Source organism: Carassius auratus, chromosome 5 (assembly GCF_003368295.1).
Source record: "Carassius auratus strain Wakin chromosome 5, ASM336829v1, whole genome shotgun sequence".
Taxonomy (NCBI): domain Eukaryota; kingdom Metazoa; phylum Chordata; class Actinopteri; order Cypriniformes; family Cyprinidae; genus Carassius; species Carassius auratus.
Genome location: NC_039247.1, coordinates 17,462,817 through 17,589,591, shown reverse-complemented (window position 1 = coordinate 17,589,591; position 126,775 = coordinate 17,462,817). Strand labels below are relative to the sequence as shown.

Genomic DNA, 126,775 nt, shown 5'->3' with positions numbered 1-126,775 from the left:
ATCTTGCTTGAAATGAAAGATAGAGCCATGTGTCATCAGCATAGCAATGGTAGGAGAACCCATGTGCCTGTATGGTGGAACCCAGTGAGGTTGTTTATATGGAGAAGAGGAGGGGTCCAAGAACTGATCCCTGAGGAACCCCAGTGACAAGTTGATGTGCTTTGGATACCTTCCGTCCCCAAGCCACCTTGAAAGGTAAGGAATCAGTAAGATAAGATTCAAACCAGTGAAGTGGAATCCCTGTGATGCCCAGTAATGAGAGGGAAGACAGAAGGATCTGATAATTTGGAATCCGCTTTTGCGATATGAAAGCGTTTTTTCAAAAATCGCTTAGTGCACTTGAAAGGTCAGTTCTAGCAAGTGCTGCAAAAAGAACAAGATCTAGTATTAAAACAGTTTAACTAGACTATACACAATCATCTGACCGTTTATGCTATTTGCCACCTGTGTGTATGCCTATTAAAAGCTGTTTTATGTTTGATAGGCTTTTGATACTCAAAAATGATTAATGCTTTTGGAGTCACTTCTCCCGTTTGTTATACAACAAATATACATATAGCCTACTAAACATGTAATATATAATAATAATGCAGCATTTATGCTTAAATTGTATTTGCATAGTTTGTGAATCAGACCAACTGTTATGAAATATTTTATTTATTTTTAGCAAAAAATAATGTAACAAATGTTCTGTTGTCATAAAAATCTAATCAAAACAATTTTCTTTTGAAAGATATGCTCTTGTCCAAGTCCATTTTAGGTTGTAGCAGATGGGCACTCCATCACAGCAATTCACATCGTCCATTTATAAATTAAGGTACCCATAACCTTGTACGCTCTAGTAAAGGTGGTAACAACATGTCCTTGTGCTCAACAACTACACAACCTCAGATGGGGGAAGCAAAGATTGACACTTTAAGCAGGGCTCTTGGGACGCACAGTGGAAAAACAAACAGGGACTAAAATTAAATTAAGCCAACTCCAGTCTTACATTTCTAAATTCAAAGTTTACCTTTTTTGGGGATTTGTGGAACAAATAATGAATAAATTGCTTCATTTTTCTTTCTTTTTTAAACCCTCTCCGAGTTATGGGCCCTTACAGTGCAGGTGATTAAATGAAAGATGGAAAGAGAGCAGAATAATTGTAGTAAAACTGACACTGTTTTTACTCATTTCACATGCAAAGACATTAGCCAATAAAAACAGCATTTATCCACCTTTTTCCTCAAAGCGAGAGGACAGAATGTGCCACAACTTGGTTGTTAAATGCACACAAAAGAGATGAAGTGACACATCACTACTCCAGACTGAAGGGAATCCAAACGAGGCATGCAAACTAAAAAACTGATGGAGACAAGACAGAAACAAGTGGAACATAAACAAATATATAAAACAAAGCAAATCAGGTTAATTAACAAAACACACTTGAACAATGACATCAGCTCAGTTACCATGATAACTAAGGATTGGAAGGAACTAGAACACAATGAAAAGTGAACAGAAACAAACTAGAAGTCAATGAAAATAAAACTAGAAAAACTTGACAGAATATCCATTAAATTACAACCAACAAAAAACAGAACATTCATAATGGCTGTCTGGAGAGGTGGTGGGAGAGGAAGGCTGGATGGCTTTAACAAGACCGAAGAAAAACTAAATACATTTCGGCAAGATCAGGGAACACAGAACATTTTTCTCTTCACACGCACTAAAACAGTCCAATAAGTTTAGACGATACTCTAGTCAGTGGCGGGAGGGGCTTGCATCCATGCCCTTATATTCCACAAAGACGGCGATGGATGGTGACACTGGCTCACATCCCTAGTCAAACTCAATAAAGTATTTCGGCTCCGTAGCAATGGTTTGCGCCTTCCTACTTGGGCACAGGCTCATGAGTCATAGGAGTCAGAAGCTTCTTGTCTGCAGGGGGTCTCTGACGTGAAATTTATCGATCAGGGTGGTGAAGGGCTGTGCTCGGGGGCAGGAAACACAACATTTGCAAGGTAAGGCTGGATGGTGTGAATTTGGATCCACTCACCCACAGTGTGAAGCTGATGTAGTCCTTAAGGGTCACCCTGGGGCATGTCAAAGTGAATTTTGTCTTCCAGTTCACACCGAAATTCCTCCATCAGATAGATGTCATCATAGCTGGAATGGTGGCACGTGTTGAGGAACTCCTCCACGTAGTCTTCCAGACTTCTGAAAAATGGCTGAAGCTCCTTTTAACAAACTGTTGCCCCGTTTAATGGATGCAATTTACATTCATATTGAAGTTTCCAGAAGTCCACTGAAGTTCCAAAAGTCTTTAATAGTCCACACTGACTGGAATTATCATGGTCTAATCACTTATTGTGTATGTCTTTTTTCATAACTATTGAATAGTTTAAAGGTTAATATTTATGTTGGGTATTTATTAAAAATAAAAATCATGCTTTAATGTTTCTATCAATCAATGCTTTGTAAAATGTATCATATTATTGTTAAAGAAATTATGTCCAAAATTATACTCTGCAAGCAAAAATTCAGACCAAATGACTGATAAGATAACATTTGATTTATTAATTGGGAGGAGAAATAAACAAGACCCCGAGCAAAGACAATATCTAATTGGTTAAGACACCATTGTAGAGGTGTCCCACAGCCCAGTTTAAATACTCGCAACACCATCAAATTTTGCTTTTAGTTAACACTTTCAGCCATGCTTTTTGACATTACTTTCTGTGTTCTTTGAGTGCTATTCCAGTGTGCTTTGGCTTGCATGCCCGCTGCGACTTAGCCACAATGAGAAGAAACGCCACCTAGTCTCAAACTTTACTTTTATTCTTTTACTTTAGTTTCTTTTCTTTTCCATTGAGAGTTTTGTGTTTTGAGTTAAGTTTTGTAATGCTTCCGAGTCCAACCTTGAGGGCCGCCTAAAACAACAACCAGCCCACAACTCTGCATCTTCAGACAACTCCCGACCACGGGCTTCCGAAGATTTCACTTCAATGACTACTGAACTTCCAGCCAATCAGTAATCTAGAGAAACCCCCTTTTCTACAACAACAGAGGGAACCCCCTTTACACAGGCAACACAAGTAATTTACCTCCAGACTAAGAGCTGAACTGGTGCATCTAATATAATTTGAACCTCATTGAGGAACTCTGTGTGAGGGTCAATTAAGTGATTGATGGTTGTTCATGTCTATGCAATTTCCCACATTGCTATACACTTGGGATTTCATGTTTTCATTCTCTTTAACTCATTTTTTCCTTACTTTCTATCATTTTGCAATTTGTTTGAATGCATGTGTTTTTGTTAAATTACTTCTCACTGTTGACTTCCAATACTGCCTTAAAAAAAAACGAATCCATGTTAGGACATTCACACATTCTCCTGAGCTGAGTGCCACAGTGCCATATTAAAAAGGGTGTAGAAATCAGCTATGACAGCAGCAGAAGATAGCAGAACGGAAACAGGATGTGACATCTTGGTGACAGTAGCTGCTGCATAAGCTCTTGCCAAGCAATCAAGAGTTGCAAGAGAGCGTTTTTGCTTCTTTGAACATTTTCCTTTCTCATTCTTTGAGACTTGTATTTCTTTGTCCACAATACACACAACTACACAAAGGATTTTTCTCTTTGACAGGCACAGCCTCACAATTTCACACATACCCAAAAAGGGATAGAAGAATCACAGATCAAAGATGGAGGGAGAGAGGTGGGGGGGGGGGGGCAGAGATAGTGAAAAGGAGAGGATGCCAGGTATTTCAGTTGCATGTGGCATTTATGACAGTTCTGTCTGTTCTTTCTGACAGGAAGTGTACTCCTACAGGCATCTGAGACAAATCTTTTAAATCTATTCTGGCCTCCCCTGTCAATGTTCCAGTTTACCTGAGTTTTAAGTATTTACTGTAGATTTCTGCATTTTACCTTTTTTCAATATAGCTGGGGAAAAATGCGTCCTAGACACTAAAACTAGTTGTTTTCTGCATTAATTACTTAGGGGACAGACATGCATTCATATTCCTTCTGTAATATGATTTAATTTTAAAAAAATGTATATAATAATAAAAGAGTCAAAATAGCAACAGTGAGGGCAGTTTACTAAATGAGGAAACACTTTTAGGACATCCTTTTCATTCACAAATCTAGGTATAAAAACATACTATTAAACTAACCTATTAAACCCTAAACATTTGTAACACTTAAGATGCATGGCTATATTGATCCACCAGTTAGACCATCTTCACCAAACCAGCATAATCAGAATCAGAATCAGAATCAGAATGAGCTTTATTGCCAGGTATGTTTACACATACGAGGAATTTGTTTTCGTGACAGAATAAGGATTTATACTGATTTTAGTCCCTTAAATCTTCCACTAAACCTAAACCTCACATAAATCTTTCTGCAGTTTAGAGGTTCATTTAGACTTTTAGTATGTTTATTAAGGCGTTTTAACTTGGGGGCTGTTGTCAGGTCTCCACAGTGGATTTCAGGTTGAACTATTATTGTGGGGACATTTTGTCATAGACATAGTGCACATACAGTATACACAGCATACAAACTTTCTAGGCTGGATATTTGGAATTAAATACTACAGTAGCTTACTATGCTGAGCTGTACACAGTATTTTTTTTTAAATTGTAAATAGAAATAACAATGAATGCAAAACAAAACGTTTCAAACCAGAGTACAATATAAGCACATTTTTGCGATTTGACCTCCCTGCATTTGTCACTATCTATAATAAATAGTCATTTACTGTAGCCGTTGTAATCCAAAATGTCTTTTAAAAATAACTTTGGCACTCCAATAAAACAGTGAGTTAAGCAAGAGGATAAAAAACCTTGGCTGATGTTACGCTTATTACACTGGAAATAGGAAATCAGTTACAGCACATTGCATAGGTCCTGTTAAGATGTTTCAGGGATCCAATAACAAATGGTCTGCCATGAAAGATCGTTTCCACTTGGTATTAAAGTGTGTTTCAAATTGGTCTTGTGTTACCATTTCTTTTTGGATTTATTCAAGACGCTCTCCTCTTATTTTGTCACATAGAATTTTCAAAACTCACAAGTTTTAAAGTGGTTTTACATAGTTTGTGCCTATTAAGATTAGTCAATGACTTCAAAGCAGCAGAACTCTTACGTCGCATGTAGTGATGTGATAATGGTTAATACTTCTATATTCTATATAAGCAAATCATCAACTCAGGAAACATGGTGACAACCCCAACAAAGAACACAATAAGCACTCATAGGCTTGGAGAGCAGGGCAACCTCAATCCTCCATGCTCTTTCTGCTATTTTTTACTAGAATCTAGCAAACATGCACCAATCAGGATGTGGACAGTGCATTCAGGTGGATGAGCACAGCTGATCATCATTAGCCTATCAAGCACAGACACACAGATAGAGAGGGAAAGAGAGAGAGAGAGAGCAAAAATAAAAATACCAACAACATTGTGTATCAATAATAGAGACAACAATAATATGCCAATAGATTCATATAATATTATGTGAATAAATGTATTTTGTTGCTTGTCTGGGAACTTGTCTCTTTCTATATAATTTGATCAACCTCCATTGTGCACTCACTCTGTTATTTACCAACAGCAATACACTGTTGGCCATTCTTGCATCACCAAACTTATGTACATTGTAATATTGATTTTGTAGCACCACAGTGGAAAAAAGAAACAGCACCAACTGTCCAGAATCGACACAACTTCCCAAAGAGAACCATGTTGGAAGAGTTTTCATTATATCCCATATTCTGATCAAATTCAATACTCTGCATAAAAAGTGATGCACTTGAGAAGAACCAGATAAATAAATAAATGAATTAATTCATATATAATGCAGTATATGTATGTGTCATCTAATGTAGATTACATATGTGGCATAAGAAAGAGTGAAAACACCTGTCACATGACAACTTTATATTACATTTTCATTCAGAGATCCCCATGTCAATCCATTGTTCTCAATTCTCTCAGAACTCCTGTTTTTCTATGCAGTAATACCAAAATCTAGTTTTTGTTCACAGTATGTATGTACAGTATATGTACTTAGTTTCAGATTACTTTCCATTACAGATGTGAGCACACTGGCAGAGCCTTTCATCTCATTTTCTTCAAGAAACTTCAACAGTTGGGACAGGGTGCAACAGAGCAGAGCCTTCTGAATTTGTCATGGAGTGTTTGTCTCTGGATGTTTAATTGGTGACCGTTCGGATCTAAAAGTACATGTTTATTGCTTTCAAAAGAGCAGATTGAATTGAATCAATATTGATGGAAATGTGTTTTAAACTTGATAATAATATACAGAGAATAAAATGATTCAGGATCAAGTGACTGCCTCATTTTCTGTGTTTCACTTTTACTCCCCTGGTACTTATATAACACATCACACCCTGAATCAAGGGACTGTGGGAGATAAATGTTACTGAGAGGAATTCTCATATGATTTTACTTTGGCTTTGGCTACGGCACTGGGATTCCATGCATTAAAATTACAAAAAGAAGCTGTTGAGAATTCAAGATTAAATTAAATTAAAAGCGACTGAAATGAAAAAAGGGAAAATGAGAAAGTGAATTTCATATTTGCTTCCATGTCTCCACTGATTTTTAGATGCATTTATTACTGCTGTACTGATTTAGTGCTGTCAAAATACAAAGCAGTAGACCTGTTTTTGATGAGCTGTACAGTTTGCCTTTCAGACATAACTTTGTGTTAAGGTTAATTTTTTAAATGCAAATTCTCTAGTTTTCTGATGTTGGATCAATATTTCCACTTAATATTTTTGCACGTACAGTATAAGCCATCCAAAGGCTTTTCTGCTTTTATATCAATGTACTCTCGTCTCATAAGGTGACATTTAGTCCAATCCGGCCGGTGACCTAAAAATGAGTTTCACACCCTGGATTTAAATAATAATAATAACAAAAAAGGATTCTTCTATACACTATTAAAGGTGTGCAGAAGTAAAACTTTGCTCAAGTATCTGGGCTTATCTCTCAACTACAGACACTCGACTCAGCATTCTGTCACCCTCGCTGAGGAACCATTATTAAAAGAACTACAGCAGAAAGCACAACTGAATGAAATGCAGGTCCTGGTCAGTGAAGAAACTATGATGCACAGAACGGCAAAGAGATTTGCATGCATTTGAAGAGCTATTTCATGTTCAAAACACATTTACACATAGGTATTTTACCTCGTTGTGAGAACACAGGAGAGCTTTTATAACAAAATCATCATGGACAGATTGTGTTTACCTTTTTATTGTAAGAGAACCCTACTCTACATAATTGATTACTGCAGAATATGAAATGAAAGATGGTTAGAAAACCAGAAACCCAACGAGTAACCCAGGTAAACTCAAATTTCGTAGCTTTTAAATCACTTAAACGTGTATTATATAGAGACAAGGAGAAGGACTGGTGACAATAATTCAATAATTTGACAATAAAATATAGTGTACTGGAGAGATGCAAAAGAAGCCATTCAGGTTAGTTCTAACTTTGACCCCAGTATCAATTCACAAACTTTTCACAAGTTTAGCTTTTACTAGGCAATCGTGCTCACATTGTGAACACCCATCATTACAGAGATAATACAAACTTTGATTTAGTTTCCTGAAATGAGGGCTTTGCAGGAATCAGCCCAACACAAGAGGTTAATTTTACTGAAAGTGATTGTTTCGAATCAGCAGCCTTGTGTAGGATGTTGGTGAATAATAGAAAAATCAATGAAAATATGTTTCACAACTATAGGCTAAAACATTTCTAGCAAGATATCATGTAAACATATTTGCCACTTCTTCAGCAGATAAAACATCAGTATGTGTTCTCAGAGCTCAGCAGGATATTGGATTCAGGGCTAAAGATAAAACATGGTGCTGTTAGTTTTTAATTTTGGGTGGGACAAATCTTGTCCTGCCAATTTTCCTCTATCTGAGCACAGCTATATTTCCAGGCAGCAGGTTAATAATACCTTACTGGTTAAGAAATGAATATATATACTTATACTGTGTCTGCTTGTGTTTTCACAAATTCATAGAGAGAAGGTGCTACATTATGAAGCTAATACTGACAACACTTCTTATTAAGAGATATTTCATGCTGCAATTGACCAGAATCGGAATCAGAATGAGCTTTATTGCCAGGTATGTTTACACATATGAGGAATTTGTTTTCGTGACAGAGGCTCTGCAGTGCAACATAATGACAGCGACAGAACAAAAACACATAATTAAAGAATAAAAAATACAAATAAGTAGGTAAGGAAGACAATATACAAATTGACATTTGTATGGCAGGTATATTACAAAAAGAAGTTATGTATGTACAGTTATATTATGTGCAAAATTTAAGTGTACACTAAGTATGTGTGTTAGATAAATAAGTGTAAGCGTATATAAATATAATGTAGTGTGTTCCACAGTTATTATCAAGTGTTCATTAGATAAGTACAGTTCTTGAATAGAAGGGAGGGTTGGACCAATGATTCGCTCAGCAGTCTGGACTACCCTCTGTAGTCTTCTGAGGTCAGATTTAGAAGCTGAGCAACAGCAAACAGTTACTGTCATGGTTCATGAATGCATTATTCCTGCTCGTCTCATGTTGATGTTGTTATGCTGATTGTTTGATGTGGGCATACCTCTGATCATCAGTGTTTAGCGGCAGCTGCATGTCATTACCACAGCCTACTTAATGCCCTGCCTTTTGTCTCTTGTTTGTCAGATTGTTGTTTCAGGTCCTCCGTGCTGCTTGTCTGTCTCCCTCCTGTTCAGCGGTTCAGTCTTGTGGTTTTGTTCCGGTTCCGTGTTTCGCTGTGGATTACATCATCATCTGGATCTTTCATCATCCTTTACCAGCACACTCAATTTACAATCTCACCCTTCCTGTGCTGTCCATCGATGTCCCTGGGGCACCCGCCGTCAGCTGAAGCCTTACATATTATTTTCTGTCAATAAATTGTTACTTGCATTTTGCTTCCTGTCATCCATTCTTGACAGAACGATCTGACCAACAAGATGGAAGCAGCGAGTAACCCCTCTTCATCGCTGGAGGCGTCGCTGGGAGAGTGGTGGCCAGAATACTTGCGGACCTGCTACAGGGAGAGAGATCGGATTCTGACTTTTCCATCGAGTTCAGAACATTAGAGGCAGAGAAAACAAGGAAGTGCAGTGGGACATGTTCCTGCATAGGTTGGCTGACCGCTTCCAGAGAGAGATCTACACCCTGGATCTTCTGACATCTCTCAATGGACTTTCTGAGTTGGCTCTGAGAGTAGATGCGCGACTGTCCCAAGTAGAGTAGACGGACCCTACCCAGTCATATTCTTAGAGGAACTGCTGGTCCACAAATCAGCGGGGGAGATGCAGTCAGTACCATCTACGATCACAAGCCCATGCAGGTAGGGTGAGCTCGGCTTTCCCGGAAGAAGGAAAGGTGGAGATCCCAGAGCCTTTGCCTCTACTGCGGTGGAGCAGGCCCTTATGCTTACAACTGTCCGGTAAAAGGCCAAGCCCGATAGTAAGTATGAGGCTACTATTGGCCAGGATCTCCACTGAGAAGACCTCATCCACATCTATGCTCCTCCCAGTAAGACTGAGATGGTCAGCACACACCCACGACTGGCAAGCATTTCTGGCCCCCGGGGCTGAAGGTAATTTCATGGACAATGCACTGCCGCACAAACTTCAGATTCCCCTCAAACCACTCACACACAGGATCACTGCAATGCCCTCAAAGGCCAAGAACTTCCTACCATTTCACTCACCACTGGAGAAATTAACCTCATCATGTCAGACAACCACTCTGAGATCATCTCCTTTTATATATTAGACTCACCTCTTGCAGCCATAGTTCTTGGACACCCCTGGTCCCTATATTTCTGATTCTATAGCTATAGGGTTCATCTGCCCTTCCTCTTCTCCAGCGGGGATGGGGTTTCTTTTTGTGGGGAAGAAGGATGGATCTCTGCGACCTTTTTCGTATTGATTACCGGGGAATGAACCGCATCATGGTAAAGAATATTTATCCTTTACTGTTGATGTCTTCAGCTTTCAAGAGGTTGCAGGGAGTGTAAATCTTCACGAAATTGGATTTACTTAATGCTTATCATTTGGTCCGCATTAGGGAGGGGGCTCTATGGAAGACCGCTTTTAACACCCCCAGGGGGCACTTTGAATACTTGGTCATGCCTTTAGGTTTGTCCAACTCCCCAGTGGTCTTCCAGGCATTTGTCAACGATGTGCTGCAAGATATGGTCGATCAGTTCATATATGTTAACCTGGACATATTGATTTTTTCCTCTTTTCTCCAGGAACACGTGGAGCATGTCCGACGAGCGCTTCAGAGGTTGCTAGAGAATGGGGTTTTTGTCAAGGTGGAGAAATGCATTTTTTTATGCACAGTCTGTTCCTTTTCTGGGTTACATCGTTTCGACTGAGGGAATGCATATGAATCCTGAGAAGGTTAAGGCTGTGGTAGATTGGCCAAGTCCAGATTCTTGTAAGGCCCTACAGAGGTTTCTGGGGTTCACTAACTTCTACCAGCATTTTATTTGCAACTTCAACCAAACAAGCCTCACCTCTTACCACCTTGACATCCATTTTGACCGTGGTCCAAATTACCCTCAGCCAAGGAGACAGCCTTGACCATCGTAGATCACGTCTTTCGCTTACATGGCCTTCCGACAGACGTGGTTTCCAACAGGGGACCCCAGTTTGCGTCCAAATTTTGACAAGAATTTTGTAGATTGCTGAGAGCAACTGTCAATCTGTCCTCGGGGTTTCATCCCCAGAGAAATGGTCAAACCGAGAGAGCCAACCAATATTTGGAAAGGGTGTTGCGATGTTTGGTCTCCAAGAATCCTGCCTCATGGAGCCAACAACGGTCAATGGTGGAGTATGCTCACAATACGTTACCAGTGTCATTGATGGGCCTATCTCCATTCGAGTGTAGTTTAGAATACCAGCCACCAATTTTTCCCAGTCTGGAATCCGAAGTTGCGGTCACCTCCATTCTTGCCTTTGTCCAGAGGTGTCACCGCACATGGACTGGAGCCCGCAAGACTCTACTCCAAGTGGGGGCATGCAAAAGGCTAAAGCTGATTGGAAACAGGCTAAAGCCGATCGCCACCAATCTAAACCTTCCATTTACGTCGTTGGTCAAAAAGTGTGGCTTTCTACCAAGAACATTCCTCTCCGCTTCCAATAAGCTTGCTCCCAAATTCATTGGCCCGTTCACTGTCACCAAGATCATTAGACCGGTGGCAGTCCACCTTTATCTTCCTCCAGCATACAGGAGAATTCATCCCCCATTTCATGTATCAACGATCAAGCCTGTGTTTCGTTCTCTTTGCTGTCTCATGTCAGATGATCGTGTTTGATTACATGTGTTATTATCTGCTGTTTCTTTTTTTTTCACTTGTGTTTTTTTGGGAAATTCTGTGTAGAAGATGTGTACGAGTGCCTTCTACCATATAATAATGAAAACAAGGATTCTATGAGTATATATCAAATGTATATAGAATTTTTGTAAGTACAAGTCAAGTATACTTAAATGTAATTTTAAGTATATTTCTGTAATGTAAATAAAATCAAATACAATACATTTTGCAAAAACAATGATTTAGAGGTTGCTTTTGTACAAGTGGATTCTGCAGTATTTTACTCATACAGATTTTATTTAGAATATTTGTGACAAGTGGCGCAGGTGTCGCTCATTATCATTTACTGCACCAGCCTCGCTCGGCTTCCATGGCTTTCTGCCCCTCTGCACTCATCACAATGTCTGTTCATGAAAATGTGTGATCTTAGTGATCTTTAAATACCATTCAGAAAATAACGAATGTCCTGATGTTTGGTACATTAGTCTGAATGGGTCTTTAAAGAAATTAGAGCCTTTCATATACTGCAACAATTTTGAGTCTGCAGGTATGGTGAGTTTGAAACTGAATAGGCAGCCTAGATTATACTTTTATGTGAACATCATATACAGCACCAGGGAAGCACTCTCAGGCAATTTAATGTTGAAAATGTTTGGCCTAATAGAAATGATTGGCTTCAACTGAGTGTTACTATGTTAGCATCCACTGTGACAGAACAAAGAGAATTTCAATCAAGAGCAATTTCATTGCATTTAGTGTTTGTATCAATTTTGTCAGCTATTTTTAAACTTAGTCTTAATCTTGTGTCAGATGTAACTTTTAGTTTTTATCATATTTAGTCAATGTCTCCTATTTTAGTTGAAGTCAACTTTTAGTAGACTAAATGTCTGAGCATTTTAGTCAGTGGAAACTTAAACATTTTCATCTTACTGTATAACGTTAAAAAATATTTAAAAAAATATAATTTTGCTTGATTTTAATGTCAGATTGCATAAGTAAAAAGCTGGGAAGAGTACGTATGTGTTTAACAGAAAAGCTCTGTTTGGGGGACTTGATATCTGGTAAAGTTTTAGTTTTTTTAACTACGTTTTAGTCTCATCTTTTTTTCAACAATATTGCATGTTGATATAGTGTCATCGTTTTATGACCTTATTACTGTCAAAAAAAAAAAAAAAAAAACCTTGTTGATGAACATTTCTCATCACAGATTTCATTAATGTATTAACGCTAGCAAGGGTGCAAACCAAAAAAAAATTGATTACATTACATTTGATTTTAGGATTAATATAATAACTTTATTTAGGATTTATTAAACATTGACCAACACATTATTTTCAAGGATTTAAAACTGATTTTTTATTTTTATTTTTTACTGTTAAGAGTCTTGTAAGGGCTTAGTAGTGAAAAGGGGAAATATAAGTTCAACTTTAATGAAAAAATAAATAAATAAAAATAAAGCAAACCTAAAATATTACACTTAAGAGACAGTGTGGTATTTATTAATTTCTTTATTGCTATGTGCTCCCCAATACAACAAACAGCCTCAGTAGTGTACACTTCCATTACAACTAACAAAAGTACAAACTAAAACAAAAAGCAATGACTGTAAGCAGTTAGCAACGGAAAGTGTCTACGTATGCCAGAACAACAATTAACTCTTAAACAAACATGGAATAGTGTGGATAAATACACTTTAATCCTTTATGTTGGGTGTCAGTCTGTGGCTTAGGGATTGTCAATTTAACTATCTCGCATTCTTTGGGTCTCCGAAAGCTTGTCGATTATATTTGCAACAATTTTTTTATTTAGCAGAAAGTGAACAAAGATTAAAATAATAATAATAATTTTGTGATTCACACAATGTTCACCTTAGCTTTCATCATCGAATGAATGATGTCCAAAGATAACTGCTACTGATCTGTATGCAGATATGACTTTTGTGTAATCCAGAGGATCTAAATCCACTATAATTTTGTCTCTTTTTTTTCAGTTAAAGCTACGAATTAACTGTAATAGCAGTTTTGTGCATGACTGGGGGATTTTGTGGGTAAAGGACAAAATGAATCACTGTAAATGACAGCTTTGTTTCAGATTTTCTCTACAATATTTCTATTCTAAAATGGCTGTGAAACAGCTTTCCCTTATTATAACATCTCAAAAACTGAGCATGTGTCTCATTTGAACTAAAAAGGCAGTTAAAGCAACAACAATAAGGTTATCCATAAGTCTACTTTTGTTTCTGTGTTTACTTTTGAGAGCTACATTTACTACTTGATGGGAGTCCGTATTTATGGTCTGAAGTGACAGATAATGTGTCACATAAAACATGATGTTGAACTTAATAAATACTCTAAAGTTCTCAATGGTATTTACAATCACTTTACAGTGGCACACGGGTGAACGTGTGCGTGCTGTTATGAACTCCACTGATAGACTAACTGGTTTCCTTGGGATTGCAGTCAGATGCATCGTGGTTGAGATATAATCCTTGATTATAAAAATAAATAGCTTGCCTTTCCCTCAAGTGAGATATCTTGTGCAGTGTCTCACAGTATAAGATCTCCAGAAAGTCCAGCTTTACACCCCCAAATTCCAGCTCAAATTTCCAATTCATCTCACAATATATAAGATGGGTCTCCTACATCATGTTGAAGCTGCTTGGCATGATATTAACGTTCAGTGTGATCATAGGCTAGACAAACTTCTGTCTGCAAAAGTAAACTCGTAACACAGAAAAAAGGGAAATCTAAGAGGCAAGTCTCAAAGAGAATCATGGGGAGATGAGGAGGAAAACAAAAAAACAGTCTCACGGTCTTTGAGAATTAATTTGGTCGATGAATTGCTGAGAGGCTGATTCATGAATGAAATACTTTTGGAATGAAAAGTAAATCTGGGGCTCACACTTGTTTGGAATGTATATTCTTCAGTGCTGAACTCATGGCTGATAGCACATGATAGCACCTTATTATTATGGTGTTCTTAATATAAAAAGCACCAATAATGCTCCTGAATCTCTTATTCTTATTTTGTATAAAATAATACTGACATTTCCCATATACAGTATTTACAGGAACGTTCATAAATATGAATTGGCCAAACATGTTTGGACCTGGTAAAAATAAGACTTTAAAGATTGTGAAGTTGGATACAACTACAAGCGTTTCTTCATGAGCACCACTGGAGTCTCTTTGTGTACGCGCACCAAACCCCCATGGACCAGACTGCTGAGAGGATCATCAGAAGAACTTCCTTTGGCATGTTCCCCATCACAACAATGTGTGACTGACAAGTGTGTTTTAAACAACAAATACTGCTGGCGGGGGAATTGAGAACATTTGAAAGTGAACCAGCACTTTACTCTCTCTTGCTTGAGGAGGATGTGAAGGGAAAGATGAATGTTAAAGGTCTATGTCTACAACAAACTAATAAGAGGAAGAAAGAGACAAACTAGCCTTCATCTCTCCACCTCGGATGGTGCTGTCGGCCACTGACTCTCTTGGAAACTTTCCAGCTGCCATGATGCATCTTTAACCTTGTTCCACGAGCTATGAATCGTCATTGCAGGCAGATTCCTCGCACCGGGTTTGAGGCGCTTTTGAGTCTTGCTGTTCTCGGTATTGAGTTTGCGAGGCGGGGGAGTGGCGGTCTGCTTGGCAATTTGTCTTTGTGACGAGGATCCCCGCTGGTGCTGCTGCTGCTGAGGGACTTTCAGAGATCCGTTTACAGAGGCTGAGAGTGTCTCCAGAAGTTGGGAGGCTGAACTGAAGCGAAGTTCCTCCTCCGTCTTAGCAGCTTCGTGCAGAAGAGGAGCAAAAGTGCCACTTCGCTTACTGCAAGATTCGCAGCAGAGCTTGCTGTAACCTGGTATCGAGCAATAACGAGCCAGAACCTCCATCTGACAGAAAATGGACCGGTCTCCTCCGCATGGCTCATCTGTCAGAGAAACAGAAGGCTTTTTTACATTTTATTTCTCAAACTTTTCCACATTTCAGTTTTCTTGAATACTCAGGGTCTTTATGTCACCAATATTACCAAACACTGAAGAAACAATGTCCCTTTACATGCAGTAAAATAGGCTGTCCATGCACAACTATGACAGCATTTCACTTAATAATTTGGACCACAATGTGAGGTCACCCATTAGTTCTCCTTCATGCCATTCCAAATTAATATGACTTTCTCCCTTTTGTGTAACACAAAAGAAACATTTTCAACATTATCATGGTCAATCTTTATATTACATCTGACATCACACTCCTCAGATGCCAAAAGCAAAACAAATGATGCTAATTTACACCCATGGTATGGACTATCTCCATTTGGCTACCTCAAAATCTAATTTGGCCAGACAGTTCAACTTTTCTGAATCTCCTTTTTTTTATATATAACTATATATATATATATATAGTTCGACCCTATTGAACACCATTGTGTGTGTGTGAATGTTGTGCACACAACACCGTTCTTGTGGTTTGTGCGTGAATATACTGAATTAAAAAACAACCAGCATTTACAGCAGTGATTTATTTATTGCTAAAAGCAACAAATGCAGAATAAACTGTAAGCTGTCAGGCAATCAATCACACAGTGTGACTAAACTTGTATTAGTATTCATAGATCCTGACCAGCTGTGTGACTATGAGAAAAGATTACTTTAAAATGTACGTCCGAATGCAGTATTCACTATCGTTTGCTTACCAGTTATTATCCCTTTTGACTACAAGTTTGGAGCGACATGAGGGTGAGTAAATGTTGACAGAATTTTGGGGTAGACTATCCCTTTATTTTCCAGAATTACTGATAAATCAGTGGAGTAAACACTGTAGATTACATTGTGACACTTATGTGTGGCTCACTCGGATTTGGATCATTTCCTGATCCCCTCAGCTTTACTTTATTATTCTACTCTGCTTTCACTGTACCATTCAATACAAAAGAAAAAGCCCACAATAAATGCAAAAGTCTTGGGGTCTTTCAGTTAATGCAAGTCATAAAAATAGCCATTCCAGTTCAAGCTGGTTTAAGACTGTTGTCACCAGATGAACCACAATTTAGTTTTTTTTTCTTTTCCTATTGAAAAGAAGCAAAATGCCTTGCTTTATACTGTACACAGCTGAAAAGTTAAGCAGCGTGCCATTTGTAAAGGGTTGGTGTTTTGTTAATCTTCCACTACCACCAGATGTGGGTAAAGCTATTAAAAAGGAATTAGAGCAAGCATCATGCAAGCAGATATAAAGAAAGTGCTGTTCATAGTGATGTCTGCTGTGTTCTAACATATGAGGCTGACCAGTGTTCTTGAAAGCAATGAGGTCTCTTGAATAAAGTTAGTCTTTTATGTTTGGAAATGAACTGTGATTTTTTTCTGAGCTGTAGGCACTACGCATCATGGCAGTAAAACGTGTTGCATTAATCTCCAGTGTTGGGGGTAATGAGTTACAAAGTAACAGATTACAGTAACTATATTACTTTTTTGGGTAACGAAGTAAAGTAACTCATTACACTAATAATATTGGTAACTTCAGTACTTTACTAGAATATAGGAACGCGCTTTCCTGCGTTACACATGCCGTGTTTTTCTGTGTGTAAAGTTCTGGGCCGGGTTTCCCGATAACAATTGATCTTAGCCCTTAACCCTCAAAGACTGAGACAGCCGCCCGCGGCTCATTTGGAATATCTCATTTGGATATTCAGAGGCGCCGTAGTGTACTTGATTACGTCATCGCATTTTCACAACATTGATTCATCAGAAGAAACCAATGCTTTCATTCCTCTGAGCCAAACAGAAATGATTGTAGACACTTAGTCCCACCCCCGTGCCCAGATTGGTTCAAACTGTCCCATATTAAACCAATAAGTAGCCTTTTGAACTTCCACTTAACATATTGCTTTGGAAAATGAATGAAAACAAAGTGAAAGTAAAGTCTGTCGTGAGTGCTTGAATACAAACACACAATAACACATTTGCATGAGAAAACTCTCAGAAAAAGCACAAAAAACACTCGACAGAGTACTTCAACGTAAAACAAATAAAAAAAAAGTTTTAAACAGTGGTACATATCTGATAAAGCACTGGAATTTATGTCTTGGGTCGCTAGGCGATGTCCCGGTAAAATTTCTGACACAGATTACAGCCAACGGATCGATCATTCATATTATGTCTATTACGTATACTAAGTAAATCATTATATAATTATATACTTCATAAAGATAGTTGCACTATTTCTTTTTCTGTTGCACTCTTTTTCTGTTGAATATTTCTCACTCATTTTGTGTGTAGTTTTTGAATCATTTGCACTGTTTTTGCACTGTATGCTATATGCTGCATAGTTTGTGTTTATTGTTCATACTCAGATTTGTAAGCATTCATTTGATGCCCAGAAAAATGTAAATACACAACAGAATTTCTGAGGGGAAAAAACATTTCATAAGGCTATTTTAAGAAGAAAAAAAATAAAAATAAATGAAGTGTTCTTATGCATTTAAATAATTACTACTAAATGCTAAAAAATAGAACATATGGTGAAGAAAAAATAAAACATTTCATAGGGCCCTAAACGTCATTTTTGTTAAACTTTTAATAAATTGCTGTGAAAATGAGTAAGTGTTATGATTTAAATTAATTAGACATGCTTTTTGATGAATACATTTAAATTTAACCATTAAAGACGAGTTGAGAAAAAATAAAACTGAAAAAACTGAATCCAGAATTTATTTTTACGGAAAACGGTATTTGGAAAAAATAAAACGGATTTTATAGGGCCCTAAAAAAAGTAAAGTAATACGTAGTGAAGTTACTTTCAACATGCATTAACTAGTAAAGTAATCTCATTACAATTTACAGAAGTAACTAGTAACTAATTAAATTTTTTGAGTAACTACCCCAACACTGTTAATAAGATAAATGTAAAATTTCTTGCTTATGAGATTCAGAAAAGCAACTGGTTTTGGGAAGATATTTTGAAAGAGAGTACATTATTCATGAATCAGAAACACTGCAAAAAACATGTTAATTTCCAGCTTGTAGGCATTATGTGATCTAATTAATAGCTTTCTCATACATGATGTGTGACTAAATAAAAACTCTCCACTGAGACAGGGTAAAAAACCTTCTCCAGAGAACAGTTGAGAAGTTCACAGACCACGAAAGCATTCTGGGAAACTGACTGTGGTCAAGAGCACCATATATGAATAATGTCATCAATGCAGATGCATTTGTGCACTTTACTATATTTTTAATTATCTTATTTTCTTTTTTAATAAACAACATGCACAGATCATACATTCAAGACTTTATAAAATCTCTTGAGTGCAGATTGTTGTCCCAATGTTGCTTTCTGTTCAAACCAATTCTTTGCTTTGGCTTTCATAATTTGCAATGGTGTATCTGCGTTATCTTACCATGGCAGGGTCCTGGCCTGCAGGTCTTTTGTAACTCAGGCTTCTCACCGGTGCATTGATCTCCACTGCGACATGTGACCAGACGTTGAGACACACCCTCTCCACAGGACACTGAGCACTGAGAGATAAGAAAGAAGTTGAGTCTACAAACTACAGAAAAAAAACATATGGCTTCTAACATCCAACACTGTGTCATACACAAGCACAAAGCAATTTGTTTATCCAGTACACAATCACAGTCAAACAGAAGATATTTGATGTTTAATGTAATTATGAGGAGCAGAACTTAAGTGACACTGCAGAAACAGAAACCATTTTATGAAGTTATTTTGCATCAGAGTCTGATAGCTTCTCCCTGTCCCTTATGTAAGAAAAGCTGCAACAATTAAGCACATGAAGTTTCAAACAAACATTTCTTTGAAGTGCACTTTGTCTTTTTGGAATTTTCAGTGTGAACACTATTTATACTACAAACTGGACATAAGGCACATGCCAATTTGCATACTCATGCATTCTGTCCAGTTTGTGCGTTTACAGACGGCCAAATCAATGACTCATTGTTCACTGTCAGAGCTTGGTGTTGAATCAATACCACACAGACTGGTTCAATAGAGGATTACACTGACCTGCAGCGCACTTGCTTGAGCTCGATATCTCTGTATAATATTTAACATCTTCAGAAGTCTTCTGGCAATGAAACACTCAAAGCCTGGATTTTAGCTTCAAATTCTGACACAGCTAGATAATGAGGTTACTGTCATGACTCTCTTGGTGAATCAGAATCATTGACTTAAAATCAATGAAACTGTCAGGCCTTGCTTGGACATTGTCAGTGCAAGAGAATGCTTCTAATTTCAAGGTAAAAAGTACCAATTAATTTGTTTATTTGCTAGGCACTCCAAAAAAAAACAAAAAAAAACAAAAAAACTATAACAACAAAACAAGCAAACAAACAAAATCTTAGGATGTGTTAAACACAATCTTCAGATGAGATTTTTTTAGTTTCACAATGATTTTAAGCCCAATTACACTGAAAATTGCTTGCAGATAGTATCAGAATATAATTGAACCAATCTTCTCACTTTCCCAAATGCTACTCTCAAAAAGCTTGTCAGCTTTTGTATTCATAGCAACAAAACATCATGTGACTTGAGAAAAACATACCTCTGACCAGGCCCCGATTCTCCATTGGGCAGGGCAGGGCACTCCGTTACATGGCCTCCTGATCTCAGGCTTTTCCCCGCTGCAGTACTTGCTGTGGATGGAGCGGTTTGTGCCTTCATGAAGGAACTGGACACAGCGCACGGTGCGGATTTGGTATCCCAAGCTCCCACAGGTTTTAGTACAATGTTCCCACTCTTCTGTGATCCATCTGTCAGAAGACAAATGAATCTGAATCTGCTATCTAAGATTTGATGTATTGAATAGTTTTTTTTTTTTTCATATCCAAACCTCTACTTAAATTCATAGGAGGAAAACATCTTATACCACACATTTAAAGGGATAGTTCAAGGTAAAATTCAAATTCTGTCATCATTTACTCACTCTCAAGTTGTTTCAAACCTGTTTGCATTTGTAACAACTTGAGGTTTAGTAATAAATGACAGAATCCTTTTTAGGTCAATTGTCACTTTAAGCTTATCATTAGACAAATCATTATCACAAACTAATTCATTTATTCTTTTTTATTATTTTATTTAATTAATCTAGGCCTATTCTCTTCAGTGATAATCTCTTTTTTTACAATACGAAAATTATAAACCATGTATTTGTAAAGTAATATGACATGGTGAACTAAAAGTGGGATGCATCTGATTACAAGCATTTTTTAAAATATCTTTTGCCTTCCATAGAATAGGAATAGCAGTCATGAAGGTTTGCAATGACCGTAAAAGATTCCAAAACTCAAAATTGATTTTGGATTTGCTGCATTGAACACTTTCAGTTGGGTCAATTCAATTATGTGAAATGAAGGTCTTTTTAACATTGGCACTGCAGTTGAACTGAATTTGTCATTAATGTGGGGCATCAGCAGAGGCATCATCGACCTGTGTGAACAGGCATACAGTAATTAAACAGTGCAGCCTGTACTATTGCTCTTATGTAATTCACCTTGAACATACACTGGCATCTGCTTAAATATAACAGTTGATTTAAAATATTAAAATTAAGTTACATTAATCATAAAAATATTTTTTTATGGCTTAATGCAAAATACTGCTCTTCTAGCTAGTATCCATGTGGTTTTAACTGTTACAAGCAGCATGCTTGATTGCAGTGAAGCACTTAATACAATAAACAGCCACATGACATGGTCAGGAAGTCAATGCGTTACAGGCAGGTTAATGCCTTTTTTAGGTAAATAAATATGTGAGGAAGTCTACGGGTCATTCTTTAAAAGATGTGATTAGAAACTAAAGAACATGTGGCATGTACGAACCCTGGAAAGCGTCTCATTTTCCAGGATTAATTAACCATACTGGAGTGTTTAGTTTGGATTTAGGGTGCTTTTTGAAAAGCCTGGTTGTCTGCTGAATATAGTGGCTTAAATAGAAATATAACTGATAAGATGAAGTGAAGACTGTGCAGCCTTAAGAAAATTCTGTCATGTCCTCACCTTCCCATCTTCTGAAACCATTATGACATTCTATCTGTCATGGTGCACAAAAATATATTATTTTTTTAATATATATATAACAGGATGTCCATTCTGCACTTTTTCATACAGGTTTGGAACAACATGAGGGTGAGTAAATGATGAAGGATCTTTCATTTCTTTAAGTGAATTAACCATTTTTGCCTGTTGAGGACAATGCTGGGCAGAAATAGGTTTTCTTCCAAGCTTGTTAATAAAACAAGCCACCAAAACCTAAGCAGCAGAGTGAGGAGAATGTTGACTATGATACCAAGCTGTAGGCTGACCTGCAGAATAGATACAATCCCCAACTCCTGCATGTTCATTATTTTTTTAGTTTTAGTTTTAATAGTTTATTGGTTTAAGGTGATACATTTTACCATATTGAATTATTTTCCACAGATTTTCTGGCAAAAACAAAAAACAAAAACATATTAATAGGGAGGCGAGGGAAACTAAAATGTCCACCACCTGCAGAGTCTAAATAAAAACTAGGACAAGTGAATGCAGAGGGAATGGGAAAAGGGAAATGCAGGAAGAACTGCAGGCACAATCTCATCCTCTGCAGATGGGAAGGAGGAGGAGCCCTAGTGACAGATGGGAAGACAGAGGAAATATCAGAATTGAAATGGGAAGGAGTCACAGCAGCTGGCTCTCCAGCAACAGTTCAGTTTGAGGAAAATGAAATGATTTTGCAACAGATCCTGCAGTTAACCATTAACATTTATATATTTTTCATTTTAACCCCCCAAAAATATTCATTTGTGCACCTTTTCAAATCCTATTTATGATTTTTAGAAATATTGCTCTCACTTTCAAAAGTGTTAAGAGATATAATGAATAATAATGCCTCAATCTTCACAGAGTTTTCATTCCTGGGCCACATTAAAAGTATAATCTATGAGAAAGTCTAAAGCATAATCAAAATGATGTGACTTTCCTCTCAGCAGGAAATATGCAATGTGATGTGGGAGAGTAAACAACTGACTATCACATGTCAGAGGCTCTAATTCTAATCCCATTAAGTGTCCTTATTCTGCAGAGCTCTACAGTGCTAGTCACTCTGATGCTAGTTTATCAAAGGAAGTGATTACTCATTTGAAACATCTATAACAATATGTTCGTTCCTTTAGCATATCTAGCAGTCTCAAATATATGATTTATAAAGTTCAGCCAGCTGTTAATAGGTGGCGGCATCCACTTTATTCCCTCTTAATGAAAAGCTCCAGACACAGAGACTTGCACTCCAATAGAGAGTGAGTATATCTTGATAAAAACATATTTGCAGGAGATTAACTCCAATTTATGAGTAGACCTAGTGTCAGGGTCCTGTCACTTCAGTCTAGTTTATTTGTGGATTTGTGACACAGCCCTGAAACTCCTGTCATGTCTTGTTTTCGTGGGAGCGGGGGGCTTTGAGTGTGTTTGGTCTGAGCCTATGGCTTGTGCTCGTTTTAATTGTTTTTTTTTTTTTTTTCATCTCTTCACCTAAAATAACATGACACCTATTCTACTCTCACAGACACTGTTTATACCCTTGACTGCTCAAGTGCTTAATTTAGATCTTATAAAGTGCATTTATAACAGTTGAGGAAATATGAAGATGAACCTAATTAATTTATTCATATCCATGCCTTTTGTGACATTACTACCAGCATATCTGCAAAACCTCAACTGTCCCAATCTCTTTTTAAAACAATGTGATGCCCAACACAAAAAAGTGGATAGACTGCAAAATTCAGAGCAATATAAATGGCTATAAACAATACAAAAGCTCCCTTCAGTTCGAGTGTAATTCGTCTGGAAGACTAAACTAAGGTAACAATGTAATTTCCACAAACACTTCACAGAAATATTTTTCAAGCAGTGATATGACTATTAAACAGCTGGATCTTTTGTGAAAACAATAAGCCTATGAACAGCAGAAAGCGGAGAGCATTTCATCTTCTATGAAAGATGTGGCTATGGCTCATAAAAGCAGAATAACTGCTTGAGACAACACAAAAAAAATTCAATGTTTTTTCTATTTCTTTTCTGAAATATGAGTACTGAGAAACTCTCAACGCTATCAGGTTGTGGTGTTGTGATAAAAATATAAAGGATTCACAACCTACAGTACTGTGCATATTTAAATAAAAAAGATGTGTTGAGATGATGCGCGCTCAGTGACTTGTGTAGGTTGATGCAGAAGGGTCTTAATAACTCTTATACAGTATATACATTCCATGTGTTAATCATAAAAGCCAGCCATGGACACATGTTGGATAAAAACAAAACAAAAACTACTACAATTATATTTTCTGGTTTTCTTTCAGAAAGATTGAAAGAAAGTTGTGAGGCTGTGGCTGAAGATTTCTTCTTTGCCTCTGACAAGAGAGATGAATGAAACAAGAATACCCAATGGTATAAAGCAATGAAAATCCAGCTCAGAGCTCTCACGGCTAGAATGGTGAAGCATGAGTGCTTATACATTATTTAGTGATGTTTAGATTGAGTTAAATGTGATGAAATAGGAAATCAGATTCTGTACCATGACAACCTATTCTACCTTCCAATTCAGTGAAAAAGACTTCAGTTATTGTGTGCTGTTAGAAACTGTTTCAATTTGACTTACTCTGGTTTTGTACAGTCCTGTAAGTTACACATTCTTCGAATAGGTTTGGGTTTCTTGGTGATGTCACAGTAGCCTTTGTGCACCATTTTGTTGTCACCTTTTTTACGACACCCATATTTGGTGTACTGGAATCCTAAAGATGAAATAAAACAAAAGAGCAAAAAGAACCATGATGCATAATGTTACCAGAAGAAACTCATTAGACCCAGATGTTGTTTCTTGGGTGTCGCAATTATTATGTTAAAATTGTTAAATGTTAAAATTGTGACACTGTATACAGTAACATTGAACATTTGAATTATTGGACAATTTAATGCAATTGATACACTGATCAAATTGATTGCATTTATTGTTGCAAAATGTAAACTATATTATTGGCCAATAATAATCTGCTAAATGTGACAATGAGGCATGAAGATTTTAAGATATTATAAATATTAACATCATGATTTTCTGTAAAGCTGCATTGAAACAATGTGTACAATGAAAAGTTCAATTCAAATAAATGTACATATTTGAGTAACCTAGAAGAGCTAAGAGATTGTTAGAGTTGAACGTTACCTCCAGCACAAGGTCTTGAACATTGGGACCAGCTCTTGAGTGCCCATTCATATGTGTCCTCCTGAATGACATTATTGTTGTTAAGGGGCACTGAATCTTCGTGGATGATGTATTTGTACATTAGTGTGGACCTCGTCTCGTTGTCTTTAGGTATAATCTAATGGAGATGAAAAACAATAGGACAAAAGTTTCAGAAATAAAGTGATATTTACAGGCATTTGATTATGTACGCAGGGATTTAGCATTTGTTCATGCATATGTAAAAGGATGCAAATTTATGTGTTGCCCTCTGTGTGAGATGACTCAGACGAGGATTTGTTTAATTAGGTTTGAAAATGAAACGAGCATGACAAGCCTAACTGCACACGCTTGTGGAGTCGTCTCAAGGACGACTAATTTTGCTTTAGTTTGTTACTGCTGTTGTAACTTACAATTTCATGCGAACTTCAGATATTCATATTCTAATAGTCATTCGTATTTCCCTAATACTTTAACCTGATATAAAATCAATATGCAAGTCAGAGATTAGCATTCAGAAGCCAGCACATGCAATTATAAACTTATTCGAAGCAATTTTTGCATTTTATGATGGTGTGAAAAAGATGGTAAACCCATTAAAATGATAAAATTCCTGCATTAATTTTGCATAAATTTGAGGTAACTAGTAGGTAGAGTGTAACTGAACACATGCTGTATCAGGCAGTGTATTTGGTGTACCGAATACAGTCTCATTTGTCATTGTAAATTGAAACAGCATTCATTTGAAAGACGCACTGGTCAGAAACAAATTTGTGTGTGTTTTAAGGTCACAAAGTCATTATTAAAAACACTGGCCTGTATAAATTAAAGACATTCAACACTGTTTTTGCCTTTGCCTAGGTTGTTAATTTCTCTGTAAGCAAGGCTTGAAACACATCTAAAGATCTCCTTGCATATTCTAAACTGGCTGATGTCAGTGTTCATGAATTCACCTTGCAGGGAACACAAATTATTTTCAGCAGAAACAAATGCTACATTCAAAAAATGACATCTGGTTAGAAATTTTTGTTTGTTTGTTTATTTTCAGTCTGAGAACCAGGATGGCTTGTGGCCATTAAAGAATTGATGAATTGTGGACTATAGTAATATATTGTACAGGAAAATGTCAATGTGTCTATCCATGAGATTATGCTTTATGGAAAGTAGGTCATACCACACAAAAAGATCTTAAACAAGGGAATATTCAAGTGGAATTGCAAAGCTTAAGTAGAAGAACTGTTGTGCTTTGACAGGTCAAAGCCTTCAACTTAATCTAACTGAGTTGTTGTGGCATTTCATGCGAGACAGCTACAGTCAGTTATAAGATTGGCTTGAAGCAAGACTGTAAAAATGAAAATAACATCCTATTTCTAAATCCTAAAAAGTACATCATTGCTTTGTTTTGTGTGTGTGTGTGTGTGTGTGTGTGTATTTCTGCAATGCTATATAAAATAAATACCAATCAAATATTATTGTACATTCATATATCAAATTCAGACCAGTGGACATTACATCACCATTTAAAGTTTATCACAGACTTAGGACCTCTACAAAATATGTCATGATTAAGCTTGATTAAGAAAACTCTTTTCTCTGACCACTCTTCATAGCAAGCAATTTATAAAAGAAATGTATTTAATATCTCATTTGTTTCTCCTAGACTGATTGTGATTAAATGGAGAAATCTTGCATAAATCACCTGGCCTATGCTATTTACATTATTGTCTTAGCATATTATATTTATACATTTAATGTATACATTTTATCAGTTTAGCATTCCCTGGCAGTCGAACCGGTGACATTGACATTACTTGTGCCATGTTGTAGTGTCTTATCTGCAGGAATGATGACAGGTTGCATGATATCAATACAGTACTGGGTAAAATTCAAGTTTGACTGTGCAACATGAACTGTCACGCATGTCAGATATTCATCAAATCTGTACACCTATGCATGCTCATGCGCTAATATTGGAAAAGAAAGAAAGAAAAACAGTCACATTAATAAAAAAAAAAAAGCTAAATATTTATGATGCATATCCTTTTGACACTCTAGTATAACATCTTTAATATAAACATATACTGTATCATCAATTGATTCCTCTATGGGGGTAGAAATGTTGCAGATATAATAGATCCACAAATGTACAGAGATTTATAAAAAAGGAAACATGTTGACAAAAAAATTTAATTAGATCAACAACTAAACCTCAGAGTTTTACACACATTAATTAAATTCACAAATAAATAAAATGGTTTGCAAATAAACATATTCACAAGTAAATTTTTACCTGCCATTTATGACTTGTGAATTGCGTTCTGTACATATGTAGATCACTGCACACATTTGTGGATCACTCGCTTTGCATTTGAAACAGTTCTAGCATCAAGAAGCTGAAAATCAACTAAATTTATGGACTCAGTCTATTGTCACGGTCTCCTCAAGCCAATCGTAGCATGTTCTCTCTATAACTAATCACGTTTTGTTTAACATATAGGCTGGTCTCTTAATTAAGTTCTCAAATATATTCTTAAGAACATCTTATTTTTTTTCGTAAGAAGAAAATACCAGCCATTATCTGAATGAATACATGACGCACTGATAAACTCACAGTATTGTCTTTTTGCACTTCCTGCAGATTACCTTAATAATCATAATAAGCACACAACATTTTTTCATCATGACTTTGAATGGCGTCTTGCCTAATGTTTTTAATGCGGTGTGTTTTTGAACAGTTACTTTTAAAATAGCCTGTCTCAAGCTTCAGCGATATGTTTAATTCATTTTGGTGCTGTGTTTTTGCACTCTCATCTGAGTGAACGCTTCCGGTATGTGAGTCCACGCTTCTATAGCAAATGCGTCCTGCACATTCATATGCGCGGAATACTACCAAAGATTATGTCAGATTTATAAGCTAAAATTAAAAGCGTTCAATTAAAGCTCCCTATCTGACTCATTTTAGAGTTGCTGCTGAGTTTTGAAGTCAGTAAAAAGTAGCGTCACATATAGGCTTATCATAACTGATCATGTTTACATTAACAGTCATCGCTGTCCCTTCAGAAAACTTGTGCACATCGCTAGTCCTACTGTGTATTATATGTAACTGTTGTTATAATTAATACATGTAAAAAATAATAATTTGAAATAACCAAATAAATTATTCTTACTGTTTGGGATTTAAGACAAGTCTTGGGCTGTCCTAAAATTAAAAAGCTATTTACAATGATTTCTTTAAGAAAATAATTTTCAAGAATTTGAATTTTTCTTAGGTTTTGTCTCAAGAACAATCTTAAGAAAAAAGATAAGAATATTTGGGAATACAAAATGTTATTTTTTATTTTTTCTAAAGTTAAGAAATAAGAAGAAAATGGCAGTTAAGAAGAAATTTCTTCTTAAGAATGTTTCATGAATCCAGACTCTGGTGTGCATGTAAACAATATGACTGAAAATCATATCATCTTAGAGGGTGAATTACAATAGTGACAAAAATTTTGAGTGTTGATGATTTCCATCGCCAAATGTAGGCGTGGCCAGTGATGAAAAAGGTTTAACTTTATGCAAACTAGCACATTCAGAGTAAGTTTGATTCATGTATTTGTACTGACTCACCTTGATATAATTTTCAACAGCAAGAAAATCAAATAGACCCTTTTCACATGATGCGTTTTAACAGCCACCAGCATTGTAAATCCTCCAAGGTTTTTGTATTAGCATTTTTTAAAAGATGTACAGTATTGTTCAAAATAATAGCAGTACAATGTGACTAACCAGAATAATCAAGGTTTTTCGTATATTTTTTTATTGCTACGTGGCAAACAAGTTACCAGTAGGTTCAGTAGATTCTCAGAAAACAAATGAGACCCAGCATTCATGATATGCACGCTCTTAAGGCTGTGCAATTGGGCAATTAGTTGAATTAGTTGAAAGGGGTGTGTTCAAAAAAATAGCAGTGTGGCATTCAATCACTGAGGTCATCAATTTTGTGAAGAAACAGGTGTGAATCAGGTGGCCCCTATTTAAGGATGAAGCCAACACTTGTTGAACATGCATTTGAAAGCTGAGGAAAATGGGTCGTTCAAGACATTGTTCAGAAGAACAGCGTACTTTGATTAAAAAGTTGATTAGAGAGGGGAAAACCTATAAAGAGGTGCAAAAAATGATAGGCTGTTCAGCTAAAATGATCTCCAATGCCTTAAAATGGAGAGCAAAACCAGAGAGACGTGGAAGAAAACGGAAGACAACCATCAAAATGGATAGAAGAATAACCAGAATGGCAAAGGCTCAGCCAATGATCACCTCCAGGATGATCAAAGACAGTCTGGAGTTACCTGTAAGTACTGTGACAGTTAGAAGACGTCTGTGTGAAGCTAATCTATTTTCAAGAATCCCCCGCAAAGTCCCTCTGTTAAAAAAAAGGCATGTGCAGAAGAGGTTACAATTTGCCAAAGAACACATCAACTGGCCTAAAGAGAAATGGAGGAACATTTTGTGGACTGATGAGAGTAAAATTGTTCTTTTTGGGTCCAAGGGCCACAGGCAGTTTGTGAGACGACCCCCAAACTCTGAATTCAAGCCACAGTACACAGTGAAGACAGTGAAGCATGGAGGTGCAAGCATCATGATATGGGCATGTTTCTCCTACTATGGTGTTGGGCCTATTTATCGCATACCAGGGATCATGGATCAGTTTGCATATGTTAAAATACTTGAAGAGGTCATGTTGCCCTATGCTGAAGAGGACATGCCCTTGAAATGGTTGTTTCAACAAGACAATGACCCAAAACACACTAGTAAACGGGCAAAGTCTTGGTTCCAAACCAACAAAATTAATGTTATGGAGTGGCCAGCCCAATCTCCAGACCTTAATCCAATTGAGAACTTGTGGGGTGATATCAAAAATGCTGTTTCTGAAGCAAAACCAAGAAATGTGAATGAATTGTGGAATGTTGTTAAAGAATCATGGAGTGGAATAACAGCTGAGAGGTGCCACAAGTTGGTTGACTCCATGCCACACAGATGTCAAGCAGTTTTAAAAAACTGTGGTCATACAATTAAATATTAGTTTAGTGATTCACAGGATTGCTAAATCCCAGAAAAAAAAAAATGTTTGTACAAAATAGTTTTGAGTTTGTACAGTCAAAGGTAGACACTGCTATTTTTTTGAACACACCCCTTTCAACTAATTGCCCAATTGCACAGCCTTAAGAGCGTGCATATCATGAATGCTGGGTCTTGTTTGTTTTCTGACAATCTACTGAACCTACTGGTAACTTGTTTGCCACGTAGCAATAAAAAATATACTAAAAACCTTGATTATTCTGGTTAGTCACATTGTACTGCTATTATTTTGAACAATACTGTATGTACATTCATAACATAAATATATTTTGTATTACATTACCTTCGCATCAAAAAAAAAAAAAAAAAAAAATGCTAACGCGAGGGTGTATCTACTACAGTCTGACATCATTCTCTCTACTGACTGACGTTATCAGTCTCTCTCTATGTTTCATGAGTACACTATCGTGTGGTTTTTCTTTTGCTGTTTGAGCAAATGAGGATGAAAAATTTATATTTGTGGTAGTCCCCCATTCACTGCTATAGAAGTTTACCAAACTAAGATGGCTTCTGCTGCTGAGAAACCCGGAAATGTGAAAAGGGTCCATGAGACCCCATTAAAGTCATTAAGTCTGAATGGGTCATTAGTGCTTCTTGTTATGTGGCTCTATATGTGGTATACTTGATTATAAATGGTCAATTGCAGCAATCTTATATGAACACCTCTTACAGATGTCAAAGACTGCAAATAGCAGCTTTTTTTTCTTCAGTCAGAAATGTCCAAGAGGGAAGTCTGCTGCTTTGAGTTTGATTGTGATGAACATGGAGGGGAAAATTACAGACATCAGCAGTGACTTTGGTGTATGGTGTATGCTGAGGCATGATGTGAAACACCGTACAGTATCCTGTACTGTTTGCGGGGGAGGTGTAAGGCTCTTTGCATAGCTTCATTTTTATATTTGCCAAGGCAAGTCATGATAACTGAGCCTTGCATTTTCATTAACATACTTATTCAAATGATGGACTGCTCAGCATAATCCAGAATAATTCCATAATTCCTTTTTAGCAATCAAAGAATGAAGACTGAATGTTTTAATACCAAAAGGAGAATGAAAAGCAACTATAGAAAAAAATGTAATAACATAAAGGTTGCTATGGCCAACCAAGCAATTTCCATCCCACTTAGTTCTAACGCAATTAATGTAATCAAAGGGAATATATATGCTGCTGCACAACTGGCCTTTGACAAAGGAGTAAATCTATTTAATTTGATTCATGTTGCACCCTAAATGCATATATATATATAAATGTGAACGGAGGGAAGGTACATCTATTTTTTCAAGGATATCTATAAACAACATCTAATAATATATTTTTTAATAATATTATATTTTCATGTTATGAAGAAAAACAACAAATGGCTTATAATAAAATAACATTATTTAACATTTAACTGTTAGACTAATTTGTCTAAATAGATACTAAAAAGTCAAAAAAAAACCTCCCAATTTAGCAAATCGAGCAAACTAATTAGGAAATCGAGGGAACGCAATATTAATGGTGTGCACATTTTAGTACATTGAGGGAACGAATTAGTAAATCGTGTGCACAATTTAGCCTAATATTTTTTCCTGAATGTCATGTGCGGGGCTCCGTATAAGATTACTTTCTGTACATTTATTAAATCACTAGTGTTAATAATTTAAGTAATTCAATATCAACTTGAAGTGAATATCAGATGACTGCAAAGGTATTTCAAATGTTAAAACGGGAAGTGAGATTCAACATCAAATATCCATTATAAGCTTAAATATAAGCCAATAAATTAAAAATATTGGCCAATAATCAATATGGTGCCTTTATATCAAGGGTTGCTAATACTTAAATATATCACATGATCACATATCTCATTTTAAGGCTACAGTTAGATTAGAGAAAGTTTTATTTACCAGAACAACAATTGCATCATGTAGTGGACCATCAGTGTGAAGAGTCTCGACATCATCTTCAATTAGGTAGTCCCACTCCACTCCCATCTCGATAAAGCACTGAGATATCGCATCTTCTCCCTTGCCATTGAGAATGTAATGCCCTGTTGCCTGGTTCTTGACAGCTGCAATTAGGGATTAATTACAACTCTTCAACAGTTCAGGAATAAGTTAACAGAATGATCTGAATCATCTTGTTCAATTAAGTCATCATATCAGCCACTGAATTAGACAATTAACTTACAAAACAATGAGCGTTTTATTGAGCAGTTTCAATTTCTGAAAGCTTTACTGAATTATTCAGAAACATGATGTATATGCTTACAGTATATGCTGTTTAACAATATGGCAAGTGTATGGAGGAGGACAGTTTGACAATTTGACTGACATATTGACAAAAATAAGTAGTGACACATTCTGGCTCAGAGCATGAGAGAAATTAAGTGGTCATTCGCTTGAATGTAAATGGTGATTACAAGAACAGCTGCGCAGAGTCGCAGATGTCAAGACAATCACCATTTCTGCAAGTCATCAAATGTCACTTGCAATTGTGCAAAAATAGATTAGGTTTCCAGAATACTAATTATGAAGAATATTGTCGCAATTTTTTTTTATAATAATGAACATTAAGTGTTAGGCCAGATTTGATGCATGAAATCAAAGTTGACCTTTGATTTCCTACATGTTTAGCATGATGAGTTTGTGTTTATTGCCAACATATCTACTATATCTTAACCTTAAAAGGCTAATTCACCCAAGAATGAGAATTTCCTCTGTGGTACAAAAAAGAGAGAGAGAGAGAGAGAGAGAGAGAGAGAGAGAGAGAAAACAGTTCTGCATTACAAGCCATATCAGATTCTTATTATGGAACTCACATGTAAAATACATTACTTGAATCTAATTATAGTGTTGCTATGGTGTTTAGACCTGCGAAGGAATCTAATTATTGCAATCAGTTAAGCTAAATATATAGATAACTGCAATTTGCATGAATAAACTATAAAAAAATCCCAAAGGAAAGTATTATTGAAACAGAATTACCTTTGGAAGACCTCTTGAAAGGTTAACCTGGACAGTAAAGTCAGACTGTGAACATATTATCTAACTTATTAAAAAAGGTTAGGTTTAAAAGCTTAACTACAGAGGAGTAATATTCAAACTCCTATATTCACAGAAAAGCACTTATAAAAAGGGGAATATTGTTGGAATAAAAGCATCTGGTTCGATTATGTGCATTAAAAAGTGATCATTTCTGTCTTTACTGAGTTTTCAAAATTAATAGAATGAAGACAATGGTCCAAAAAGGTTCATGTTTTGTTCTACAACATTATGTATGTTTCCTGTTTGAGCTATTTTATGTTGTGGAACAAAATGTGAAACACGATTCATTCCTAAATCAGCTATTCTAAAAATCCACCGTCAATTCCAAAATGAGCCCACGGCTTGAAAAGGCTTTCAGGTTTTAGGACAGTGGTTCACAATGCCACGGACAAATTGTGGTAGACCGCGGTTGTCTCTAAAATCTGTGAGTCTAATTCCGTCTAATGCACTTCCAGTCAAATGCACAAGCTCTTTTATATGAATACATTGATATGATGGTGTGTATTGGGTTGATATGGATTCACTGAGCATAGTTACCCAGAACAGGCACAGAATACATGAGCATGCATTTGATCTTCTTGCTGTTAAGCTTGAGATAGACAAGGACAGATATCACTTACCAAGAATTTGAGGAGAAGCCTCATGTTCTTGTATGATCACATGTCTAGCCCCAGGAGGAATGAGAAACATCTTTAGGTAACCTTTGCAATGGCGAAAAAGGGCAAAGGGAGAGACAGCAGAAGCAATTAGTTAGCTAAGAAGTTCTACTACGGCTTGATCTTTGCAGAGGTGGGCATCACTAGAAGGCATTTCTACAGGAGTACATTACTAAAGCTTTCAGATTTGAACAGTTGGAATACTGTAACTGTCCATCAAGCAGGGTCATGACAAGCCTATGGGACAAACCTCAAATCATGACAGAAGGTTCCTCATCCATTCATTTCATATATTCACACCCATGCGAATAGATGACAAATCCTTCAGAAGCTCCAATAACAATGTCCAGCGAAAAGTGAAGACCATGGACGATTGTTATGTAAAACTAATTGAGAAGGATGCTGAATGGAGGAGCTTTGAGTCAGCAACACATCACACAAGAACACAAAAACACCACTGATGCCTTCTCTACCAATGCCCGTTCCTCCGCAAAGTGTGATACCACTCACCCATCACATTTCTAGAATCCTCTGTTTCATTCAGAAACACATTGCGAGCTCCTTTCGGCAGCATGAAGGCTCCTCTTGTTTTCCCTTTAGGATAAGAAGGGTTCGTTACGTCATTTTGCCCAACACTCATTGTCATTGACATGTTAAATGTCTCTAAGCTAGGCATCTCTAGCAGCATGACGCCTGTCTGAGACACACGTGTGATGTGAAATGGTGGCCAGGAGTCGAATCGTTACAATGTAGGATCGAGCCACTTAAGGTAACGTCTGCTGGGACGCTTTATCATCGATTAATGTGGACAGGAAGACATCGGCAGAAAATAAGCAGGAATAGAAAATGGGTTGTGAAAGGGAGATTAAAGAAGATGGACAGGAATACTGTGGGATGGTGGTGGGGAAGGAACACTGTGTGTGTGTGAGGGAGAGAGACAAAGAGAGCATATTTATTTACTAATCCTATGAGATTTATGCTATGTATGCTATTGCTTTCATGCTATTTCCATATTTTTATTTATTTATTATATTAAAATGAAATATGGCCATTTTTTGACGAAGCTCTTCAGGACCTTTTTATTTAGAGAGATAGGTGACCAAAAATGAAAATCAATTAATGTCATTCCAAACCTTTTTGGAATCAAAAAAGGGAGACATTCTGAAGAATGCAACAGACATATGCAAGCAGGTTTGGAATGACTTGAAGGTGTGTAAATTATTTACATTTTTAGATTAACTTCGGTTTGTTGTAAGGATTGTTTTCATTGGGCATTTAATCAAGCTGAGTTTGTACCACACATCAATTTTATGCCAAACCTTTAAGGAAGATTCTGAGTTAAATTTAACTTGATCTTATCTGTGGAATGCTGTCTGTCACAAGAGAAAATAATTATAATCTGTTCCTTTTTTTTAATACAAAAACAAAGGAAAACACTTGCACAGTAATGTACTTACATTTAAAATCTATAATGTGCAACACCACAAAAAATATTTAAAATCTAAAATATTATATCATTAAAATTAAAGTCACAGAATATATATACTGTATAATAGCATGAAACTACTATCATAGAACTTTTTCTGTGCTTCAAAGGTTGGAACAGTCAAATTTCACATCTACACAACAATATTAGTTCAAGGAAGAAACTGACCATAAAACGTGGTTATACATGGAATAAATTTCACACAGGAATTGTGTTGATAATGCAGAATCAAAGGTTGCCACCTCAAAAGGATGATTTAAACAGAACAATTTTAATGAATAATTCAAGTGCTTCAAGAAAAGTATGACCTTCGCATTTCTGCTTCTAAGCTATTCAATACCTTTACCCCTTGGGCAACCATTGTAAGTGCATTACTGCAAATTAGATTTTCCTTGAGTTTTCTAATCAAAGCCAGGGAATCAAAGTTATTTTCTGTTGTAACCATTAGCATTCTTCAAATGCTTCATTTAGATAAACTGCTGAATATTGCTTAAAAGCTACAAGCTAGAGTCAATGCAAAACACAGCAGTACTACAGCAGAGAAGTGTAGAATTAGACAATATAAGATACTTGCAGGTTGTGTTTTCCAACACAGGGATTTCTTTTTGGGATCTCTTGCTTAACTTTTTTCCTGTTAAAAAAGTGATTGATTGAAAAACAAGGTAGAGTTAGAGAAAGGTCAAAATGCTGATTTAGTTCATGCAAACAACGTGTTAAATGTAGTAATGATATTAAGAAAGTACAGTGTAAGGAATTGTCATTAAAATTTGTGATATAAAGCATCACAAATTGTGTACAATCATCCATTATGACATACCGTATGACAAAGTCAGGAAGTAAACATCATGCAATTTCTGGTTAGAGCCAGAATGAAACATTCATTCATTGTCACAAGCAAATATAACACGTGACACCATGCTAATTAAAAGGTTTGCACATTATTTATAACACACGTGGAATCACATCTGAAAAGCCAGACTTATTATTATGTACATCAACTCAATTATGCCACATGCCATGTCTTTCAAATGCAACAAAACCAACACTGACACACAAACACAAATCCTTATTCCTAGACACAATTGTCCTGCCATCTGTGCAAGTGCTGTGCTTCATTATGCATTAGCATTAGTGTGTGTTAATGTAATTGTACAGGCTTGTATGCCACCTTGTTAATAAACAGCAGGCCATATGGACATATTTTGAGGATCTGTTGTGACTGTATGTCTATGTAACAGTCAAATTAGGCAGTTCTGTAAATAACTGCAATGAAACAATGATACTTTATCCTAAGATCATGATTTGCATATTTATGCTACAATTATTTGATTCCTCAGTGGCGTTATGTCTTTTTGGGTTCAGAAGAGGCATAGCATAGTATAGTTCCCAACAAAAACAGCTACTGTATATGCTGCTCTTCCAGGGCCATTATAAACATGTCAGCCCTATGCCCTTTGTGCATTGGGTTCCTCTCTAAACATGAGTCTATACACCATTAAGTTAAACGAATAGGATTAATAGAGGGAAATTATTCCCTTTAATATATTTTCCATTTGGTTCTATTCTTACTGTATATGCTATTAAAACTACTACATGGATCATCAGCTAATTTAAAAAGGAAAAAATTGGGGACAAAATAGCAAGAGGACTCATGGGATACATATAAAAAATAATAATAAAATAAAAATCTAACTATAAAAGCCACCAGTGGCCCAAACATTCTGAACAAATGGGGAAGTGTTTAACTTTTCTAGTGACTGATCAGGCCAATACACAACCATTGCTTTAAGACAAGATATCTTTATCAACATACATGCAAGTTGGAAGAACAAGCAAGAAAATGTTGATATGCATTGTGACAATATTGTGACAGGTTTTGTGCGGTTTCATGCAGGTATAAAGAAACAATTTCAGGAGTACTATAATTGTGCTGCAGGGATGGGCAGAGAAGCCATTATCAGTAAAAAAGTAATAATCTTTAAGAAAAAAAGCCAGTACAGTCATATAACTCATTACACAGCTTCTGTTATGATTGCTAATGTTATTTGACAAGAAAGCATTTTAAAATCTTACATGTTAAGTATCTTAAATCAATTAAAATATACACAACAATCATTCTGGAAACAAGATGAACACTTTAACGCATATTTTCTATTTATACTGAAATCCTCTGGTTTAATTTGACAGTAAATCAGGTTGATAATTGGGCTGCAAGACGAGTTGCATATAAGTTGCATATAAGAATAAGCTGAAAAGAGAGAGAGAGAGAGAGAGAGAGAGAGAAGTGGTGTGATATGAGAGATGTGAAAGAAGCGCTGGCCTCAAATACACAGATGAGCAGTGTTATTCGCCGTTGCTAATGACGATGGTTGTTATCGGGCAATAACACACCATGGAATGCCGTGACTGGCCAATCAGAATTTATTCTTCCAGAGAGTCATGTATTAAATGTCTTTACTGTCACTTTTGCTCAATTTAATACATCCTCACAGAATAAATGCATTCCTTGTATATATTGATTTATTATTCTTTTTATTACTATATTTACGTCATTAAAGTGAGAATCAAAGAACAAGTGTGTCTGCAAGTTTGAATTGGTCATCTGAATGCATGATCAAATTATGATTCTACAGTCCCTGCAGACAAGGAAATATTTGTGACTGGAATTTGTGGCGCTTTAATTGAATACCTGTTTCCAGACACAGTGACAATGTGCCTAAACATCCTGAAATTATAATACTATAATTACAAATGTATTTTGAAAATGCTATCACAGTGGGGGAATCTATTTTTAGGCTAAATGCGGTCTGGTGCAAACCTCAAGCTCCCACTAAGGGCTACACAACTAGCAAATATAATAAAACAAATAAACTGATGGTTGCTTAAGGAAACCAATTAGATGAAAACCATGCTTTCATCCCTGACTGCTGTTTGCTGAATAATAATGAAATCTATTGTGATTCCCTGGGTACAAAATGTCCTTTTTATTATGTTGTTTACTTCATATTGAATTTACTGCCAATGGTTCTTGCTTCTATGTCATTGTCACAAAGCGTCAATGACAGAGATCAGCTGATCTGCACTTAGCATGATAGGGTGAATGCCTGAATAATGGAAACCAGAACATATAATAGGAGTGAGAACAAAACCTAGATCCTCTCCTGCATGTCTTTGAAAACTCAGGAACAGAATTTAAAGAGAGACTATACGCAGTGTGTATGCAAAGTAGAAAGTCAAGATGGAACGGTAATGTGAGTCCTGAGGTAACTTTTGGAGTTCCTAAACACAATAAAATATATTTATTGTCTCTGTGCTTACAGGTGATCCTCCCTCGTCAAGTATCCCAGTGGTTCTTTGCTTGCCATTTCAATACATCAGTTTTGTGAAAACTGCATTTAATAGAATGTATATATTTGGCTTTCAGAATATAAGGGAAGTTGTGGCCTAGTGGTTAGAGAGTTTGACTCCTAACCCTAAGGTTGTGTGTTCGAGTCTCGGGCCAGCAATACCACGCCTGAGGTGCCCTTGAGCAAGGCACCGAACCCCCAACTGCTCCCTGGGCGACGCAGCATAAATGCTCTGGCTGTGTGTGTTCACAGTGTGTGTGTGTGTGTGTTCACTGCTGTGCGTGTGTGCACTTTGGATGGGTTAAATGCAGAGCACGAATTCTGAGTATGGGTCACAATACTTGGCTGTGAGTCACTATAATCATATTGATTATGAACAGATCCTGTGCTATCTATGAAACATAATGGGCCCTACAATACACCCGGCGCAAGGCGCAGCGCAAGTGTGTTTGCTAGTTTCAGTCCGGAAGAAACTAATCAGAAAATATTTTGGATTTACATTTATATTTATTGCTCACCACTTATGATTGGATCTCCAATATGGATGTTAACAACAGACTAGTCTCGTGTAGCCAGACCTTCAGACTGACAGCAGAGGGAAGTTGTAAACACGACTGCTTTCTTCTAACATGAGGGGGTATCGATTCCATGCGGAACGTTAGCCAGCTTCATTCATACTTATTCAGGTTAGCAATGAATATATGCTATAAATGGAATATGCTACCTGCTAAGCTAAACAAAAGTACATTTATGACATCAGCTTTTCCATTTGTTAAGGTTCTTTACAACAGAAGTGAAGTATAGTGACAAATGATTGGAGTTCTCCAGATGTACGCAAAAACTCTAATTTGGCTGAATAGACTAAATGTAGATTGAGTGGGTATAATGGACATTTGAGTGTGGTAATTTATGTATAATATACAAAGGACAAGAATTGTACAGATGTTCTTTATTTGTGAATGTGTTTATCAAATAAATCTCTAAAACAGCTCCTTCAATCTGTGGTGTCAGAGTAGGAGTATCATGATAAAAATCAAAGTTCTAAATACAGAATCTGTATTTAACTGGTAGAAGATGTAGAGCAACGGGCCTAAAATATAGGACAAGTAGGGGCCTTGAGAGCCGCATGTAAAATGACACAACCCAATGTGTCGTACTACACTCAAAATTTCCTGAATGAACCACAACAATGAGAGACAGAGTAATAAATAAATTTAAAAACAAAGTGTGTGTGTCTCTCTGAAACATAAATGTATTATTAATATGATACAACCTCATATACTGTGACTTCCTTAAATACAGTACTATTACATTTTAAATCTCTCAATATCTATTATGAATGTGACTGAATTCCAGCTACATGTTCCTTTGATCTCTGTTGCTGTAAAACTTCTCTGATCTCAATCCCTGCAAATAAATGCACCAAGTATTTCCCGGATCAAATCCAAACCCTATCCTTAAGGATTTCATCACCTTTCCCAATCCTAACCTAATTTCATCTCCATTCTCTTTTTTTTAGCAAACTGCTTTTTTAGTTCTTCTAGCCATAATGCTAACTTTTGCCTGTGTACTATTTCATGCGATTAAGAAAATACATACATACCCACATAAAGTCTATGAAATATGCCAAAAGTCCTTTCATTTACATATAAGTTCATACAGTGTTGGACACAGTTTACAACTTTTAAATACATTTTGAAACAAAAGAGGTTTAAGGTATGAGTACTTAAAGTAGACTTGTGCTAACAAATAATTAAAGCATTTTTCACGTCTCCTAGAATACTAAAATAATAATGCTTATTAATAAATAACACATCCATAAAACTCTTAAAGACACCTGGAGTTTCTGAGATGCCATATCTAATATAATAAATCGTATATAAATAATAAATGTGTGAACATTTCAGCATTATCACTTTGCTCATTATTTCCCCCAAAGTAAAGTGAACTCCAGAAGTGTCCTGAGCCTAGAAGACTCTAAAACCTAATGACAGGTCTGCAGTATAGAATGAAGAACTGTCTGATGGACCAGGAAAGAGGAAAGTATCTTACCGGCTTTCTTGGGCACACGAGTGAAGGTTCCTTTCACAGTTCGGCAATGGGAGTTGTCACCCCCACACACACCACACTTATCCTCCACCTTACTGGAGCCAATTTCCCTGTCACAGCCCACTTTCTGAAGGTAAGGGAGAAAGGGAGAGGGGGGAAGGGGAATATGCAAGACACACTGAGAAAAGAGCCAAGAAGTACCATCAAAAATACTTCAAGCGTTCATCTTTGAATATGTCTGCATCTGATATTATGAAACTATAGCTAATTTTAATAGTTTTTGAAGTATCTCCCATGTTGCTATTTTGGCCACTGAAGCATTATCCATAAAAAGTGTCACCAAGAAGCAATTGTTTTTCTTTTTATTTAAATGTACAAAATGACATTTACAAATATGAGACACAATGCAGCAGTTTGCTAAACAAAACTTTTAATAGAAAGATAATAGATATTTGAAAATGAATCCTAAAGCATCGGTACACTAGCTGACACACTATCAATCATTTCCTCCCCAAAGCTAATCACTATTCATTGTCCATCCTATCTACAAAAATCAATGTACTTCTATCAGCCTCATCCAGAGAGATCCATTCTTCAAACAACAGTCAGTGTGAAGTGGCACTCATCCTGTACACAGTACTTTGTCAGATGCAGTTGCTCAGCGACAATCCACAGAGGCAACTCACAAATGTATAACCGAAAATAACAAGGATGTACAGTGTGACAGATTTGCCTGAACTTGCAATTAAAATTAAAATATTTTGACTTATTTTTGCCTCTTCAGAAGTGTGTGAACATTTCTAAAATGGTCTTGCTTGGATTTTTGTGAACACACAGTGAGTACAGTGAGTCAGATGTGTACTTTAAGGTCAGACTAGGTAATGCCCCTCTACACTGCATGCTGGTGTATTTTACAGCACAATTAGGCACAAAACTAAGCCTATCAGTACGCAGGGAAGATATTTTGTTTGCCCTGGGAGCATCTACTAAGTGCATCTGTCTAAGAAATGAATTCCTAAAAGCAAAGCCATAGCAACCAGATAAACTGACACTGATAAACCAACATTCAGAATTCAGACAAATCTGGAAATAATTTCTGTGCTGGTGGGGAAAATGGCCAGCCAATGGACTTAAAGATAAATATGTGTTGATGTGTATTTACTTTCATGGCAGCAGATCTTTCAAAGATATTTTTGTTTTAATCAGGTGATTATGAGAATGTGAAGTTTTGTTGCACATCATTCTATTATTGAGTTCTTAATGAGAAAAATCCTAGTCATGCTAATATTAGTTTGTGCTAATACATTTTTATCAGTTCTACAGTAATATATGGAAAGGGAAGCATACAACTCACAAATATTACCTGAAATACATTATGAAATTCGAATGCTTACCAAACAATCTCCACGCACACAGATGCTATACGGGTCTTTGTAAGAGCACCTTGTCCCATCATGCACCAGCTGTTTCATGTAAGCCACGTCACCTGTTTCTTTTGACTGGCAATAAAGATGACATCTTTTGTTGGCTGAAAATATAGAAAGACATGAAGAAATATTATTTAATAAGAAGCACCACAAATTACAGCTGGACTCAGTTACAGTATGTGCCTTTTTTCTCCAGTAGCTTTATTCAAAGTGAGTTAGTGATAACATTCAACCAATAAAACTGGTATATAAACAAGCAGTAACACTTTAGATTAGGAAACACTATTCACTACTAACTATATGCTTATTAACATGCATATTACTAGCATATTAACGCTTTATTCTGCATGACCATATTCTAGATCCTTTAACCCTACTCCACACCCAAACTACATAACACATAACTACTATGACAAACTTACTAGTCTATCAATATGCAATTTATTGGAGTTTATTGAGGGGAAAACTCTTAGTTAATATGTGCTCAGCAATCTAAAGGGTCATAAACCAAAAAATAGCACTATAATATAATACTCAAGTAAATTTAAAATTAATGTGCTTTTTTAGGACTTAATCTCTAAGTTTTGAACTAATTAATTATTCATATGCATTAAAAATGACTTTAATGTAACCTTTGCAACACAGTTCTAACATCTGCCACCCGATTAAACTCTTGAACTTATTATAATAACTTTAAATGGTTTATATTACCATTAGAATAACTCCATAAAATGTTTAGCATATGCTAATTAGATTTCACATTGCAGCTACAGGAGTTGCTTCTCATGGGATCAAAGTAAAGAGAAAAATAGCACAAATGTTTAAAAGGAGAGTTTATGCAAAAATCTAAATTCTGGCATTATTTACACACCCTTATATTTATCCAGACCTTTTATGTTCCAGAGAAGAAAAATGAATACAATTTTGAAATGAAATGAGGGAGAATAAATGATGAAAGAACTTTCAGCACATAGCAATGGAATGCATTAAAATTAACATATAATGTGTGAATATTAACGTGCTAATATAGACTACATTAGGAGACCTTGTGGAAGTGTTTGATCAATTAACTTAATAAACACTTATGAAGCATACCTTCATACCCATTTTTATTCTGCGATAACAACCAGCTGGATGTACATTATCTCGCTTATAACAGGGCTACTTGCCACATAAGTATATAATTAGATACAAAATATTGATTTGCGTTGAAATATTTGAACGCAAAGCTTCTGTGAACACTGCAGTTGCGAGCAAGTGGCAAATTCAAACTAGATGGGATACGGTGCAGTCAAACCACTTATTACACAACATTTCATCACATAAATAATTAAGGTAATAAAACATTTTTAAGATGAAAATGTTTTGAAACCTTACCAGTTTGTTAGTTATCTCATAATCCATTACAGCGTACAAAACAATCGTAGCAAAATGGCAAACACAACAACCTAGGAACTATCTGTTACAATATAAACATATTTCCTCAAATTACAATGCCTTAAAATCTGACAAACTCACCATCTGGGTGTTCGTAGGGAAGCCAGTGGTGTTTGGCATTCTGGTATTCAAAGCGGGAATTACGAAGTTGACATTGCTGAGCTCTGAAGTCCTCAAAGTGTTTGGGGCAATCATCTATGTTACACAGCTGGTACTCATAGTTGACCCCTGGACAGTCCTGACCTCCATTAGATGGACTGAGAGTTCAAACAAACATCCACAAATTACTTTAAACATTCAAGTCTGTGGTTTAAAAAACAGACAATAATCAAGGTTAATCAAAATAAGGTTCAAATGAATCACTTCAATTACCAAGTCCTGCATAAACAGATATTAGGAACACATCTATGCCTTCTTTCATCCAATAAAATAGATCTGGATTCAGACCATCTAATCAATGTTTGGATGGAATGCTAAACAATGCAAAAAATATGTATTACATTTTATAAACTTTTAAAGCACTGCAGTTTTCATCAATGAGCCTTATTTTGATCTTTTTTCAATCTTGTATATTCTCTATAAGTGTGAGCAGCTGCACAACTCAAATGCTGTTTAACGGGTCCTTAACAAACACTCCTCACAACTAGCACACTAATGCACTGGTATATATAAAAACGCTAAATTCCTAGCTCTCTTGCTTCCTTCATTTTCAAAGCATGCATGCTTATTAAGAAGCAACCACTCATTTGCTCAGCACAACAAAGAAATAAAATAAAAACACTGTCCTCCTCGAAAAGACAGTTACACTTAAGATGGCAAAGATGGTAGCTACTCCAATTAAAAACACCCTGTGCAGATGTTTCTCAATAAAAGATATCTATGGATGTATACAGGTAATCAGATGAGTTCATTCCTTTAATGAATACTCTCTCATTACGAGAAAAATGAGCAGGCCCAATGCAGAGGTTTATGGTTTAAATATTATAGTTATCGGAATAATACTTATATAAAGCACAAATTGTCCTTCATATAACAAAAATGCAGAGATTGTGATTGACCTTTTGTATTATAGGCTAGAGTCAATAGCTATGTTTTCATCCAAAGATGCGAATGAAACTTATGCACAAAACAGGAATATCACAAAAAACATTTGCGAATAAAGCACCGTTTCCATCCAATGAGTCAAAGAGAACAAAATCGTCATGTCCTTATAAATTGCCACTAATATCTCTAAGAAAACAAGGAGAAGCCACTGAATATAATAATTTTCATATGTATTAATTTTCTTGGGCTTCAGAGAGAACAGACGTAAAACAATAAATGCAATCATTGCTTTTAGAGGTGGATGCTGCTGTTTTGTCATGTAAGACAGCAATTATTAAGAAATACTTAACAGACTTTCCTCAGACATTTCAGAATGTTAAAAACAACATATACAGTCGATTCTGTGAATAAGATTGGTCCACTGGTTAGTCAAGTTATCCTGTCTCATAGCGCAAAGTCACAAGACTTTTTCCATACACATGGTGGAATTTATTCGGTAAATGTGTTTCCATCGTAGTTTATGCACATTTTTTATTATTGGATAAAAGGTTTATCCTAATCAGTTGTGCGCATAAGTTTTTATGCGCATGTTTAGAATTTATGTGCATCTGGTTATTTTCATCCAGCGGTTTTTTATGTGATATCCAAAAATCCAAATATTGGTGGATGGAAACATAGCTGATCCTGTTCAACCCTGCTGCCTGTATGCTTTATTTCTAGACAGTTCTTTTAATTTAATCAAAACTGCAACCCTTCATATGATGACTGAATCTGATTATGGAAAGTACAGTAGGGTGCCAGTGATCTTCATGAACATCTGACTGTGAGTACAGTAGATAGCATACACAGGGTTGTTGCACTGGCGGGTTCTGAAGCGGACACCCGTCCCACAGGAGCGAGAGCAGGAGCCATACTTGCTCCAGGCACTCCAGGCTCCATCTTGCTTCACTTGGTTGGCATTCTTCCACATGCAGTGACCTTTATAGCACCACTAAAAGGGGAAGGAGTAAGACAGATTCAAATTGGGCACAACAGGACAAAAACGGTCCAGCAAAATGACACAAAATTACCTTTCCAGGTGCACATTCAGTCCCATCCAGTGGAGGCCCTTTTTTGGTCTTGCAGAAGTAGGGATTATCTGGATGACTGCACCACAGCTGCTTGCATGGATCAAATGTACGAAACTGAACAGAGACAAAAGTACCCATGGTTGGCATTTTAAGAGAGAGAATTAAATGGCAAGACAAATATAGAAAATTTATGAACTTTCTTGGCTGAGCTACAATTCCACAAGAGATAAGCCCTGACAATCCTTTTGCTCTTAGGAACGTGCTTGAACTGAGATTCAATATATATATAAAAAATAAATAAAAAACAACTGAATTGATTTTGCCTCTTGAGGCTGCCAGTGACACTCTGGAGCTACTGCTAGGCACCAAGGAAATTAATCAGAGAACGGAAAAGAGACAAAAAAAAAAATTCTATTTTTTCAGAAACCTCTGTTTACTGCAAATGACACATAAAAAATGCTCCTATTGCGATTGTGTCATCTGAGTCGAGTGAGATTACAAAACAAAACAAAATTTCAAAGATGTCCAGCCTGAAGGAACAAACAAATACACATTGAAATATACACTAACCATAAATCACTGCGCACCACCTGACACTGTCTACACCAGACATGACCACTGTCGCATTGTGACCCAACAGCTTGAGGCGGTCTACACTGGAAAGCAAACTTTGCAAATCCATTTGTGATTTAGTCAAAAGACAGTATCAATAATTGTCACAGTGTGCCGCTCATGTCCAGTGTATATGGTTTAAGTATTTTGAACACAATAAATCAATTAAAGAGGATTCGAGGTTCAACACAATTATGTGTTGGTATAAAGCACATGAGAAAGAGAACATTACAGTTAGATTTTATGACCATCGGTTACGATTAACTTAAATGTAAGGGCAACTGTAAAACAGTTAAACATCACTAAATGTAGGGGGTTGGATTATGAAAAATAAATGTGAATCGGAATGCAGCTAAAGTTAATATATATTCAGAAATTACAACATTGTCCATTGGAGGCTGATACACACAGCAGGACTTCTGTTTACTACTTCTTTTCATTAAACACAGCAGGAGTTTGCAGCACACACATTGCAATATGAACGACTGAAACGATTGAAAAAGAAAAAATACACAGAAATGTAAACTAATTATTAAAATGGCAGTCTGGAATACAAGACTGGGAGAGGGAACTAATAGCTGACAGCTGAAATACTAGGTATATCTCTGAGCTCTGTGCTTCATCAAAATAGTGCAGCTTATTTACAATGCCGTGTGGAGTAGGAAGGCTCAGACATACGGTTAATAAATTGACAGATGTGCCCAAGGGAGAAATGGCACATGTTGTAGGCATAAATAGGAAAGACTGTTTCTGTAAAATGGACTTTCATTTAAAGTCCCTAACAAGTCCCTTGGCAAGCAGCCGGACTAAAGGATCTCAGTTGTCTTTAGCTCTGTCACTGGCTCAGGGCTTTATATCTTTTATGCACTGCACTCTGGGAGAGGACCAACAGGTTCAGACAGTTTCAATTTCTTCTATTATGTTATTAAAGCTGGCATGAACTGCAAGTCATCCTATTCTCTAAATGCAAGTTAATGATTTGTTCTTGTGAATAATTCTTAAAAAAAATTGTAATTCTAAATCATAATGTCATAACTCCAGTGAAATGACAGGCTTTTCACTGTTAATGAACTTTTCAAATCATTTTTCCATAATCATAATAAGATGTATGTTAAAATACAGAAAAAAAATAGTTCTGTTTAATCACAACTTTAATGCATACAAATTAACAATATAGTTATAAATTAGTAATGAATTAGTAATTTTTCATCTCCATGTTGATCCAAACATGTCTGTCTTTCTTTTGTGGCTATTGTGTGATTTTCAATTAACAGAAACATAGTTTTTATGATTTTATAGCTTTTCATGATATAATTTTTTACATCCTTTACATTCGTCCAAGCTTGCAAATGCACATTAAAACACACACACACACACACACTCACACAAAAAACAATTCTGAATGTGATTATGAATGCATTTGTTTGTTTAGTGCTCTACTAAAAGTAAGTCAAACAGGTTTGAAACAACATGAAGGTGATGAAAGAAACTGACAAAATTCTATGCATGTGCCAAAGGTAGCTCCTTGTTCGTAACAGATATGCTTATAACTACAAGTGTTCATTTTGTTAGCCATTTTTTATTTATTCTTAGTCTTAGTCTTTTAAATTAGTCTTAATCTTAGTCCTGGTGTCAAGTGTACCTTTTTTAGTTAATATCATATTAAGTCAACCTTGTCTCGTGTTTGTTTAGTCAATATTTACTCTACTAAATGTCTGAGCATTTTAGTCTAGTTTTAGTCAATTAAATCTTATTGTCACATTTTTGTCAGGCTTTATAATAGTAATTAATTAGCGGTGACCCCGAATAGTCAACAAATCGATGCTCTGATTCAAGGAGCCTGATTCGACTACCAATCTAACAGTCGAATATTCGCGGGTGTTATTGATTATGGCATTTTGACTATATGGGGGAGCTCAAATGTCTGATTTCACATAGAACTACCAGTTTTCTCGCAATAAGTCAATATACAGCCTATTATGATAAAGCTGTAAGAATTTAAAAAAGAAAGAAGCTTCAAATTAATATTTTAAAGTGGGTGAATAAATCAAACCACCCCTTTAGATTTAGGTTTCATTTTCCATAATCCGTGATCGACAGAGGAGCATCTTGGAGGCAGGGATTAAAACTTAAGACTCAAACTGACACAGGCAGAGTCTTTTTCGAACAGGGAGGGTACAAGTGATTTCAAAATATTTCAGCCTGTGTATATACATCATGGATATATTATTTACCTGATATAAGATACATTTGGTTTATATATGGCAAGTGCTTCATTGTAGTACTAAGGTGATATATAAAAAAAGAAAAAAAAAGAAAACCTTAACCAAGCTAACCAAATCTCTTCAGTGCACAGCGCAAGCAGGTCAAACTACAATACAGAATATTAATAACTATGACTGGGACTGTTATATACATACTATTATAATGAGAAGACAATTATAATAACATGTTTCTGCACATTGTTTCGCGAAGAAAAAAGGAGTTTGTGTTCAGAGCCCCGCAGATATGTTTATGTGCATTTGGGCCCTTTTTGCAAATAGCCTATAAGTCTTAATATTAACGTTATGATGAATAAATAACGAATGGTATTCTATATGAAAAACTTGCTATCAAATGTGTCACTCTACTGGTCATCTTCAGCACGCGCAGCTCAACACAGAGATGCAGAACATTAACTGCTAAGGTTTCAGGCTAACGTTATAATGAGAGCACTATTGTAAAAAAAAAAAAAAATAATTAATTGTTATGGTTTCGCAAACATTAAGTGTTAGCTATCAGTTAATCAAAACATAAAACATTATTTACCCAGTTTATATCTGCAAGGTGTTCGTTAAACATTTTCCCTGTGTGTTAACATCAGTAATGTCAAATGTAAAAAAAATAAAAAATAAAATAAAAATAACATCACAGTCAAATGTCTGACTTGACTCTTTGTTAATGTATTTTGCCCTGCCCCCAAACATATGATTCGACTATCATTCGAATATCGGCAAGATTTGAAAATTCCAATTCATCTTTGAAAATCCTTAGTCGGGGACAGCCCTATAATTAATATAATTTTTTTTAGAGAATTTGGGACATTTATTTGTACATGTTATTTATTACAATACATTTTTTACAATATTTTAACCATAAAATACCTAATAATAATTGTAATATTTTCAAATTTCAGTAATGTTTCTCTACTTAAACAACAGCGGTGGAGTAAGTGCATTTATTCAGCAACCACAATAGCAAACAAAATAGCCGAAATCTAATGACAAAACACTGACTGGCTGCATGGTACTTTCATTTAAGCTGAAGATCTCAGATGGAGATCACCAAACTTCAGCAGTGTTTTCAGATCATCATCAGTGCTTCCGCAGTGAAGAACGAGTACATATGCATGGGTTGCCAGGTTGCAAAAAAATAAGCAAAACACTGGGCAGAAAATGTATCCTTTTAACAGAGAAGCTCTGATTTGCGGATTTGAACTCTTGACTTCTGGCAACTGCATACTGAAAATGTAAAACATTTGGTAAAGTTAGTCTCGTCAATATTGTCAATGATACTGCACGTTGATAAAGTCACAGTCATCATTTTCTGACCTTATTGTCATCTCATCATCATCTCATCTTAGTCATGGGAAAAAGCTTGTCAACGTAAATTTTTTATCATACTTTGTGTTAATGAAATTAACACTAATAACTACACTGTCATGAAATAAATGATGAAAAAGTACCTCCTCAGAGAGATAATTAAAATGTCACTGAAGGGAGAGGCAACAGATAGTTCCTTACAAATATTATGTTTACAAGCCCATTACAAACTAATTGTTTCTATCGACACTGACAACCACGTTTTTCATGTCTTTGAAACACCGGGTTTAAAGCATGGTTAGTGGGTCATAGAACATTTCATGGGGATGTGAGTTTTTGCTGGGCTGTGGTGCACAGCTTGGCACAGATTGCTTAGGCATGACAGAGAGGCTGAGAGGAAGGATCACAGCATGCTGTTCTTGTTTACTAGAGTTACAACCTTTGATGACAGAACGCCAAACATCTTGCCATCTGCTGGTTCTCGGTGTCAGGCCATAAACCTGGTGTGAGGCTTTTTTCTTTGACGCTGTACATGTGATTGGGATTTGCAGTAACTATTCATTTCACACTTGAAACTGTTTAGAGGGTTTGGGGGGTTAACAGCACATTAAAGAACAAATTCAGCTGTTATTCAGTAATTCAAAGGCCAGAAATTAATATTTAAATATTATAAAAGACACATTCATAAATGAAATTTGGCATAGAAATATTTTACAAATATCTGAAGCACTTCCTTGGACGGAGACCCTCAACGAAGCATTTGTTAAAACACAAAAATACTAAAAGACTGGACTGTGGGTGACTGACATTAATCAGATCTGTCAAGGGAGAATATAGCCATACTCACTGAAGTACAGATTTTGTATCCAACTCCAAAATCGAAGCGACACTGCTCATCCATGGAGTAATTGATGCCGGGAAGTTCAGGGAGCTGCGGCCAGTCATGTTTGAAGGGATCGTCCAGCAGGCAGTCATATGAACTGTGAAAAACAGCTGTTTAACTAAAACCAATTCATGTTTAATTTATTGTTTAATGTTTAATCAAGTAAATGTTTAATTTAATGTTTAATGGATGGCCCTATAAACTTTGTAAGCCACTTCTTAAGCTTAGCAGCGAAGGGTAAGCCTAAAGTGGACAGTACGGTGTAATGAAAAAGCAACTCATACTTTCTAGATGATTCAGATGATTCATATCATTAAAGTAAGCCAATACCGAACCCTCAAAGAACTGAATTAATCATCTTTCCTTAATATCCATGCAATAGATAATTTACATTAAATCTTTTAAATCCTGAAGTGCTGGGAGAAGCCAGAACATGCAGAGAAAGTGCTTTCAAATTTTTTAAACCACAAAGAGATTTTGAACTTATTAAGTCCCTTCAGAGATTTCCTTCTGCCACTGGCTAATTTAAGCTGAGGCCAGTGATGAGCTCAAGGATTTCCAGTAAAAGTCGACCCTTTTATTATCAGAAATAAATCGGTATCTTCAGCAGCACTTCTCTATGAGCACTGTTCAGGTTACAGGTGATGCAAGAGTTGAGATCTGAGTAAAAAACAAGAACAAAAATAGAATGTACTGGTAAATGCAGATGCACACCCCATTTTCTGAAAATGGATCGATTTGCTTTGTGGGAATGGAAAAATCATTCATTCCACACTGCTCAAAAGCTACAGAGAATAGTGACCACTTCAAACTCAATATACAACGCTGAAAAAGCTTTTTCTGTGCTAGAGAGCTACTCACTCATTTCTGTTGGCTGCAGTAAATTGCCAAGATTAATGGATAATTTGCATCCTATCAGCACTTGGCCAAGGTGGGATTAACCCTGAACATGGAACATATATGGCTGCATTTACAATTGGCATTAATATGCCGTGATTACCGTGATCATCTGCTTGATCGGATCATCAGTCAATCAGAACACGTCTACACTTGACAACATCGACTGACTTTTCTATCTGGATAACCGATCAGATCTGTCATTTCCACTCAATATTTAAATAAGTCTGCAGGGAATGGCCCAGTGCAAAGTCAACCTAAAGTGGTAGGTTTTCTTTTGAAAACCATTTTCAATCGCGGGACATTTAACAAATTAAAGATAAGTGTAGGAGTCTAATTAGCGTTCCACATGGGTGTTCTCTGTCTTTTTTTCTGACAGTTGACAGTGTTTTGCATGACGTCCACCTGCGAATGCAGACATGATGGCTGGATTGTGTTCACATTACACTGAGATCCGATCACAATGCGTCCTCGAATACCTTTTAGACCAGGACCGGACACAGGTCGCATGTTAATGCCAAGTGTAAACTCAGCCTAAATAAATGTGAAAATCCTTAAAGGAGGGTACAATGGTGTTTTGTGTATTCAGAGTTGGTCACAGTGTTAAAGAGATGGATTCTCATGCTAAACATGGCCAAAGTAAAAAAAAAATAATCTTGAAAATATTACTTCCAGGTTGGTTTCGGCTGTTTTTTTTTCGATTGTGGATCTAATGACGTAGACGAGAGTGGAACTCCTTATATGAGCATTACTCTGAGAAAAGCGCGCATTTTGACCAGAGGAGAGTGAGACTGCGCACATCAACGCGCTTCATCGGGAAATCGTCGGCAGCGTTGCATAGGATTTGTTTGAGAATGTCTCCAAATAAGTGTGTTTTTGGATGTGAGGGAAAGTTTACCGTGTTCAGCTTCCAAAAAAACCCAGCGTTACATGAACAGTGGATGCAGTTTGTTTTTCCGGGGCAACAACGGAGTGTAGCAAGTGTGTTTGTGTGTTCTCGTCATTTAAGTGACGGCACGCCTCCAGGAGCTCGGCTTTTTCTGGAGAGAATCGCAAAGCTGTATTTTTCTTTTATAAATATGATAAAACTAAAGACTTTTTGGAGATATGAGAAGGATGCAGTACTACTCTATAGGTACTCAAGATTAACATGAGATTAGGTGAAACTGTGTATGTTATGTACCCTTTAAGTGGCACTAGATATCTTCTGAACTGATTGAGTGAATCAATGAGGGTTAAAACGAATAAATTACCTCAAATTGAGAGGTTTATCAGAGAAACCCTTTACCTTTAGACCAATGGTTTACAATCCTGGTACTGGGGACCCACCACTTTACATATTTTGCATTTCTCCCTTATTTAACACACCTGATTCAGATCGCCTGCTCATTAGGTGACAGCTGCATGAACTCAGCAGAGCATGTCAGGTAAGTCACACATACAAAATGTCCTGAGTAGTGGGTCCCCAGGACCAGGACTGAAACCACTACTTTAGACTAGAATATAACATGCATACTGTAGGTGTCTTAGTCTCCTGACTGATAACACCATCTCATTAAGATTCTTTCTTAAAGGGTTAGTTGACCTAAACATTAAAATTCTGATTCTGATTCATAAGTTTTGTCCATATTATCAGGGGTGCACATGAGAGGTGAGCATGTGCGACCAAAAAAAATAAAAATAATAATAATTGCACTGTATAAATAAGTTGTTACTGTTAAAGTACAATCACCCTTTTATATCAACTAACTGAAATAACGTATAAGAGTTATATTCAAACTGAAAGCATATATATAGGCTTCTTTTACGCTCTTCACCTGGCAGTGCTAAAACCCAGCAGTGCATATAGGTGGCCAACCAGAATGCCTACTACTGCCGTGTGTAGGCTACCGCTGCCGGAGGCCCATGGCATAAACTGCAAGTCAGTTGCATGTTAAAGTCAGTCAAGAAACTGCATTAATTTCTAAGTTAAAGCTGCAGTCGGTAACTTTTGGCGCTAAAATAGGCATACCTGTGAAGAGACACATTTTCACTTAAAATATGCACATAACTTCAAGGCCTTCTAGTTCCTAGAGGAAACCAAGAGAGGCATGAAAAGAGAGAAGTGTGAACTCACTGAATGTATCTCTTCAGCTCTTGCCCACTGCACATCGACCAGTGGTAGCGGTGGAAGGCTGCTTGCACCAGAGGGGCCATGACACTTCCCATGGCTGTCTCGTCACCGCAGCGGTTGCCCTGACCGTCATGCTCCATTCCCAGTCTACAGACAAGGCATGATTATGGTAAGCAGGAACATCAGAGTGCAGCAATGGCCAGAAGTAACATTTTCTACTCCAATTACCATAGCTATATCTGCATAAGGGACGCACCTCCGACACCTCCCTAAAACTAAAATCTCACTTCTCATGTATATTAATCCTCAATGAATAAGCCTACAAAAAATTCTGATAAACAAACAAATATACTTACATATACACATACATACACATTTACACTACTGCTCAAAAGTCAGTAAGATTTTTTGCTTGTTTTTGAAAGAAGTCACTTATATCACCAAGCCAAGGCTATATTTATATTTAGTTTTCTATTTTCTAGCAGAATTTTTTAGCAGCCATTACTCCAGTCTTCAGTGTCCAACAATCCTTCAAAAATTATTCTAATGTGCTACTTAATACTGTTTGTGGAAACCAGTTCAAAAGAACAACATTTTTTAAAATAGAAATATAGTGGAATATTATAAATACCTTTACTATCACTGATAATTTAATGCATCCTTTCTAAAAGTATTAATGTCTTTCAAATCTTACAGACCTCAACCTTTTGAACGGTAATGTATGGCACTCTGTATGTTGAAACATTTTTTGCATATCTGACAATGAAGTATTGCTAATTTAATGAGAAAATATATTCTTAAATCACAAATGTCAAACAGATGGAGAAGTCTGCATGGGGACTGGTATGAAAACAGAAAGGACAGAGGCTTAAGGTGGAATCAATTTTATGTGGCTGCCAACCAGAAAATCTCAGAGGCCCTGACATCTCGCATCGAATTAAATAAAATGTTATTTCAGTCTGTGATAATGCCAAACTGAATCAAGGACTATCAGTAGGAAAGTGGTTTGATGCAGCAGACTCAGAGTAATGAAAGTTTACCATTCTTTGTCATGTGCTCAATGAAAACTGGATAAAAGCATTTGAAAGAAAGAGATAAACAGATAGAGACAGAGATCTTTGAAATGGTAAAGTCCTGGACAATGGTTTCAAAATGGAGAAGAAGATAAGGAGGTTGACTCCATGACTAATCTCTGTGTAGGTGGTGAGTTTTTCTGAAACCCTTTTGAATGTTAGATGCCTACAGACTTTAAGCAACTGTTGTCAAAAGAGGAATTGAAACCCACAAAAGGGATCTTACAAGACCAAGGACTCTTAAACATGAGCTCAAAAATGAACACCAGGGATGTTTTGAACAACATGTTGATTAAGGAAGATGATAAAGTATTATCTATCAAATATCCTGACATAAGCATGTTCACTTGTATGAGACATTGACATTTTTGTGTCCAAAGTGTTACTCTAACAAAAAACATGCATGTGCTCTAAATCAGTATCAAAATTATATATATATTTTTTAAATTAATTAAAATGAGAAACCACAAATAAAACACCAAATGGAGTGACAAAACACTTGACAAAACCTAACACCAATCTGAAATGGCTGAAAAGCACATCTTTGCGTTTAAAAACCTACACATGTCCTGTCTCATGGGCTACAACAAAGGCAGAAGAGAAGCCGTCTTCATGATTGAGGGTGCAGCTGCGGACAGGGTGGCACATCCCGGTGACAGGGGCATATCCTGAGAGTGAGTGAGTGACAGAGACAGACAGAGAGGATGAAAGAGTTACTAGGGTTTATTAATTCTGTCATAACTTGCCCATTGAGACAACATTCTGACAGCTTACTGCTTGGTGTAATTGTCATACTTTGAGCAGAGCGATGCTGACAACCCTGCAAAGGATTGTCCATCAGAATCAATCAAATAGGAATCTCTTTTTTGCTTTCTTTCACTTGCTTTAGTCTGTTCTCTAGAGTCATGGCATGTATTAGCCCTGCAAAGTCTGACATATTGAATAAGAGTTTGGAATATCTATCTATCTATCTATCTATCTATCTATCTATCTATCTATCTATCTATCTATCTATCTATCTATATCATTTCTGATTTCTGATAATTATTATCTGTTTATATATATATATATATATATATATATATATATATATATATATATATATATATATATATATATATATATATATATATGTGTGTGTGTGTGTGTGTGTGTGTGTGTGTATAGCTGAAAATGTTTATGATTATCAATAATTGTGTGGAGGTGTTTTCCCTTTTCGATGAAACCAATAAACTGAAATATAAATATAAAATGAAAATGGAAATTATTTAAAATGATTTAAAATCGAAATTTGTATTAGTATTACTGTCTTTACTGCCATTTTAAATGTCTTATTGCACATTTAGCATTTTTATTGTGTATGTACAATGCAAGACAGGGAACACATCAACATCGTAAAGCACACCACACTCACACTGACATATAAAAAAAGCTTTGATATTTTTTATTTTTTATTGAAATTAAATTTAATGGACAGCACTAAAATATTAACTATTTTGAGGAGGATACCATACATATCTCGTCTTTCTATTTAGTTTTCTTTTAAGTATTTAAAAGCAAACTTTGAAATATTCTCACAAAATCTAAGAAATACATTTCTTTCATTTATGTGTGTAAATGTGATATTTGCCCACCAAAATTACCACGTTCAGACAGAAAACAGGGGATTCAATTTATTCTTAAAATTGGGTATTTTCTAAAACTATGGGATAATTTTTTTTTTTTAAAAAAGCTTTAAAGCTGTTAAAGCTTTTTGTAAAAATCCACCTAAAATGTAGAGTTAAAGTCACAGCAGTAAAAACTGTGTTCAATGGTTCCAGGGTAAGAAGAAAAAAATTAAACTTCTTCTCTAAAATTGTCTTGTGGAGACCAACATGCTTAAGAATTCTGTAAATGAATGTTCTTATACTTTTCCCCCCAAATAATAATAATAATAATAATAATAATAATAATAATAATAATAATAATAATAATATTTGGATCAATTTAATCTTTGAATTTAATTATTTAATTTCTTAAAATACCTGTAGTACCTCCCAAACATTTAAATGGTACTGTAAATATAATAATACTCCCCATTATAAACAAAATATTAATCAACTTTAATATTCTGTGAAGATGATTAGACTACATTTTCTTTGATGGGGTGGTAAGGGACCTGGATAATGAGTCTAGAGGGGTGCTGGTCCCAAAAAGGTTGAGAACCTCAGCTATGTTTTGATCATGCTAATAATTTAGAGGCCTTAGCAATGTGCTTGAAACAGGATTATTAGCGGGTGAGTTAACCAGATGGAGTCTTTCATGCAAAGATATCTGTGTTTGCCAAAACAATATCACTTTCCATCTGTCATTACAGCACATTTCACTGTGTTGGACAAAAACAGACATTTTGTTTTAGTGTTATACAATAAGTGTGCAATTGATCTAACATACTGACAATCTGGCATGCAGTCAAGAACTGTAATTCACAGACGAGAGTCAATCAAGCATACACTTTAAATATATCAATTTCAGATAAAATGCAAATGAGATGTGAAAAGAGAAGTTCTCAGTTTTTAAAATGATATATTTTTTTCCATGTTAAAATGGCATTTGTTGTACAAAGTGATGTGGATAATTGCGCTGGTTTTCACGTGTCTGGGTGGAGGGGGCGTAGTGTCACATAAATATTAACATGAAACGCAATAACATTCACCATATTAGGATTTATATATTCCTCAAAAGAAGAAAAAAATTCAAACCTGAAGTTCATTTTTGGATAAACTAACCCTAAAAGTCAAAATAATACGTCATTACAATTCAAAGTTGGCAGCATTGATTGGATGCAAAACAAATTCAGTGCTGTTTTCAGTGTGAAACTGTACATTGTGACTGATATCAGACAGGAGGGACTTTGGCTGTGTTTGTACGCACCATGCACCGCTAAGAATGAAACAATCCTTTGATGCTAGCCTACAAAACTGTGACAGATGCTCGACTGAAGATCTCAGCTCTGAAGCTTCATTCATATCTGGTGTCAAAAAGCCAATATAGCACACTGGCTCTGAACAGCTCAGCCACTGAATGTGTTGCAGATAATTGAAGAGGCTAAAGTGCTCTTCTTGGAAGTTTAACGGGGGCCATGAGTACAGATAGTGGCATGATAAGGGAAATGTCATAGTAGCAGTGACAGCATAAACACTTCATGCTGAGATCAGTGCTCTCCTCAGGAAAAGAGCGAGTTCTCCTGTCAGGTTGAATAGATGTTAAATGTGCACTGTGAACTTTGTGAGTGCTGAAGGAAATATGCTCTGAGAGGACTGCTGCTTCAGCAGCTGCCTTGAGCCTTGGACAACAAAATCCCTTTTTCCTACGTGCTTATGTAAGTGTGCTTTCATGTCTCTCTGCTTATCCTTTTCTAATGCTGTGAACCTCTTTACACATCCACAATCTGTCTAAAGCAGAGCTTGTACACCAACCAGCGTTCTGTCAGGTTGGTATTTCAGAGAGCACTGATGAGGTGCTGAAAGTATCCTGTGGAAATTGTGAGGGAGTAATAGCGAGAGAGAGAGAGAGAAAGACTGACCTTTTTCACAGAATGAACATATCTAAGATTTTCGATTTTGTGTGTGGAAAATATATTGGACAGAGCAAGTTTAAAATTCAGAGGCATGTCAAAAACCAAAAGGTCAAACCTTGCATGCCGGTGGGGCCGAAACCTTGCCGGGTCAAGAAGATGGCGTGGTCATGATGCTCCGAGTGCTCTGTATCCTCTTTCTGTTGGATGACTGCCCAGCGGCACACATTTTCTAGGCTTCGCGAAGGGTTGCCACCCTCAATGAGACTGATGGACTAAGGAAAAGTTTAATTAGGGGACACTTTAAGCATTCATTAATCTATAAAACACCTTAAAATTACTCACATCGATCACTGGGAGTCTGTGTAATGTTTCTTTAGATAAACTCTTGTTTGCTAATAGTCAAGAGAGCAGTCGAGATCCTTAAAGCTGAAACTCAATATTTTGTGTTTGTAAATAACAGTACAATAAACTAAAATGCAATTTTACGGGTTGATGATTTTTCCCTACATTTCAGCTATTAATCACATTATGTATGAATGTCTATCGCAGAGAACAAACTATGTTGCATTTATTTGGGCATTACAACACAGACATGAAATTAATTCTTTTGTATTATGAGTTTAGAAAATATGTATGTAGTTTTACTTTCAAATGCGAATGGAGAGAAGTTTTGATCCACTCATAATTGGACTAATATACAGCAAGTGGCCAGACTGCAGACAGTTGTTGTGCTCTTCCTCAAGCTAATTATTCCACATTTTTCAACTGTGGTGACAACTGACCTGTGATGAAATTCGGGAGGGCTTTATGTCACATTAGCTCTAGTGGAAAGAAATTGTCCCATGTAACCTATTTAAGACTATAATTTTTGTAATAATTTATATAAAATTTTTTGGGTGACTACAGATGTTTTAAAAACAACTGGCGTGTTAGTAGACAACCTACAGTATATAACTGTCAAGTGTCGGCACTTCATTTCCATTTCTAAATGTTTACCTAGAAATGCACCTGGCAACATTTCAGGGTTATTATTCTTAACTAAAGCCCAAAGTATGTACACATACACTAGAGTATACTTGCAGTCAAACATGCCACCTTTCAAAAGTATACTTCATTTAATAGCATATACATAAAAAACGAAGTATACTTTAGGATTAAAACGTAAAAACATTGCTGCTACTTGAAATAGATAAAAACAAAGAGAAAAAAAATATATATATAGCATCTTAATGACACTAAAACAACAGTGCAACATTAGTGACGGTGGATGAAATACAGGTAATTACCACAATCTACAAATAGTTTCATACAGGAGTTTTTATAAATATATATGTGACTACACTTAAGTGATCTCATTTAAACTAAAAAAAACATATTAATATACTCTGCAACTTTTACAATATGCAAGAGTATAAATTGTTATAAGTGCGACAGTTAATTGATTAACATGGGGTCAAAGAGAGTGCGGGAAATGGTCATGAAAAAAATAACAGTTTTATAAAGTCATTAAAAATATGTTTAGATTCATTTTGATAGAACTGTTTAATAGTAATTTACCTTAGCATATCCAAGCATGATCATCCTCACAAGCACAACATTAATGTGCACTCCTAATGATTCATCATGGTAGATCTCATTCACCTGCAAAAACATGATAAAACATTTTGTATCAGCTAAACTCCACATAATAAAACAACAAAGCACTGATCCTGGCACAAAGGGGGAAAAAGGAAATAAGCTGCGTCATCCTCCACCTAGTCATCTATGACAGCTACTGATTTTATCAACTCCAGGGACTGCAGAAAACAAACAATGCGGCTTCATGCAACAGCATCGAGATAAAGAGAGCAGGAGGAAATGGGATCTCAGACCTGTAAGAGTGGCTTTCTGAGGCATAGAAGGTGTTTTTAGACAGGTCTTGGGGCTACGTCTGGCATGGAAAAGCCTATGAAAGGTTGTTAAATGAAAGGAGTCCAGTGTTGAGCTGGTCATACAGAGGCCTATTAAAAAGTCAGATGTTTTTCCTTTCCCACCTAGTTAAGAGGCTGCTGTGTGGGGTGCTGCATTCTGGAGGGACACTTTTTTTCTGGTTGAATATAGGGTGCAGTGCCGTACCCAGTGACTACATCATGGGATACAGGATACAGATGCTTCATCAAAATATAATAATAAAATGATAATAATTGAACATTTCGAAGTTCTGATGCAAACACCTCAAATTAGGACTGTTGTTCTCATGACATTGAGGCCAGCTGACCCACTTAAGCAGTTTCTAGCTTATAATTCTGTAAACAAAAAGGTCACGTTGTCCTGATGTTTTGCACATCAGTGAACAGACAGACACACAATGTTCAATTTGTACTGAGATCTCTTCTCTTGTTAAGAAAAAGCATGAACAATCAGAATGAGCATTATGTCCATGCATGCAGGAGGACTGCCATTGTCCCTTTGTTCTGCCATATTGCACTGGACAATTTTGATAATAATAATAATAATAATAATAATATACATTTATATTTTGATGTATGTATGTTCTTTTTGTACATTGTTGCTTTAAGTCCATAAACTCAGCACTCAGAAGGCAAATATATTTTTAAGAATAAAACTTAAAAAAAAAGAGAAGGGCCAAAGAATGAATAAACTATGCCTCAGCAGATCTTGTTAGTGTAGTAATTTGTTGTAGTCAGCAACAAAAATAAAATAAAATAAAAAGTGTACCCGTGCGAATGATTAAATCGTTCACTGGCATATGAACACAGACGCTCTAAATCAGCAGAGGACGGGAAGTCTCTTACCAACTGCCCCCTCTCTTCTTCCCAGCCATCTCATGCAATTAAAAAGAAGCTCTGTTTGATTCAGAAAATTGTCCTCTTCAGGCAACATTGCTTTAAATAAGCATACGAGGCACCTAATCACAGAAGTCTGCTTGTGTGAAGGTTTGCATTTTTATACAGAGCTCATTACATTCTGAAAGCTCGAAACCACTCCAGTTTACTGAGGAAAAATCATTGTGCAATGTGCATACAGAAAAGAAAAAACAAAACAAATAAATATGTAAATAAATAAATTAAACCTCAGACCCATGCCAGTGGCTCTCTTAGGTTTAGAAGTTGTTTTCAGACAGGTCTTAGGGCTACAGATGGCATAAAAAAAAAGTTAATTAGATAAATGTAAACGAACAAGTGAATAAATAACACTGAATTTAATTTATATATTCTGAATCTATTTTGGGTCAAAGCTGCAGTTATATCCCTCTGTGGAGAGATAATGGACATCAGGGCAGAAATTTCAGTGGAATACTTATGAGTGAAAAAAGATGGCAATTGTACTATCGATGGGCCAATCATTTGTCAGAGTTTATTAAACTTTATAGTGTGCATCTCATTCAATGCACTGGTGAACAGAGCAGCAGGGACATCTACTGGAGGAAGGACTTCTGAAATTGAACCTTAGAGCCCATAGATTACATGCTGAATCCTTAAAACCTGATGAGTGATGTTATTATACACCGATTGCACAGAGTGGTCATGTTTCAAAACTCTCCTCAGAACAGCGCCATTTACACAAGGAGTAATATGTCAGTCTTGTAGAGATTAACAAAGGAGATTCAATTTTGTTTCTTGTGCTAGCCTAAGAATGTGCTTTTCCTCCCAAAACAGAAAATGTCAGAGACACGATCACATCTGGACAGTTTCACCCCTCATGTGAGGTCAGTCTCTTTACCGAACAGCTTATTGACATACTTGTGTATAAGCAAACACTGACTGCCGCCATCTACTTTCTGCAGGCTGGCAGAGAGGTATTTTGTCATCAGAAATCATCTTGAAATGAATTCCTCAAATAAGTAAGGACACTTAGGCACCACTCCCTTCCATTTACATGTCTGTCAGAAGACTTAATCAGGAGGAGAGTTAATAGGTTTCATGAGGAGGAAAATAATTGATTGCTCAAAAATAAAGAAGGCCTGATGGTCAGGTCTCATCAGTAGACAGTTCTGGGCCAGTTGAGGGGATTTAGGGGATTTAAGTCTAGGAATCTTCATGTTAAAAATTATTTTCTTGTAGTTTCAAAAATATTTAAAAATGTGGTTTTTTTAAAGCAAATACTATTGATGCTGCTGCTACTACTACAACTAATAATGAATATTATTCAAACTTATTAATATATTTGTTTATTAGTACTTATAAAGCACATGTTAATGCCTTATTCTAAACGAGCATATTTTAGATCCCTTAATCCTACCCCATACCTAAACTTACAACTACCTTACTCAATATTAATAAACAGAGTATTTATATATATATATATATATATATATATATATATATATATATATATATATATATATATATATATATATATATATATATATATATCTCAGGAGTTTATTGAGGAAAAATAAGTGTCATAGTTAGTTAAAAAAGTGAGAATTGGTCAAATAAAGTGTGACTAATAAATCTAATATATATATATATATATATATATATATATATATATATATATATATATATATATAACAAGTCCTAAATCCTAAAGATGATGGGATACTCACAATATTCATCAGGGTGAGGAGATAGTTTTGCACATGCTCTTTCCCATGGAAACGGACAACAGTATCGTCTACACCAAGCAGCACCTCAATGTTGTAGTCATCATCACCAGCGTGTCTCCGTCTCCTGATTGTCTGGTTGACTTGTTTAGCAATATTGTCCAGCACTTTTGGTGCATCCAATTCAGGCTCTGCAAGACAAAATTGTTAGTCTTAAGAGAGTGCCTTATCTTCGTTGTGTAAGCATTATCTTCATCATTGTGTAAGCATTATCTTCATCATTTGGCAACAACACCATATGAACAGAAAAAAAAGTAAAGTTTGTACAAGTTTTTTTTTTCACAGAGTGCAAGCGGATGCCAGCCAAGAACAACAGAAAGCAATCCACAAGGTCTCTTCATGTATCCAGCAGGCTATAAACCAATGCCTTTTTTTTTTAAATGTTGATGCTAAAATAAATATTTCAAACATCTTGCTCTCTGGCTGGCTCTGGTCTACAGTGTGGGGATTGTGAGGAACATTCCTCAGCTCCTGCATCCCGTCATGACACACGCATTCTTGTGTGGCCCAGCTCCCAGAAGAGTAAACACTGTCTCTAAAGTTCCACTTCAAAAAGCACAGGGCTTCCCCTCACACTCAGACGTGCTGTGTGTCCCTCGCAGGTTCCCTGGTCCACAGCGTCTCCATGCATGCCCTCATTCTCCTGAGGGGCTGTCTTTCAAAAATGGTAAAGTGAGGATCGCACACACATGGCAAACCTGCCTAACTCACTGGCCTCAATTCTAAAAATGACTTTTGATGGCAAATGAGACCATCCAGATCACCAGTGGAAATCTACCATGTCTAGACTACAAAACAGAGTTTCACTGCATCCAATAAAAGTCCAAAATGTGTTGGTCAAATAATCCATCAAGTATTTCTAGGTTTTCACATTGGAAATGTATGTGTGTGTGTGTGTGTGTGTGTGTGTGTGTGTGTGTGTGTGTGTTTGTGTGTGCGTGTGTGTGTGTGTGCGTGTGTGTTTGGCTTCATTAACAGAAAATATATTTTGAAGAATGTTAACCAAAGTCTTGGAGCTCACTGACTTTCACTGGACAAAACGACATTTCTCAAAATATCTTATTTTATGTTCCACAGAAAGAAATAATAAGGAAAGAAAAAATTAAAAGATTTGATAACAAAAATAATTATTTAATTTCTGTGTAAATCATAACCCTCTTAATAACTCTATTCTAGTCAGGTTTGACCAGGCCTCACAAGGAAAACGGATTAATAAACGTACTGAAAATGTCTTATTAAATTTGTAAAATGCCAAACATTTTCAGGTTCAGGATTAAGGGACAGAATATATCATTAGCTCAGTATGATAACAACTTAAGTGAAAGGAAAGTCCGCAAGAGAAAAAAAACAAATGTGTGTATTTGTGTTCACCTCAACTCAATCTCATTTCAATTCTTTGCTCTGCTGTGGAGGGGAAATTGAATGCATACATGGCATCTTTTAAAACGATGACACAAAGAAACATTTGGAGCGCCCTGAGCGTTGGTTCAACTCTTTGGTTTAATATAATTACCACATGGCCTCATTATATTTCAGAGTGCTGAATATCACATCCATTCCTCTCCCAGAACAAAGGTCTAAATGGAAAACGGTAAGAGTTTACATAAAGGCATAATTTTGCCTGATAACATTTATAGTATTTTTAAACTAAAGATTGCACACACTGTCAAAATGAAAGCATTTGTGGGACAAAATAAACCAATTGAACTGACAGTACATGGCAACAAGAAATCCGCTTACTCTGACATTTTTTGATAAACAAATTGGGCATGCTAAAAAAACTAGAAATCCAATTACCCTTCTAAGCAAGGATATAAAAGACTTCAATGCAGTGAATCTCGACAGGAACAGTGTAACAGGATTTCTTTTTCTTTTTTTTCCTGTTCTTTCTTGGTTCAGAAAATAGGTCCCACTGCTCTCCTTAAAGAAAACGTGTGTTAGGATTAACGACCATGTCTTTGATGGGTGAAGGTGGTTTTCTTTCCCTGAAAGTATAAACAATTAGCAGGCAACAGCATGCTAATAACAAACAGCATCAGGATCAAAAGATGCTGCAGGCATCCATTTTCCCATGTGGCGCTCTTGGATAACACCACTAGCTGTGATCTAATGTGCTGGGAGCTACTTTATTAGGACATAAGCTGGTTCTTGTAAACGAGAGCAGCTGAGTTAGCAAGAGTCGCCCTCCTAAAGCTGGAGTACAACAGTGGGGAGCTTACTGTACAAGGGCTTCAAGAACACACTTGGCCTTATTGGAGGCTGCCAGGTTATCTTTAACTTTTGATTGTGACTTTAAATATGTTCTGGTGATGTTGATTAATTCTTATCTTTTTTCTGTTTGTTCAAAGGGTCTCTGTACATGAAAAAAATGAGTTTATATCCATTATCCTCAAAAGCCATATTTCTCATTATACACACAAACACACACACACACTACTGTTCGTACATTTAGGGTTGGTAATTACTCATTACTCATATATATACATACATGCAAACATACACACACACACACACAATTTTTAGCAGTCATATTGCAGTCTTCAGTGTCATGTGACTCTTCAGAAATCATTCTAATATGCTGTGATACAAATGTTTTCAGATTTTTCAATGGGATTTTTCAGATTTTTCAATGGAAAGAATTCTTTTTTTTTTTTTTTTGCTTAGAATTTATAAATGCATTTACAGTACATGAAATAGAAATATTTTGTAATATTATAAATGTGTTTACTGTCACTTTTGATTATTTTAATGCATCCTTTCTGAATTAAAGTTTTACCTTCTTAGAAAAAGAAAAGCTTGATGCTCTGCCATCTTTTAAAACTATCGGACGTTAGAGATCAAATATTTAAACCAAATGATGAAATTTTGGCCGAAATGTAAGTGATTCTTTCTAATTCTCTTTATTATCGCCGTTAAAAAAAACAACAACCACACCATACTCACATTTGCGCTATTTTACTAAGTATCCATAAAGTGATTCACATCACATCGTTTCAAATATCCGTGAAACTGACGACATTTGACAGCTTAATCTCACTGTTGTCTTAAAGAACAATATCCTTCACAGTTAAGAGGAGGGAGAGGAGAACACTTTCCTGTCATGCTGATATATTGTTGTTTATGCTGTAAATATAATAGAAAAACAGTCGGTGTCAGTGGGTTCAGCTCTCAAAGGCTTCTGCCAGCCTTATACAGCGCACCATGAAAGTGAAAACATTTATGTTTATAATTCATTCATGAGGATGAAAACCTCATATGGTGTGATATCCCCCACAGATACTGTCCATTAAACTTCAGTGACAGAAGGGAGCTTGAAGGATCCTGGTATGTGTCATATTTGAAGACTACACAGAGACACTGTGCCACTTCGATTGCCTGTTACGCTTTGTTTTCCAGCATGGAATGGCCCATGGGGGTGACCTCTTAACAACCCAGATGTAAACACCCCAGACACACATACACACATAAAAAACAAGAGAAACAGGCCACAACGTTCTTTGCCTCTCCAAAACAAAAACAGATGTGGCCACATTGACGAAAATGCAGCTAAGACCTAATATTAATTCTTGAATAAATTAAACCAGGTGCAAACAAAAAGTAAAATCCCTGCTAGAAAGCAACATTAAAACATTACAGCTTAACATGATAAACATTAGTCCATAAAAAAAAAAAACATTAACTCCAGAATAAACATTAATAACAGCACAAATGCACACTATTACTGCCTGTGGTTTTTGCTCATTTAAAGCAGAATAAATGCCAGAAGCTATATAAGTGGGGACATGAAAAGAAACTCACTGCATGATATATCCACATCAGTATCTCAAGTGGAATACATTCTTGGATGTTAACCCCAGTCATTAGGCATGATCTCTGTCAGCCCTTGAAGATTTCCCTCTTTTCTTTTATTTATGTTAATAAATTACTCATGGAATAAAATATGCAGCGGTTATGACATCATTCTGTAGGCCAAGAATTCTAAATATTTTGTCAATTTGCTGGTGTCTAATTCCAGCAAACCTTGCACAGACAGGAAAGAAGATGGTATTATGGAATGATAACAAAAGCCTGTCCTGTTTGACTGCCAGATGGCACAGCAAAGGAGTGATTCAATGGAACGGAGACCCATCGAGAAACTTCCTGACTCCAATGACACATTCAAATGATGTGAAAATGCTTTCACAAGGTTGTCCTCAACAGGACACACTTAAGAGCCAAGACTGGAGGATAATTATAACAATGGCTCATGGAATAAATGCATCAGCTATTACGACTTCATTTCTAAAGGGAATATGGAAAGAACAGTGCCGGAATCACTACTGAATTTAATTCATTTAAGAGGATAATTGTGTCAATTCACCATAACATAAGATGCAATATTCTCCTCTTAACTGGCTGATGCTGAACTTCAAAAAGAAAGGGTCACTGATGGAGAATTGGAGGGCTGCACATACCTCTCTCTGATGAAAAGGCCAAACTTGGAAGAAGAAACTCGGGAGGTTTCAATTAAAGGTATCATATGATCCAATTTCAAATTTTCCTTTCTCTTTGGAGTGTTACAAGCTCTTGGTGCATAAAGAAGATCTGTGCAGTTGCAAAGACTACAGTCCCAAATCCAAAGAGATATTCTTTATAAAAGTTAACACTCATCCACGCCTTCTTGAAGCGGCTTGCTCTAACATGCCCCCACATATCTATGTCAGTGCGTGGAAAGATTTGCATAACGTCACCCAGATGTTCATGCAAAGAAAGAAGGCATACCTTTTACTCTCATTGCAGTATCGTTGTTGCTGCTGCCGCCATGTCATATAGACAATGTGTGTTTCACTGTGAAAGCGAAACTACTTTGTTTGGCCTTCCTAAAGAGGACGACATCTGCTTCATCATGCCTGGAGCTGATCCGTGCTGGTCGCTGAGGAAATACATCAACTTTGCACTGTGGATTGCAGCATCGGCTTTCACCGTGGACGAAGCGGCGTCCACCCTGGGGTCGTCGCATGTGGTTGCTGCAAGACCAAGGTACGCTCCTTCATATAATCCGCCTGCCTTGCATCGTTCTCAAGCCGCCCGCCTCTGCTCATTCAAGCTGGCCGCGGCTCATTCTAGACAGTGGCTCACTCTAGGCCTCCAGCCTCTGCTCACTCAAGGCTGTGTGTTTCATTGTGAAAGTGTGTGACGCTGTTCCGTTGAGAAAGCAAAACTACTTTGTTTTTGCCTTCCAAAAGAGAACATAACTAGAAATCATGTTTATATCACGTTTTATGTTTATGTTCCAGCCAGACTAGGCATTACAATATGTTAAGAGGCAAAACATTTCTGTCTCATGCTTGAAGCACTGGGCCAATCACAACGTGTTGGATAGCTGGCTAATCACAGCACCTTGCTTTTCAGAGAGATAAGCCTTGTGAAAATCGACGCGTTTCAGAAGGCAGGGCATAGAGGAGAAACAATAATGTACAGTATGTGTACCTTAAACCACATAAACACATTTCATTACACCAAATACACAAAATAATGTTCTTTTTAGCAGCATCATATGACCCCTTTAAATCTTGATGTGCACAGTGCTAAATGAAAGCAATGGCTGATATTCATGTGCTCATTTTTTTAAACTTTGCATTAGCCGTTTATCAGAATTCATTGTGTGGCTTTTAGTTTAGTAAATGTGATTAGCTCCTCAGCTGAGGAACCCATTTCCCATCATGCAGAGTTGAATTAAACATTAATATATCGTTACAAAAGGAGGCTTTAGCCAAGAATAACTGATGGAAGCACCTAATTCATTCTTTGAGTCAGTCATGGTACAAACCTGCAGGAAGAATTATGGAAATCAAAATACAAATTAATTTATTTTCTTCATTCTATATGATAACATCAACAGTTATCCGTTTATAGGTTCTGCTTCAGCTAAAGCCTTTAATAAAAAATAAATAAATAAAAAAAATGCCACCGACAAGATCAGTGTTCTATCTTATTAAACTTAGGATATTCAAACCTATTCAAACAGTATATTTCTGAAGTTGGCAGTGACTTGCCCAAAGGCATGCTTCTATTACACTTGTTATAGACATACTTAAGGACATATTTATTATGTACGGCATATTCTGTTATGCAATAGAGGTGCTGTAACAGGCAATACTTGTCTCAAAGGGTTCTAAGTTTTCGCATCGGCCAGCAAGTTATGCTAGAAGCCCTGTTTCATCCGGCAATGGACCACAGTATTTTCATGACAACTTATGAAAATAATTGGATATCCACTTGTATTCGGGTTAATTTATGACAGAAAAGGGCAGGAGTCTTTAGCAAGGGTTAATTATTGAAACTGGCTAGAGAATGTGTGAACAAGTGTGAACATCAAAAGTCCATTTGCTTATTTACGAAAAAGACTGAAATCCTAAAAAATAACTAAACTATACTGAAAATCTACCATGTAAATATTAGAACTTGGCCAAATAACAAAACATTGCTTTCATCATCTACATTGCTAATATCCCTGATCAAGAAATTTTCAAGAGCATCATGATGAAATCTCTTGCAATTGCACATAGATGGCTAAAGACTGCTAATCAGCTAAACTACAGTGTTTTAAGTTGATGCCACACATCTCCAAACAAATGCAAAAATCATCTCCTGTGGTTTTATATATGCCAATTAACACTCTAAGAACTTCCTACTCAGAATTGCTGGTGCAAATCTGACTAGCTTGTGTGTCTTCATATGTCAGAAGTGTTTTTTTTTTTTTTTACTGTCTTTATGTGGGCTGGGAAAGAGTCTAGTTTTCAATTTAGTCCAATGAAAAGTCACTTTAAAGCCTTTTTATTCCTGATGTGGAAAAATATTTATGTTGATGTCACTGACAGCACAATGGAACAGGAGGGGATTTTGGAATGGCTCTTCGAGGGATTTCATTACTCACAATTTAGCCTCTTGCGTTCGCTGCTTAAACACATAGCTTTACTTTGTTGACACATTATTTGTCAGAAATGCCAACTGTACTTGCTTGTGTAGCTTTCACTAAGTGAATTCAAGGTCTAAAAAGCATTGGAGACAACACGGACAATACATTTTAGAACCTATAATAAAATGTCCCCTGCTATGCAGACTACTTGCCTTAAATACTAACATTATCTCATCCAGCCTGATGAAAAATCTGAAACTCCAAAAATTAAATTCGCTATACTGTGTTTGAATTTTGACTACAATATGTTCAACTGTAATTTATTTATTTATTTGTAAAGTGACATTTATATTTACTTTGATTATTTTGACATTAAAGGGATAGGTCAGATAAATAAAAAATAATTTATTTACAAACTTTAAACATTTCTCGGTTTATTACAGCCCTCTAGTTCCTGCAGTAATGACGTCACTAAAACAGTTTTTTGACTAACCTCCGCCCTAAGGAATACACAAAAAAGGGGGCTTGGTCTTGTTGCGCTCCGACGGAGAAGAGGAAGAGTTGCGTTGCGTTTGCGTGTGTTTGTCGCCATGTCATCGGAACGCTGTTATTTTCATCTCAGACAATCATCTTTGTTTGGCCTTCCCAGGGACACTGTACTTTGAGATAAATGGTTACAATTTATTTTTAACTCGTTTCCCGAAAATTATAATCCACATGTAAAACTATGTGCAGCACATTTTGCTGAGGACAGCTTCCTCAATCTCAATCAGTTTAATGCTGGATTCGCACAAAGATTATTTTTGAAAGATGGAGCAGTTTCCTCTTTGTCTGGAGAAGGCATTGTTTATGGACCACAACCGGTAAGTGTATTTTATTATTTAAGTTGGTGCGTTTAACAGTTTCTGTAACTTATTACACAAAGGGCAACACTGTTTAGCTTTGTTATCTAGATGGTAGTGCTGTGCAAAAAATCGGATGCAATTTTCATGCACATCTTGTCAGTAAAGGCGTTCTGTGATTAGTACATAAGTATAATCACATGATAAGTACATCTCAAGCACGTGCGTTCAGATCAGGATTGCCAGGTTTTCAAAACAAATCCTGCCCACTTTCTTCTCAAAACTAGTCCAAAACTAGCCCAATCACGTTTCCCAGGAGGGCAGCGTGTGCTCAGCTGCTGTTGAATCACAACACAGGAACCGCAGGCACAATCAGAACTCGTTACGTTTTTCTGAACGAGGGACTTTATAGAACAAGGAAGTCATCAGCCCATTTTTATGACAGTGAAAACAGTGGTATAAAGATGAGTGAATTGTGTGAAAAATACTGTTTTTTTACACACAAAACAGGAACACGTTATATTGCACACTGTAAACACAATCAAAGCTTCAGAAAAATCAGAAAAACATGACCTTTAAGGATTACGGTTGACAATATATCTCAAATCTCAGTTAAGTCATCCTCAGATAACTCTCTTTATCTCAATATGTCGCTCTCACCTTTCATATTCGGCTTGACATTTTCTAACAACATACCCTTGCACACTGTGTCTAAGGGGCTGTTTTCATTTTCCACCTCTGTTTGTATTGAAGGCTCCCCCAATTCCTTCAAGCTCAGCATGCTCCGTTTCAAACATAAACAACCATTTCCATTCGCCAAATCTGGATCTACCCCTTGAGATGCTATCAGGTCAGAGACAAAAGCTGCTACACTGCTTTCCAGGCCAAATCTGACAGGGATTCTTAGAGGAAGCATAGTCTCTTTCTCTCTTCCTTCGTTTTTGATCTAGCATGTTTAATTTGAAAGAGTAGCAACTGCAGCATGCTAATAGAAGCCTTACCCAGTGCTGTATGCTGAGGCTTTCACCCACTGTAATTGTTATTCACTTTGGTTAAACTCATCTCTCCAGAGGCTGGAGCCAATCTTTACAGCCAGTGACAAATCATCTGAGGAGTAAACTCAGTAAGCTGCAGCAGCCTGGTCTGCAATTTACCCTAAATGGGTTCATCAGTGTTCTGATGTTGTCTGTTCCCCCAGACCTAATGACCTTTCAGATAGATGACTCAGTGGACCTTATCATAAACCCAGCGCAATGTGGTGCAAGTGTTTTTGCTAGTTTCAGCCCGACACAGTTCTAATTTTCCCATCCTGCACAGCATTGTTTAATTTGTGTGCCCATGGCCATGATGGTCTAAAAAAGAAGTGTGTTCAGGCGCATTGTTGTAGTGTTATTATTTTGAGGAACTGAAAATAGATTGCACCATGAACAACTCAAAACTGGTCTAAAGTCTACACTTTTAAAGACCACGTTAGTAGAAAATGCATTTCTGGGTGGGTCCACAACGCGTGTTCACTTTGCTTATTGCACACAGAAAATCAAAGGATTACAGTGTAAAATAATATTATTGTGTAGGCTACATAAATATAAACATCTCATAATGGATAGTCATTGCGTGTATCAGAATTACTCTGATAAAATTAAAGGGGTCATATGATGCTTTTTTAAAGATCATTATTTTGTGTATTTGGTGTAACATAATATTTTGACATGCTTTAATGTTCAAAAACACATTATTTTTCAAATATTGTACATTATTGTAGGTCCTCTATGCCCCATCTCTCTCAAATGCATAGTTTTCTTCAAAGTCCCTCCTTCTGACAAGCGCAGTCTGCTCTGATTGGCCAACTGACCCCGTCCATCGTGATTGGCCAAACACCACAAGCACTCGTCGGAAATGTAAAACCCCTTTCCATAATCACGAGCTTCATCTTTCAAAATAAATGTAAAGACAGTTAACAATGTCCTTAGTTTTACCATCAGTTCAAGTTCATCAGTTCGCATTTGAACAGTCAATAGCAAATACTTAAACTAATAACAAAACATACTTATAAGTAGCTGATTCAGAAGAGCCAGATTATCAAAGCAAAGTCAGAATTACCTCCTCTCCCAGGTTCACGAAACAGTTGTGCCTAAAATGTGTAGTTGTTCTGTTGTAAGTAATCTTAAAGATTCCTAAATGCATCTACTTTCGGAAAGGCCAAATGAAGTGCTTTTGCTTTCGCCTAGATACAGACAGCATCTCCCTGCGGTAACTGAAACCACGCCTTTGCACATTTGAACGGCATTATGCAAATATTTCCACATAGTGATGAAGACGTTGTGGTGGTGTGTTTGAATGAGCTGTTTTTGGGGGGTGTGGCAGAGCCAAGAATATCTCTTTGGATTTGAAACTTTAGTCTTTGCAACTTTACAGATCTTCTTTATGCACCAAGAGCTTGTAACACTCCAAAGAGAAAGGGAAAATTGAAAAATCGCATCATATGGCCCCTTTACCATTCCACGATTTAAATAGTGAATCCACCATTGCACGAGCACAACTCACTCTTAAAGGGAATTGGAGATGAGACCCTGATTGGTTTATTGCATCTTATGCCCAAAAACACACCCATTACTCATTAAGAGAATGGGGGCAACACTTTTAGACCACGCTATGGGAGCGCCTGCGGCATGCGCTTTGGAACATATGCTTAGCTGGTTAAAATAGGGCCTTTTAAAATAGGGAGTCTTTGGAGGGAGACTGAACCTAGATGACGATGGCAGTTTCTTATTTGTTATCGAGAGCGAGAACTCTGTGGCAAGTCTTTCATAATCTCACAGCTGTGCTTCACGTTGTCCCTGTGTCATTCAGAAGCCTTGCTGTCATCCATTACAGCCACAGCAGTGACAGCACAGACACATTAATAAAGCTAAGTGGTAACCATGTTAAGGAGATAATGGTTCCACCCGCTTTTAATACGGTCCTCAGCGTGCTGGAATTTATCTGCATGAAAGCAAAAATTATTAAGAGGCATTTTCTATTCAGTGGCCTTGGGGAAGTCTAACTATCATTCACACACAAAATTGTGTTTATATAACACAGCTCAGATAAGAAAGTGTCATTTAGGGTTTAATCATCCTGCCACTTAATAAATAAACTCAAGTTTTTCTTCTTTTTACACTGTCCACCTGAATAATTTCGACATTTTCAGTTTTGAAGTTGTTGCACTAATTGCATTGCTTATAAACCAAGATACCAAAGTATTGTTTAGCACAATACACTGACTAAGAATCTACCGCGTATACAGAGAATTTTGATTACTTAAATCCGGCTAAAGTCATACTCAAAGTAAACACAAATCAAATGAATGCATGTTGAGTATTCCTATTTTAGTTGCATTATTGAAGTGCAGTATAGACATGTACATGTTGATTTGAAAACTGATACTTTTGAATGTTAGTGTCACATTTACAGCTTAATATGAATGGGTTTTCTAAGTGCGTTGCACCTGTGAGGTAAAGAGTACCGGTATGAGTCATATAAAGTGCATCAACTTGAGTCTTAATTAATAATTAGGGTTGGGTATCATTTTATCAAATTTTATCAATTTCAATTACTTATTATGCTTATCTTTTCCAATTTGTATTCATTCCTAGTTTTGATTCCAATAAGATAAAAAAATCCAATGAAACATTTTTGTATATATTGGTTGCAAGATGTGAAAGAAGTCCGTTCTGGGCCCAAACTAACTTTTCTGCAGTGAAAATACACAGAACGATTCGAGAACGAACAAAGAACAAAACTGTGCACAAGTTCTTTCCCTTCCTGTTCTGGAATTGTTTAAAATCACATAAAAATGTGAACACGGGAATTGCTAGATGGAATCGAAATGCATGTGTCTTATTAAATTCCCGGTTATGGGAAATTTTGAACCAGTTGTACAATGGAACCAGTTCTATAGATGAAACATTACACCTCTTCATTCAAGTGCTCGGTTCACACATGTGCATATCACCAGTTTATCAGTCTTCGGTCCAAGTTGGAACTGCTTCCTCAGTTCAACTTACTGTTGGATTAACTAATACGTCATTTACAGAATTCACATAAAGCTAAATATTGTCAGGTTTTAAAAGTAGTACATAGGAAGTCACAATAGGTGCGATAATGGCAATAAGCTCCACTGGCCAAATAGAGAAGACTTTCCTAATCTTATCAGTAGCATGCTGTGATTATCTAAGCAACAGGAATGAGAGCGTAATCATCTCTGCCTATGGCATGTTTCCCACCTGGGACAATGGAAGGCCACCACATCGTCATGGCAACGGGTACAACCACACAAGCACTTGACTCCTTAGAAAGGACTGAATTGAAAGGAAATCTCAAAAGGTCACGACTGCACAAAGGGCTTGACTTCCCAGAGCTTCCCACTGTTCGAACGTGATTATAAAATTACTTCAACAAAAAAAAGTTGTTTGTGAATTGAAAGTGCTGTCAGTCATTCACATGCCCTGATGGTGGTTTGTAAAAAGGTTTGTGTGATCTGGTTGGGAAGATGCTGTTCAGCAATAATGGGGAGGCCCACCTACAAAGAATGACTTTCTGGCATGCTTTAGTATGCCGTACATTTCCAAAACGTGCTATGATGAATTTGAAACAATTTTAGCAAAATATAAAATGACTTTTCAAAACCTGGTAAAGAAATTCATCTGCCCCAATAAACCAAACATTTACATAGCTCTACTTCTCACTCAAAAGCTTGGGGGGAAAAAATATGAATTTATTTGCTCAAATTATTTTTTCTTTTCCTGGGTTCAATTAAAAAAAATAATATCTAGAAAAAATTATCTACTCTCAAAAGCTTCAAAAAGAAAGAAAGAAAGAAATGTATCTCCAAAAAAAAGGACCAATGGACCAAAATTTTTGATACTAATTCAATTTTACACTTCTCGATTGTAATTTTGATACCACAGCAAAAACTACAAGTCTAACAAATATAAAGTTAATCATTAAAGACAAGTGAATAGTCAGTAAATTAGAAAAAGTGAACAAATTACAAGCAAATTACTATATGCGTGGTTACTTCCTGTTTAAGATAAGATAAGCTCAGTCATTTCCGATCAACTGTCAAAATCAGCTGTGCTATAAGGGCAGCACCCTCTGCTTGGATCTCTACATACTACATTCACAATTTGAATGAAAGTTTTGTTTGTCTAAGAGGACCAAACGTCCATGTACTTTAGATAGTTTCAGGAATTACAAACAAATTAACAAAGTGAATCTGCTAAATTGTGCCACGAGTCATTGCTCTGATTGACGGTGATAAATCAACGGACATAACAAAACATCTGATGAGCCAATGTCAAATAAAGAGCTGTGCATTAAGTGATTCAGACTAAATTCAGAGAAACAAAACTACAGCAGCAACAAGTCTGTTGGCTGAATATATTTAGCATCTTCAACAGTTAAATATAAAAGTTAAAAATGTAGTAGTACTGCAATACATGATATTTTGCCTCTGCAATGCAACTTTCGCCAGGGGAACTCTGCCAAAAACATTTATTTTACGTGTATTTTATCTTCTGCGATGCGAATGGGTTAGTTTTTGGGTTGGTTTTAGTTTTGAGTAGCAATTTGTTGTGAAATCCTGGCAACCCTGTCCATTGACAGTAAAATTAAAATGTGAATTTGTAATAAACTTGGAACTCAAGTTCAGGTAAATTCTTAATTGTTACTCTGATTAGTAAAATTAAAATGTATGACTCTGCAAATGCATTTAAATAATTTTCATAAAAATAACTGCAAACAGCAAATACATTTGTATTTTTATCGTAACTTTTTTTATGGTGCATGAAAGTCAGTTTTAACAATGAAAAGTAACATACAGACAGTGATGCATGTACAACAACATTTATGAAAACATTATATGTGAAGGTAAGTTATTGATTATCAAGAATAACATTATGATGTTGTTTACGAGATAGCATCGCTAAATAGCTATATATATATATATATATATATATATATATATATATATATATATATATATATATATATATATATATATATATATAAAGTCTGAGTATATGGAATTGAAAGTCTGAATATATTCTATATATATTCTGACTTTCATTCTATATATTCAGACTTTCATTCCATATATATTCAGACATTTGGTTTATATATTCAGACTTTCATTCTACATATTCAGACTTCATATTATAAATATAATAATTTCCTGAATGGCTTGCCATAATATATATATATATATATATATATATATATATATATATATATATATATATATATATATATATATATATATATATATTTCTTTTTTTTATGACAATAAGGGTTGCTGACCCCTTCATTACAACGTTTACTTAATTAAATTTATCAATCAACAGCAACAATGGTTGAATAGATCCTATTCTGATTTCAAACACATCAAGAATTATTTACAACATCAGGCAGTGTAAAATCATAAGCCTGAGGTATTCACAGGAAATTGGACAAGGCTAGAATCAACAGATGCACACAAGACTTCAATAATCCAGTGGTACGTACCGATTGGCTGGTAATCCAATGAGATGTCTGAAGGCGCTTGCAATACTGCAGACCTGCGATACACCACATGAACTCTTCCCCTCTCCTCGTGTTCCTGTGTTCCTCGCTCCAGAGGCTCAATGAAGTACTCATCAGAATCAGTGCGAATCATACCAGCCTTGGGAGAACAAGAATAAAATGTCAGAAGTGAAGAGGAAGCTGAAGCCTGTCTTACCAAAGAGCTCTCTAGAGAAACAACTAGGACAGAAAGACAGATTTAACAGTGCAAATTAAATACAGTTTGTTTATTAACATAGGAGACTACTGTCATTACAACAGTAACAATAAATCTCACCGCTAAATGCAAGGCCCCTGACAAAACGCATCATATAGCTAGTCTTGTTGGAAGGGCAAATGCTATATTTATCACTAAACCCTCATTCCCTCATTTACTATTTTCTTTTCACATAACATAATAGTAACAGTTACAACATCTGAAACAAGTACAGAACGCATGGATCACCTTCGAGCATTCCTTCTACTCAGTGTTAAGCAATACGTCATTCATTTTTCAACCTCATAAAAATTCCACTGAATTGTGCTGATAAACACAGTTCAGTGTGTGCCTTCACAACCAAAAATTTACTGGAAGCCCTGATATCTAATGTAAACACTAGAGAGAGTTCAATGTTTGATGCATCAGTGAATAATCAGGCATTGGAATCTCTTCTTTCTTCTCAGCCTCCTATTCGTTTCAAAATCAAAGGCATATTTTATTTAGAAATGCTTTCAGAATACAAAATGCATTACCACACATAGTTGTAAACAAATTTAGGTTTTCCTGCATAACTCAATAAAATAATTTGATTTATCCTTACCTGACTTTATATCACATAATTATTTAGGCTATTGTACAAAATTATTCAGAAATCAAGAAATTAAGGATAATTTGTACCTAAAAAAGAAAATTGAAAATTGAAGAATAGAAAATTACAATTTTATTATTGTTAAAAATGTATTTCTTTTATATTATTTATATATATATATATATATATATATATATATATATATATATATATATATATATATATATATATATATATATATATATATATATATATATATATATATATATATATATAAAACAATGTTTAAAAAGCATAAAGGAGCACTTGAAGGAATTGTATTCATTATGTCAATTTGGACCCCACTGTATATTACTGCATTCTGTGTGTTTCAATTATTACAGAAAATTATCAAGAACTAATAAAGTGAAAGAAAATAGGAAAAGACTGTATGCAAGGGAAATTAAATGTTTTAATATTTTGAAAAAGGAAAACTAAAATATTATTCAAATTCAGCTTTTCTCTTAAATTGCTATACTCTTAGTGTAAGTAGAACCCAATTAACAAAAAGTTGCAAAATAGAAGGATTTTCACCATTAGTCTTCCTTTACCCCACTTTATATTATTGCATGAGTGTTTCAGCTTGTGCAACACATGTGGGAGCATATTGCTAAGTCACTACAAATCTTACTGACATCACGCCAAACCATTTTGACATGCAATATGTGATCAAGCATGTGCATGTGCTCAGTTCTGTAGCGCAACTTCATCCATATGCTCAGCTGTGTATTCGTCTCCCTGCACGTGAGAGGGTGAGTGTTCGAATCTACAGTACTTCAAGTGTGTGTGCTTGGACCGACCGCTTTGCTCTTTTAAAACAGCCTCACAGTTTTACCTACAGCCCCAGAGCCGGCCTCCTGGACACAGAACAGCCTGTCAGAGGCAGTGCTATGGAATGTGCTGGAAGACTAGCGCTCTCTCTCTCTGTCCACTCTCTCTTACTCAAAACTTGGCCATTCCCTCTCAGTGCCATCCTGTGCACTCAAGAACACACAGTTTACCTTTCTACATGACTGTTACCTCCATCCATTTCCAATGAACTCTATGCCTCAATAGCCAGTTTCGGATTATAGGACTTTTTAAAGTGCAAGCAAAGTAGAGGCAGATTCCTAAAGCTGCACAAATGCAACATGTAAATCGCTCTGTAACAATAATACTAGTTATGTATAACAAAAATTAATTACCACTCTTGTTCAAACTGCCCAAGGCATGTAAATATACTGTGCAGTGCATGTGCTCAAGTACTGAATCAGTACCCACCAAACATACATGTTCCAAATAGGGATGTAACAATTAACCGTGAGCCGGTTGAAAATCAATTAAAATATGTGACGATTAAAATCGTTTGAGACGCTAAACAAATCACGATTTAATTAGGGGTAGGAGTTTATATGAATGTATGTCTGAGGGGAACTGCTATCTGTCTATAGAAAAGTTTGGATGGTATTATTTCTTTTCATCTTGCCATAATTGCAGCGCTGATTTGTTTACAGCCGAAACCAAGGAAACGCTTTGAGACCACCTGCTGGCAGAGAGTGAATCTGCATCTCATTCAGCTCGTCTGCTGCTTCTGTTTCATGCAGATATATTTTAAAATGCAGTAGTTGCGTGACTCTAATTTTATTTAAATTAGATAATTATTTAAATAATAACAGTTGAAGGGTTTTAATCAAAACCTCCTGAACTTTCACAGTGTTATCTGCCATATCTTGGAGTATTTGCTTCTTTTATATTGTTTAGAAACTTTTCACAATATATAGCAAACCTTCAAAACTTTGGAAACACCCTAGGCAAAGTGCACAATGTCAGCATAAATCCAGCATAAAACCTAATTTCTTGCCTTAAGCAACTTGCAATCATTAAGAACAACAATTAAACATAATAATGTCAATATATACATGCCAGACAGGCTCTTTTGACAGCTGTAATGACTGATTACTAGAATACATTGACTTAGGTTTCATTTTTGATTATTATTTGGTGACCTTTAGCTTTACTGATTGATTGTCAGTTAGGGTCAGTTAAGGTTAGTGCATAGCAGACCAATTAGATTGAATTAGTTTGAAGTTAGATTTTAGTATTTGCATGTTTTGCATTCACACAAATGCAGCAGCTTTGTACATGGTTAAACAGCAGTTGAGAAAATGCTATGTTATACTCCACTTTTATTAGGGAATTATTCCTGCAATAAATGTGTATTAATTCTCTTTTATTTTAGGTGATTCAAGTGCAAAGATACTTCCTTACAAACAGTCAAGTAGCATGTTGTCAGTGCAGTGACCTGCGGGTCTGCAGGGAAGAGTCATGGGTTTGGAGCTAGGCATGTAACGATTCACTCAAGTAACGATTCGATTCACGATTTTGATCTCACAATTTGATTCGATTCACTTTTTTCTTTTTAACAAAATGAGATTTAAGAAAAATTATAAATATGTCCTTTTATTATTGAATGGGCAAAATGCTGCATTTGTGAAATTTAAATAGAACAGTATAATAATATGCTAACATATTATTATTTGTAAGTCACTTTAGAAATCATCTGCTAAATAACAAAATTTAAATATAATGTAATTAAGAAAAATAATCTACTTCGTTACTTTGTTACTTTTAAATCATAGTTCGTTACTGAGTATGCCCACAATTTGAATTGATATTCACATTTTTGACAGCACTTCAGTAGCCAATAAAAATATCCGATTGTAAACGGACCAATAAAAGTGCTGATATCTGAACCGCTGCAGCGGGTGAAGAGCTGATCAGACAGTGAGGAAGCTCAGCGTCATTTATGGACTCAGAGCTTGGAGAAACAAACCACATGGTAGTGTTATCATAAATATCTATATTTTAATACTGATACTGAAATATCTGACACGGTTCCATTACTCATTTTCCACAGTATCTGAATATACACCAATACAAGCTGCATCTCTCTTTCCTCTTTTGGACAATCAACCATCTCCGGTCAATTACAGTCTGAATGTCTGCGTCATCACTACATTTTGCAGTCATTACAGGTCAAAGCCATCTGATGTTCCATTTATCTACATTAACAGTCTTAACATACTGTATATGGCTCTGAAATCTTTGCTTGAGAAAATTCAGTGTGGTCATATTTTGAATACCTCAGACTGAATTGAGGTCAATTTTATAACTGTGTACTTTTTTTGAGTTCGAAATCAAATTTGAAATCAACCTTAACTGTGCTGTAAGTTACCCTATTTTAACGACACAAATACACAGAATGGGCAAATGTTTGAGATTGAGATTTTTGTAATGGTAATTTGGGGCATAATATTTATATATGTACATAAAAGCCTATGTAAAATGGATTCATCATATAAAGTGAATGTGTCTTTTTAGAAGACTTGGATTAAATCAATTTCAAAGCTTGAAATAATGAGTGCCTTGAAAAACAAAAACAAAAATAGCTACAGCTATATGGCACTATACGGTATGTGGTAGTTTTGCCAATGGTATTGAAAATGATTGTACATCATGAAATCAAAAATAACCCTACTAGCTTTTTTAGTGCACAGTACTAGTCTTGTAGCAAATAGTTGAACCGTGCAAGTCAATACACTGGGAAAACAATTGTCTGCTGTCGCTTCCGGCTCTGGAATGGTGTTCTTGCTCTGATGGAGTAAGTTTGATGGCTTGGCAGAATCCTCTTGTTAAGTAATGATGGAAGGACTGCTGTTTCCGGGTCCAAGCTTCTACTCATTTCACTTGAGAATTCTATCTCAGCAGCCATTTATTAATACTATTTCATTAATATTACGTATTTAAGCTAAGCGTAATTTGTTGTGCACACTACAGTCTCTGCGCTCACAGAGTCTCAGACACTAATATTTTAGATGAATAAGTTTGTTGTTTTTGGGGGGGTGTCTGGCAGAGCATAAGGTCCCAGCAGTGGTGAAGGATGATGTCCGAGGTAACAAGCAGATATTCTTAATGGGGTCCTATTATGCTTTTTAACTTTTAGAATTTTAGTCAGTGTGTGGTGTGAAGGTTTGGGAATAACAAAGATCTTCATAGTTACACATTTCAAAGTCCACTCCAAAGGGATATATATATATCCTATATATATATATATATATATATATATATATATATATATATATATATATATATATATATATATATATATATATATATATATATATTCTATAGATATATATATAATATATTTTTTTATCTGTTTTCAAGAACTACAATAAACAGTTTGTTTGGACTACAGCATTGTTTTCCAAAACAATACCAAATTGATATGGCAATATTGATGCCATCCTACTGAAGTACTGAAATATCACACTGGGACAGCTAACCAATCACAACACATTTTGTTTTTCAGAAGGTGTATGCAATGTTGAGTATGCAATGTTGGAGAGCAAGCATTTGGGAGTTTCTAGAAGCTGAATAAACAATAAAGCTATAGTGAGCCTCTTTATTAAAATACCTGGAATTGAGGAATGATACAACATTATTCACCCAGTATTAATTGATCTAATTCACAAATATCTCAGTTACAGTTAAGTAGAAATGAATTGTACTCAGTTGTGTTTTAGGCACTTAAACAGTCAAGTACATTATAATCAAACATATTTTTATATTAAAATAATGAAAATTTCTGTGCCACCCCAAACTGGCTGCTGGTCCCTCCCAGGCCACCCCAATGAAAAACATCCTGGCTCTGCCACTGTGTATTAAACATCATAAACACGTCTTTTTTGGCAAGAACCAGACATGGGTGTCATTTAAGGTAAAAAAACAAATTAAATAATTAACGAGATTACAATTTAATAATAGCGTCAGAAATGTATAATTATAAAATGTTTCCTTTCCATGATTATTCAAACAGCGAATAAATTATATATAGAGACATTATCACTAACATTGATCTATTGTGAGTTTAAGCACTCTCAAGATTCAAGATTCAAGTTATTCTTATAGTTATTTTTTCGGCTGATTTTCTCAAAAAACAAAACAAAACTATTGTTATAATCACTAAAGCTGTATAAACTGTGAAATTAATCTTACTTTGTACATACATCTGCGCTTTGTTGTTTATGATGAGGGAATTGGCAAGAGTCCGGAATTCAGTCAGCGAACGTGCACACGCTCAACAAGACTGAGTTTCAGCGAGGACTCATCTGAATGCATCTGTTTTGCCACTGCATTCCTAAACTCAACAGATTTGAGTGTGATTGGTTAAAATGTGCAGCACTGTAAAACCACCTAAAATAAAATGCAGCGCAACATGAGAAGATCTTAATTTAATTCTGCATTCAACACTTCCTATTCATATTCACTTTTTTAGCAACAGACGTAATAGATTAAATTTGTTTGTGCAGGGGCATTTTTTTTTGTCCAATTAAGTGGCATTTTTGCCCGAAGTTTTTACAGAGAAAGTCATGTAATTTGTAATGTAACTAAATACTTTTGAAATAAAGTATTCAGAACAGTAACGTGATTACTTTTAATAGGAGTAATCAGTAATCAGTAATTTGATTACATTTTTCAGAGTAACTTGCCCAACACTGTTTATTATTTTTGTGTGCCTGTTGTGACACTACTGTTGGACATTATGTGGTTCTGAATAAGTGTAAAACATAAAGAAAAACACTCTTTATCACCAGTGTTTTATAGAAAGAAAGAAACCACTTGTCCAGTAGACCAAAATTGAATATAAAGTCATCAAGTAGAAATAATTGTGATGTATTTTGTATCTTTATAAATACATATTATGTTCGGTAAATGTTTTTTTTTTTTCTTATGAACAATTAAGTGCCGCACAAAAAACACACAGTCCTCTACAATAAGGCTGGACACTGTGGTGGGGAAATATTACAGCCTATCAAATTCAACAAACTAATGCCATTCCCTATAACCCATTTTTTTCACCCAACAATCATTAAAACATTGAAATCATCTCTGATGTGATGGTGCCAATGAGAAACATGGAGGACACAGGGTGGCCAACACTACTGCTCCTTTAGCCACAGTGCTACACCATCCAATGAGCAGTTAGTTTTGTGGAGTGGACAATCACAGGTGGATGGACAGAACCTCCTGCCTTTACCTAAATAGCAGTCCTCGAAAGGGATCAAGAGTCCTGTGTTCCATCAGTTTAATATCCCCAGCATCAGCGCCCGCCAAGCAGACACAGCTATGGGCCAAGACAAACATATGGGATTCAGCTGAAGGGGTCCAGTTTTCTAAGACGGCACTCCAGTCTAAACTTCTTAAGGAGCTGGTCTGAATGTGCTTTATTTAAAAAAAAAGTACTGGCACTTTCAAAAAAGTGTGGATTCAGCCGACACACTGCTACCTTTCACCCGCCATGTTGTTTAAAGGTGTGTTTGGTTTAGAAATGTGTGTAAACCTTCGTCATCATTACCTGCCATTTTCATCCCTCCTTTAAAAGGAACTTTTACAAAGTTACACCAGTTCATTTATTTCACAGGGAGAGGGGGGAAAAAATGAGAAAAATGCAAAAGTCATCTAACCCATAGAGGAAAAGAGGAATATCTGTATTTCTAGGAAGGAAAATAAATAAATAAACAGAGTGAAGCAAAATATTGCATGAGTACTCTGCACGAGGAAATTAACATAATAATCACATTTACAATGTACTTTTTAGTACATTTTCTTATTTTCAATATCTAAAGCATGCTGGTCACTATACAACATAATGACGAACTTCTAGAAATTTTAATGGATAATATAGATCTTTAGCCTTTAAAAAAAAAGAAAAAAGTGTGTATGTTACAGACATACAGTGAGCAAAGGTAAGTGGTTAAGAAAATCATCTGCAATACTGTTACAACCAATCAAACTATGAAGGAAGGGCAGGAAAAAAAGGAAGAAAACATAAAATAACCACGCACACCAGGTCAGCTCACTGTTCTTCAATTACTTTAATGATGTACAAGCTGTATCTAGTCTGATAAAAATGTCTTACTTATATGTCCACTGACGTTGAAGAAATTAGCTCAATATCACTCAAAATGTGTGGAATAATGTGCAATAATTGTTTTCAACACAGTCAATAATGTCTACATACTTTATATATGCGCCATTACAGTAAGAAAAATGCAAACCACATTTTCCAAAGCCTGATGTATAAACAAGGTATCAGTTTCGTACACTTTCATTATCCCAGCCACAACCTAATCACACTGTAAAACCCGACAAGTTAACTTAACTCAAATTGTTTGAGTAAACCGATTGCCTTGACTGTAATACCCGACAAGTAAACTTAACTCAAACGGTTTGAGTAAACAGATATCCTTAAGTTATGTTAACTCAAACCGTTTGAGGAAACCGATTGCCTTAAACCATTTAAGTTGAAAAAACTAACAGTTATGAGTACTCTGAACTTAATTCAGTTGAGTTCCCTGAAAGAAGATATACATTGCAATTAAGTGATTAAGTGATTAATTGAGCTTTAGTGATGAACACCTGCTGTTAACAAACAGAATCACTGAAGAAAAGAGAGAAAGGAACAACAGCTGACTTCAGACACAGCCTCACTCAAACCTGACAAGTTATGTTAACTCAAACCGTTTGAGGAAACTGATTGCCTTAAACCATTTAAGTTGAAAAAACTAACAGTTACGAGTACTCTGAACTTAATTCAGTTGAGTTAATTGAAAGAAGATATACATTGCAATTAAGTAATTAAGCGATTAACTAAGTGCTGATTGAGAATTAGTGATGAACAGCTGCTGCTAACAAACAGAATCACTGAAGAAAAGAGAAACACAAGAACTACTACAACTGACTTCAGACACAGCCTTAGATGAAATCAACTGAAATAAAATACATGAAATCTCTCAAGATCTGATAAAACAACCCCACAAACAGCATCACCAGCTCCACTTATTAATAACCAGACTGACTTTATTTCTGTCAGACCTCTACAGAAGATCTTATTGAGAATGAACTAAGGTTTAGATGTTGATTTATTGTTTCATTTGAAGTAACCATGTTAGAGATCAGTGTTTGCTTTAGTTGGGCTCTTGACCCTTGATTTCTGTCTTAGTCTTTTCTCTGGCTGTTATAACCATGTGTTTCTAAAACACATTTGTTGTAACTCAAAAGCCCAGAAGAAATGCCATCAGGTGTTCACCTGTACCTACATGTAGATTGTTGTACTTTATAGCTGTGATGATAATTTTTCATTATTATTCACAAATATTGATCTATACAGAGTCTAATCTCTGATTAAACAAATGTGTAATTAGAAGTGGACCTAATAAAAATGACACTAAGAGCCAGTGATTCTGTGATAATCAGTTAATATAAAAATGATTTCATAAACATTTTGTACACATACATTTGTCTTCTATGCCAGTAGCTCGTCAAACACAGACATCAATAATCAGAATATGAACCTCAACAATGGTGACAAAAAAACATGCTGCAATGCATGCTGGGTACTATTGTAGTACAAAACTCATCCATGGCTCCCAGCATGCTCTGCAGCATTTTTTTTTTTTTTATGGTCACCATTGTTGAGGGTCATATTCTGATTATTGATGTCTTTGTGTGACTGTTTGACACTGTAGAAGACCACACTGTTTGGAAAGTCTTTGTATTAACTGATTATTACAGAACCACTGGTTCTTAGAATCACTTTTACTATAACCAATCAAATTACACAACACCTATTTCATCAGAGATTAGACTCCTAGCAGTTCTATAATTGATGATTATCATCACCGATATAAAGTATAACAACCTACATCTAGGTACAGGTTAACACCTGATGGCATTTCTTCTGGGCTTTTGAGTTATAACAAATATGTTTTAGAAACACACAGTTATAACAGCCAGAGAAAAGACTAAGACAGAAGTCAAGGGTCAAGAGCCCAACTAAAGCAAACACTGATCTCTAACATGGTTACTTCAAATGAAACAATAAATCAACATCTAAACCTTAGTTCATTCTCAATAAGATCTTCTGTAGACGTCTGACAGAAATAAAGTCAGTCTGGTTATTAATAAGTGGAGCTGCTGATGCTGTTTGTGGGGTTGTTTAATCAGATCTTGAGAGATTTCATGTATTTTATTTCAGTTGATTTCATCTAAGGCTGTGTCTGAAGTCAGTTGTAGTAGTTCTTGTGTTTCTCTTTTCTTCAGTGATTCTGTTTGTTAACAGCAGCTGTTCATCACTAATTCTCAATCAGCACTTAGTTAATCGCTTAATTACTTGAATGCAAAGTTTTAAAACTTACAGGGTTTAAATCAAGGCTATCTGTTTACTCAAACGGTTTGAGTTAAGTTAACTTGTCGGGTTTTACAGTGCACAATGAAAGGTGAAAACTGCATTTGACATTGGAAATCCTCTCCACTGTCATTCCAGCAATCCCCTGCATGAACCTGCCACTCCCATTGAGGATGAATTGAAAACGGCCACTTGATGCAAACTGCTTTTTTGGAGCAACAGTGTGCTTGATGTTTGCATGAATTTTCAAAGTTCCTGTATGTGGCAAAGCCCAAAGGAACTCAAAAAAAAAGAAAAAGGAATAGTACAGTATGGGACGTCATTTAAAATTTGAAAAGACAAGACAATCAAATCATAATCAGTCATTTTGTTTGTGCTGCTCTGAAAAAAGCACCCAAAGAAAACATATACCCACTACTTTGAGTGGAGGCAAGAGCTGAATGGCTAACTCTAAATAAAACCCAAGTGCTGCTGATGAACAGGCCCCAATGTCTAAAGCAATGACAACAGAAAATGTGGTTTTAAACTGGTCATGATTAAAAGTGTATAAATATATTATTATATCATTAAAACCAACCAAACGCATGCGGCTGAAGTTGCTAGTTTCTGGCCTCTTCTGAAGCAGGCCTAAAGAAATAAGTTGTCTACCTATGCATATCCTCCAACACCTCCCCTACCCTCCTCAACCTCAAACCATATACCAAAACAGCTCAGGGGTCAAGCCTCTGCAACAGGAAAGTCCTCGGCTGAATAAACAAAGTACATCAATAACTATTAGTGAATACAACTTTTGTGTAGGGGTGCACTTCTCAGGGGGAAGCAACTGGCTCGGTTTCTCTCTCAATCAAAGGCTACCTTTTTTTCTGGAAAGGCTTACTCCCCAACATGCCTTCTTCTGTATAACTAAATCATATACAGCCGCTCTTCACAAACGCTTAACAAATCATACTGCAGATGGATAAAAGGCCTTTCTTTTTTAGAGAGGATGAGAGTCTTATTAAATGTAAAGTGGCAATTTGAGTCTAATCCAAAATATCGAAGCATCTGTATTAGTGTTGGGCAGGGTCGTATCTGGGGTTTACGGGGCCCCAGTGCAAGTTGTACCTGTGGGCCCTGTGTGAAATTGTGTAAATAGCACAAATAAATAGAACATAGATATAAAAAAAGTTTTTTTCAGGTTTGTAGATGTCCAGATACACTATTTCAACATAATTTATGTATTTTTTGGTTCAAAAGCAAGAAGAGGCAAAACTCAATGTGGTGTTCAAGGGCTGTGAGATCTCAGAACACAGGGTGAGGGTGCTGAATTAAGCTCTTTCACTTCTTTTTGTGTTTGCATGTTAAATTGGCGAGGTGTATTTGTTTGTTGAGGCACAGGAGGACCCGAAGGAGAACTCAGTTCGGTGTTCGCACATCGGATTTTTGCGTGATCACAGATCTCAGAGCGTGATTACTCTTTGACTTCTCGTGTCTTTTGCTCATATGCTTTAAAATCTCCTGAATGTTTACATTTGCAAGGCTTAAAAACACATGCAAATAATAAGCTTTTGTGATGACGTGCAGCGGTTGCCCATCATTTGTCCAGAGCTTATTTTTAGGCTGGTCTCTGGCAGTCGGTTGAAATCGTCGGGGGGCCCTCCACAGCCGTAGGCCCCTATAATCATCACCACCTTTCACCCCACTAGTGATGGCCCTGATGTTGGGCATATGCTCTATAATCATATTGTTCTATTGTGGAATGTGCAAATCGCCAAAAAAGTTATTATCATGTTAATTTATTTAATTATTTACTTTCTTAGTTTCATAGCCAGCCTAATGTTAGTGTAATCTATTAACTGCAAAGAATCTTTTAGTCAAGTGGATGTCATGTCATAAAATATTTTTAATATGACTGAATTTGTAGTAATTATAATAATTACTGAATTATTATGACAATTAAAATAAACATTGCAAATTATTATTAAATTATCAAAGAACACTGACACACTGACTTCAGTCTATCACAAGTTTATGGATTGCACACTAAACAGTCCTGTTATAATCAGTGGAGCTATCTTCACTGTATGATGAATAAATCTCTTATACTTACATCGCACATGCATCTGCACTTTGTCGTTTATGATAAGAGAATTCGCGAGAGAGCAGAACTCAGTCAGCGAGCGTACGCACTGAACAACAAAACTCGGTGTTTCAGCGATGACTCATCTAAACGCCAATGATTGGCTGTTGCATTCATAAGCTAAACAGACTTGTGTGTGGTTGGTCATAATGTGCAGCAATGTAAAAACGCATAAAAATTAAAAATAATGGAACAAATAAGCCCTAATATTATTTAGATAATAATACAAGCCTAATAATAATAATAATAATAATAATAATAATAATAATAACTGCCTTGATATCATCAAAGGCATCAGCCATAGGTGATTTCTCCGACTAACATCAATACATTATATTATTGTCTATTGGCACAACCCTAATCTGTATTCTCCAGCCGCTCTTTGATGCTTTAGATTGTGCCCTGAGTAATGGAAGTCTTGCCAGTAAAAACAAAGCCTTATGAAATATTTTAGGACTACTGCCAGTTAATTTGCACTTTAAAAACATTCTTTTTGGTGCAGTTTAAGTGCATTTAGAAATATAGAGGTTCATGGAAGGGGGAATTTAGTTTCTTTTACATGGCTAGAGACCTTTAGTCATAAAAACATGAGCAGAACTGAGGTAACAGTTAAAATAAGGACAGCCTGTTATGATCCAAATGTTACCTGATTTCAAGCTGAGATGCTGAAGTTGAAGTCACTCAGTTCAGCCAATATTTGGTGAAGAATGTTTGTGTTCCCAGATGAATGGTTTCTGAGTTTAAACTGGTGTTGGACTGAATATAAGCCTCACCTGAGTTTGCAAAGTTTGAACATAAGGAGTGAAGCTCAAGCTAATGCATCACTTTCCAATGAAAAGCAACAACTTCTTATAGTTCTGTTGTTTCAGAAAGCTAGTTCTACTCTCTCTCATTCAAAACACTTTCTCACACTTGATATAGCTGTCCAAATAGGACTTAAAAAGATTCATCCAACAATTAAAATTCTGTCATAATTTATTCATCCTTATGTCGTTCCAAACCTGTATAACTCTTTCTTCTTTGGAACATTCTTTTCCATTCAGTTTCACTGAACAGGGATTGAAGCTTTCAAGCTTCAGTGGTCATTAAAACATGATAAAAGCACCATAAAATGCCTCATATTTATTGTAAAATATGAACTCATTTTCACTTAAAATCTTGACACCCAACCTAATTCTCAAGAGATTTCATGAGAAAGGAAGCAATGTCGGATTTGTGAACAAAACATTATTTTGAGTAGAATCTGTCAAAACAAAATGATAAATTGATCCAATTCTCAATTTCAACTTGTTTACTCTGAACGGTTAACAGCTCTCTGGAGGGGAATGTTATCACTGAATGATGCTGATCTTTTTGTCACACAACACTTGAATTGCTTCAGATATGAGTCATTCAGTCCACTTTTATTGTAGGTCCTTCTTTTTGAAGCTTAAAAGCTTCAGTCCCAATTATTTTCAATGCTATGGAACAGGGGACCTGCACAGTCTTCAGAATCTTTTGTGTAACAAAAAAAGAAATAAAGTCAAAGAGGTTTGAAAAACATGAGGTAACCGTTTACCAGTTATGCATTAAATCAGCAAGGATATCTGTTGAGTCGTCTCTGTAAATGGGATACAGAATTCCATGTATGTGCATCCACAGAGTCTTCCACTATTCTTAGTCCACTTTTGCTGCAGCCATGTGAGGATAGAACGTTTTGTTTTAAGGTTATAAAGGCATATCACTTTGGCCAAAACATTCTGTTCTTCAATTCAATATTAAATTCTCATCCTCAGTAAATCTTTTTTGTTACTTTACAGATTGTCTCTAAACACTGGCGGTTACAGATGATGAGAGTCTGGAGCGTTAAGAACAAGGCACACTGAGTGATCCAGTGAGTAAAGTGTGTGGCACACACTGGTACGCCAGAGATGTCAGAGAGCAGAGATGTGTTTACTCTTAAAACAGCGTACACCTACTTGTGGCAGATCATGTCTCATACGGTCACTGATACTTCTGTTTGATGCAGGTTGTACTTCCACTGTGTCTGAACTTGACTAAAGAAATGACCATTACAGCACAGTCCTCCTCTCAACTGCAGCTCCACAGTACATCCTACATCCTAACCAGTCTCCTTCCCCCTTTACCACAACTGAATGTACAGCACCAAAGCAAAAGAAATCATTTGAAATAGGATTTACCACAAAATACAGTAATGGTAGGAAAACACTGTTCAATTGCCAAACAGGCTACACACAAACAGAGCATTCCAGTTCATGAACTAATGAGTTATTTTAAAGAATCACTTACAAACACAAAGATTCACAACTCCAGAGTTACTTGTTCGAATTAGTCTGCTATCATTCACTTAATGAACTCCGTGAAATCCATGTATCCATCTAAGCACTTACTGAATCAACATATGACAGACTATAACATCTAGTGAGAAAACATGTCTCATGAGCTACATAAACAAACAAGCAAACAGCTTGAGCAATGTCATCCAAATCATAAACGAATGACTCACATGAGGATCCTTTTAAGGAATAATACACAAAATATTTACAAATTAGTAACCTGTTTGAATCAGTTTGACAAATCCTTGACTGAATGAGTGAGCATGCATGTATACACACATACTCATCAAGGCTGCATTTATTTGATCTAATTTGATAATAAAAAATGAATATTGTGAAATATTATTACAATTTCAAATAACTGTGTTCAATTTTAATATACTTTTACTTGTAATTTATTCCTGTGAATTGTCAGCAGCTATTACTCCAGTCTTGAGAGTCACATGATGCTTCATTAATAATTCTAATATGCTGATTCGGTGCATAATAAACATGTCTTATTATAAATGTTGAAAACTGTTGTGATGCTTAATATTTTTGTTTAAAACTTTTTTTATTTTTTATTCTATTCAGCATTTATTTGAAGTAATGTTTTGAAACAAAACAATCATTCTCTCTTTTGATCAATTTAATGCTTTATTACTAAATAAAAGTATTATTTTTCTCAAAAATTTCTTATATTACTTTAATCTATTGTCATACTTAGAAACACAATAATTGTGTATAGTTGTGTGTTGTTTACTGCATTTTTTTTTTTTTATTCCTCTAGGTATTTAAATATAGCTCTAGATATTCATCCTATATGAGGGTGCCACTACATGCTCACTAGGTTTTGAAACAGAGCAATTCAGTTATTAGAGGAATTCAAGACATGATGGGGAAAAAAACAGAGAAGTTCAAAGTCATCTCAGCAGTGAAGTGGATCTGAGAAAGGCTGTGAATATGTAAGATTGTTAGTGGCAGTGTGGGCAGAAGAACACAGACTCCTCTGACCATTAATGTCATTATTCTCCTGACAAAGGTACGAAGGGGATGAAGTTCTGGCTCAGGGCCAGCCTCCTGTGTGAAGCTCAGCCAGGAGTTCAGTAACGCAGCCAGCTCTGATAATCAATGAGTGGGGAGCCTCATTCAGCGCCCTGGCCACAGAATACAGCAGTACGCATTAAAGAGGCCAAGCTATGAGTGACAGAGTTGTAGATTAACAGAGGATAATTCCTATTGCTTTGTGAAAAGGGTTGCAAAATTCCGGGAATTTTCCATACTGGAAACTTTCCATGGGAATCAACAGGAATTTATGGGAATAAACTGGAAAATTGCAGGAACTGGGGACTTAAATGTAGTTGTGAAAAATTCTTGCAGCATAATCTTGGTTAAAACAACTTGATTTAATACAATTTCAGTTTAATTTCTTACCTACACATTGCTCAGTAACTTGCACACTTACTGCAGGGCTATTGACGCCACACCCCCTACATGCACTGTGCTCTCCTCCACAACATGAACAAATCATTTCTTAAATCCTCCACACAAAATATCAAAATCTCCATCTTGGTATGAAGGCTATTTGTGTAAATTAAATGAATATTACATACAACTATTTTTTTTTTACTTTCTTGTGATGTGTAATACTGTGCAACTAAATTAATAGCACTGTAAAAACAAATACACTGACTGAACAAACCATAGACTGGAACAAACATTTAGGTGAGATAATAATAAATCAAAAGTTAAAACAAAAGTTTATTAAAACTAATAGTAAAGACTTATATAATAAAAAAAGGTTTCTATTTTCAATACACACTGTTCAGAAGTTTTCATCACAGATTGCATCCAAAAAATCCCAAAATGTCTTTTTTATGTATTAGTTTCTATGCACGTGAGCCTATGATCAATCAAAATGTTTATATTTATGTTTGTATATGATAGATTTATAAATGTTCCCAAAGTTCCAATAAATTTCCATTATTCCCCAAAATTCCTGTATATTCCCATAAATTGCTGATTAGTTTCAACCTTAGAATATTTGCAAAATTCCCCAGATGAAGTTTCCCATGGAAAGTTTCTGGAAAATTTTCTGAAATGTTCCGCCTCTTTGCAGCCCTACTTGTGAACGAGCCTGTCCTCCAACAAAAACGACCATATAGGTAGTTTGTGCAAGCACCTTATTACGACCTATATTACGTTTTAAAGTTAAGCGCCCTCTAGCGGGTGTAAAAATAATGACAGTATCGCATTGCGTCTGTCGTCATGAATTGACGTATAACGTCATTACCAATCAAAACGCATGTTTATTTAAATGCAATGTGTGGGCGTTTTACACCGATCTCACAGTATTTCCTACATATTTTACTACTGTAGGTGGCTTATTCGTTCGAATGACCACACCTAACCCCACCCTTAAACCTAACCCTCACAGAAATCATGCTAAATTATGACTTATTGAGTATATACATTTTCGTGCACATCCATTCCTGGGATCGAACCCACGATAGCATGATTACGTATCAAGGTATAACGCAATAATCTACTAACTGAGCTACACGAAACGCAAACCAGAGGGCAAATAAAAGAGTACAAAACATTAATATGAAAATGACCTTTTGCCTATAGGGGCGCAATTGTAGTATACGCTCTGATGGGTCGTATTTCAGCGATTTGGACAAACGACCTATACAAGCGTATTGGTTGGAGGACAGGTTGTTGTGAACACTCTGACTGCTCACCCTGTTTCAGTCCCTACTGAAAAGGGAACGGGCAATGATTTGGCTCCTTGATATTTCTACCAAAGTATTTGTGCTGACATTCCGAGACTTTGTTCAGTTGATAAGCAGAAACAGAACCGTTCGATTTTTGACACTTTCAGAGGAATGTTCACAGGCCTGAAACATGCCTGTATCATGTAATTGAGCCTCTCAATCCTCCTCCTCCTCCTCCTCCTCCTCCCCCATCTAAAATCATCCCTCCATCCCCCACAAGCTCTCAGCTCGGAGAGGAAATATCCTCTTCACAGGCTACATGTGAAGACTTCAAGATCCACCGTGGCTGTAATCAAGACCAGTGAAACATAACTTAACTCGGAGACTAACAATAGACTAACAAGACTAACAAACTCGGAGATAACAATCAAAGACTGTTTACATAAGCATTTGGTCCATTACTCAAGGAAGTAGCCGAGTTTAGGCAGAAAAAGGTCAATCTAAAGCCTTGTGGGTCTTGCATATATACACAGTAAAGGTTTAAAAGAATACACATTAACACTGATGTCATTCTAAGACAATTTATACATCCAGAGCTGAAGGAAAATACCTAAAGAAGTCACTTCAAATGGAATAGTTCAGCTTGTCTTAGTACAGAGTAACACAGGGGTTACCGGTTGCAATCAGTGCTGAATCTGTCTCACTATAACGTCTGGTAAGAAAACTGGTCTTTCTATTGGGATCCAAGCAAAAACTGACAACTGAATCAACTGAATCTGACTTTGACTAGTTAAGTCAAAAAGAATCACAAATTCAGAAATGATCCATTCTAATTAGCCTGACGAACAGCGTTGGGTGAGCTACTTGGAAAATGTAGTGATCTAAGCTAACAGTTCTTCATTAAATGAAGCTTCGCTACACTAAAGCTAAAGGCCCTGGGAAATGTAGCAAGCTAAGTTACAGCAAAATGGCAAAAGTAGTTTACTACAATTTCATTTTCATATTGAAGTCATATTTCATAAGTCAATGCTCTCTCGGTTATCAATAAAACTGCCAGTCAAGCAGCTGGACAGGGAAAATAGTAAAGTATAGTTGTTTATTCAACAACTGTTCCAAACCAATTTGGCAAAAAAAAAATCAGTATCATGTACAGGGCCAGATTTACCTCATATTGTGACAAAATAGATGGTTGCTGTCAGCCGGAAACCTCTTAAGTTGTTGGTATTGTGGCTTTTATACATTTATATAAATGGTAACACTTCACAAGGTTCATTAGTTAACATTAGTTAACTAGTGTAGTTACCATGAACTAAGAATGAACAATAATTCTGCAGAATTTATTAATGTTAATTTCATTTACTGAAGCACTATTAAAATCAAAAGCTGTGTTTGTTAAGTAAGGGATAATGTACATCCAGCCAGTTGTTCTCGCAGAATAAACAAGGTGATCAGGACTCTGATGTGAAGCAGAACTTTTGGTGAACTTTTAACCGCTTATTATATGACTAATTGCCACATAAGTAAATAATTTGACACAAAATATTGATTTGAGTTCAAATATATTAATGCAAAGCTTCCGTGAACACAGCAGTTGCGAGCAATCGGCAAGTTCAAACTAGATGGACATTTAAGGGAAACGGTGCCGTCAAACCAATTATTACACAACATATCAACACAAAATAATTAAGGCAATAAAATAATTAATGTTTTACAATTTTTTTAAAACCTTACCACTTTGTTAGTTCTCTTATAATCCATTAAAGTGTACAAAACAATCGTAGCAAAATGGCAGCAGCTGCGTTTGTAAGAAACGAGAGCGAGTCCGCGATACCAGGACGATATCGTTAAATAATTGTACACCATTTTGAACCATGTTTTAATAATTTATTAGCTAACAAACACAAAACTTTCACCAAGAAAAAAATAGTTCAAGCAAGAGTACAGAACCGACTGCTGTAACCCGAATAAGCCTGTGTTATCAGCTTTTACCGGTTGTTATCTTGGAATAACATACCTTGGAATGTCGCGACTGACGAATCAGAATCAAGTATTCTACAGAGCCGTGTAATAACATTAGTTAATGCACTGTGAACTTAAATGAACGACCAAAGAGCAACTCCATTTTCATTAACTAACATTAACAAAGATTAATAAATACTGTTATAAATGTATTGTTCATTGTATGCTCACATTAGTTAATACATTAGCTAACATTATTTAAATCTTATTGTGTGTTACCATATAGATGTATAGACCTACAAATAATATTAACAATTATATTGTTAATATTTCACCAAAATCAAGTTCAGATATGAAGCTTTTGAACAGCAATTTTTTTTCTGTCATTAACGCAACATCAAAGGCAGTATGGGCATTGCATTAACATTTTTATGAATTTGCAGGTTATAGAGTTTTCTGTCTGCTTATTTTTTATTTATTTTTTTGGACAAAGTATCATATTGTAAAAGATTCAACGCTTCGCACAAACTATTTGACTATGACTTGACAACAAATGCTAAGACACTTTTCTCTGCTCCTCAAATACAAAAAAAATAGCCTTTATAAATATAGTGTTTCTTGAGTAAAGAAAACACTGTACTTATTCAATAAACTGTTCTTTATTTACCTTGCAATTAAGAGATGCTCCAAACTGCGTGCTGCACTTCATTCATGAGAGAGGCAGGAGGAATACTGAGGTTTGACTGACAGTTTAAGGAACCAATGCAGTTACGAGGTTTAGTGGCAGTGGCGTAACTTTTACTGGTCCAGGATCAGTGATCCTTAGCTGTTATAGGCTATTTCCAATTTGAGCTCGAGCTTCATTATGCTTTGGATAAAGTAGCTTTTGTTGAAGCTACGGTGCTACTTGATCAAAAAAAAAAAAGAGCTTCACTACTGAAAAGCTATTTGACCACCACGCTACTGAAAAATGTTGTTAAGCTAGTAGCATCACTCCTTGTAGCGACGTTACTGCCCATCACTGCTGATGAATTTTTTTTCACTACAACTTAATTTTTTAAACTTTGTCCATGTTTAGCATGGGAATCCAACTCTTTAACCGTGTAAAAAACTCAGTATGCATGAAATAGCATTTCACCCCCCCTTTAATTAACATCTGACTTAGTAAAAATAACAGGTGAGAAAACACAACTTTCAATTGAGTTATTCCCACTGGTTACATGCATACAAACATACAGCACATAGTGAGAGTAGCCTGTCGACATTTATGAGCAATTATTATTTTTTAATCATTCAAAACAACTTTCAAGAGTAACTGGTTTAAAAAAATGATTTTTGCTGAGGTTATTAGAAGCATTTTTTTTTAATAACATTTATTTTTTTATCAGATTCAATCAAATTCTAAATTTCTATTTCAAAAGAATTTTGAGTATTTATTTATTTACATTTATTGTATCCTAAAAAAAAAGTCAAGAAATTTAAATAAAACAACCATGCAACCTTTCAGATAAATAGCTTCCTTTACATGGCTTTCTTTCTGACAGAGCACCAACTAGAGTTCTGTATTTTTTTGTTTTGTTTTGGTTAGTTTTTTCCTATGTAGGTCACTGGTCCATCTTAAAAGACAAATTGTAGAAAAGCTGACACATTCCACTTGATTCTACAGAGAAAGAGAGAGAGAGAGAGGGGTGTCCAAGTTTAGGCTCAGATAAATAAACCCCTGTACTAAATGGTTCCATGAATGACTAAATTAATCCCTTGATTGCAAAGAAACCTCTTTTCCCACTGAGTGCCTCATAAACACAGACATCACTACTTTGACCATGCTTGTCTCCATAAACTCTTTGGAAGACTATGCAAAATCGATTTCCCAGTTTGACCTCTCTTATTTATCGTTGAAGAGTAAAGCTCTCCTCTGATGTTCTCTGATGTTGGACAGGCCCTGTGGAGAGCAGCTTCATCCTATTTGTCAGCTTCCTGGGGTGACCCATAGTTCACTCAACTCTACTAGCATTCTAGACACTCGCCTTAATCTCACAGAGTCTTTTGTGAGAAAGTAGAAAGGCCAAAAGACATACAGTACAATGAACAGTTTCCCTGAATGGTCTAATTTGAAGACTGTCAGGTGAGTGGAAGAGTACTATCCTCTCCACAGCATGTGTTATAAAGAACTGAAAACTTTTCATTATTGCTCTAAGCAAGATTTTCAATTAATAACTTTAAGATCATTGCGCACACAAAACTATTGGATGGCTTCAGAGGGTTTGGAATGTAATAAATGACTCATCTGAACTGGCTTTATTTATATTTTACGTCACATTCTATAATTTATAAACAATGTTTAATGTAATCTTCTGCAAATCTCTAAATGAATGCTTAGTTGCTTACTGTACATTGTAATGTTGTAGTGCCTATATTAAATTGTAACAATTAAAACAATTTATTTTAGTGTTTATATAGTATATTTTATTAAGAGAAAAAAAAATAAACATTTTAATATCACTTAAAATGATTGCTGGCTTATATGTACTGGCTAGAATTTTAATATTGCTGCATTGCTAGTTTGGAGAGACAGGAGAGGGATAGTAGATTATGAAGTGAGGGGGTGAAGTGAGGGGGTGAGCTGTCCAATAAAAAAAAAGTCAAATATAAGCAAACTGCAAATTTGATGGTCATAGAAGCAGGTTCCCTGCAGGTTTGGAGATGTCAAGGGATGACTCACCACTCAATGTCAATGAGAATTTGCATAGAAGTTTAGAAACTGAACTGCACTGGCATTATGGAGTACAAAAATAGGCCAAGATAGCTTGTAAGCCAATTATATTAACAATATACAAAACCACTGCTTTGCAACATCATGTTTCTATTACATTTTGTAATTCGTCCCAGACCCTGCTTGTTAAGTTAATTTCAGGAAAGGAAAGGCTCCTGGTTCAAACATTGTTTGCTTGGCATTGAAAATGTTCAAGATGTGACTGAAACATTTGCCTTGTTTTTATTCATTAAATTGTTCATATTGGTTTCATTTCTCTTGTGACTGTTTGATGTTTGAGTGTGCAGACTTTTTTCAAGCTTTTCACCTTTAGGAAAGGAAACAACACTCACCAGCCCATCACAGTTGTTAATAGCGACAGAGGCTCCAGGAACATCCGTGATGTCCCCTATAAAAGTGCAGTCTGTTTTCAGCAACTCTCTTCTGAGTATTCTCTCCGAGTTGGTTCCATTCTCAGTCGCATTCCCAGTTATTTCAATCTCATCGTGCCATTCCACCATGGCTCCTGGAGCCACTAATCTTTGGTTGGGATGTAGTCGGAGGTGGAATTCCTTTCCAAAGACAGTGATGTTAAAGAACAGCCTGTCTACCGCTTGTGCTGACCCTTCCAAAATTTCCCGCTTCACACGCTGCTTGTGATTGGCCGAGAGAAGATGCGAGAGGTAGTGCCCCTCTGCGTCGGTACTGATGGGAGTAATGAGGCCATATTCTTTCAGACGGATCTTCAACAAGTCTGATAAAACAAAGAAAAAAGTAAAATTTCAATTAATTTTATTAAAAGATAAGTAGGAAAAAATACACATCTCATGTTACATGTAAAAACATGCTGGATTTCAAGGCCTGATGGATTTTTTTTTAAATGCTCTAATGGGTCTAAAAGGCTAAATAAATTTTATAATAAAAACACTGTGTGGTTATGAAGTCTACTGAATGGCTGTTTATAGCCATTAAGCTGCCGTTTACATTTCAATGCTTTTTTATTTTAATGCCTGGTCTTCCTCTTGACATATACTGATGGTTTGCATGGAGGTAAACATTTCAAATAGAAAAATGGGCCAGAGACATATAATAATATATCATCCAGAGACAAAAACTCTTTGCCTTGCAATTTATTATGGCAGTTTTGGCTATGCAAGATATAAATCGGTTTACCTCCCATGACTGCCTGTTTTAGGCCTTATACAAAAATAAAACAATACATTCAGCCATCAATTCAAATAGAACATTTTCAGGTCAGCTGTCTAATATTGAGGCTTCCTAGCATCTGTTTGACACTGCATAAAGAAGACGTAGCCCTTGAATTTTGTTTAATCGACTAAACATCCAAACAAGGACATTAAGAAGACATAAAAAGCTGTTCTTTCAAAACATTAAATGCTTTCCCTCTGCATATCACTCATCATGTTATAACATTTTGTTAAAAATGATACTACAATTTGTCATTTACTGCTACTAGATTCAATGAGTTTCAACATAGAGTCGGTTTTAGCACAATTTACTGCATCAGTAAATAAACTGAATGTGGTTGAAAAAGTGCAATGAGCTCATCACTGCAGGTTGTGATTTAACACCATTTTAATCTGCTTAAAAATGTAAGGGATCAATAATGAGTTTACACAGCGTACAATTACTGTCTTGAAGTTCTCCTACTGTTCATTAAAAGAGAGGGATAGAGAGAATGATTTCTTTAGCTAATTTATTATAGTCTAAGTGACTACCCATTATATCATCCTGTGCAATTTGCATGTTATTCCCAACTTTAGCAAACTGTTAAAGGTGTCTGTTCAAAGTTCTTTAGAGAATGATTTGCATCATCTATTAGAATATCCTTGGGGCTGTTTCTGTACTGACTGCTAAACAGTTCTGATTAATTTTCTCATTAAAATATTTGTCAGTAAACATTGAGAGAAGATGCAAATTATAACAGCTGAACCCCACACGACTTGGCAGAGTCTAAATAAAATATTAATGAAGCATCAAAAGTTTTAAAATTACTTTTTCACCTTAAAAAAGAAGTTTAAGAAACAAAAAGAGCACACAGATATCGGAAAGTCTGTATACTTTACCTTCTTTATCTATACCTTTACCAGCCTACAAGAAAAAAAGAGAACAGAGATAAAGAGACAATGCATAAAGTATGTGGTCAAAACATTTACAAAACACTGTTGGTATAATCAGTGAAACCATATGGGATGTAAAACTGTCATGAGAATATCCAAATTAGATTTTTTTGTGGCAAACCATTTTAACATGTAAATCTTTAAACAAATTAGTATCTTCTTTTGTTACTACTACTTAATTTTAATTCTTAGGACCAGTGGTAATGGAACAAGTAACTCATCAATTGTTATTGTGGTTCAGATATTATCTATTCACTTCCTATACTAGCTTTACTAGTATTAGGTGCCAGTACATTTTTATTACTAATAACCATCCAAATAGTTACTAGTGTCTATTTCACCTTTAATTATACTTATTAGAGATTTTAGTATTCCATTTCAACTTTTATTAGTAAAATTCTTATCTAAATATTTAAATAGTTACTAGTTGGTATGGCTACTTTATAGATTTTGTAAGGTTTAAAAAATTGTATTTAAGAAATACTACACAAACTGGAATAGTAACCAAAAGGTATGGCAGAATAAATTGCTCTGAATAGTCAATATTTTACGGTGGTGGAGAGAGCTCAAAGTGCTGCAACAGAAAACACAAGCAGATAGAAAAATCACCAGCAAATTAAGAAAACAGCACGTTTGACGGCAGGTGCTGCAAATGCTCACAACGCAAATAAATTAATTTTATTGGCAGCACGTTTGTTTGTGTTGTGAGTATTTGCAGTGTGTTTCTATTGGTTGTGTTGTTAGCATTTGCAGCTGTTATCAAATTGATAAAGTTGATTTCTGAATTTGCAGATGCTTTTTTCTGTCTGCAGTGCGTTTATTAATTTGGATGCATTCTAAGCATTTGCAGCGCATGTGTTTTTAAATTGTTTTCTTAATCTGCTGGGATTTCTATTTGCAGTGCATTGAGCCCTCTCAACCACCATAATATCTGGACCACAGAAACACAAATAATTATATATAGAAATAATATGCAATGTGTAATTAGTAAAGTAATAGTTACCAGAAGCAATGCAATAAATTAGTACCTGGACAAGTTACTACAGAATTTGTTAAAAGGAATAGATGTAAAACCAGCTTGCCATATTTCACGTGTTTTCTGCCATGCCAACTTTTTAATAGTATGACAGCTGGGAACACTCTCCTAAAATGCGCAAGTTTCTCTCTTGTATTTGTTTACTTTTCTTTAAATACTGTGCATAATACGAACAGGCAGAACAAACTCAACAGACTGGTATGCAAATTAATATAACCGGCTTCAATTTGAATCAATTGGATATGAATTCGATATGAAATCGTGTTCAAAGCGGGAGGACGACTGTCACACCTCACACATCTCCCGCGAGCTTTCACTTACAGACCACTTTCTATTCAGTTTTACCTGCATAAACAGTAAATCATTAACACTTACCAGATGAGCTGAAGTCAGACTTACTACAACTCCTACCACTAGTAACCTAAGTGACAGGACAACCATCACGAGTCGGGTTTCCTCTACTGAAAGACGAGAAACAGAAACTATAATCCAAATGGGATGTTTCAGCACGCGCCTGTCTTCTCTAAAACTGTCGCGCACTACTTATCTTCAAACAAGATACCTTAAATACTGCTTTAAAAGTAAGCCAATAAGAGTAGTTAATAGAGTTTAAAGTTGTACAACTTGGGTCAATGCGTCAGTTTGGTAAACTTATAGGAAAATCATCCCTCTGAAGAGTTGTGGTGGTTAAGTTGAGTTGAGCTGGCTGGACAGAGCCTTGTCTGAGCTCGAACCTGGCACTTCGCGCTTTCTAATAAACTACAGACCAGCCCCGACGCGTGACGTCACTGTCTTCCCTTTCCCAGGAAAGCACATGTTGGAGAAAAAAAAAAAAAGAAGAAAGTGAATATGCAAAGAAAACACATGGCGATGCTTTTCTGGAAAAGGGTGCTAGTCTGAAAATGGTAGTGAAGTCTATCAGAAGAGGTTTGAGATCCTCCTACACATGTAAAATCCATCGGCTCCTGTTACTTGGCAGGTAAATATAGTATAATAATATTGCATGGCATTACATGTCACTGGTTTTGATTTCCATGCCTTAAAGTTAACATTTATTTAGTGTTCATTATTATAGTTAGCCTACTTGACTTTTCCAGTGACTTGACCGGCTTTCATTAAAACAGATATAACAGCTCACTGTGCTTGAAAATTATGTTCCTGTTTTCCTCCCTTTCTGATGAGGAACAGAAGGGAGGAACAAAGCAGAGAATATAATCCTCTTCATCTAAGTCAACGTTTTGTTTAATGTCCTTCTACAAGGTCTTTATATCAACCAAATTGTCTATAAGACACAAATACTTGGAAATGCAAATAATTTCCCTATTTCAGATCATTACTGATGAATTGTCATTTTTTCATCTGCAGGGATGTGTCGTATGTGTGTACTTCTGAGAAAAGTAAGAAAGGAACTCCTGAGAACAGACAGATTTTATTACTGTTTGGAGGGTTGGCTCCGTTTCCAGTCCTGAGTGTAATAACAAACATAGCCTTTTTCTCAGTTTTCTTGACCCTTTTGAGGTTTGGTTCTGTATCACAAATTTATTTAGCACTTAATATATGTGTGTGTGTGTGTGTGTGTTTGCCAAATAACATTGGGCTACTTTAGTACGTGTCAAGCATTTACTTTATTTAAATAAGCCCATTTGATTTCTCATATCTAATTTTTTGGGGATTTTAACAGTAAAAGACTGTAAAAATGCTACAGTAAAAACCTGGTATTGTTTAACAGTAAGTAATTTTTTTTTTTTAAGTTAAGTTTTTTTTTTATTGAAATAACTATGTTTCTTCTTTGTTTTGTCTTATCAGTTGTGTGCATTAGGGTTCTATCTTACATCTAATGATGTTAAATTCATGTTTATTGCATTGTTTCAGTATCATGTGTGTTACCATGATGGTGTTTAGTGTTTGTGTGAATGACACTGTGCACCTTCTATCTATATGTGTGTGTGTGTGTGTGTGTGTGTGTGTGTGTGTGTGTGTGTGTGTGTGTGTGTGTGTGTGTGTGTGTGTGTGTGTGTGTGTGTGTGTGTGTGTGTGTGTGTGTGTGTGTGTGTGTGTGTGTGTGTGTGTGTGTGTGTGTGTGTGTGTGTGTGTTGGTTTTTGTGGTTTACAAGGACTTTTGACCTGAATACGCACCAGCATTACAGGGACATTTGGGTTTATGAGGACAGGGCCCATGTCCTTATAATTCCGACAGTGTATATGCCTTTCTCTATGTCCCAGAAGCTCCCTCTCAAATTTTCGCGCCATGTCCTAATATACCACAAAACCCTGAAATTTTACTATACACTGTGTATCCTCCGAACTCGGGAGTGCGCCCCTGCAGCCCGGACCCGGTACTGCATCCGCGTCATCGAAAATTTGCATATTTTACACTTGTGTAAGTTTGGAGGCCGCTGATTGGCTAGATCGGCACCGGAGGGCGGGAAATCGCGAAAACAAAATGGCGGCGGTGGGCGGGGCTACATTCTGCCGCTAATAGCTCCGTACAAGTAAGTTAATGCAGTTTGGTAATTATTTAAACCCTTTTTTTTCTATAATTTATCGATTGTATATGATTATATAAATGCATAATGATCGTCCAATTAAACATATTCCTTAAATATCATCATATAAAGTATGAATGTGACTTCAAAGCTGTAATTACTCAGTTTAATATCAGTATATTGATGTAACGCTATTAATGTAACGTTTCATAGATGGTTATTTAAATATATTATTATTATTATTGTTATTATTATTATTATTATTATAAATCCCGTATACTCGTGCTCTAATCAGCGAGGCAAGGGTGTCGGTTTGTAACTTCCTGTTTGGACCGGACGCAATCTGTGCACCTGAAGTGAAGACATCTGCGGTGTGAAGCTGTTGGAGACAACTATTTTATGAAAGGTGAGTAATACTGCTGTTAAATCGTTTCTCTGAGAGTTTGTGGCTCAGTTTGGCTTGTTCGTGAGTGTCTTCAGTGCTCTTTAGAAAGCAGCTAGCGCGTGATGCTAATGGCGCTAGCGTGTTTACACTAAGTGTCCTCTATTAAGAGTAACATCAAACAAGAATCAACAATGCTTGTCAGTTTAACTTCTTTTCGTTCACAGTATAACTGTAAAAGTAATAGAACAGTCTAGCCATCATAATAATCTGTTGTCATGGCTACAGTCTGTGAAGGGGAGGGGCAGTTATGTTTAATATTATTACTGTTCAGCTTGGTTTAATTAATAAACACAGAGATGTGCTCTTTTCACTTCCCAATACTTACTGTATATAATAAGTAAAATCACCTTTATTTGTATAGTGCTTTGTAGAATACAGATATACAGAATACATCATATTACACATATATTCTGTTCAGTAGAACTGTCATTATTCGTTTGCATATTAAGTTGAAAACAAACAAACGTAATATTGTCAGATGGAGGCCAACAGTTCTTATTGTTATTAAAGCAGACACAGAGGATGGCTGAAGGTGCGAGGCGAAGGAGAAAGCTGAGGCCATACAGTGTTCACTTCAACAGAAAGACCAGAATGGGCTCAAGGGCAGGTTCATCACTGATCTTAAAGGTGAGTTGATTTATTTTGTCATCATATAGTCACCATTAAGTTGTCTCAGTCCTGTATATCTTTTGTTGGGCAAAATAAGACATTACTAACCATTTGATGGTTTGTAAATGATGACAGGATTTTCTTCCTATGCCTTTAAAATGTCTCGTGTACTAAATCTGTCTCTGGTTGATGACGTGTGGTTCTCTGTGATGGTTTCACCTCTCTGTTGTTTTAAAGTGTCTCGTTTACACCCGTGTTACGAGGACCCTGTTTTATGAGGACCATCATAAGAACATACACACAATGTGACATCAAGACTATGTTCTTATGATGGTCCTCATAAAACAGGGTCCTCGTAACACAGGTGTAAACATACACACAATGTGACATCAAGACTATGTTTACACCTGTGTTACGAGGACCCTGTTTTATGAGGACCATCATAAGAACATGGTCTTGTGTGTGTGTTTACACCTGTGTTACGAGGACCCTGTTTTATGAGGACCATCATGAGAACATGGTCTTGTGTGTGTGTTTACACCCGTGTTACGAGGACCCTGTTTTATGAGGACCATCATAAGAACATATGAGAATCTCAAGGCGTTTCTCAATGTCAAGGAAGGATCCTCGGAAGCCAGAATTTCGAGGATGCTACGTCATCGACATCCGTCGAAGGACTGTTCCAATGTCGAGGATCCTCGGAATTTCAACCAAGGACTGAGTCCTTCGTTCGAAAAATATCCCATACACAGGAAAGGATGCATATGTGTAGCCTTCGCGCTCTCAAATCACCCACAATCCTAGAGTCGGAGTGTTAACGGTTTTTATTTACGTTACCAAACATTTGTTATAACTGTAGTAAATATATAAGTAAAGTTTGCCAGTACAAATTACTACCATATTAAGATTGTAATTTATACAAATACAAATTACGTTATTGATGCCTAACTGAACCGGACCTGTCATTTAACAATTGTTAGCTTGGTTGCTTCACCGGCATTTCTTTTATAAATAACTAGTTAAGTTGTCCAAAGTAATTTAACGTTAATATTATACCATTATACCACAGCGTTCTTCAAACTGACCTTTTCACTGACGCAATGACGTGCATTTGCTAGCCTGTTCCATTTACGTGTTCTCCGAATGCTAAAGAGGAGCCTCACCTAGCCTCTGAAGGAAGTGACTTGGAAGGACCAGTCCTGCTAAGGAAGTATCCTTGACATTGAGAAACACCTTCAGTGTGGCGTTTGTTTGACAAAAGCCTGGTATTTGAAGACCCTAGTTATCACCATGACATTGGGCTGTGTGAATGTGAAATATTAGGCTAAATATGGATCATTCACATCTCATTGTGGCCATGTGATATTCAAAATGTCTAATTGTTACCTTTAGATTAAGTATATTGTAATATAAGTTGGTAAAAAGTCGTTCCCCTTGTTTGAAATTTACTGTCAGGCATTATACTACTGTATTCTGCAGTTTTATCATATTTGTGTCATCATCATCATCATCATCATCATCATCATTATTATTATTATTTTGGCTTTTTTATTTAAATAACATTCTCCAAGATTGCATATTATTTATTCAAAACTTTCAGTATTTTCAAATGATAACTGAGTAGAATCAGTGTCTAAAGAACCTAAAGAACTCTGAACAGGGCACAGCAGCTATAAAGGTATCCAAGAAGTTCTTGAAATAATTGTGCTAGTCCTTAAAAGAGTAGAACAGATTACGTTGTCCACATGTGTTTCTAAGAGACATTGTTTGCTGCATTATTGTGGATGTTAAAAGTGAGTCTTGGTTTCATGCTGTATAACTAACACAGACACTGTGTCTCAAATCACCAGTTTTTCTCATACACAGAAATGCTTGAAATAAGCTGTCCACATTTGTCTAGTTACCAATGTCCCGGTAATAACAAGGTTACAAATAGACCAGACTTTTTTCAAACTAATAACACACTGAGACTCTTCAGTCAAGTCAAGACCATGTTCTTATGATGGCCCTCATAGAACAGGGTCCTCGTAACACAGGTGTAAACACATACACACAACCTGACATACTTCAGTATACATGCATGTAATGTAATACTTACAAAGTCATGAACATTAACTTGGGTAACACTTGAAAATTTAAATATTGGTTTGAAATATTGTAATCTTGTAAATTACATTGATAGAAGCAAGATTATAAAATAATTTAATGTTTTAAATCAGTATTTTATGCACTCATTTATTGTCACAGATATCTAATTTGATGTTCTTTTCTATATTGTGGTTGAACCGTCCACTCTTGAAGTCAATACTCTGTCCCAGTCAGAAGACACAGACGTAGAGAAGGTTCTGCGACTGATTGATTGATTGATTTTAATTTAAATTTGATTTTTTGATTTCATGTGTCAGTGATCAGTCAGTGTTTATGGACTCCAGTATATGTGCATTATCATATAATTTGTACAGTCCCTGAATCCTTTGTCTGCAGTAGAATGTTTATTTTTTTTATTTCTGTTTCCTTAATTTCAGGTGACTCTGAAGAAGGACCGGTTACTATTGGATGATCAGGACTGTGTTGAGTAGGTAATAAAATGTGCATTGCATATTTTATGAAATGTTAGATTGATGTTGTAAGAAATCGTCTCTACATGAGCCTTGCTTTTTTCATTGTTTTCAGATGTCACCTGTCAAAGAGCATGTGTTGAATGAGGAGCAGAGCTTTTTTGTCCCCGCTGAAGGAGTTAAGGACGTATTCACATGTTTCAGATGAACTGTTATTTCAGTGCAACAGTGAATGCTCTGAAGTCTGATGTCTTCATGGGCTGTGATATACTTGTAGCTGTTACCAAATGTATGTAATTTAATGACGTGTTTTCAATTTCAGTAATATTAGTCGATGTCTGAATCAGGAGTGTCCAGACTTGGTCCTGGAGGGCTAGTGTCCCGCAGAGTTTAGCTCCAGCTTGTCTACACACACCTGCCTGGAGGTTTCTAGTATTATCTGCTTCAGGTGTGTCTGGGGTTGGAGCTAAACTCTGCAGGACACCGGCCCTCCAGGACAGAGTCTGGACACCCCTGCTCTAAATACAGATTTGTAGTAATATATTGACCAGTACCTTTTAAGGTCTGTAACGTAAATGTTCTTTTATGATTTTAAATGATCTTATTAACTAAATGACCACAACTTCCCTGTCATTAAAATACATTAAGTTATTATTGAAAGACAGTGTAGCTCTTAAAGTATCACATGTATGTTTTAGGAGAACATTGAGATTGAAGGTACGTCCATCCTAGCATGCGTAGCACAGCGGGTCTTTTAAACTCACAGGAATGTTTAAGGCAACTCTTCTCTGAAATATGTCTTGTGTTCACTGTAGAATGTAGTGTCTTTAGGAATGGTTTATAAATGGTGTGTGATTGTGTTTGACTTCTGAATGCAGATGTTTTTCATGTTCTGAGTTTTATTTTTCATTGAAGATGAGATCAACATGACAGATTCTGATGACGCTGATCCTGAAGAAAGTGATTCTGATGATGAGGCTCTTGCTGGAGCTGCGGGAGACTCCAGTAATGCTGGTATGTGTCAGCTAAGTGTTTTTTAAAAATAATAAAAGTTAAAAATATTATTGGGTAACGCTTTATTTTAGGGTCTCTAAACTACAGTGGTGTGAAAAAGTGTTGGACCCCTTCCGGATTTATTTTTTTGCATGTTTGTCACACTTTAATGTTTCAGATCATCAAACAAATTTAAATATTAGTCAAAGGTAACTAACATAAAAGTAAACACAACATGCTGTCTTTAAATGAAGGTTTTTATTATTAAGGGAAAACAAAATCCAAAACTACATGGCCCTGTGTGAAGAAGTCTTAGTGGTTTTTGATATCCTAGGAACTACCAAAAGTCCAGTGTTTTGTGACCTTAGGGAGCGTGATGGATTGTAGTGTGAAGGCTTGTTAGGTACGCAGGAGCTAAACCATTTAGGGCCTTATAGGTAAGTAATGATAATTTGTAACTGATACGGAACTTAATAGGTAGCCAGTGCAGAGACTGTAAAATTGTGGTAATATGATCATATCTTCTTGACCTGGTAAGGACTTTAGCTGCTGCATTTTGCACGACCTGTAGCTTGTTTATTGAAGAAGCAGGACAACCACCTAGAAGTGCATTACAATAGTCCAGTCTAGAGGTCATGAATGCATGAACTAGCTTTTCTGCATCAGAAACAGATAACATGTTTCGTAGCTTGGCAATGTTTCTAAGATGGAAGAATGCAGTTTTTGTAACATGGGAAATATGATTTTCAAAAGACAAGTTGCTGTCTAATATAACACCCAGATTTCTGACTGTAGAGGAAGTAACAGTACATCCGTCTAGTTGCAGATTGTAATCTACAAGATTCTGTGTAGTGTATTTTGTTCCAATAATTTGTATCTCTGTCTTATCCGAATTTAATAGGAAAAAATTATTGGTCATCCAATCTTTTACATTTTTAACACACTCTGTTAGCTTAGATAATTGAGAAGTTTCATCTGGTCTGAGTATCATCAGCATAACAGTGGAAACTAATCCCATATTTTCTAATAATATTACCAAGGGGCAACATGTATATTGGAAATAGAAGGTGACCTAGGACGGATCCTTGTGGCACTCCATATTTTACTGATGATAAATGAGATGATAAACACCCCATTTAAATAAACAAAATGGTAGCGATCGGACAGGTAGGATCTAAACTATCTTAGAGCCTGCCCTTCAATACCTGTATAGGTTTGTAATCTATCTATGAGTATGTCATGATCTATGGTGTCGAACGCAGCACTAAGATCAAGTAAAACTAGCAATGAGATGCAGCCTTGATCTGACGCAAGAAGCAGGTCATTTGTAATTTTAACAAGTGCAGTTTCTGTGCTATGGTGGGGCATGAAACCTGACTGAAATTCTTCATACAGATCTTTTTTTTTTTGCAGGAAGGAGCTCAATTGAGCAGACAAAACTTTTTCTAAAATTTTAGACATAAATGGAAGATTTGAAATAGTTTAAATAAATAGATTTTGAAATAATTTGCCAGTTCACTAGGATCTAGTTGTGGTTTCTTAATAAGAGGCTTAATAACCACCATCTTAAATTGTTTTGGGATGTGACCTAAAGATAACGATGAGTTAATAATATTGAGAAGCGTTTTTTCGCCTACTCTTTCAGTAATTTACTGGGTACAGGATCTAATAAACATGTTTTTGGTTTAGATACAGTGACAAGTTTATTTAGCTCTTCCTGTCCTATAGTTGTAAAGCACTGCAGTTTATATTTGGGTGTGATGGATGAAACTGAAGTGTTAGACGCTGTAAAATTGACATTTGTTATTGTATTTCTGATGTTATTTATTTTATTAGTGAAGAAATTCATAAAGTCATTACTATTAAATGATGGAATATTAGAATCAGGTGGCGTCTGGTTATTTGTTCATCTAGCCACTGTGCTAAATTTGTGGAACAGCACTGGAGAACCTTCCCAGGAGTGGCTGGCTGACCAAAATTACCCCAAGAGCACAGTGACGACTCATCCAAGAGGTCACAAAAGACCCCACAACAACATTCAGAGAACTGCAGGCCTCACTTGCCTCAGTTAAGGTCAGTGTTCATGACTCCACCATAAGAAAGAGACTGGGCAAAAATGGTCTGCATGGCAGATTTCCAAGACAAAGACTAAAGGCTCGTCTCAGTTTTGCCAGAAAAAATATTGATGATCCCCAAGACTTTTGGGAAAATACTCTGTGGACTGACGAGACAAAAGTTGTGTGTCCCGTAATGTCTGGCGTAAAAGTAACACCGCATTTCAGAAAAAGAACATCATGCCAACAGTACAATATGGTGGTGGTAGTGTGATGGTCTGCTTCTGGACCTAGAAGACTTGCTGTGATAAATGGAATTCTGCTGTTTACCAAAAAATCCTGAAGGAGAATGTCCGGCCATCTGTTCGTGACTTTAAGCTGAAGCAAACTTGGGTTCTGCAGCAGGACAATGATGCAAAACCCACCAGCAAGTCCACCTCTGAATGGCTGAAGAAAAACAAAATGAAGACTTTGGAGTGGCCTAGTCAAAGTCCAGACCTGAATCCTACTGAGATGCTGTGACATGACCTTAAAAAGTCTGTTCATGCTTGAAAACCCTCCAGTGTGGCTGAATTACAATTCTGCTTAGATGAGTCGACCAAAATTCCTCCACAGCGCTGTAACAGACTCATTGAAAGTTATCACAAACACTTGATTGCAGTTGTTGCCGCTAAGGGTGGCCCAACCAATTATTAGGTTTAGGGGCAAACACTTCTTCACACAGGGCCATGTAGTTTTGACTTTTGTTTTCTCTTAATAATAAAAACTTTCATTTAAAAACTGCATGTTGTGTTCACTGGTTTTCCTTGACTAATGTTTAAATTTGTTCGATGATCCAAAACATTAAAGTGTGATAAACATGCAAAAAAATAAGGAACCAACACTTTTTCACACCACTGTATTGTCTTATTAGCGTGCATATTATTATTAGTAGTAATTAAGCACTTATTAATGCCTTATTTTAAATGACCTTATTCTACATTCCTAATCTTACCCAATACATTAATGTAACAACTGCCTTATTTACTAATAATAAGCAGCAAATTAGGAATTTATTGAGGGTTGTAGTTGTAGTTAATAGTTCATAAGTGTTCCCTATTCTAAAGTGTTACCTTATATTGTATTAATCCAGCATTACTAACAGAATATTACTCAAATTAGGGATGCATCAGTTTTGTATTGGTGTATTATCTGGCTATACCAATATGTTGATACTTAGTGTTTAGGCAAAAAACTGATAAATGACTGTTTCAAAAATAAACGTTTAACAGGCCAATTCCATTAGAATATATATACTGTATATATATGTCTTTTCTGTTTGAGTTACTTCTGAGTTTCCTGATCATTATATGACTGTTTGTCTGCAGGTGTTCAGAAGATGCCCATTGAGAGCACCACTGAAGTTCCTGAAGGTACCAGAGGTTTAAATTGCAATAGCACCATCAATGTAAGTACATGAGCTCTCGTAGAGTTAGAACTCACTAAAGTATGTATTCTTCTGTACAGAGAGTGAGAGTGAGGCAGAAACTGAAAACACACGGAGAGGGCAGAAAGTGTCCTGGTCAAACACTGAAGTTACAGCTGTAATCAAACATTTTAAGGACCACAGAGCTAAAGGAAAACTGGCCACAATGACTGAAAACCAGCAGTGTAAAACTGCTGAGGATCCTGTTTTGGTGAGATGCAGTGCACAGAACATACAGGATTTTGTAAGAAATCGAGGAATTATCTTAAAAAGGAAAACCCAAAGCAAGTGATGTTACAGTACATCCTGTGTCTTGATGCCATTCTATTATCATGAGCACTTTGGTTGTTGTTTTTATTTCCAATAGTGCAAAACTGTTATAGCAGCAGTTCATACAAATATCTCCATGTAGAAAACAAGTTCAATTGTTAGTTTGTCAAAAACTTTTCATTCTGGAAGTGAACCATTCCTTTAAGGATAAATCAGTTTCTCTACACATCTGCAGCATGTATTGTGTGCTCCGAGTTAATCTCATGTTTACTGTGTGTTTAGTAGGGATGCACTGATCATGATTTTTCATAGACGATACCGATATTTATTTATTTTTACAAGCAAACTGGCCGATTCCGATACAGATTTCCGATTATTATTATTATTATTATATTATTTTTTTTAAGCAACAAACAAGAAAGGAAAGTATGCATAAACAAGATGTTTATTTGGTATTTAATAGGCCAAACTGGCTTTTGGCTATTGAAAACAATAACTGTAACCATCTGAAATTAATGGCAATAACTGCACAGTAAGTAGCCTACATTCAATACAAACATAGATGCTACAGACATCAGCATTTAGCTTTTGTTTTTGGATTGGGTTGAAACTACATAGAACTGGCCTTAAATTAAAAGATTAACTGTAACCATGTGAAATTAAAGGCAATAACTGCATAGTTCTACAGTCCAAACAACACAATCAACACACATTTAATAAGATGTTTCTTAATCAGCATATAGTATTTTAGTTTTAAAATTTGGTTTTAAATTTAAAACAAGGTCTTTACCAATGAGACTAAATAAAAGTATGCTATATAAATATTATTCCAAAATGTTAAAATCAAATAATGTTGGTGCGAATAAAGCACAGATGCAAAGTGGTTCATTCATCCAATTAAAAAAATAAATAAAATAGGGTAATGATTCACATCTATATATTTTTTTTTACTTGAGCCAATGAAAAATAAAGAACTATTCTCAAGTTAAAAAATAAAATTGTGAATCATTACCCAAAAATATTTTAATTGGATGAATGAAACCCTTTTTTCAGTGTGCTTCAGCAGGTGATTTTTAAATCAAATTAAGTCAATGTAATTTTAAGGAAAAAGGAAAATAATCCTATACAGAACTGACGTTTACTTCTGACTTTTCAAACGTGTATGCAAGTTCTACTTTACAAAAAAAAACATTTCAGTTTTGTCACAGTTTAATCTGTGTCGTTTCTCATCCAGCTCGCAAGAAGTTGATCCTTCACTGTCTTCGCTTGTGCAGGGCACGGAAAGGTACGATACGCTCAAGCAGCTTCAGTGAGCACAGGAAAGGCTTTTATTTGTGCAGCAGTACACCAGCGGCTGTTCGCTTCCTGCTGTCTATTCCTCAGATGTGTAGCTCGTGTTGCCCGTGTCCAGCACACAGATTTTGAAATACTTCCACACAAATGACATGATAGCGAATGATTACAATGTAGTCTGTGCACGCGGGCGCACTCACGGAAAAATCGTCCGATCGTGTATTTTAAGCAAAAAACGTCCGGTTCCGATTTATGGCCGGTCAACGGTGCATCCCTAACATTTAGTGAGGTACTTACAACATGAGGCATGGCTTTTGATTTATAGTTTTTTTTAAGTTGGTAAATTAGACTTAATTATTTGTTGTTTGTTTTGATTTGTGTGGCATTCCTTTTTTTATAGAAAGATTACCCATTTTAATAATTGGCGAATTTTACGTTTTTTGTTTATTTGTTTTTATGTCACAAATTTAAGTCATTATTAAAGTACTTCTAAAACACATTGGTGTCTGTAATGTTTTGTATTGTGTTAAAGATCCTGTACTCTTTAACCACCTCAGTCTTGGTAATGCAGCATAGTGACATGTCTGTGTGTTGTGTACGATCAGGTTCCAGTAAATCACATTTGTCCCTGTAATGTTGGACGATGTGCAGTTGTGTATTGTGTTAAAGATCCGGTACTCTTTAACCACCTCAGTCTTGGTAATGCAGCATAGGGACATGTCTGTGTGTTGTGTATGGGGTCAAGTACCTGTAAAACACATTGTCCCTGTAATCCAGAAAACTGACATGTTTTGTGTATTGTAAAACGAGTGTCCTCATAAATCAATCTGACCCTATAAATCCCAATTATGTAATGGGCGGGAACATTATAGGAGGGGCGTGACAGTCCTTGTGTACCACCAAAATATCATATTGTCATATTATCCATTCTATTGTGTGTAAAGAAAATCCAAAGTGATATTTGTGTTCTGCAGAGTAAAACAAAATTTTTGATAGCTTTATCATCTCTGTAGGACACCGGGAAAGGGGTGTCCCCTTAAACCACCATCCAACTGGTTTGGCCATCAGAGTACTGCTAAACCACAAAAACCAGTATGTGTGTGTGTGTGTGTGTGTGTGTGTGTGTGTGTGTGTGTGTGTGTGTGTGTGTGTGTGTGTGTGTGTGTGTGTGTGTGTGTGTGTGTGTGTGTGTGTGTGTGTGTGTGTCACTTCTCAGCTTATGAAAAAGCTATTTGTGATGAGCTTTGAATGAATTAATAAATTAATGATGCAATTATATAGCACTTTATTGTGTATTGTTGGACACCCAAAACACTTTACATCATGTGGGGGGTATCTTCTCAACCAACAGCAGTGTGCAGCATCCACTTGGATGATGTGACGGCAGCCACAAGACAATGCTTTAAGAATTACATTGATTCAAAACAGATATTAGTACTTCAATATTCCGGTTTATTAACATTAATTTACAACAGTTAATGAAATATATATTTTTTTGAGTTATTGTGAATTTATGTTAAGTCTGTAAAATCTAAAATCTATGAAAGTTCTGGCAACGGACCCTGCTGGTATTTTACGGTAAATGTCACTTTTTTTTTTTTTTTTTTTTTTTTTTTTTACAGTGTACCAACTTGCAGTTTTTACCTTTGTTTCTTCTCTTCCACACTATTCCAGGTCTTCTTGATGCCTTTGAGGCCATGAGTCAGTTCAAATGCATTACAGGTGAGTTTTAAGCAGAGGTAATCTGATCACCTTCACATCTGTAGACCTCATGTTTTCCCTCATCCCTTTTTAGGCATGACCTGCACTGTCTGGGTTTGCTCCCGCACCATATCACTCGATAATAACCCACGTTCATTGTCTACTGTCTATAATAAAGCAGTTTCCATCTGGTGAGATGTATAGGAATGTTTTAGAAGCACATACCAATTTTCTTATTTTAAACTAAGAATTTAGCAGTATGTATAACTATATATAAATATAAAAGTATTTGTATTAACAATAAAATATTTGTGAAATGTTTGTACGTCTTGACTGAAATAACAATACATGCGACTCTCCTGTAGGAAACGTTTAAAGAATGTCAGAATTTCTCTCTCCCTGTGGCCCTAAACTCTGGCTCCTCTCCAAGTGTTACCGCTCTGCTGCTGAAATGGTATATGAAATGCCAGCTGTATTGTTATCGTTGATTAAAGAGGTGCTCAGAGGTCCTGAGAATCTGTCTGCACTCAGGTCCATGCACTATAAAGCTTTTATTGGAAGGTAAAATTGAATGTCAGCAACCCTTTTGTTTTGTGCCTCAGCTTTGATTCAGTAAAGTCAGACTCCGGCTGAGTAATGAGGTTGTAAAGTGGTCAATGAAACAATAAACTACTAGCGACTGTGCTGACATTAAGAACCATAATGTTCATGTAGGGCACTCCGTAGGTTTGATGCCTGTCACCTTTCCTAATGTTTTGCCTTTCAATCAAGCATTTCTCAAGATCGTTTTAAAACACAGTACACAAATGTGAAACGCTACCAAAAACTGTAAGCAATTAGTCATGCATTTTGTGGTTAATGCGAAATGAGGAATTGAGTCAGGAAAGACAATTTCCAGAAACAAGTCAAATGCTTTCTTTAAAAAAAAAAAAACTGTGACTCAGTGACCAGGCCTTCAGACCACACCTAACAGCAATTTGCAACGGACTGACCTTCCTGACATCACAAAAAGCATTCTGATGGCTATGAAGCAGGTATTTGAATGTCACACTGTCCACTTGCTGCCATCCTATCTTTGTTTTCAAACAAAATGTTAAGAGCACAATGGCAGCTGATGGCATGCCAAAGTCACAAAGTGCATCTAATTGGTGCTTTGACCTCCTGAGAGCTAAATGGTATGAATGGATTTGTCTATGCACATCTTTGAGTTAAAGAAAAGATACAGCAATAAAAAAAAACTGCCCTGTCAAAGCTTTTCTCAAAGGGAAGGACAATACATTTTGACATTTTAACCCTTACTAGACCTATTCCGAGGGCAAGACCATTTTAAGGCACCATTTATCCGTTTATAATCTGTACCATTGTACAAGATATATATAAAAAAAGAAAATCAAAAAAAGATTGTAACCATAAAACATAATATCTTTTTTATTACCCTAGGAAATAGTGAATTTTTATATTCTATAACCCTAGGAAAAAGTGAATTTTTATACTTATGTCTGTATTATATATATATATATATATATATATATATATATATATATATATATATATATATATATATATATATATAATATGTTCAAATGTCAGTTTCGTCACCCTGGAATTAAAGGTTCAATCTGACATGTTTTGTCAAAATTGAGTTATTCATGTTTCATGTTATTCATTATTTGTGTGTGTGTGTGTGTGTGTGCGTGTGTGTGTGTGTGTGTGTGTGTTTATTTTGACAATATAATTTGAACTTTTTTTTACGCCATTTAGGAAGGCTGCCCATATTCCAAGGAAGACAGGTATGACAGAAGGAACATTCCAGCTCAAGAGTGGCCTACGTTTAGGCCTGTTTATATGCATGCTTTGTGTTCAGTAAGCTACACAGTTTCCTATGCAGTCTTGAGAACTAAAAATTACAGATTATTGCAGAAAACAATTATTCCATAGCCAAACAAGGGAATTGATTGTTTACAAAGAGGGTTACAAAATTTCGCAGATTTCACTTTTTTTTTAGATCTGTGTGTATCTGTGTGTTTGTATTGCATCATAAAAACTATGTTAATACATGTGTGTGTGTGTGTGTGAAAATAATACTGTATATACACATAGCACACACACACAGACACATACGTGTTAACATACTTTTTTATGATGCTTACAATGCAAAGCCATTCAGATAATCACTATTGATGTCATGCACTTGTACATTACATTTTTCCATGGAAAGAAATAATAATTGATTAGTTAGTTTGGTTAATCAATTTGAAATCTTTTTTCACAAACATTATGTGAGCATAATTGCTCCCACAGCAGTGCTGCAGACCCCCTGCAGAAGACCTCTGATTTAGTCTATCATGTGATGTTTTAGCAAAGAAAACTCATAGAATCATAATCTCATGCTAATATGAGTGGAACTGACAATAAGAACAATATAAAATTTGGTTATTTGTTAAGTTCCTGTGGCTCATTGATAGAGGATTGTGTTAAAAGTGCAAAAGGTTGGCATACTGATTTTAAAAAAAATGTATACACTGAATGCACTGTAAGTTTCTTTGGATAAAAGTAACTGATAAATGGAAAAATGTTCAGTTTGATTCCATCTACTGTAAATCACGTTTTAAGGTCCAACATTTTAAAGATTTGGGATGGTGTTGTGATTCTGATTTAGGTTACATGTTTCATTAAAGTCAGGGATACATACAGTACAGGAAAAATAGTTCAAACTGCACACTTACACAGTAACCCAAGAATGTTGTGCACTAGTTTGTTGTAAAAGTACACCGATAAAAGACAGATTTAGGATGGTTGACATGTACGAATGATGAATTTTATTTCAAAGTTTATTAGTAAACATTAACGAGCACATTATTTCACATTTCTAGCTATCTGAATATATATGAACTAATGCTCTGTTAAGCATTATAATGTATAATGTTTGTAAATTATTTATTAATGAAAGATATTATAAAGTGTTATAACATATAACATTCTCTTACAAATGTTAAATTAGAAGATTTGAGGTGAGTTGCATGAAAATAGGAAAGTGTCCATTCTGCCTTTTGAAACAAAAGATGGGGTGGTTTACTCTACTTTCCCACTCAAACACATGGCACTTCAGTCACTTGCCGCAGACGAGACAGACATGCTCTCCAACACCATCCCACCCTGTTGATGTTGGCATGAACATGCTGTCACAGAGCCTGAGCCCCACAGGAAAGTCCAATATTTAAACTTTTCACTGCAGGTTTGCTGCATTATGGCTAAGAGGGTCAGCTTTGTTGAAGGGTTGACAAGCAGACAGAGAAATTTCTGTGGCAGACTTTGCCACAGATCTGCCATTTGTTGTGAATGGGAGGGCATGTTTTTTATAGATGTAGTGCAGAGTATGAGGTGCCCACTCAGGTTATCTCCACACCAGATCTTTCACTGGGGTGAGATGTGGAATATGGGTTAGTGGATTTCAGGTCAGCTAAATTCAGTTATGTGCTGCTTCACATGTCAAAAACTCATCCATTTTGTAATTATGATGTGTTTCATTGTTAAAAAAAGAAAAGTAAATTTAAAGATATCTATAATGATAAATATATTAGCAACTACATCAACCCAAGGTTCTGTTTGTATACATGCCTAATGTTTTGTTCTTTTGTGTGTCCATTTTGTTTGAGCAAAAGGTTATGTTTGTGTTGTTATGATTTGTAAGCCGTCTAATACTTAGTGATGTATTGTCTTTAAAAATCAAAACATTTCAAATCAATTCAGGACAAGCAACAAGTCTACTGACAGATGAAGACAAAATGTGAGCCCTGCAGATTCATTTTAATTATTTAGATTCTAAACACTCTCTGCTGCCAGACATTTAATAACAGCCTGGCTACTGATGGAAAGATGTTTTGATCAATGACCATAAAACCATAAGAATTTTATAAAAGCACAAGCCTTGCTCTCAAACACACTTCTAACTCAAGTCATTAGTCAAAGTAGAGGAAAAAAGGAAATAAAAATGTAAGTGATATAACTGCAATCCTCTAAATTCGGCATACTGAGGATGCGCTGCCACCTCAAATTCACTGACACAAAGTAGTCACATAAAACATGACAGAAAATCCATACTTGCTGAACCTTTTCACAATATCAAATTGCTTCATGTCTTTTGTTTACAGTTGCAAAAATCGAAAAATAGAAACATATTGATTTCAGGTTAGTGTTGTCAGAGGACCTCAAAACACAAAATTCTTGTCAATAACTGACTGAAAAATCTATTACACCGTGTTTCACATTGATTTTGTAACCTCCAATTGCTTTTCGTCTTAAATACATGTGCAACAATTCTCAATCGCATGTTGCTAAATTATTCAAAATATATTTAGAAAATAACATATTACACTGTTCAAATAATGAGTATCACTACACTGTCTAGAAAATTTTAAATTTCCTTATTTAAGTTCTCTCAATAAATTATAGTCTATTACACAATGACAACTACAGCAATTAATAATTAACATGGACATTTTTATTTTCATATAGGTCATTCCATGTGGTGCAAAAATTTGTGGCATTCAATGGACTCCCCTCTTTCATTTGGAAGACCTCAACTTCACAGATGACCTGGCAATAATATCAGCCACACACACTCACGTTCAGGTAAAAACAGATGCTAAACAGACCGGCTTACACATAAACTAGCAAAAGAAGCTGGTCGTGCGTATCAATGCTCCCACTGAGGGAGTCAATCAAGGATGTGTATGACATCATTAGCACTGATAAGGAAGCCCAAAAAGACATCAAGGCCCGAATAAATAAAGCAAGAGGAGCTTTAAGCAGACTCAGAACAATCTTGAAGTCTAAACAGCTAAGCCTTATAAAAAATATAGATGTTAAATAAGTGCTTCTGTATGGCTCTGATTGTTGGAGAAAAGTAAAAGAAGACATGAGCAAGGTAGATGCCTTCTATAACAGTTGCCTTAGAAAGATCCGCAACATCTACTGGCCCAATACAATTTCTAATGTCAACCTGTACAAAAAGACAATATCAAAGAACATATCTTGGGAGATCAAGATACGCTGATTAAGATGGCTCGGATATGTACTTAGAAAAGAAACTTTAAGTGGCTTTGCATTGGACACCACCTGGAAAGCGCAAACAAGCAAGGCCAAGAACAACATGGTGAAGGACAGGGGCGAAGGAGCTGGAATGAATTGGGCTCTCATGGGGAGACAGACCCAGATGGAGAGAATGAGTTGCGGCCTTATTCTTATCATGGGATGAAGAGGATTAAATAAGCAAGTTATCAGGTTATATTCACAACAAGTTTATGCAAATATACAAAATATATTATATTATACAAAAAAAACATTTAATGCAGAGCAAATGCCAAAAGATGTATAAAGAATGTGCATATACACTTGGGCTGGGATATGGTTATCGTGTTTGCACTGTTTCATATGTTCTTGTTGAAAAAAAAACAAACACGTACATCAACATGATCGGGAAAAAGTCCAAAGTGTGTCCACCAAAGTATTTTTACCCTAGCTGCTAGCCTCATGACTTGCTGTCTGTCTTGGAAGTCACTATAGTGTTCAAACTACATAAATAAAACGCAACAGGAGGTCACACACTCCACGAGCTGAAAACAACTCTGAACTCATCAATTATGGCTGAAAACAACCAACAACTCAATCCAGTCCCAAACCATGTTTTGTCACAAAAACACACACAAGAAATTACACAAATGATGTGTAAAACAGGAGTTGCCTATGTGAAAATGGATGTTAGGAAGAAATGAGCACTGCCTGCTGTTTGCGTGATGATCTGTTCTGAAAAAGTTTGCTCTATTTCTTGTGTCCACACTTTTCTTCAAGCAGTGTTGCTGCTGCTGTTTTTCTTCTGGTGACCTCAACCATTGCATTGCTTTGTCATTGGCTGTAGCTTGTCACGGCACCTGACACCACAGGATGTTGAGTCTGACTGGTCCAGATATTTAGCATGCTAGATATAAATGTCTGGCATTGGCGAGGTGTCAGCGAGCATCATTGAGTAATTCACACATAAAGATTGCTGAGTGCTGATCACTTGCTGGTTTGCCCCCAGTCACAGCCCAACATGTTCGGCGAGCTCATAGACTTGCGAATCGGACATAAATCGGGCTTAAAATCCTGTAGTGTGAGCTTGGCATAACTTGACACGAATCACAATATCTTAAAAACCTCTGCACTCACGTGTGAGATGCTGCCAAAGATGTGAAACACAAGTGCAATGGTCATATACCACGTCTTGCCTGTTTACATAGAAAAACAATGGAAAAGTAAGTGCATTGGAAAGGAAAATGTGTCTAAATGTGTTCTGAGTGAATGGCCCCTTAGGCCATGGGTTAGTCTTCTCTGTTTGCTCAGGGGTACATCTGTGCCTACCCACTGTAGTAAATGTAGTGATGGGCGGCTGGCATTCGACTGGTCAATAATGACATTTCAGTGTTTGGATTGTATTCCTCATTTGTGATGAGAACTAGGTTTCACTTGACTAGTGTTGCTTTCGTCAACAAAAATTATGGGTAAACATCATCTTTAACTAACCTTTATCACGTGACGAAAACGAGACGCAACGTAAATGCAGGTCATGTGACGATGACTAAAATTAAATGTATAATGCCATATTGTTGACGAATAAAAACAAGACTAAATGTGGTTTACAAAATGAAAATGACTATGCTAAAATATCTCTTCATTTTTGTTTACCAAAATAAGACGAAACGGAAAGTTATAACGTTATTTCATTTTGTTTACTCACGTTATTATTATTATTTTGCAGTATTTCTGTTTCCTGTGTCTCACTTCAGGGGCTGCACCAGGTCACACTGGACATCACTTCCTCAAGCCCCACTCGCGGCATTATTATTAAGAAATACAACAAAGTTAAGTCTGACACAGAGAAAGGGACAAATGTGTGTACTTCTAACACCATGTTTTGTTGGTAAAATAAATATTGTAAATTCAAATCAGAGCATCTTCCATGTCTTAAATTGATGTATTCTTATAACAATACTTTAATAAGATTTTTAACCTTGTTTAAAATGGGTTTGGCTAAAAGAAAATTGTGGTTTTCGTCCATACTACTAAGTACTTATACAATATTGACTGGGTTAAATAGAACTGCGTTATTAAAAAGAGACTAAAATACAATTTAATAAGACTAAATGTCATCAGTTTTCCTTGACTAAAACTAGAAAAAAAATAGTCATAGATAATTTTGACTAAAATAAGCGTTTAAAGTAGTCCAAATTGAGTCTCCAGCAACACGTTACAAATGATAATAAATTTTTTATATGTTTATGATAGGAACTTAAAAAAATATTTTAATGGATCATGATCTTTACTTAATATCCTAATGATTTTTGGCATAAAAGAAAAATCAATCATTTTGACCCATAAAATGTATTGATGGCTATTGTTAACAAATATACCCGTGACTTAAGACCAGGGTCCAGGGTCATGTAACAATACATTGTATGGGTCAAAATGATTGATTTTTCTTTTATGCCAAAAATCATTAGGATATTAAGTAAAGATCATGATCCATTAAGATATTTTTTTAAGTTCCTACCATAAACCTATAAAAAAAATTATTATCATTTGAAACGTGTTGCTAGAGACTCAATTTGGACAACTTTAAATGCAGTTTTCTCAATATTTAGATTTCTTTGCGCCCTTAGATGCCATATTTTCAAATAGTTGTAACTCGGCCAAAAATCATCCTATCTTAACAAACCAAATATCAATAGAAAGCTTTTAGCAAAAAGCTTTCAGAAGATGCATAAATCTCAATTAAAAATTTTTTTTTGACTGACTTTGTGGTGTAGGGTCACAATTATAAAATGTAAGCTTTGTTAGCCATGCCTTTGAGAAAAGGAAACAACTGGCAAAGACCATGTGTAACAATTTTTTTTATAGAATTACAAGCACCTCAACAGATTGCAATGACAATTCCCATATGTGATTAAAGTAAAAAAAGAGGAGCACAACACCACACTTCAAATAACTAAGTGACAATAAAAATCTATATCAAAATCAATAGTATAATTACAGCCAGCGAACAGCAGACCGTAAACATATATCAATAACCACATAATAATTCCTGCTGCAAAGCCTGCTGGGAAATCACTCACCTTTAACAAATCGGCAACATTGTTCAATAAGGAACTGTTTGTTCTGGGGACAAACTACCCTTACGAAAATGAAGTATACTTCAAGTTAATTTTATTAAGTATATTTCTGAGAAGTACCTAAAGTACATTTCAGAGGAGTACATAAAAAGTAGACTGAATTGAAGATTCCTCCTACACCTCACACATTAAATATCCCTCCTAGATATATATATATTAACACTATTTTATTCCTAGGAAATATATATATATATATATATATATTTTTTTTTTTTTTTTTTTTCTCAGTTGTAGAGGAAACACTTCTGATGAACAGAGAGGTTCATTATTGTTCAACCCACATTTCCCCAGACACTGTTATTGGTCTGATATCTCTGAAACACACATTGAATTTTTCTCATACAACAAGACTCCCTCGGAACAACATTTGTCGTCATGAGCATTGTAGTGAAACAGGGCATCTCGCCAGCCTCAGAGGTTAATCACAAATGGCCTTGATTATATGCTTTCATTTGTTTCAGTTGTTTGCACAGTAAAACAATGCTGAATTAAGTCAAAAGTCAAATGTAAACAGCCTGAACAACACTCTATTCTAACCGATGTCGTCGGAGATGTCATTAGGCAGATATTTATGTTCCCTCAGAGGTCACAGCTAAGTGAGCCAAATAATTGTGACAATGGTCCTTGAAAAGGAGCACAATTCAGATTGTGCTCCAGTGCATTGAGGCTAACGATCACTTGAGTTTTATCATCAACTGCTGATCAACATAACGTAAAGGCTGTTCAAGCTAAGAAAAAATTAGTCATTCATATTAAATTTGCTTCACTGTGCATGATTACTTGAGTGCCAATATGGCCAACAGATGCGAAGATAAATTTCAATTTGAAAAATCCCACCCACCAATTTGTTTTCATCTAGTGATTTGTTTTTCCCAGTGAAATATCCACCAAATGCCTGAACACCCTGGCTATCTGAAAGAGTCTGCCCATTTAGCTTATTTCTTGAAGAGTAAAAGCACACCAGTTACCACAGATGGAAATCTTTCATTCTGAGATGGTTTGGAAATGCAATTCCCTTCCTGGATATTTCTGTAATTCTGTTCAGCAAAATTCAATGCCACATTACTGGTATATTTTATGTCTGCAGATGTGCAGTCTGTGTGTTTTGAGGGCCCCGCCATCACCACAGCAGTCTTATGAGCTATCTGAATCTCTAATACACAAGGGATTTTTGAATCTGATTGACAGAAAAGACAGTTCCTAGAAAGTGCACTCTGTTTACAATAGTGAGACAATGCATTTCTGGTGGTTAGGAAGGAAGAAGCACACAGAAGGAAAATTACATCACTAGCTCCTGTCATCCTCAAGTAACTACATGCAGTCATTATATAGCCATGTACACTGAATTTGATTCTCATCCTGAAATACATTTTGTTCACATACTGATGATCATGTTTTCTTGTAGTGTAGTGTGCACAGAACAGAACTGTCATTAATAAGACATGCAACATTTCCAACCGCCTTGATTTCTATTGAAATAACTGGATTTTGCCCTCTAAAATGTGACTGTCAGTGACTATTACTGCTTTCTATTTAGACCCATTGTCTGCAATATGCCCAAGGAAGCTTAGCTTATGGACCCTTTTCACATTTCAATGGTCAACATCGTAAATCATCCAAAGGTTGTAAGTTTTTTTTTTTCTTTTTTTAAATGTTTATAACATTTATAACACTATACTTTGTATTATATTACCTTTGCATCAAAAAAACAAAAAAAACAAAAAAACTAATTAATGCTAATGCGAGGGTGGAATTTTGTCAGGGAGTCTCAGTCACCAGTTGCCACAGTCCTCAGCCCCAGTGCACTGCCACATTGTCTGGTCTACAGTTTCATTGCCTAACTACTTTTCTATGTTTACTTGCCCCTAGATGCTCCTTCACTCCAGCGCTCAAGTTCCTCCAATGCACCGTTGGACCACCTGCAAGGGACAGTCTTCAATTACCCAGAGCTAAGAGACCTGCATACCTTTATTTCCTCAAATGACTCACCTTCAGACTGCTGCTTCTCATCCTTCTGCCCGTTTGTCAATAAACCTGTTGTTGTGAGAACTTCCTTTTGCAGTTTCAATCATTGAATTTTGGTAGTGAATCCTGTATTCCATACACGTGAAATGGGTAGTCATACCTTTTGAATGCAATTATCACACACAGCAAAGTTTTGAGTGTGATGTTTAACTAGTTAGGAATGTGTTTACCAGCAAAATGTAAAATAATTTTATATATAGTCTTGCCAGTGTATGAAAGAAGCACTTAGGAAATATTATAAAATATATAATCATTTTTGTTATCCGTGTTGTATGATCTGAGGTGGTTTGACAAATGGATGGATGGATTAGGAGTGTGTGTAAATAAGAATGAATTAAAATTTCTATTCTTCGGTTGTAAACTACTCTGTGTGTTCAGGAAAGTCTTTTCAGAAAAAAACATTAAAAAAATTAAAAGGAGGGGAGAGGAGGTGAAAAAAGAAAAAGTGAACTAGAACAAAACAAACGAACATCAGACAGATAGAGAGAATGAGATGGAGCTAACATAACATATTCACTCAGCCTCCATACAATAAAACCACCTGCTGGGGCTGTTGCTTTTAATCCGCCCCCTCTTTCAGAGCTAAATTCCTCTGCAGCACATCAAGCAGTGGGCCGACTCCTGCTGTGGC

At 36.0% G+C, this 126,775-nt stretch overlaps 1 protein-coding gene and 1 long non-coding RNA gene across 3 annotated transcripts; one reads left to right on the top strand and one right to left on the bottom strand.

The window, feature by feature from the left end:
* Window positions 1-12,877: 12,877 nt before the first annotated feature.
* On the bottom strand, window positions 12,878-102,780 carry LOC113079115 (A disintegrin and metalloproteinase with thrombospondin motifs 3-like). Its single transcript, XM_026251322.1, has 22 exons — window positions 102,414-102,780; window positions 100,949-100,973; window positions 99,215-99,615; window positions 76,887-77,043; window positions 62,547-62,734; window positions 59,552-59,635; window positions 58,110-58,266; window positions 54,998-55,103; window positions 53,366-53,509; window positions 50,317-50,449; window positions 45,277-45,390; window positions 45,052-45,197; window positions 43,244-43,419; window positions 41,693-41,826; window positions 40,302-40,425; window positions 33,381-33,461; window positions 31,621-31,784; window positions 24,596-24,752; window positions 24,035-24,167; window positions 19,950-20,157; window positions 18,786-18,903; window positions 12,878-15,320 (listed from the first exon to the last, which is right to left on the bottom strand). The coding sequence occupies exons 1-22, from the start codon at window positions 102,477-102,479 to the stop codon at window positions 14,842-14,844; spliced, it is 3,495 nt and encodes a 1,164-aa protein (XP_026107107.1). The 5' UTR covers window positions 102,480-102,780; the 3' UTR covers window positions 12,878-14,841.
* A 1,326-nt stretch (window positions 102,781-104,106) lies between these two features.
* On the top strand, window positions 104,107-108,322 carry LOC113069243 (uncharacterized). 2 transcript variants are annotated; one of them, XR_003279694.1, is made up of 5 exons: window positions 104,107-104,530; window positions 104,820-104,930; window positions 105,483-105,596; window positions 108,104-108,157; window positions 108,252-108,322. It is a non-coding gene; the product is annotated as an uncharacterized LOC113069243 (long non-coding RNA). The 2 variants fall into 2 exon arrangements; XR_003279691.1 differs by having other exon boundaries at window positions 105,480-105,596.
* The last annotated feature ends 18,453 nt before the right edge of the window (window positions 108,323-126,775 follow it).

What these genes read in the sequence shown, in the direction of transcription:
- LOC113079115 (XM_026251322.1), bottom strand. Translation starts at nt 102,479, where the DNA reads ATGGTTGTCCTGTCACTTAGGTTACTAGTGGTAGGAGTTGTAGTAAGT. An exon ending in TCCTCACCCTGATGAATATT is followed by an intron (nt 59,636 to 62,546) that starts GTGAGTATCCCA and finishes ATGTTTTTGCAG; the next exon opens with GTGAATGAGATCTACCATGA. An exon ending in GCCCATGAGACAGGACATGT is followed by an intron (nt 53,510 to 54,997) that starts GTAGGTTTTTAA and finishes CCTTGTCTGTAG; the next exon opens with ACTGGGAATGGAGCATGACG.